Consider the following 121059-nt stretch of genomic DNA (forward strand, 5'->3'; position numbering starts at 1 on the left):
GGTCACTGAGGTCGCTCCCTCGTTGCGCAGTTGCCCCTCTGTTTCCTTGAGAAGGCCCTGGTGATGGGACGACGTGGTGACTGTTGCTTCGGGTCCGGATTGGTTGAATTGTCCCTGCCGAGATCCCTGTCTCGCCCAGAAGAAGAAACCAAAGGAATGTCAACCTCAACATCATCGGGCGGGAACTCTGAATCTGCCCTGACAGGACTATCTTCGTCAGATGCATGCGAGGCGATACTTCCCCTTTTGGGGGACTGGTCATTTGAGAACGCTGTACAGTCCGACCAGTCCCCAGGGCCCGTTTTGCAGTTGTTGGTCGTAGGTGCCAACGAACAATGGTTCAGATGATGCCAAGCGACGCTCCCTTCGACCTGGACCGCAGTCGGTGTGGCACGGACCACCGTGTAAGGACCTCGGCGTCTAGGAGTGTTCCACTTTCTTCGAAACTCCTTAATGTACACCTTATCCCCGGGCACCACTGGACCAGATGTCACAGAGACTGGTTTTGGCTCGTTCTCTTTTTCCTGAAAATAAATCGCTTTATGGATAGCAGACAACTGTTTCATATAACTGTGCAGCTCCTTCTCCAACTGCTCCAGTGGGGGTCCTTTGAAAGGACCCCGAAACTGCGGACCCGGCATAGGGCGACCTGTTAACATTTCATGAGGAGACAAATGTGTGACCCGATGAGCTTGCATGCGGTAACTCATTAGGGCCAGCGGTAATGCGTCATGCCACCGCAACCCAGTACATGCACAAATCTTATTAATTTTCGCTTTAAGTGTGCCATTCACTCGTTCCACCCCTCCTTGGCTGGAGGGAGTGTAGATACTTCCGTGACGGACCTTGATTCCGAGCTGGCGCAGAACGCCCTCATAGACCTTGTTAATAAACGCTGGTCCCGAGTCTGATGAAAGGATGGACGGTAAACCAAACCTAGGGATTACCTCACGGACCAGGAACTTCACAACCGTTCCCGCCCCCATGTCCTTTGACGGAGTGGCTTCCACCCAACGACTGAAATGATCAAAAACCACCAAAAGGTAGCGCTTACCATGTACCGGGACCAACATGTCCACAAAATCTAAAATCAGATGACGAAACGGGCCTTCCGGGACAGGAATTCGCGCTGTGGGGGTGACAATACCTTTTCGAATGTTATTTTGCGAGCATATCTCGCACCGATTAAGCGCATCCGTCACCAGTGCCTGCAGGTACGGCGCCCAATAACCCTGTTGTTGTATTCGATGTATCACCTCATCTCGCCCACAGTGGTCTGGTTTGTGACACTCTGGAATTAAAAGAGACAAAAGTGAGATTGGAGCGACGATCAGGCCGGTATGTGACCGCCATAACCCTCGCCCATCTTTTGTAGCACCCCTTTTTTCCCACATGTTTTGTTCACTCGCGCTAGCACGCGCTTGCATTAATGTGATATCATCAGGTGTGACAGATGGTTCCAACTCCACAGCTGGGGCCAAGACGGCGACCTTGCAACCTGAAGCGTGCTTTGCAGCTTCGTCTGCCGCATTGTTTCCCATTGTGGTGATGGAGTTGTCTTTTCGATGAGCAGGACACTTGATAATGGCCAATCGATGTGGAAGCATCATGGCCGAGATCAACTTCATAATCTGTTTCCCATGCCGAACAGGTTTACCATCTGATTTTTGAAAGCCGCGCAGTTTCCAAACTGCTCCAAACAGGTGACAGACTCCGTGAGCGTATGCTGAATCTGTGTAAATATTAGCAGAGGAGTCTTTAGCAAGTTCACAAGCTGCAGTAAGTCCATACAATTCAGCTAATTGTGCAGAGCAAGGTTGTAAACATTTTTCAGCTTTTACTGTTACGAACGTCCCTTCCTTTTGTTGCACCACGGCGTAGCCTGCGTGAGTTCCCATGTGGTCTCGAAAGCATGACCCATCCACATAGTACGTGACCTGTGCGTCGTCCAACGGCTCAGATTCCAAGTCCGGTCTCAGTTTTGTGTACCTCGTGGTCTCAGTGACGCACTCGTGTGTATCACCTTCAAATTCAAAAGGTAACATATTAGCAGGATTTGTGGTCTCACATCTCTTAATTGTTACATCTGGATAGGTGAGCAATGGTAGATACTGAAGGCAACGTGCTGTTGTCAGAACAAGTTTGCTGTGATTGATCAACTCTGTGATTTTATGATGGGTGTAAATAACCACAGGATATGACTTAGTTATTGCAGACGCCTTTTCATACGCCATGTGAACAGCTGCGAGGCCCTGGTAGCAGGGGGGCCACCCTCGTGCTACGTCGTCCAACCTTGCACTGTAGTAAGCGATGGGTTGTTTCCTTCCACCAGCACATGAGTCTTGTGCCAATACAGCCGTTGCGTACATGTTGCATCTGTTTGAAACGTAGAGATAGAAAAGTTTGTCATATTCTGGCATTTTTAGCGCTGGGGCATTTTGCAGTTCCTGCTTGAGCACATCAAAAGCCAACAGTGCCTCTGTGGTCCACTCCAAAGACTTCTTTAAAGTCTTGACTTCAGAGGACTTCAGGAGTTCCCTGAGCGGCGCCGTCTTTACTGCGTAGTCCTCCAACCACTCCGCGCTGAATCCTGTGATACCTAAAAAGGTCATTAGTTGCGCGCATGTCTGTGGACGCGGTGCTCGACTTATGCCTTTGAGGTGGTCAGGAGACAGAGTTATTGTTCCATGGGAGATTACTCTGCCAAGGAATTCCACCTGAGGCTGGCAGAATTGCAGTTTTGTCCGAGAAGCTTTGTGTCCACATTCTGCCAGTCTCTGCAGTACTTTGATCGAGTCGCGCTGACAATCTTCAATGGTGTCTGAACAAATCAATATATCGTCTACATACCGGATTAGGACGCCGCTCAAATCCAGCTCCTGTAGATCCTGACTCACCACACGATCAAACCACGCGGGGCTGCTTGTCAGTCCCTGGGGCATTCTGGCGTAGCTGTATTGTCGACCTCTAAAGGTAAACGAAAACAGATATCGTGACTCTTCTGCCAGAGGGATACTGAAAAATGCTGAACAAAGATCCACTACTGTAAAAAACTTAGCTTTAGTAGGGATGGCATTCAACAGTGTGTGAGGATTTGCGAAGTCTGCAGCGACATCTTCAACAATGGCATTGATTGCCCTTAGATCATGGACCAGTCGGTACTTTGATTTATCTGCTTTTAGAACTGCAAGAATTGGGGTGTTACAAGGACTAGAAATCTCAATCAGCACTCCTACTTTTAAAAAACCATCAATTAAGATTCCAATCCCTTCTTCATCTGCGGGATTAAGTTTGTACTGTGGCCGCCAAGGTAAAACTGCACCTGGTTTTAATTTGACAGTAACTGGGCTGGCTGAAACTGCCAGTCCCACATCCGTCTCATGTCTGGACCACAGTTGGTCCGGAACCTGTGTTAAAATATCAGTTTCCAGATCACTGTTAAATCCAAGGGGGTTGGTTTTGCATGTCATCATTATGTTTTTCCCTGGTAGCACCACCATCTGAAGTGTTGCTTGTAATGACAGGTCACACCTAATTCTTAACATTGATCCATCCTCTGAAAGAGAGATTAATGGGTTCTCTGTACTGTTCCATGTTAAATGCTCTGCAGTTCTTACCATCGGACCGAGGTCCCTTGAATGGTATCCTGGGTTTACCAACAGTGTAATGTGTGGTAAGGATTGAGTAACACAGTACCATTTATCAATAAAGGTGTTCCGGTTTACCTTTAATGCTGCGCCTTGGCCTCCAATCAGGATATATGGAGCCTGTATTTTAACCATCACTCCATCCGTCTCCTTTTCCCACTTATCCTGAAAGGTTGAGCTGGCTGATGGATCAAAGAACATTGTACAGTGAGGAGGTAATTTTGGTGGAGAACCTTCCGGGGCCCAGGCCTTTATGCATGCCTTCCATTTTTCCAACTCCGAACCCAGAGGCCCCTCTATGCTCCCCAGCCAATAAACATTTGCTGGTTCTGCTTGGGCATTCATTTGTAAGTTTAATCCACAACTTTCCACATATATTCCCAAAGGGGAACATAAAATTTTGAGCCCGAGTTTACAAAGTGCATCTCTTCCTAACAGATTGACAGGAGTTTGGTCCGAGACCAAAATGGGTATTTTAATTTTATCATTACCTACTTTCATTTTTACGGGAGCAGTAATAGGAACCAATTGACTTTTTCCCGAGAATCCTACTGTCTTCACAAAGTTGTTTGACATGGGAAGGTTCTTGGCAAGGGATCCCTGTATGCATGAATGAGTCGCCCCCGTGTCAATCATCATTTGGACCTGTCGATCCTCAATTTGGACATTTATCATGGGGTCAGTGCGTGTATGCATAATCAATGGGTACGAACCTTTACCCGCAGGATCCTCGGGACCCCCCTAAAACTGAGAGGGTCTTGGTCGTGGGCCACCCAGGGGTCCACCTCTTCTAGGGAAGCCTCCGTTTCTTCCAGGACCACCTGCTGGGAGGGGCATAAGCCGTGGGCAAGCCTTAGCAAAATGTCCAAACATTCCACAATACCAGCAGCGGAGGGATCCCTGCCACGCCCCAGACGAGGGAGTACCAAGCCTTGAGTATGAAGGACGGAACGGCTGGGGACCCCTAGCGGCCTGTGTTGACTCAGGAACTCCAGCAGTCCGTCCCGCACCTGGATCTGTGAACACAACAGCTTGAACCTTTTCTTTCAGCTTGCCTTGCAAATCATTTAGTTGCATCTGTGCCAGCTTCCTTTGAATCTGGAGGTCCTGTTCAGAAGTCTTAGTTAGGTCTTTCCTGTATCGGGTTACTGCATGAACCACATGATCACGGAACTGTTGCGCTGGCATAGATGTTAGACCAACGACATCCTCCAAACGTCTGCTGACATCCTTTGGCATTGAATCGATGACTGCATTTCTGAAAAGAGTGAGCAAAATAGGATCATTTTCCACATCTTTCTGAGACTCTTGACGCCACCTTTTTAACTGTGTATCGATGTATGCTGCTGGGTTCTGGTCGTCCTTCAGAGGTTCCCCTTTCAAAGCATCAACATCAATTTTATTAGGGTACTGTTTGCGTATTCCTTGCCAAATCACCCCCTTATAGGCTGCTAATTCTGTTCCATCTGCCCTTTCACTCAAAATCCAGTCCAGTTCATTGTCTCTGAAAAACTGCTGCATTTTAGACAACCCCAAAACCTGAGCGAGGACAGCTTTGATGTCACCCAGTGAAAGAAATGTTCCAGCCGTGTTTGATTCCAAAGCCTTAATCCACTTGCCTCCTCCTGCGGATATTTGAGGGAGCTCTGAGACCAAACCTGTCAGGTCCCGAGCTGAAAAAGGATGATAATCAGCCCTTGTTCCCCTTATCAGAATTGGGAACTCCCCCCCCTTCAATCTGTCAGGAGGTCTGATGTTAGGTCTGTATCTTAAATCATATTCGTCTCTAGGGACCCCTGTGGACGTGCCGGGTTTCTGCAAGCATGCAGGCATGGAAACTCCGCCTCCTGAAGTCGCCCCCTCCACCTCCTCATTTAAGTCATCTATTTCCTGTTCCATCTCAACTATCTGGCTCCGTCCCAACTCACGTTGCAAATCTTGCTGACGTGGTCCTAAGTTCATCCAAAAGCTATCATCTGTCTTACCTTTCCGAGCCAGTTCGGTTCGATCCTGGTAACAGTTAATGATTCCAGACTGGCGTCGCTGTGTACTACAGTATTTTGGGATTGTCATGTGGGGAGGAGTTTCCTGTTTTTCTCGAGGAGAATGTATAGAGGTTGAATGCCTTCCTACCTGGGCGTGTGCTTCCCCAGTGCCCTGTAAGGACGCACCCCGCTGTTTGAAGTTGGGTGGGTCTGGTTGGGGCAATGCATCAGTAGGAGGTCCCTTCTCCGCGAGCCCTGAAGCAGCAGATAACCTATTTTGGATATCACTTACATTTCCGGGTACGCCAGCATCAGTCAGTCCCCCTAGAAGGCTCTGCTGGTCATCAAGATTAAAGTCCCCATCAAATTTTATCGTTCCTGTTAAATTTGGAAAAAGTTCGGCGTTAGTACAGTTTCCAGTTTCCCCTGGACTATCCGTGAAAGACACAATCGTTTTGACATTTCGTTTAATTGGCTTGCTAATTTTAAATAAGTTTAAAATTTCCAATTCAAGCTGTCGTTTCTTTTGTCGTTTCTTAGAATTATTTTCAGCTTTGTAATCTTCAATGCGATGTTGCATTAATTCACAAATCTGTGGGTCAAAGCTTCCTGTAACAGGCCATGGATTTATCAAATTTTTAGTTCTTTTGCACCATTTTTCAGACATGTGTTGAATCTCTTTCATCCTATGGGGATGACGAATGCCAACAATAGCCTGTGGCGTGCTCATTGTTATCCTATTTAATCAACCCTGCTTTTAATACAATATGATAATCATGCAACTCAAACGAAAACCACTTGGGTGCGCCGCAGCTCCGTTTCCTGTTTCTAGGCGTCGGTCCAATGGGAGGAGTCGTGTTCTGTTGGAAGGAAACCAAAAGAGTTCAGCGGTCTTATTTTAACAGTTATAATAGTACAGATTACATCCTAGTAGCTGCACAAGAGCAGAGCACTATTTTATTTTTGTCAGTGCTTGTGTCTATGCGCGTTAGCAAGTAGCTTAGTGTCAGATTTCACCAGACCACTATGAGTTTGGGGAACGAGTCAACTTATGCACTGCAATACAGATTAATTTTTCCAACATGCAGCTTGCAATATCACTTCAAACAGAGGCCTCTGTCCATGCTCATGCATAAGTTTTTCCAGTTTACCCAGCAGCTGCTTCGATCTCCAGTTACACTCAGTCATGCATTCCTTTCTACATTTAGTCCACACTTTTACACACAAGCTCACCCTCAGCTTTTCTCCTCTCCAAAGAGAGTTTTGAAGCTTTTTTTTTTTCTCTTATTCTTCTCACACATGGACATAAGTTTACTTTCAGCGAGACAGGTAAGGCAATCAAAGGATAGTTACACACTCAGTCAGTCACACATTTCTGTCCGGTGCATCACCCACTATCATACACACACTTCAACAGCTGAGCAAATCACCATTAGTCAGAGGAGAATAAACCAGTCAAAACACAGTTTAAAACTTTTCCCTTATTTCCTCTCATAGAAGACATCAGTTTTCTTTCCGTTGGAGGGGTAAAGCAGTCAAAAGACAATTTTCAGCTCACTCAGACACCCATTCCTATCCGCTTCATACACACACTTTAACAGCTGAACAAATCATCATTAGTCAGAGAGGAATTAACAGTCAAGACCAGTTTAAAAGTCACAAGTTCGCTCCCAGTGAGCAGTCCAAAGAAGGAATATGTCAACAGTCAGTTTATAAAGCCTTTTTTCCTTCCTTTTTTCTACGTACGTTATTTAATGTTGCAACAAAGTTTTTCACAGCTGTACTGCGCTAAGCCCCTTTTACGCAGATTTCCCGGGTTAACAGAGCTTAAACCTTTCACTACTGGCTCTGTTTAATTTAGGATCAGATTTTTGATCGATCTTTGCACCTTGCTTTCCTATGAACCTAGTCATAAGCTACTCACACCCACTTAACTGACCCCGTACAAGACCAGACTATGGCTCGCAATCTTGCGGGCCCTGTGTTTAACTCTTTACTAAATTTGAACTCAAAACGGATCGATCGGTGCCTTCACATCATTTTCACTTTTACTTCACTTTTACTACTATTTTTGTTGCCAATTTACTTTCGCCGCTATACTGACCCTCCTCTCAAAGTTCCCGGGCGACCGCGTCCAGTAACGCCGAGGTTTTGATAGGGCCCTGAAATGTTACACCTTAAGACTGACCCCCCTCCCACTAATTGGTGAGGTCCTCAGCCTACTTAATATCTCCTTAAACTGAGCCCCTTCCCACTAGGCTGGTGGGCTCCTCAAAAACTACTTTATTTCTCCTTAAACTGACCTTCCTCCCAGCTACCTCTGGTAAGGCCCTCATAAACTAATTACATTTGTGCGCACAAATTTATCTGTCTAGCAGAGTCACACAGCAGCTGTATAACTAAGTTCAACTTGTAGCCAGGACAGCCCTGCGCCTCGGCTCACTTCACCCAGAAGGATTTAAAATGGGGCTTACCTCCTTGAGCGGTGAGTCGAAGCGGTCCAGGCACCCGGCCCCAGCGGTTAACTGGCTGGCTCGCCAAATGTCGTAGATAAATTCTTTATCAAAAGGGCTGCTGATATTAAGAGTCTGCAGACAGAGGTCTTTAATGATCCTTTATTCGGCCGACCAGGGGGACACCCCTTCAGGACAAAAGACCCCGTACAATCATTCTCCCAAGCTTATATAGCCTGCCTGTCACTATTTTCAGACACACAGTACCCAGGTATGCAGCCTTGTAGGGCTGACTGGTTGACATCATTTTGATATCATGTTATAATGTCATACTATTAATATTCTGCTGACCAGAGCTACACCTGTTGTTATTCAACTCAGCTCTGATACATTCATACTTCCACAACTTTAATCCCTGTTCTTAAACTCACCTAGAATGTGAGATAGAAGCAAAAAGAGGTAAAGCAACATGTCTTTGGAGTTCTTAAAGCCAGACACACAGCAGATGAACAATGTTCTTCCACTGCAGTAGAATGAGGAAGAAATAATGTCATTGGATGAGCTGAAGTTCAGTGGGCGGGGCCATGATGTTTTCAGTTCAGCTCAACCAATCAGATTGTTTCCTGCTTCCACAGCAGCTCTGTCTCTGTCTCTGATCTTTACTGCTTCATTTCTCTCTTGTCTTTGTCATCAGTCCAATGACTCAACAATCAGAGCTTTAACAGTGTGTGAGGCCCTCTAGTGGACGTTGTGGAGTATTGCGTTGTCTTTGCTCCAAAGGTTTTTGTACAGAGTTTTGCTGTTTCCTGTCACTGTGGGCCTCACAGCACAGTAGTACACAGCAGAGTCAGACACTGCAGCAGAGGAGATCTCCAGATCCAGTTGTTTCTTATCTGCACTCACTTTAAAAGACAGTCCAGGAATTGAAGGAGATATTTTTGATCCTGTTCCTGTGTGAGAGATCAGGAATTCTGGTGGTTTTCCTGGATATTGTCGATACCAGTAAAACTCATCACCAGCAGCTGGTGTTTTAGAGTAAGTGTAGGACAGAGTAACAGAGCTTCCTTCTAAACTGGACTCTTCATTCTTGACTGCAGTGAGTTCTTCACAGCTGACACCTAAAGGAAGAGAGAAGTCAAATAACTGAAGAAGAAGCAGAAAATCCAGAAATGGATGTTTTAAAGAAGCAAACAAACCTGTTAGAATGACTAGAAACAGCAGAGTGAATCCAAATGTCTGCAAAGACAGCATGTTGAATAAAGGTGATGTTTGTGGTTTGTGTGTTGAACTGTGTTGAATGTGGAAGTTTGTGTCTCTTCTATAGTTCAGTAACAGCTCAGCTCCTCCCTGAATCTCTCCGTCTCCTCTTTCATCTGTAGTTTCTCTTCTCTCAGTTACTCTTCCTCCTGGTTAACAGTCTGGCTGCTTCATCTTCATCACTCTGATCTCAGGAGCTTAGAAGGTCTTTCTGTTTTAGATCAGGACTTTACAATCTGGATCCCAGTTTCACTGTTGGAAACGTAAAACCTTTTATCCATGTTTAACTTGGTTTTCTATGATTTTAGGGAGGAATAAAAGATTCTCAGGTTTACTCAAGTGTAGGAAGGTAGGAACTAGTTATTCCACTAATATGGACGTGATGATCCTGAGACCTGATCCCCTCTAATGAGGGTGTGGGAGGTCATGAAATGTGTCATGAACAACCACAGTCCACCAGTTACCGGATGAAATGAAAACTTCCTGTCCAGTTCAGCAGGTGATGAAAGAAGCAAATGATTCCAGTTCCTTGTCCTGGCAGAGCTCTCACTACATTTCCCATCAACAGTATTCTATGACGTATCATCCATCCATCGGCTGCGTGGTGGCGTTTATGAGCTGCTGCCTGAACAAAGTGCAGCTGGATGAGGAGAGAAATTTAAAGCAAGAAAGTGTCTGTAGAAGGAAAAACAAGATGGTGGAAACAAGGAGGCGGTTAGAAGGAAAGAAAGGAGGTGGGGGAGGATGTCAGTGAGCAAAGAGGAGGTGGAAACCACTGAGATCTGACGTACAGAGTTTGTTCTCACTCAGGCTGGAGTTGATGAAGAAATGGAAACACCAAGCTAACTGAGAACATCCAGAGTGGCTCAGATTCAGACTCTGGGTCTGGTTGTTCAAATGTAATCAGATTGGATTTCAGTCATCGGGTAGGATCAAATTATGAAACTGGGTTGTTCAAAAAGGAAATACAGATTCTAAAACCTGCTTGTATCACGTAATCCTGGTTGTTATCCAGAATCCACAATCATTTCTCTAGATGCAGAAAAAGCCTTTGACAGGGTAAACTGGAAGTTTCTATTTGCAACACTAGACAAATTTGGGTTTGGACCTGCTTTCATAGAGTGGATTAAAATATTATATAATAACCCAAATGCATGTGTGAAAACCAACGATCAAACTTCTCCAAGCTTCCGCTTACAGAGAGGCACCAGACAGGGCTGCCCACTCTCCCCCTCACTTTTTGCCATTTTCATAGAGCCGTTAGCAGCTGCTATTAGACAAAATATAGAAATTAAAGGAATCCAGGGCAAAAATATAGAACATAAAATAAGTCTTTATGCAGATGATGTATTACTCTTCCTTCAGAACTCACAAACATCACTCTCTGAGACAATCACAGTTATTAATAAGTTCTCATCAATATCTGATTATTCTATTAACTGGTCTAAGACTACAGCCATGTCCATCAACTGTGACCTACAAAACATCCCTAATATCAAAATACAGACAGGAAACATTAGATATTTAGGTATAAATATTTCCCCCAGATTATCAGATTTAACTAAATTAAACTATGTTCAGCTACTAAAAACAATAGAAGATGATCTCTTACGGTGGAGGCGCTTACCCATCTCACTAATGGGGAGAGTTGCCACCATTAAGATGATGATTCTACCTAAAGTTAATTATTTATTTTCAATGATACCCACTAAACCCTCCACCAGTTGGTTTAAATCTCTGGACTCTTTCATATCAAAGTTTCTTTGGAAAAACAAGCCGTCACGTATCAGTCTTAAAACCTTATAGCAGACTAAAGATAGAGGAGGACTGGATCTACCAAACTTTAATCACTACTTTATAGCTAACAGGCTGCAGTACATCTCAAAGTGGCTCAAACCCAGTTATCTGGATGAGCCGTGGCTAGATGGGGAGCAGGCTTTGTGTGAGGACTTAGTCATCTCTGACCTGCCGTTCATCAGCTCAACCATTAAACCATATAAGTGCTTTAAAAGCCTTAACATCCGTTTTTCCTTAATGGCTTGGTGGGAATTCTGTAAGATAACCAGATCTTCCCTCTTTCCATGTAGACTTACACCCATCTGGAACAACCCTGACATCCTGCAGAACAAAAAGATGATAAACTTCACTCAATGGAAGACTAAAGGAATACAACAGTTAGGACAGATAATAGAAAATGGAAACTTTGTATCTTTCAACACAATTGTCTCACAGTATGGAATCAACAGCAATAAATTCTTAGAGTACCACCAACTAAAATCAATTATATGTAAGAAGTATACCCCTGTACAGTTAGACTTGCAGCTTCCTGTCAGAATAGCAGAATTCTTGAATCTTAATGCTCCAAAATTATTATCAAAAATATATAGATTACTTGCAAAGCTAGAGGACAGGATATCTCTCCCAACTTCAAAATGGGAAGATGATTTATCTAATAACTTTGATCAGAAAAGATGGTCACAAATATGTTTAAACGTTTAAAATGACTCAGAATTCAAATATACAACTAATACAATTCAAAATTCTCCATAGAACTCATTATACAGGACACAGGATGTTCAGGATGGGCCTTTCACCATCAGATATCTGCCCACACTGCTCTGAGAACACTTCTGATAGCTACATCCATGCGCTGTGGTCCTGCACACCTGTCCAAAGGTTCTGGATTAAGGTGTGTGAAGATCTCTCAAAATGGTTTAAAACCAGTTTTTCTGCAAACCCCACACTTTGCCTACTGGGCGACCTGGGTGACACTAACATAGGAATACACTCCATAAACTTGGTCCTCGCAGTCTTATGCATCGCAAAGAAAACTATTCTTGTGAACTGGAAAGATAAGAATAATTTGTCTATCCAGCAGTTTAGAAATCTCCTGTTAGATCACATCAGCATTGAGACAATGTCTGCCTCCTCCAGGAACCAATCAGATGACTTTCATTCCCTCTGGTCCCCTGTGACTGGCTACATCACCTTATGTAGGTGGAGGATTGCGGCTTCGCTGGGATGGGGGTGGATATGGGTGGGGGGTCCCTGGTGGCTTCGGGTCTCCGGTATGTGTATGGAGGGGTATGAGAGTGTGTGTGTATGTGGGCACCGGTGTGTGTGTTTATAGGTATGTGCGTGAAGTGTGTGTGTGGAGGTATGTGCACGTATTGAGGTGTTGGTGTATAGAGGTGTGTGAGAGGGTGTGTGAGTGGCTGGGGGAAAAAAAAAAAAAAAAAAAAAAAAGTGTGTGTGCGTTTGCAGGGGGTTAGGACGTGTCCTCTGGGGGGGCGCCCTGGCCGGGTGTTGGGGGCGTGGGCCTGGGGTTCCCTTCCTTTGCCTCGCCCCCCTCCCACTCAGAAAGAGGAAAGTGGCCCCTTGGGCTGGTGGCTAGCCCCTGGGGGGGTTCGTGGCGTGCCTGGGTTGGGGTGTCTGCTCCGGGCCTGTGACGCCCTTCGGGGCCGGCGGGGGACGGGGGCGCTCTAAGCCACTGGCGGGTCGTCTTCCAGGGGGGAGGCTTACTCCCCTCTGGACCTACATCTCCTGACCCCTCCCCTCCCCCACTCTTCACTACATACACAGGTAGGGCTGTGGGAGGTGTGCTTGTTGCGCTGGGCGGGGCAGGGGGGTCATCATAGTGGCCCCGTTGCTTCGCCGAGCGGCAGCATGCCTCCCAGCTTTTAATTCCACTTAGTCACTGAGCACAAATAACATTTGCAACATACAAACACGTTTTGGGGGGTGGAACATGCGAGGTCAGGTGGGTGGGACTGCTCAGGTGGCCCCGCCCCCTCCTCAATGCAGTTACTGCCCCCCAATTTTAACCCTCTTTTTTTAATTGCAAACAGCACGTAATATATTCCATCACTAGTGGGGGAGGGAGGGGGGATGGGGTCTTCAAGCGCCCCTGTCTCCATGGATGGCCCGGGGGCGGGGCGGGCCGGGTGGCCTGTCGCGTTGGCCCGGGGTGTGGGGCTGGCCTCTGGTGGTGGCCGTCTGGGCGGGCCGGGTCCCCCCGGGTGGCGTGCTGGCCCTCGGCCGGTTGGGGGGGGGGGCTTGTCCCTGCGCTCCTGGGCCCGGGCCCTCTGCCCCGTCTGTCCCGGGAGGCTGGTGCCCGGGGGGGTCGGGGACTGCTGGCCTCGGCCCGCCGGGGCAGGTGCCCTGTGTCCGCGGGGCGGCTCCTGCTGGGGTCTCCTGCTGCTGCCTTCCTGGGCGGGCGAGTGGTCGTCTCTGTGGACCGGTCGGGATCTGTTGCCTGCGGGGGGGCTGGTGGCCTGGGTCTCGGGACCGCTGGCCTGACTCTGGCCTCTGTTCAAGTGAGGTGGCATCTACATGATCACTCTGCATGGTCACTCCTTCCTGAACGTCTCCACACAGTCTTTGCGTCGCCGTGTGGCCGAGTTCTCCAACACATCCACACAGGTTTCTCTGCGCGTGTTCTTGAATACAGCAGTTTCACTTATATCTATTATCATATTTTTTTTTTCTTTTTTTAATTATTTCTGTTCTTATTATTATTATTACTCTTACTCTTATTATTATTATTGTTACAATTACCAACTAGTTGTGTAATGACCTACTGGCTAGGATGATCTTAGCTATATATGTTGTAAGTAGTATGGATTACATGGTCTTCTGTATGATGTTTCAAGTCCCCACCCGCACTCCCCACACCCTTTCTGTCCCTCTCTCTCCCCTCCCTCTTCTCTCTACTTTCTTTTCTCTCTCTCTCTCTCTGTCCCCTCCGGTCGAGTCCAGCATTAAGAGTCTGATTTAATAAAGTTTTTCATCAAGAGGGACTTTATACATGTAGTATAAATCCCTGCTTGATAGAGTAAAATTGCCCAGCACCAGACGGCAGCCAGACAATCATTCTGTTTGCAACGATGCTGGACAAGACAGGTTAAAAAAAAAAAAAAAAAAAAAAAAAAACTGTGTGTGAGGCCCTCTAGTGGACGTTGTGGAGTATTACGTTGTCTTTGCTCCAAAGGTTTTTGTACAGAGTTTTGCTGTTTCCTGTCACTGTGGGCTGCAGAGCACAGTAGTACACAGCAGAGTCAGACACTTCAGTGGTGGTGATCTGCAGATGAAACTCCTTTTTCTCTCTGTTATGTTTTAAAGAAAACCTTTTCTCTGTAGTATCTGAAAGTCCTGCAATGACCAGCTGTGGAGGGGAAGTGGACTTCTGTTGGTACCAGTAGAGATTATATGGAGAGCCTGAATAGTTGCAGGAGAGAGTCAGGTGGTCTCCTTCCAAACCCATCCATACTTCTTTAACTGGTGTCAGTAAATCCTCAGAGGATCCTGGAAACAAAGATAGATTTCACCATCATGTTTGCATTTTAATTCTGCATCTTTAAACTAGTTTATTTCTATTAAAATAGAAGACAAGCATCATGAAATGTTTCTTTGATGCCTCTTCACTTACATTTAGCTCCATCTGTTCATGACTTACCAGTTTGAAAGGAGACCATCATCATCCAGATGAAGAGCAGCAACATGATTTTCACTTGTACTGAATGAAGAACAGAGAGAACACAGCAGCTCTTCACTTCCACCATGAAGCCTTTCACATTCACTGGTGGAGCTCCTCCTCTCTCTGTCTTCATCATCATCACCATCATCATCATCATCATCATCATCATCATCATCATCATCAGGAGGTTTATAATCTTCACATAAATCCTGACACAGGTGAGAAGCTTTATTGTGTTAAAATGAGAAGGAATCAGCTTTAAAAGGTACAAACCATTAAGGTGTGAAACAGCCGTCCTGTAAAACATCTGCTGCTCATTTCATTTTAGTTTAATAATCCAGATGTAAAAATTTACACTTCCCACAATTTCCAGGTAGATCAATGAGGCCGAGTTTAAGGAATGAATTAAAATGCAAACATTGGTCTAACAAGCTACAACGTGGTGAATCCACTGCTGCATAACATCCTCCTGCTGTGTAAAGCACATGGAGGTGAGTTTCTATCACCTGCACAAATACTCTGATTACACTTTTCTAATTTCCCTCTTAAATGAATGGAAGTGTTCTTCATGTCAGAATGTCCATCTAATGGAGTGATAAGAAGCGAATGAAGTAACTGGTGAGAAGCTGGTCAGCTAGAGAAGGAAGCAGATGCTGGTTCATGTGTCCAGCCTGAGCTGCAAGAGGAGACGTGGAGGAGAAAAGATTCCTTTAAGATCCTGTGTTGGTCTGAAGATCAGCAGCCATCAAGCAGACAGCGAATGGTCAGTCTGTAAAAGCAGAAGAAAACGGATCTAAATCAGTGCATGTGCAGTTATTAACGTCACTCAGCACCACTCTGGAAAACACCAGTCATCCGCTTCACTGGATCCAGTCAGTCAGATCAACCTGGAAACAGGATCCAGCATCTGAGACTCAACCTGCTGGATCTATTTGCCAACAAAGTCTTTCCAGAGAGTTTAGAGTTCCCCTCTCAGACAGGAAAATGGATCATATGGGTCCAGTCCTGAGGTCTCTGCACCGACTTCCTGACTGTCAACGTGTTCATTAGAAAAGCTGTTTTTCCTTCATAAAGCTCTGAATGGTTGAAGGTTTAAACGTTGTTGTGTACGTCCCTCCCTCCGCTAAGGAGGAAGCTGCGCTGGACATCCTTCACAACATGATCAGTAAGCAAGAAAACAGATGAAGAAAAACTTCCTTCCATGGACGTGATATACAAACAACGCTGCAAGAAGACACACAACATCATAAAAGACACACACCATCAAGCGCACACACTCCTGAGGCAAAAACAGTCCACATCCAGTCTGAGATGCAATAGAGTGGACAGCATCATCACTCACTAAACTCGCTTTTATAAAAGTTTCTTCCCTGCCACAGTGAGGCCGATGGCATCTAAAGACAACCACAACCACCAGCACTGACTGGACCAAATGCCCTTGGGCAATGACAGGGAGACCTGGAGGGGTGTGATTGGGAGGAATGGTCCCCCTGATCTGAATCCGAGTGGTGTTTTGTTGTTGGACTTCTGTCCTCATCATATATTGTCCACACCTTGTTCAGGCATTAGAGTGTCCACGTGTGCACTTGGCAGCAGGACACTCTAGGCCGCAGTTCGATGATCGACTTTGTAGACGTATCGTCGGATTTGCAGCTGCATGTCTTGGCCACTCGGGTGAAGAGAGGGGTGGAGCTGTCATCTGATCACCACCTGGTGGTGAGTTGTCTCAGATGGTGGGGGAGGATACCGGTCATGCCTGGCAGACCCAAGCGTGCTGTGAGGGTCTGCTGGGAACCTCTGGCAGAGTCCCCTGTCAGAAAGGTTTTCAACTCCCATCTCCAGCAGAGCTTCAACCATGTCCCGGGTGAAGCAGACAATGAGTCTGAGTGGGCTGTGTTCCGTGCCGCTATTGTCGAGGCGGCCAGCTGCAGCTGTAGTTGCAGTGTCGTCGGTACCTGTCGTGGCGGTAACCTCCTCTACAGCTGCCACACATTTAGGCATCGCAGGAACAACAGCTGTATAAGAGGCGTTTGTGTCTCATTGCTTTGTTTGCTGGTTAACTGATAAATAATTTAATCACAATGACTTAAACAATGAAGCAAAGAAACTAATGTGTTCTTTATTCTCTTCTGTGTCAACAATCAGAGCTTTAACAGTGTGTGAGGCCCTCTAGTGGACGTTGTGGAGTATTGCATTGTCTTTGCTCCAAAGGTTTTTGTACAGAGTTTTGCTGTTTCCTGTCACTGTGGGCTTCACAGCACAGTAGTACACAGCAGAGTCAGACACTTCAGTGGTGGTGATCTGCAGATGAAACTCCTTTTTCTCTCTTTCATGTTTTAATGAAAACCTTTTCTCTGTAGTATCTGAAAGTCCTGCAATGACCAGCTGTGGAGGGGAAGTGGACTTCTGTTGGTACCAGAGGAGATAATTTACAGAGCCTGAATAGCTGCAGGAGAGAGTCAGGTGGTCTCCTTCCAAACCCATCCATACTTCTTTAAATGGTGTCAGTAAATCCTCAGAGGATCCTGGAAACAAAGATAGATTTCACCATCATGTTTGCATTTTAATTCTGCATCTTTAAACTAGTTTATTTCTATTAAAATAGAAGACAAGCATCATGAAATGTTTCTTTGATGCCTCTTCACTTACATTTAGCTCCATCTGTTCATGACTTACCAGTTTGAAAGGAGACCATCATCATCCAGATGAAGAGCAGCAACATGATTTTCACTTGTACTGAATGAAGAACAGAGAGAACACAGCAGCTCTTCACTTCCACCATGAAGCCTTTCACATTCACTGGTGGAGCTCCTCCTCTCTCTGTCTTCATCATCATCATCATCATCATCACCATCATCATCATCATCATCATCATCATCATCATCAGGCTGAAAGAGGAATCTGCAGAAACCTGATTCAACCAGGAGGAAAACAACTTTTCTGAACTGTGCTGGTGGAGAAATGTGTTAGTTAGTAAAATAGTTTTTGTAGCTTTGACACACAAACACTGTAAATCAGTTCTTTATTTTAATCTGAGACTAACAGATATGATATGAACGTTTCACCAACAAGAGCTTTTAAGGTCCAGAATCCATGGTAGGAGATACTTCCTTAAATAAGTGAAGATACGGAGCATTTCAGGTGCATATGGAGAAGGATGGCGTACCAGCTGATAGACGGCAGAAGATACTGCATGAGGACATCGTGTCCGGACACCAGAAGCGTCTTATTTTCAACACATACATGTTCCGAATATGACCTGAGGTCACGTCTGCAAATATCTGAGGTCAACATATTGCACACGGCCAGAATCCTGCAGCATCTGCAGGGTTTATTTCTGCAAGTCTTCCAAGAGTCTGGACCATTTCTGATGCAGGTCCTGAGTGGCTGAAACGCACCTTACATGGTGATTTACTGGCTCAAGATACTTCATGAGCACATGTATTACGTCCGGATAGCAGACATATTTTAGTCATGTTTCACTTTCACATATGACTTGTTAACATGAGTTAGCTATGCTCTTATGTTCTACCAGCTTTTAAAACACAACGCTACCATGTAGTCATGACGACAGAAACGTTTTGGATGTGGAATGTGTTCTGCAAACATTTACAAAAACATGCAGGTGAAAAGTAAAGTTCTTTTAACAGCAATACAAAAATACATTTCTACTCAGCCAGTTCATCCTAGTATACAAGTTTGATCAAGACGTAGCATCCATGTGTTTGTACTCAAGGATTACACAGGAAAAAGTGGGAGGGGCATCAGAACATCTGACCCCGACCATCCCAAAGGTGGAGCTTGACGCGCTGCAGTCCGTTGATTGGTTGAAAGAGGAATCACTTCCTGTGCAGCTCGCTACTAAAAACAAACAAGGAGCGAATCTGTCCGTCCGTCTGCGTACCCGTCTTCTGCATCCAGCCGCTATGACATCACACTATTACCTGGCTGATGTGCATACTGGATAAAGGTACATTTGGCTGTGGAACTGCTGCAGAGATCAGAATTTACTGAAGCAAATCACCACGGACGTGTTGGTGGAAGCAGCTGAAGTCTACCTGACAGCTCCTGAGCATCACCAGCTTAAAAAGTGGACGAGAACGGTCAGAAGACGCCGTCCCTCGAGAGGCGAGAACAGCAGCTCTTCATTTTCTCACCACGTAGAAAAGCACCAAGTCCTGTTTTACATCACCAAAAGCAAACCCTGATTTCATCCTGTAGGGGGCGCTATGAGCCATTTTTACCCACAAAATCCAGTTTTTATAGAAACGTAAAAATGACTCATTTTATCAACAGATGAAAGAAAAAGAAATCTTGTTTGTACAGCGGCTTTAAAACGTGTCCACACCTCTGTTAAATGGTAGGACAAATCATTTAAAACCAGACCGGTTTAAAACCCATCTCTAATTTAAAATAATAAATTAAAAACATTATGTAAATGTATGTTTGTTTCTTTTTTATTGTGGTGAGTGTAAAACTGTGGCGGTTTAGATTTAAACCCAAAAGGAAACGACAACGCCAACTGGATCCTTCTCCAGTAAAACAAGCAGAGGCTGGAACGATGCACCAGAGCAGACAGTCACAATTAAAACAACACATCCCAATAATAAAAGAGTTCTGGCAGTTAGGTCCTCTTTACCGTATACCCAAGCAGCGAGTGGGTGGTCCGACTGGGAGCTGCAACCTTGAACATGAGAGAGTTACCACATACAAAAAAAAAAACCAAAAAAAAAAAACCTGTGATCCAGTCAGAGTGTTTGCAGCTTCATGTTTTCTTGTTGGTGTGGATCTGCTGCTCGTGTGAATCCTCCCACAGTGTTTCATCAGAGCTTTAACAGTGTGTGAGGCCCTCTAGTGGACGTTGTGGAGTATTGTGTTGTCTTTGCTCCAAAGGTTTTTGTACAGAGTTTTGCTGTTTCCTGTCACTGTGGGCCTCACAGCACAGTAGTACACAGCAGAGTCAGACACTGCAGCAGAGGAGATCACCAGATCCAGTTGTTTCTGTTCTTTAATCACTTTAAAAGACAGTCCAGGAACTGAAGGAGATATTTCTCTTCCTGTTCCTGTGTGAGAGATCAGGAATTCTGGTGGTTTTCCTGGATATTGTCGATACCAGTAAAACTCATCACGACCATCTAGTGTGTTAGAGTAAGTGTAGGACAGAGTAACAGAGCTTCCTTCTAAACTGGACTCTTCATTCTTGACTGCAGTGAGTTCTTCACAGCTGACACCTAAAGGAAGAGAGAAGTCAAATAAGTGAAGAAGAAGCAGAAAATCCAGAAATGGATGTTTTAAAGAAGCAAACAAACCTGTTAGAATGACTAGAAACAGCAGAGTGAATCCAAATGTCTGCAAAGACAGCATGTTGAATAAAGGTGATGTTTGTGGTTTGTGTGTTGAACTGTGTTGAATGTGGAAGTTTGTGTCTCTTCTATAGTTCAGTAACAGCTCAGCTCCTCCCTGAATCTCTCCGTCTCCTCTTTCATCTGTAGTTTCTCTTCTCTCAGTTACTCTTCCTCCTGGTTAACAGTCTGGCTGCTTCATCTTCATCACTCTGATCTCAGGAGCTTAGATCTGTTATTGATGTAGAACAGGGTCCTCATTTATTCATCATGTTTATGCACAGATCTGTGCACGTTTAGTGCACGAGGACATTTTCCTGCAAAGTGTTGAATTTACCAACTTGTTGTGATTCTTGGAAATGTTCATGTAAGATCAGCTCTGACCATTCATACACACATATTCTAGTAAGAAAGTAAAGTTTATTTATTGAGTCCTTTTACAGTCAGAAAGAGCTGCAGGTAAAGAGTGAAACAGACCCGAAAACTGAGTCCCATCATCACCAATAAAAGATCAAATAAGAGACAATAAAATAAAAACCTAGTTAAATATAAAACAGTTAAATTCTCAACAAAAAGCCTGTTTGAAAACGTTTGTGTCTCTGCTCTTGTGAAAACCAACAATGATCAGTTCAGCCGGCTAAGAAAGAGAATCCCAGCCTGTCCCTCATTGGGTCTTTGTGAAACCGCCTCAGACCAGAGTCCATGTAGGTCCAGGTTAAAACTACGATGTCTTTCAGCTGATTGGAAGATAATTCTAGCTTCCTGTATGACTTACAGCTGGAACGACACGACACTGAGAGATAAACCACACTGTGATCTTCATTCTGTCCACTTCTTCGGCTGGCCTTGGGTGGTTTAGATGTTCTGTAGAGATGGAGGTGACTTGATGTGACGTAACTTCCACACATTCCCAACATCGCTGCTGCAGGCCCGTCTGATTCCAGTCTGGTGCTTCCCTTCTGGGGGTTGGTTGGCAGTGGACGTGGCTGGTCTTGCCAGGAGAATCTTGATTGCGGATCCACCGTAAGTGTCATCAGTGTTACCTGGGTTTAGCAATGGTTTCCTGTCTTTTGGGTGACAGCTGCTTAACTTTGTCTGCAGTGTGGCAGTTTACCCGCCGTGGTTGGGGCAGCCTGTATTGGCTCTGCCTTGTTAGGTGGACTGTCCCTTCCCCTCTCAGCTGCTGCAGTGTCTTGGCATCGGGCCAGGTTGCCTTTTCCCTGCATCGGGTGTCTGGCTGCGTTTCCCTTCCTCCTTCAGGCAGGGGAGGCTTCATTCACGGGTAGGACATCTAACCCAGAGTTTTATCTGGTTCTAATATGTAACTCATCTAAGTTTTTATTTGTAGACGTATAGGTTGGCTGGACGCTGTGAGCCAGATCCTGCTCCGGCGTCCTGGAATGCTCTGCTGTCCTGTCGGGGTTTATTTCTAAGCACCTGCTGTTTGGACACACTCTCCCTGCTGGACTCTGCCTGGCTGAACCAAGCGCACGGCTGGGCTCCTGCTGGATCATCCCTGCTACAGCCTGTTTTTATGGACTTGCACGGTTTGGTTTTGTTTGCATCTTTGATTGTTTTGGACTTAGAATCTTTTGTTGCCATGTGTTATGTTTCCTTTGTGTACAGGTTGTTTGGTTTTGTTAATGCAGGACTTCCTCCAGCCTCCGGTGCTTAATTTTTACCTTTTTTTTGTATTTATTGAGTTTTTTTTTACATATCCACCTGTGGTCCTGGTGTTTGGAGGAGAAGGAACTGAGGACCTGATCCAGGATCCTGTCGATACCACTGCAGGTTCTCAGCTGCAACTGAGTAGTTACAGGACAGAGTTTCTCTTTGACCCTCTGATGAAAACACTTCAGCTCTGCTGGGAGTTATATCATCTTCCAGGCTGTTACCTGCTGATCAGACCACATGTTTTATTTCCAGCTCTGATCTAAAGTCACATTTCACTTCAATGAGAATCCAAACTCTATCTGTAGTTTTTAACCTGGTTGTTTTCCAGGTTTTCTTCTTACAAACATACGTACCTACGAGAGCTGAAAAGAAGCAAATCACAGCCAGTGTTTCCATGTTTCCAGAGGAGAAATGGTGGACCTGGAGTTCAGGATGAATTATCTGTGAGAGGTTTTGTGTTTGGTCTGATGTTCACAGCTGCAGTCAAACAGTAGGAGGAGACTCATGAACCTGAGCTGCTTTTCTGCTCAGCACAGTTCTAGTTTTATCTGAGTTAGTGCAGCATTTCTGTCAGCTCAAACCAGTCTGACATAAAGACTGATTACCACAGAGCTCTACAGCCTGGAGAGGAGAAAGTGTGTCATCCTGCAGGTGTCTGAAAAAAGCTGAGAGAAAACCATAATCACTTTAAATTATTACCTCCACCAAAGTAGAGGTCATGTTTTCAGCAGCGTTGCTTTGTCTGTTAGCAACATAACTAAAAAAATGGACAGATTTTGATTAAATTTTCTGGAAATGTCAAAAATAGAAAAGAAACAAGTGATTAGATTTTAGGGGTGATCTGGATCAGGATGCAGGATTTTCTTCTTTTTCTAGGGATAAGTTTACCATCAGATTCTGGCTCAAAGTTAATGTCTAAAATCACTGGGAACACATTACAATGGCTTGGTGGAGGTCTGTGGTCTCTGAGTGCTTTTAGGTTTTATTTATACATTCAGATTAGCTCTCAAACGTCTTGTAATTAGACAAAGATTAAATCACTATAAAGGGTTAAACATTAGTTTCTAAGGTCATGGGTGTTATTAATTAAATTATATTTAGGTAAGTACTACGGTACATTTAGAAGTTAAATTATATTTAAGTAAGTACATTTAAGTAAGTAATGTTTCCAATACAAAGCGGAATAAAAGGTTGACTTCCTCTTCTGCTGCCGGAACGTCCCAGTGTGACACCAACCGGAAGTAAACAAGCCGCTAGCAGCATCGTTAGCTTTCCTCGTGTGAGGACGGAGCAGGAAGACGGTTGTGTTGTCGTCTCTCAGCTGAATATTTGAGTGTTTCAGCAACAATGTCTTCAGTTCAGCATCTGAGAGAGTTTATCAGCGAGCGACTAACTGCTGCTGCTGAAGAAATATTCACAGAGTTTGAAAAAACCATCGTCCAGTACGAAGAAGAGATCGATCGTCAGCGCAGACTGCTGGATATCACCTGGAATCCACAGATAAAGTTAATCAGAACAGGTATGAAACACTGGGATGGTCTGAATGAACTAACACATGGACTCATGGAGGATCCTGATCAGAGCTCTACGGTACATTTAGTTTAGATTTATTTGCTTTATTTGTCAGGGACCATGTAGAAAACCTGATCCACAAGGTAAAGATGCTCTGTAGCAGATTCCAGCGTTCTCACTAATTCCCATCTGTAGTCCACGTGGCAGCATTTAGTTTTAGACTGAGAGGAAAATGATGCTGCAGCTGCAGTTTCAGGCAGAAACACTAAGAGAGACGCTGAGATGCCACTGTGGGCTGGTTGCAGACGTTTCACATCTCTACCACCCCAATGCAGATATTTGCAGGGACGTAGTTAGCAGGAAATAATAGAAGCTTTTCACTGTACTTCAACACTTCTTTCTTTCTACGTTTTTACTGACATGTTTCTGTAGTTACCGTCATGTGTTGCTGCTACTAAGAACTTCATGGGTAAATCCAGAGTAATTATGAAGCTGTTGAACAGTAGTTTCCTCGTATTTACCCATTTGAACTAGCTGCAGTTACCGGGTAAGTAAGTGAACTTCACATGTTCTTACTGGGTAAATACCTAAAACTGACTGATAATTTGGTCCTTTCAGGAAAAAAAGCTTCATTTTCATCTTTATTTGGGGAAGATGATGTTCCCATTTAAAATGAGTGTGTTTTGTAGTGATGGGACTTATGGCTCTTTGAAACGAGTCGTTCATTCGGGAGTCGTCACTTCAAAGAGTCGTTCAAAAGACTGGTTCTTTTATGTTTTGCATTATTTTAAAAGAGCAGTGTTTTAATCCTAAAATAAACACTGGGATGAGTTCTACATTACAGTTTAAGTCATGTTAAACATGTTTAATAGGTGGGACATTAAATATGGTTTTATTCAGAAAAATTGTTCATGTTTTTGACACGAGTCTAGTGCTGGGCGGTATGACCAAATTTCTATATCACGGTATTTTTAAAAATCATGTCGGTTTCACGGTATTTGACGTTTTTTTTCCCTTGTGCATACTGTGTTAATCATATTATTGTGATAAGAATTACTGCAGTAGAGTGGTTAAGACTACCCTATTCAAAAAAGAAATAATACAATAAAATGACAATAAAAAATAAATGGCAACAATGTGCAATAATACTATTGCTTCAATCCCAGGTACATTACCCAGTATTCAAGTATTAACCAAATAAACGTACCTTTAGCAAACGCTTCCAAAAGTGACTTCTGACTCGCCTGTCTTCTAGCGTCACTGGAAGACGCTGCTTTTAGTTTAATGCACTCCTGGTACTCCAAAGCATGTTTACGGCTAAGGCGATGCAGCAAATTTCTCATGTTACCACCTCCGGCGACAACTTTAGCTTGACAGCACTTGCAATAAATTGTTGTCTGGTTCACGTCCGACCTTATAAACCCGAAGTACCTCCAGACAATAGACACAGCTCCTTTTTTCGGCAGAAGTTCTTCTGGGTCATCATCTTCAACTTCTGGTTCAGAGGCTCCCCTGTTCATTTTCATCCCGCTCAACAACATCACAACTACTCGCGCTCTGTTCCATGTGTGTTTAGCTGCGCAGCAATGAAATATGTCCCCTGTGAAACAATGTACCACTGCGCTGCGTTCCGGACATATTTAGGCTATTTAAACCGGTGTTGCCGGTATATGAAAAATTCATATCATAACAAAAATAAAAAACGGTTTTCGGTGCAAACCGGTATACCGCCCAGCACTACACGAGTCCACACTAAATGCCATAAAAAGATGCCGTCCAGTCCACAGACTTCAGGATGGTGTTGTCCTTGTGGTTGGCCACACAGTCGTGGGTGAACAGGGTGTAGAGGATGGGACTGAGGACACACCCCTGTGGTGTACCAGAGTTAGTTATGATGCTGGCTGAAGTCCTGTTCCCAGTCCTGACAGACTCAGGCCTGCCAGTCAGAAAGTCTTTGAGCCAGTCCCAGAGGATGGGGTGTAGTCCCAGGGAAAAGAGTTTGTGGGGGAGCTTGTGAGGGATGACCGTGTTGAATGCCGATGCTTGAATGCTTTATTGATGTTGTCAATAAAGAGCATCCTGATGTAGGAGTTTTTACCCTCCAGGTGTGAGAGGGGGATGTGCAGGGCTGCAGCAGTAGCGTCTGAGGTGGACCTGTTGGACCGGTAGGCCTACTGCAGGGGGTCCAGTGTGTCTGAATGTAGGTCAGCACCCCTCTCTCCAAGGACTTCATAATGATTGAAGTGTTACTGGCTTGTAGTGATTCAGACAGCTGGGGGGCTCTTTTTTGGGAAGGGGACCGTGGTAGTGGTCTTAAGGCAGAATGGAAAAGTTTTCTGGTTGAGGGAGAGGTTGAATATGGAGGTGAGAATGTCAGTCAGCTCGTTGGTACGTGCTCTGAGGACTCGTTGATGCTCCTCAGAGCTTTGTTTACCTGGGCTGATGAGACGACTGGTGAGGGGGAGGGCGTGTTGCTGTCCAGGTGTCTGAGAACCTCCTCTCTGTGAGTTAAAGTACCCCAGTAATTATCTCATACTGTGTACCAGTTTGTCATTTTAGTGCCAATTTTTAAAGACATGTATTAAGTCTACTTAGAAGGCACATCAGTTAAAACCAAACAACGAGGGAATAAGAAATAGAAACAACAATAAGGAAAAAGTGCATCCAGATAATTAGTTTAACTTATTTTGATTCAGATTAAATTAATCCAATATCGATTCATAAAATCTGCAGATAGATTTTTTTATACGTCCTCATTTCCGGTAACGTGATCCTACTCTCGCGTGACTTATCGAGACTCGGCGAATTCTTAGCACATATACACAACTGGTTTTTTGTGTTGCCTCCGTCCAATCAGCTTTTCTTGCCGAGATGATGTCACTTCCAGATGTTTTCATTCACCCATGTGGGTTACATTTGTCTGTAAAGGCTTTTGCAGCAAATTACCGCTCACATTCGCAACTAACGTACTAAAGTACCAGCAAAACATTTTTACATCCAGCCTAAAGGCAGCCAAGATGGCCTTTTATCAGAACAAGATCCGCAATGCTCCCAACACACGACATGTTCATGGTGTTTAACGCTCTTGTTACGGCCACTGCCTATTGCTGGCAGCTGCGGCTCGTTCTGCCGTTGATTGCCTGGTTTGGAGGCTCTGTCTGGAGTGGCTGGAACCAACACACCTCAGTCTCCTCCCTTCTGATTGGCCAGTCAGATCCGGACCAATCAGGCTGCAGCTTAGAAGAAGCCTATGCTGAAAAGGCTGCAGCAGAAGCCAGTCGGGGGGTGAAAATGGCACAGGCCGCTTCCCCTCACTTTGTGCACCGGGTGTGTGTGTGTTTGTGGAATCAAGGCGAGACTGGTTGCCGCAGGTGGTTTCATCCTGATTTTGACAGAAATTTGGTAGTACGGTTTACTGGGTGTTCGCTGTGCTTTGTGTGGGCGATCCGTTTGGTGTCAGACCATTTTGTGCTGTCATGTGGGAGGACTTAGTTATGGTTCTGTTTAGGTTGGATTCACCGTTCTACACTCAGTTTAGTTCAAGCTTTGCTACACTTTTTTTTGTTCTGTCATAGTGGGTGTTTTGTGTTTAGTTTGGTGTTGGGCTAGGTTGGTGTTTTTGTTTGTGACAACCGTCACATTAGTTATGGATCTGCTGCTCTTTTGTTTGGTTTTAGTTTCCTCACCAAGTTTTAGTTACTTCTTTGTTTGCACTCGGTGGGTTTTGTATATGGTTTTGGTTAAACCTTTTTGTATATTTATTTCAGCAGGTCCTCGAACCCCAACACTTGTTTATTTTGTGTATTTTCGTTGCAGGTTTTATTTGTTGTTTCACTTGTGTACAATAAAATGTGCTGATTATAATTTTTACATCTGTCCCGACGTTATCTTTTTGTTACGCCCAATCATACCCCTGAGTCGGGTCGTAACTCTCTTCTATCACCTGCTCAGCCTCCCACTGTGCTGACTGCAGAAATGTTTGCTTCCTACTTCACTGAAAAGGTTGCTACCATCAGTAACCAATTCACTGAGCCGGACCAACTCAGCCTTACCAAACCAGCTACCATCAGTAACCAATTCACTGAGCCGGACCAACTCAGCCTTACCAAACCAGCTACTGGTGCCTCACTCTGCTCCTTCCTCTCTCTATAAATGAGGACCAAGTCTCTAAACTTCTGGTCAACTCAAAACCCACAACCTGTCCTCTTGATCCTGTTCTCTCTGACATCCTGCAGAGCATTTTACCTACAATCAGACCTGCAGTAACCCATATTATCACCTCCTCTCTTAAATCTGGTGTCTTTCCTTCTGCCTTCAAGCAAGCTCGGGTTCCCCGCTGCTGAAGAAACCCACACTCAACCCAGCCCAGGTTGGAAACTACCAGCCGGTCTCTCTGCTTCCATTCATATCTAAACTACTAGAGCGTGCCGTCTTCAGTCAGGTCTCACAGTTCCTCCAAGACAACAACCTGTTAGATCCATATCAGTCTGGCTATAGGCAAGGCCGCTCTACTGAAACTGTTCTCCTGTCAGTTACTGATTCCCTACGGGTTGCCAGATCTGCTGGTCAATCCTCAGTCCTTATACTGCTGGACCTGTCTGCTGCCTTTGACACGGTCAACCATCATATACTGTTCTCCACACTCTCGGAGCTTGACATGTCTGGGTCTGTCCTCTTGTGGACCACATAGACTGACAACAGGGGTGCCTCAGGGCTCGTGCTTGGCCCTCTTCTCTTTTCTCTATACACCTCCTCACTCGGTGCATCATTAGCTCTCATGGTTTCTCCTACCACTGTTATGCAGATGACACTCAGCTTTTCCTTTCTTTCCCACCTGATGACACAACTTCTCAATGTGAATATTAGCATGTTGCTGATATCTCCGCATGGATGAAGGATCGCCACCTTCAGCTCTACATGACAGCACCTGGATCCAACTGGATTGCTTGTGTTGTTCTTACTTTCAAATGTTAGTCGCTTTGGATAAAAGCATCTGCTAAATGACTGTAGAATAGAATAGAATACAATAGCTAATGCTAACGGGGGCCTGCCCATTCAACAAATGTTTGTTTGTACATTTTTACTGTGCTATTAAACTTTTGGAAAAGAGATTTTTAATCTCAGTGAATCTAATAGTTATTAGAGTAATAATAATAGATTAAGTAATAATATAAATATTAAGTCCTATTTTTTCTTTTTTAGGAACCCTAGTAATTAATCTAAACTAAAATCTTTCTTCATGTTTTTCATTTGTCCCTTTATCCCTCCAGAGGTTCCACATCAATATGTCTACAAGGTGGATGAAGCTCTTCAAGAAGACCAGCAGCTGTGCAACCAGAACTCAAACCTGGACCAGGAGCAACCAGAGTCTGCTCGTATTAAAGAGGAAGAGGAGGAACTCCTCAGCAGTCAGGAGGAAGAGCAGCTTTGGCTGAAGGATGAAACTGATCAATTTTCAATACCGGCTGCTCATGAGGAAGATGGTCACAGTGATCCAGAACCAAACAGGGACCATATTCCCTCTTACAGTCCTCCTGCAGACCAACATTCACCTTTAGAGGAAAGCATGGTTGAAGACTCAGGAACAACAACGTGTGCAGATACACAGCCTGAAAAGAGCTGTCTAACGGAGACAAATGAGAACGTAGGAGAGTCCTTTCTGTTAGAAAGTCATTGTAATGAAAGAGATGAGAAACAACATTCCTGCAAGTTCTGTGGGAAACAATTTAAAATGAAAAGTAGGCTGAATGTACATCTAAGAAATCACACAGATGAAAGGCCATTTTTTTGTCAAATATGTGGGAGATGTTTCAGTCAAAATTGTTTTCTGTTAAGTCACATGAGGATTCACTCAGGAGAGAAGCCGTATTCTTGTCAAACATGTGGAAAATGCTTCACTCAAAGTAAGAATTTGGTGAGCCACATGAAAATTCACACAGGACAGAAGCCGTATTCTTGTCCAACATGTGGAAAATGTTTCAGTCAAATTGATCATTTAAAGTACCACATGAACTCTGACAGAGGATGTCAAAAGCCACCTTTTATAAAGATATGTGGGAAATGATTCAGTCTAAATCACGTGTCAAACTCAAGGCCCGCCGGAAAACAAAAACCCTTACAAACTTAGTCTCCACCATCTTGATGTTTCCCACAGTTACATCGGCGTGTACGTCAGCTTGGATTCAGGAAATGTATAATTGCCAATTAACGTACTAAAATATATCGTATGGCTGCTCGTATGGCTCACTTCCTTTGTCTCTACATTGAAGTAAGTGAGAATGAGGAGTTTTGGTTGTCTTTTTTTACCCCCTTTGTTTTTTGTAAAGCCGTCAAAAGGCTCATTTTACATTTTGGAAACGTCCTCGTTCATAGCCAGAACACAATGTAAAGGGCGGCAGGAAATTCCAGCTGCTTTGAATGTATGTGACTGATAAAACCTGTTTAATCTGTAAAATGTTCTGCATTGAACAAATAAATTCATTCATTATCTGCAGCGCTTTGTCCATTAAGGGTCGCAGGAAGCTAGAGTCCAACCCAGCATGAAGAAATAAAACTCTGAAACTCTGAAACACTGAAAACTGAATGAACAGATTTTGATTAAATTTTCTGAAAATCTCAAAAAAATAAAAAAAATTCAAAAATTGAATATGAAACAAGTGAACAGATGTTAGGAGTGATCTGGATCAGGACCCAGGATTCCTTACTATGGGGAGGTAGGGATAATTTTACCATTAGATTCTAAACTAATACCTACAATCACTGGAAAAATAAAGGTACGATGGCTTGATGGAGGTCTGTGGTCTGAGTGATTTTAGTTTTTATTTATACGTTCAGATTAACGAAAGCACATTTTAGTCTTTTCTTTCCTCCCAAAGCTGAGCTCAGTCAGTGAGATTATTTGTGCCTCAGAGAAAGCAGCTGAAGCTGAAACCTGATCCAGACCAGGATCTACATGTTCTCTGAGGAAATCTGTTTGGTGCTTCTTTAGTTTCTGAAACACAGAACCAGTTCCAGCCAAACTCAGCAGCATCAGACATTAAACTGAAAGCTGGAACACTGAAGATTTCTCTTCAGATCCACTTCTGGTTGATAACTGAAAGTCAGAAACATGAATGCATCATCTGCATACGCTCTGACCATCACAGCAGGCATGCTGCTTGTGTACAAACATGAAACACTATTTAACCCAGTAAATGTTCCACCCTCCATCCAAGTAAAACAGAAAGATAGTCATCACCAGCGTCTATTTCTATGAATCACATTTAATTAAATTTTATTTATAGAGCACATTTCATACACAAAGTGCTATACATAATAAAAACAAATGCATATTAAAACCAACATTGAAAGCCTACACACATCAAAGAATTAAAGAATAAAAAGTCTCAGTCAAACACACAAACTCACATTCATACAAACAAAACCTGTGCACACCCCCTGGAACCACCCAGGTAAGGGCAGGCCGGGGTCTGCACCACAGCTACAGGGCTGCAGTGCAGAACCTCCAGCCACCCAGACCAGGGCAGTCACCATGGCAACAACCCTGCAGACAGCAGGCGGAGCCACCAGTGTGAAGGATCCCCAGGAGGAAACACTGGAGTTAAACAATAAAAACAACAATAAATAAACTTATAAACAATAAGAACTGATAAGTGTGACAAAAATAAAATAAAGGAGTTCAGAATATATATATATATATATATATATATATATTTATATATAAAACAAAATACTGTACTTGAGTGAGAAATAATGCAATAAAACTAAACAGTAAAACACTGAAATGGTCATATACATAGGTGGTAAAAATAGACGAATATATAAATAAGAGTAAATTTGAATCAAAATTAAATTCTGCTATATAAAAAGAAAGGTCTTGAGTCTGATTTTAAAAACATCAACAGTCTCTGCAGCCCTGAGATCCTCTGGTAGTCGAGGCCCGTAGTAGTGAAACGAGGCCTCACCATAAGTCTTGGTTCTGATTTTGGGAACAACCAAGAACCGGTACCAGAGGATCTCAGGGTCCTTGAAGGTTCATAATCTAAAAGTAGGTCTGATAAGTAAGAAGACCCAGGACCATAGGCCATGGTCTTGGGCATGATCCTTTGGGTTTTAATGTTGAAAAACAGCAGAAACTTAAAGAATCAGTGAGCATGAATTTATTACCTGGTGAGAAACTGTTTCATTTTATTCAATAAATATGTGTGTAACTTATTAACACTGCCTCTGCAGACCTGTCAAACGAAACTGCCGGCAATGTGGACCAAGCTCTGACACCTGTCGTACAGGGACCAGACAGCTCATACAAGGGGGTCTGTCACTCCATACTCCCGGATTACCCCCCACAGGAGTCCCTGGAGGACACAGTCGAACGCCTTATCCAAGTCCACAAACCACATGTAGACTGGTTAAGCAAACTCCCATGCCCCCTCCAAGACCCTGAAGAGGGTCTAGAGCTGGTCCACTGTTCCACAACCGGGACGAAAACCACACTGCTCCTCCTCAATCCAAGGTTTGACTATCCAACATACCTTCCTCTCCAGCACCCCTGAATAGACCTTATCAGGAAGGCTGAGGAGTGTGATCCCCCTGTAGTTGGAGCACACCTCCTCTTCAAAAAGGGGGACCACCCCCCCAGTCTGCCAATCCAGGGGAACCCGATGCTGCATAGGCGTCTCAGCCAAGACAGCACTACAGCATCCAGAGCCTTAAGGAACTCTGGGCAAACCTCATCCACCCCCGGGGCCTTGAGATGAGGAGCTTTTTAACCACCTCAGAGACCTCAGCCCCAGAGATGGGAGAGCCAGCACCAGGGTCCCCAGACTGATTCCTCATTGGAAGACGTGTTGGTGGGATTGATGAGGTCTTCGAAGTATTCCCTCTGCCGCCTCACAATGTCCCAAGTCGAGGTCAGCAGCCCCCCCTCCCCACTGTACACAGTGTTGATGAAGCACCGTTTTCCCCTCCTGAGCTCCTGGACGGTGGACCAGAATCTTCTCGAAGCTGGAAGTCATTCTCCATGGCCTCTCCAAACTCCTCTCATGCCTGAGATTTTGCCTTAGCAACCACCGAAACCCCATTCTCCTTAGCCTGCTGATACCCATTAGCTGTCTCTGGAGTCGTACATGACAAAAAGGCCCAACAGGACTCTTTCTTCAGCTTGACGGCATCCCTCACTGCTGGTGTCCACCAACGAGTTCAGGGATTACCACCACGACAGGCACTGATGACCTTACGGCCACAGCTCCGGCTGGCCGCCTCAACAATAGAGGCTCGGAACACTGCCTACCTCAGAATCAATGTCCCCCGCCTCACCCGAGACATTGTTGAAGCCCTTTTGGAGATGGGAAGAAACTGTTTCTGACAGGGGACATTCCCAGCAGACCCTCACAACATGTTTCGATCTACCAGGCCTGGCCGGCATCCTCCCCCACCATCTGAGCCAACTCACCGCCCGTCTCTTCACCCGAGTGTCCAAGACATGCGGCTGCAAGTCCAATGATATGACTACAAAGTCGATCATCGAACTGTGGCCTAGAGTTTCCTAGTGCCAAGTGCACATGTGGATACTTATGCCTGAAGGTGTTCATAATGGACAAGCACAGAAGTCCAATAACAAAACACCACCCGAATTCAGATCAATCACGCCCCTCCAGGTCTTACTGTCATTGCCCACGTGAGCATAGAAGTCCCCAAACAGAACGAGGGAGCCCCTGGAAGGAATGCTCTCCCCAATGTACAGGCGTCAAGTCAGGGGGCATCGGGAATGTTATCTGGTCAGCTGCCGCTGCTACGCATCTTAGCAAACTTCAAATTGATCAGAACAGAGCTGCAAGATTTTGGGCCAATTTAGTTTATAAGAAACTATCAAGGTTAACTGTAAATATCAAATTAAAATATTTACTTATGAAGTTTATGCACAATGTGATTTGGAAAGGTACTCCACGTGCTTTTCAGGAGCAGATAAAATTTTTAGAGTCTTGCCACAGTCATAAAACCCAACAACTGAGCACTGGTCATTTGGTGGTTCCAAAACCACTAAGTAATGCTATGATTAAGACGGTACATTATAGGGCTTCACTGGCTTGGAATAAACTCCCTTTTAATGTTAGACACACCAAAAATAAATTATCTTTTTAAAAGTTACTTAAAAACAAATATTTTTTAATTAATTTGGTTACTGTTGCTTGAATTTTTATGTACTGTGATTTATCTGTCGATTAGTGTCATGCTGCTGGCTTCTGTTTTATGTTATAGTGTCATATTGATCTTTGTATTGGTTTATTGGTGGTTGGTTGATTTATATATACAGCGATTGAGCTGTTGATTAATGTGTGTTGTTATGCGGTTTCTGTTTTATTATTTTTGTATTGTATTGATCTAGGAATCTTTTTTATTGGTGTTGCTAGGACCCCAGAAGACTAGCAACCACTTTGTGGAAGCTAATGGGGATCCTAATGAATAAATAAACAAATGAACCATCATTAGGTTTGCAGATGACACCACAGTGGTGGGACTCATCTCGGAGGAGGGGGACGAGTCTGCTTACAGGGATGAGGTGGAGCAGCTGACCGGGTGGTGTAGGGACAATAGCCTGGTCCTTAACACCACCAAGACAACGGAGCTGGTCATAGACTTCAGGAGGAAGAAAACAGACATCCAGCCATCACTCGTCAGCGGGGACGATGTGGAGAGGGTCTCCACCTTCCCATTTCTGGGCGTTCAGATCGGGAGGACCTGACCTGGAGCGCTAACACCTCTGCAGTGGTTACGAAGGCCCAGCAGAGACTTTACTACATGAGACTTCTCAGGAAGAACCAGCTGCCACAAAAGCTGCTTTTGTCTTTCTACCACTGCTCTGTAGAGTCTGTGCTGACGTACTGTCTGTGTGTTTGGTTTGCAGCTGCACAGCAGCACAGAGAAAATGGCTCCAGAAGGTCCTCACCACTGCCCAGAAAACCATCGCTGCCCTCTGCCTTCCTTGGATGAACTGTACACCTCTCGGTGCCTCAAGAAAGCGCGAGATATAATTTAGGACAAAACTCATCCAGGACATCGTCTGTTGTTTATTACTTCCAATTTCATTGTACTATATAAAATGACAATAAAGGTCTATTTATGTTACTTCAACTTTCCTAAAATAAGTTTCCACAAGTGTAGTGTTATTTTTTCCTGTTTAACTCTCATGTTGTGGAATCCCTGTATGCTGGAATATTCCTGTATGGAGATTATGTTTCACTGAATATTCATGTGTTCATAAGTTTGTACTGAAAAGCTTCAGCATGTTAACTTGTTCAGTTACAAGAATAAACATAATGTTTGAGTATTTCCTTCAGTCTAAATTCCTTCCTGCTTCTACAGCTGCCACACATTTAGGCATCGCAGGAACAACAGCTGTATAAGAGGCGTTTGTGGCTCATTGCTTTGTTTGCTGGTTAACTGATAAATAATTTAATCACACTGACTTAAACAATGAAGCAAAGACACTAATGTGTTCTTTACTCTCTTCTGTGTCAACATTTCAGAGCTTTAACAGTGTGTGAGGCCCTCTAGTGGACATTGTGGAGTATTACGTTGTCTTTGCTCCAAAGGTTTTTGTACAGAGTTTTGCTGTTTCCTGTCACTGTGGGCTTCACAGCACAGTAGTACACAGCAGAGTCAGACACTTCAGTGGTGGTGATCTGCAGATGAAACTCCTTTTTCTCTCTGTTATGTTTTAAAGAAAACCTTTTCTCTGTAGTATCTGAAAGTCCTGCAATGACCAGCTGTGGAGGGGAAGTGGACTTCTGTTGGTACCAGTAGAGATTATATGGAGAGCCTGAATAGTTGCAGGAGAGAGTCAGGTGGTCTCCTTCCAAACCCATCCATACTTCTTTAAATGGTGTCAGTAAATCCTCAGAGGATCCTGGAAACAAAGATAGATTTCACCATCATGTTTGCATTTTAATTCTGCATCTTTAAACTAGTTTATTTCTATTAAAATAGAAGACAAGCATCATGAAATGTTTCTTTGATGCCTCTTCACTTACATTTAGCTCCATCTGTTCATGACTTACCAGTTTGAAAGGAGACCATCATCATCCAGATGAAGAGCAGCAACATGATTTTCACTTGTACTGAATGAAGAACAGAGAGAACACAGCAGCTCTTCACTTCCACCATGAAGCCTTTCACATTCACTGGTGGAGCTCCTCCTCTCTCTGTCTTCATCACCATCATCGTCATCATCATCATCATCATCATCATCATCATCAGGAGGTTTATAATCTTCACATAAAACCTGACACAGGTGAGAAGCTTTATTGTGTTAAAATGAGAAGGAATCAGCTTTTAAAAGGTACAAACCATTAAGGTGTGAAACAGCCGTCCTGTAAAAGATCTGCTGCTCATTTCATTTTAGTTTAATAATCCAGATGTAAAAATTTACACTTCCCACAATTTCCAGGTAGATCAATGAGGCCGAGTTTAAGGAATGAATTAAAATGCAAACATTGGTCTAACAAGCTACAACGTGGTGAATCCACTGCTGCATAACATCCTCCTGCTGTGTAAAGCACATGGAGGTGAGTTTCTATCACCTGCACAAATACTCTGATTACACTTTTCTAATTTCCCTCTGAAATGAATGGAAGTGTTCTTCATGTCAGAATGTCCATCTAATGGAGTGATAAGAAGCGAATGAAGTAACTGGTGAGAAGCTGGTCAGCTAGAGAAGGAAGCAGATGCTGGTTCATGTGTCCAGCCTGAGCTGCAAGAGGAGACGTGGAGGAGAAAAGATTCCTTTAAGATCCTGTGTTGGTCTGAAGATCAGCAGCCATCAAGCAGACAGCGAATGGTCAGTCTGTAAAAGCAGAAGAGAACGGATCTAAATCAGTGCATGTGCAGTTATTAACGTCACTCAGCACCACTCTGGAAAACACCAGTCATCCGCTTCACTGGATCCAGTCAGTCAGATCAACCTGGAAACAGGATCCAGCATCTGAGACTCAACCTGCTGGATCTATTTGCCAACAAAGTCTTTCCAGAGAGTTTAGAGTTCCCCTCTCAGACGGGAAAATGGATCATATGGGTCCAGTCCTGAGGTCTCTGCACTGACTTCCTGACTGTCAACGTGTTCATTAGAAAAGCTGTTTTTCCTTCATAAAGCTCTGAATGGTTGAAGGTTTAAACGTTGTTGTGTACGTCCCTCCGCTAAGGAGGAAGCTGCGCTGGACGTCCTTCACAACATGATCAGTAAGCAAGAAAACAGATGAAGAAAAACTTCCTTCCATGGACGTGACAACACACAATGCCGCAAGAAGACACACAACATCATAAAAGACACACACCATCAAGCACGCACACTCCTGAGGCAAAAACAGTCCACATCCAGTCTGAGATGCAATAGAGTGGACAGCATCATCACTCACTAAACTCGCTTTTATAAAAGTTTCTTCCCTGCCACAGTGAGGCCGATGGCATCTAAAGACAACCACAACCACCAGCACTGACTGGACCAGATGCCCTTGGGCAATGACAGGGAGACCTGGAGGGGTGTGATTGGGAGGAATGGTCCCCCTGATCTGAATCCGAGTGGTGTTTTGTTGTTGGACTTCTGTCCTCGTCATATATTGTCCACACCTTGTTCAGGCATTAGAGTGTCCACATGTGCACTTGGCAGCAGGACACTCTAGGCCGCAGTTCGATGATCAACTTTGTAGACGTATCGTTGGATTTGTGGCTGCATGTCTTGGCCACTCGGGTGAAGAGAGGGGTGGAGCTATCATCTGATCACCACCTGGTGGTGAGTTGTCTCAGATGGTGGGGGAGGATGCTGGTCATGCCTGGCAGAGCCAAGCATGCTGTGAGGTTCTGCTGGGAACCTCTGGCAGAGTCCCCTGTCAGAAAGAGTTTCAACTCCCATCTCCAGCAGAGCTTCAACCATGTCCCGGGTGAAGCAGACAATGAGTCTGAGTGGGCTGTGTTCCGTGCCGCTATTGTCGAGGCGGCCAGCTGCAGCTGTAGTTGCAGTGTCGTCGGTGCCTGTCGTGGCGGTAACCTCCTCTACAGCTGCCACACATTTAGGCATCGCAGGAACAACAGCTGTATAAGAGGCGTTTGTGGCTCATTGCTTTGTTTGCTGGTTAACTGATAAATAATTTAATCACAATGACTTAAACAATGAAGCAAAGACACTAATGTGTTCTTTATTCTCTTCTGTGTCAACAATCAGAGCTTTAAAAGTGTGTGAGGCCCTCTAGTGGACGTTGTGGAGTATTGCGTTGTCTTTGCTCCAAAGGTTTTTGTACAGAGTTTTGCTGTTTCCTGTCACTGTGGGCTGCAGAGCACAGTAGTACACAGCAGAGTCAGACACTGCAGCAGAGGAGATCTCCAGATCTACTTGTTTTCTGTCCCTCTTCAGTTCTACAGTCAGTCCAGGGTATGGAGGTTCTACTTCCACCACAGTTTGACTTGTTGAATCAGTGATGAGGAGAAGGAACTGAGGACCTGATCCAGGATCCTGTCGATACCACTGCAGGTTCTGAGCTGCAACTGAGTAGTTACAGGACAGAGTTTCTCTTTGACCCTCTGATGAAAACACTTCAGCTCTGCTGGGAGTTATATCATCTTCCAGGCTGTTACCTGCTGATCAGACCACATGTTTTATTTCCAGCTCTGATCTAAAGTCAGATTTCACTTCAATGAGAATCCAAACTCTATCTGTAGTTTTTTAACCTGGTTGTTTTCCAGGTTTTCTTCTTACAAACATACGTACCTACGAGAGCTGAAAAGAAGAAAATCACAGCCAGTGTTTCCATGTTTCCAGAGGAGAAATGGTGGACCTGGAGTTCAGGATGAATTATCTGTGAGAGGTTTTGTGTTTGGTCTGATGTTCACAGCTGCAGTCAAACAGTAGGAGGAGACTCATGAACCTGAGCTGCTTTTCTGCTCAGCACAGTTCTAGTTTTATCTGAGTTAGTGCAGCATTTCTGTCAGCTCAAACCAGTCTGACATAAAGACTGATTACCACAGAGCTCTACAGCCTGGAGAGGAGAAAGTGTGTCATCCTGCAGGTGTCTGAAAAAAGCTGAGAGAAAACCATAATCACTTTAAATTATTACCTCCACCAAAGTAGAGGTCATGTTTTCAGCAGCGTTGCTTTGTCTGTTAGGAACATAACTAAAAAAATGGACAGATATGATTAAATTTTCTGGAAATGTCAAAAATTGAAAAGAAACAAGGGATTGGATTTTAGGGGTGATCTGGATCAGGATGCAGGATTTTCTTTAAAGGATTCCTTACTATGGGGAGGTAGGGATAATTTTACCAAGAGATTCTGGCTCAAAGTTAATGTCTAAAATCACTGGGAACACATTACAATGGCTTGGTGGAGGTCTGTGGTCTCTGAGTGCTTTTAGGTTTTATTTATACATTCAGATTAGCTCTCAAACGTCTTGTAATTGGACAAAGATTAAATCCCTATAAAGGGTTAAACATTAGTTTCTGATGTCATTGGTGTATTTAATTAAATTATATTTAGGTAAGTACTACGGTTAAATTATATTTAAGTAAGTACATTGAAGTAAGTAATGTTTCCAATACAAAGCGGAATAAAAGGTTGACTTCCTCTTCTGCTGCCGGAACTTCCCAGTGTGACACCAACCGGAAGTAAACAAGCCGCTAGCAGCATCGTTAGCTTTCCTCGTGTGAGGACGGAGCAGGAAGACGGTTGTGTTGTCGTCTCTCAGCTGAATATTTCAGTGTTTCAGCAACAATGTCTTCAGTTCAGCATCTGAGAGAGTTTATCAGCGAGCGACTAACTGCTGCTGCTGAAGAAATATTCACAGAGTTTGAAAAAACCATCGTCCAGTACGAAGAAGAGATCGATCGTCAGCGCAGACTGCTGGATATCACCTGGAATCCACAGATAAAGTTAATCAGAACAGGTATGAAACACTGGGATGGTCTGAATGAACTAACACATGGACTCATGGAGGATCCTGATCAGAGCTCTACGGTACATTTAGTTTAGATTTATTTGCTTTATTTGTCAGGGACCATGTAGAAAACCTGATCCACAAGGTAAAGATGCTCTGTAGCAGATTCCAGCCTTCTCACTAATTCCCATCTGTAGTCCACGTGGCAGCATTTAGTTTTAGACTGAGAGGAAAATGATGCTGCAGCTGCAGTTTCAGGCAGAAACACTAAGAGAGACGCTGAGATGCCACTGTGGGCTGGTTGCAGACGTTTCACATCTCTACCACCCCAATGCAGATATTTGCAGGGACGTAGTTAGCAGGAAATAATAGAAGCTTTTCACTGTACTTCAACACTTCTTTCTTTCTACGTTTTTACTGACATGTTTCTGTAGTTACCGTCATGTGTTGCTGCTACTAAGAACTTCATGGGTAAATCCAGAGTAATTATGAAGCTGTTGAACAGTAGTTTCCTCGTATTTACCCATTTGAACTAGCTGCAGTTACCGGGTAAGTAAGTGAACTTCACATGTTCTTACTGGGTAAATACCTAAAACTGACTGATAATTTGGTCCTTTCAGGAAAAAAAGCTTAATTTTCATCTTTATTTGGGGAAGATGATGTTCCCATTTAAAATGAGTGTGTTTTGTAGTGATGGGACTTATGGCTCTTTGAAACGAGTCGTTCATTCGGGAGTCGTCACTTCAAAGAGTCGTTCAAAAGACTGGTTCTTTTATGTTTTACATTATTTTAAAAGAGCAGTGTTTTAATCCTAAAATAAAACATTACAATTTAAGGCATATTAAACATATTAAACTTTTCCATGCAGCAGCCCACCTGTGGAGGTCTGTTTGGTCCAGCAGGACCCACCAAAGATTTCATGCAGTAAAATAAGCCAACAAGCAGATTTCCAGCCAGATAAACACACTGATGAAGTCACAAAGTCTCCTCATCAGCTTTAACCTGGACTAAGAAAATGTTCCTCATTGGCCCAGTTTACAGCTGTTTCTGAGCTGGACCAGGACAGATGTGGACAGATGTGGACGGTAGCCTACGTGTACAGACTAGTTTAGCTGAGCAGCAGCAGTACTGAAATATCCACCTGTCACTTTAACACAGCACATAAAATGAAGTGGTATTTTCTCTGTGGTAGCAGGAAATCCCATATAGACCCTGTATGTCCAAGGCTGGAATAACCAGTAGCTTTTATGTTTGGGCTGATGGGAGATGGAACAGTACAGCAACAAACCAGGTGGTTGTTTGCAGTTGCACCAAAAACCATGTGATATGATCGCTGTGACACCGTTCCAGGTCACATTATTGGTTTTCCTGCACACTTTACAAAAAGCTTCCCGATCGTTCCCCATGACCGGCTAAAGCCGGTCTTTAAATGCCGGGTCAGCGAGCCAAAGTTGTGGGACGGAACGTGGCTTGCTAGCATCAACATACTAGAGCTGTTCCGACACCACGCATGCACACAACAGGTCGGACAGCAGAACCGATCGAGGCTTTCAATGCCGGCCCAGGTCCTGCCGTCCTGCTCACACGTATATATCAGGGCTGGATGTCGTCACTAATTTCCTGAATCAATTCCATTCACAACAACCTATTTCAATTCAATTTCAATTAAATCTGATTTGATATCGATTCATTTATACCTGATTATGTAACATCACCTGTTTTTCTTCAATATTAAAGATGATCTCAGTTAACTTTTTAATATATAAAACACTGAGTGCATCTACTTGACAATCAAAATCAGTTATCTGGCAGTAATCAGATTACTGTAATAATCTTATTTTATTTTAATAATTAAAATAAAAAATTGGTTTGTCAAACCCAGCCCATCCATCCGTTCCTCCGTCCATCCTTATCCGGGGTCGGGTTGCGGGGGCAGCTGCCTCAGCAGGGAAACCCAGACTTCCCTCTCCCCGGCACATTCATCAGCTCATCCAGGGGAATCCTGAGGCGTTCCCAGGTCAGCCGAGAGATGTAGTCCGTCCAGCGTGTCCTGGGTCTTCCTCGGGGCCTCTTTCCGGTGGGACGTGCCTGGAACACCTCACCAGGGAGGCGTCCAGGAAGCATCCTAACCAGATGCCCGAGCCACCTCATCTGGCTCCTCTGGATGTGGAGGAGCAGCGGCTGTACTCTGATCCCCTCCCGGACCACCGAGCTTCTCACCCTATCTCTAAGGGAGAGTCCGGCCACCCTGCGGAGGAAACTCATTTCGGCCGCTTGTACTCGGGATCTTGTTCTTTCGGTCTCTACCCACAGTCCCCAAACTGAGAAAAACTACCAAGAGTCTGGAACGAGTAAAAGTATAAAAAAGTTTATTTTTTAGGAACCCTAGTAATTAACCTAAACTAAAATCTTTCTTCATGTTTTTCATTTGTCCCTTTATCCCTCCAGAGGTTCCACATCAATATGTCTACAAGGTGGATGAAGCTCTTCAAGATGACCCGCAGCTGTGCAACCAGAACTCAAACCTGGACCAGGAGCAACCAGAGTCTGCTCGTATTAAAGAGGAAGAGGAGGAACTCCTCAGCAGTCAGGAGGAAGAGCAGCTTTGGCTGAAGGATGAAACTGTAAAATTTCAACAGCTCATCCAGGGGAATCCCGAGGCGTTCCCAGGCCAGCCGAGAGATGTCGTCCGTCCAGCATGTCCTGGGTCTTCCCCGCGGCCTCCTCCAGATGGGACATGCCCGAACACCTCATCAGGGAGGCGTCCTGGAGGTATCCTGACTAGTAGGGCTGCACAATTAATCCGATTTTGGCCACAATTAAATTCACCTGATATTTACATTCAAAGTGCGTCTCTGCTGCATCTCTGATCACGTACATTCTCACCCTGTAGTCTGCCAACCACCAGGAGGCCAACGCAAGGCCAAAGCTTCATTAAGCTGCCTAAATAACAAGGGCGCAGTAACACACCCCTTTAACAGCCGGCAGCTGGTTGTACTCAGTGCTGCCAACTAGGGCTGCAACGATTAGTCGATGTTGTCGACAATAAAAATACTCGTCAACGAATTTAGCCGTCATCTATTGTCTGCAAAAAAAAAAAAAACTACAGAGTGAGACATCGTCTTCTTTTTTTATCTCTGCTGAGAGTTGCACATGCGCAATAAAGTCCGCCAGAGGAAAAATATGGCGGCGAACTAGGGAGCAAAACGGTGGCAGAGGACGTCAAAAGTCTGTTACAACTTCACGTTAAACTTATAAAATAAATTAAATACATGTGAGGTTTGTAAAGCGGACCTTGTGTACGACGGAAGTACGTCTGCAACACTCGAACATTTAAAGAGGAGGAACGTCGGACTTACATAACAACCTCATGCAAGATTTCAAAGCTGAAAGTGAAATAAGATCCATTTATAATAATCATGAGATTCATAATCCGATTGGTCGACTAGTCGTTTTAATAGTCGGTGACTAATCGACCATCAGAATAGTTATTAGTTGCAGCTCTATTGCCAACGTAGCGACTTCATCACTGTATTTAGCGAGTTTTCATTCACCTCTAGCCATTTTTTAAAAAACGACTAGCGACAAATCCAGCGACTTTTTCTGGATTTTTGTAGACTGACGTGAAAGAGCGTATAGTTTACTCTTCAGTGAGGAGGGGGGCTGCGCCAACCCCTCCCCCGTCCAGAAGCACTCAGAAGAGGCTTGTTCCTCACGCAGTAGAGCAGCATTCAGAGCAGGAGATGATCGCCTCCGTTTCATGACCAGGCTGAAAATGAAACGTACGTAACTGCTGCTGGAGGATCCCGCGCTGGCTTCCTGTCAGATATTAATGTTTATTAACGAAGAGTGTCGACATAAACATTTAAAAAAGTTAAAAGTGTTGTGACATGTTCCAGACTCGTAATTAAAAAAAAGAATTACATTTAATAATATTAAACTTAAAAAACAAAGAACGTCTTGGCTGCACGGAGGTTGGAACCTTGAGGGCGGTGGCCTTTCTGTGTGGAGTTTGTGGGTTCTTTCCAGGTACTCCGTCCAAACACATGCATGTTAATTAATGACTCTAAATTCTCTATAGGAGTGTGTGTGAGTGTGAATGGTTGTTTGTCCCCCATGTGTTGGCCCTGCCTCTCACCTGTTCATGCTGGGATAGGCTGCAGCTTACCTGCGACCCTTAATGGACTAAGCGGTACAGAGAATGAATGAAAAGATTTTTATTTTTTATTTTTTTACCTTCCTAACAACATCCCTCTCCACGGTAGCATCCATTACAACTGTATGTACTAGTGGTGGGATGTTCGGCTCTTTTCAAAGAGCCGGCTCCTTTGGCTCCCGATTGGCTCTTAATTTAGCATCTTTTACATTAACTTCTCAAAAATTTATAGTAAATGTATTTCTTGCATTATTTGTCATCTATAGTAATTTATTTTGTTTTTTTTTTAACTTTTCCTGTCCAGCATCATAGCAGCAAAGTGATAATCTGGTTGCTGTATCGTGCTGAACAAATTTGCTCTGCCAAGGGGAGGCCTATGGGTAAGGCTCCTCTTGATAATATGATTTATTTATTTACTTTGAATCACGGAATCTATGTAATCTTACTGGACCTGACCGGAGGGAACAGAAAAAGATGGAGAATAGGAAAAATATGCAAAAGGGAAAGAAGAAAGGAGACAAAAACATCACAGACAGAAGGAAACGACCTTCAATCCACCATCACCAGACAACAAACTGTTACACCTGTACATGAACACACCAGAACATTTCCTACAACTTTTACAAAAAACTGAGCTGCTAGTCATTTAGAGTTTAAATAATAACCAAATCAAAAAGACATGTCATGAAAAGAGCATATCAGTGACCAGATACTAACTCGCAGGAAAAAAAAAAAAAAGAATTATCTCTTAGTATAAAAACCCACTGGACAACTCAGTGACTGTCAGCATGCAGAGGATGAGGAAGAGGAGTGATCAGTGATGAAGAGTGGTGAGTGAGATCGTGCAAATGCGACCAGACCTGTACGGAGGTCAGAGGCAGACCAGGGCAGCGTAGAGACCCGGGCCCTCAGCAGCAGTCCCGGAGCACTAACCCAAGCTACCCCACCATGTCGACTCCCGCCCCACCCGAAGGGCAGCAGAGGAGAGCCCCAGCAAGATCCCCCGATGGTCCTGGGTCACAGGCCCCAGCGGGCCAAGATCAGCAGCCACCGGCCCGGCCCGGGACCGGCCACCCAGGGCAGCCCAAGCGAAGGGCCCAGGGCCCCAGGGACCCAGAGGCGGCCGCCCCACCCCCCAAAGGCAGAGGGCTCACACCATGCCTAGGAGGACCAGGCCCCCCAGACAACCACCCGGCGTAGGCCAGCACACCCCGGGAACCAGGGTGCCATCGACCCCCTCCCCCCACCCCATATGAGCCCACACTCACACCCTCCCCTGTGCCGTACCCACAAGCACCATCACACAGTCACCATCAGCCATAACCCACCCACCATGCCTCGTGGGGGACTCCCCAGACTGACCAGAGAACAGCAGGGACCCCACCCCCCACATGCCTAACGGGGAGTGAGAGGATGGGGAGGAGGACAGCGGCAGAGCACAGACCCACGGCATCCCCCCACCCCCCAAGGCCCGCCCTGGTCCCCCCACAAGTGCACTTAACCCCGCCCCAAACACATACAGAAACACATGCACACACCTATATCCTTGTACACTCCCGCTCATCCTAACACATACATGCCTCCTCACCCCCACCCACACAATATAAACACTCACACAGCATGCAACCCTCCCACCCTCACTCCCCAGTCCCCCCTCCCTCCCACCATGCCCTGTGGAAGACATCCCTGGCAGACCAGAGAATGGCGAGCCCCAGATCCGGCCCCCACCGCCATCCCCAGCCACCCCCCATCACCTCCCACCCAGACGCGGCCGAACAGGCATCCCCCAAGATCAGCAGCCCCTCATCAGCGCAGCCACCCCGGTTCCCGGCCCCCAGGGCAACCAACTCCCCTATACACCCCCAGCGGCGTCCCAAGGGAAGAGGGGTGTGAGGTGTCCCCATTGTCCTCCTCTTCCACCTCCCCGCTCATGACTGTTTGTGGTGAGTGTGTTTTTTGCAAGTAAAACTGGGGGGCAGTGACCATATTGTGCTGGGAGCAAGGTCATGTTAGTAGTCACGCCCTCTACACACCACATGACATGCCCCCCAGAAGTTGTTTGTGTGTTATGTTGGTGTTTTGATGTCTAAGTGTAATTTAAACCAAGAGGCGAGTCGCCACAGGGTGCAACTAAGGAAGCCACTTGGGTGGTCCCCCCGGCTACACCCCGCATGACGTGCATGCCTCCCACATCCCTATGTGTGTGTGTCTATGTGTATATGTAAGAGAGATAGAGAGAGCGGGGAAGAAGAGGGGTCCAGTGATGTAAGTCCGAAGGGAAGAGAACCTCCCTCCGGATGGTGAGCTGCTAGCAGCACTAGGCACCCCCATTCCCCAGGAGGCCCCCCAGGACAAGACAGGCCAGAGGCAGCCGCTCCAGACGACCAGGCCACGCAGAGACTGCAGCCAACGAGCCTCCACCGACCCCAGAAGACACCCACCCACTAGACACCCAAGGGGGAGGGAGAGGAGCGGAAGCAGAATAGCGGGAGAGCCCAGATCCACGGCGCACCACCCCCAGGCCCCCCCACAGGGTCATGTCATCCCTCCCCACCCCACCTACTCACCTATGATCTTACACACTCCCACTCATCCTAGCACATGCATACGCACACACCCACACAAACTTCCAAAGCATAGACACACACAACATACAAGCATCCCTGCCTCACACCCCAGCACCTCCCCCCATAATCCCCCAAATCCCACTCAGCCCTCTTTCAAACCCCTACACCCCTCCTGCTCCCAGGCCATACCCTGGGTCCCAGGGCGGCAACCAGACACCAGGGCATGCACCAACCCCCACCATGGCAGCACATCCAGGCAGGCCTAGACACCCGGCACATGCGGACCCCACCACCTCGGAGGGAGGAGGACCACCCCCAGGCACCAGAGCCCAGAACCCCCGCCCAGCCTGCCCCGGAATAGCCCGGCCGCCCTGCCCAGGACCGACGCCCACCGACCCAGGCCCCACCAGTGGCCTCACTTCCCGCCACAAGGCGACTCCAACCGCTGGCCCCCACAGCCTATGACAGGGCCGGACCCAGAGCCACCCCCATCACAGAGCAGCCCGGTCCCACACCATGGGCAACCACTAAGAACCCGCAACCACCAGTCACTCCCGGCCATTTTCCAACCCCCAAAGCAACGAGGTCACAGTCCTCCACCTACCTACACTAAGTGATGGAGCTAAGCACAGGTGACCAGAGGGAATGAGATTCAGCTAAATGGTTCTTTGAGGAGGCAGACATTGTCTCACTACTGATGTGGTCAACTAAGAGATTCCTAAACTGCTGAAAACACAGATTATTTTTGGTTTTCCAGTTCACTAGGATAGTTTTCTTTGCGATGCATAATGCTGTGTGTATCATGTGTGCAGAGTTAGTTGCCATATTAATGTCACCCAAGTCACCTAGTAGACATAGTGCGGGGATTGTAGGAATATTACATTTAAACCATGTTGACATGTCCACACATACCTGAAGCCAGAACCTGCGGACAGGTGTGCAGGACCGCAAGGCATGGAGATAGTTGTCAGGTGTGTTTTCATTGCAGTGTGGGCAGATGTTTGATTGTGACAGACCCATCCTGAACATCCTTTGTCCTGTATAATGAGTTCTATGCAGAATTTTGAATTGTATCAGTTGCATATACCCAGATCCTCACATAATGCTTGCTCTACATCTAACCATGGTTCATCCAGACTGTTAGGTTTAAGCCATTTGGAGATAAACTGCATCTTGTTAGCTAAGAAAACATGATTAAAGTTGGGTAGCTCCAATCCGCCTCTATCTTTAGTCTGTTGTAAAGTTTTTAGACTGATACGTGATGGCTTGTTTTTCCATAAAAATTTTGATATATGTGAGTCCAGTGACTTAACCTAGTTGGAGGATGGATTAATGGGTATCATTAAAAACCGATAGTTTACTTTAGATAGAACCATCATTTTAACTGTAGCAACCCTCCCCATGAGTGATATGGGTAAGCGCCTCCACCGTGAGAGATCATCCTCTATTGTTTTAAGTAGCTGGACATAATTTAGCTTTGTTAGTTCTGATAACCTGGGGGAACGTTTATGCCTAGATATCTAATGTTTCCAGACTGTATTGTAGTATTGGGTGTGTTTTGTAGGTCACAGTTGATGGGCATAATAATAGTCTTAGACCAGTTAATAGAGTAATCAGATATTGATGAGAATGTGTTAATAAGTGTGATTGTCTGGGGGAGAGATGTCAGTGGGTTCTGGAGGAAAAGTAATACGTCATCAGCATAAAGACTTATCTTATGTTCTATATTTTTGGCATGGATTCCTTTAATCTCTTTATTTTGTCTTATGGCAGCAGCTAGGGGTTCAGTAAAAATAGCAAAGAGTGATGGAGAGAGTGGGCAGCCCTGTCTGGTGCCTCTCTGCAAACAGAAGCTTGGAGAGGTTTGATCATTGGTCTTCACACATGCATTTGGGTTGTTATATAATATCTTTATCCAATCTATGAAAGATGACCCAAACCCAAATTTGTTTAACGTTGCAAATAAAAATTTCCAGTTTACTCGGTCAAATGCTTTTTCTGCGTCTAAAGAAATGACTGTGGATTCCAGATTATGTAGAGTAGAATAATCTATGATGTTAATTAATTTACGCATGTTAGTAGAGGAATGTCTACCTTTAATAAAGCCTGTTTGGTCAGGATGTATTATTAGAGGGGTTATTTTTTCTATTCTTCTGGCCAAAGCTTTGCTAATTATTTTGAGATCTACATTTATTAATGAAATTGGACGTTAACTGGATGGAAGTGTCGGGTCTTTACCTGGTTTTAATAGTAGAGTAATATTGGCTAGGTTCATATTTGAAAGTATTTTGTTTTTCCTTTATTTCTAATATCATATTGTAGAAAGTGGATGCCAACATTGTCCAGAATTCTTTGTAGAATTCTGCTAGGTAACCATCTGGACCTGGAGCTTTATTGTTGCTGGAGAGCTTCATGGAGTTCGCCGACTGAAAGGGGGGAATCCAAGACCATTTTATTTTCATGTTTTAGTTGTGGAAGATTGATGTTACTAAGAAATTTATCAATATTGTCATCTGTTGTAGTTAGTTGTGATATATATAATGTTTTATAGAATTCTTTGAAAGTGTTATTTATCTTGTCAGGGTCATGGCTGATGTTTCCTTCTGGATCTCTGACAGAGGAGATGGTTGATTTCTCCTTGTTTGTTTTTAACTAATTAGCCAGGAACCTTCCAGATTTGTTGCCATGCTGAAAGTTCTCCAAACAAAGTCACCAAGAATTGCATCTTTTTATCTATTATTTCATTAAGTTCAAGTTTAGCTTTGCTTATAGCATTTAGTATGTGTTCTTCTTGGGAGACTTGGTAAGCTCCTCTAAGGATTTAATTCTGAGTTCTAACCCTGAAATTCTCAAAGTTTCCTTCTTTTTCTTATGAGAAGAGAAGGAAATTATTTTCCCTCTCATTACTGCTTTTCCTGCTTCCCAAAGAACACACACTGAAGTTTCTTGCAAGTTGTTGTTTTCTAGATATAAGGACCATTCTCTTTTAAAGTAGCTGATAAACTCGGGATCTTTAAGTAATGACATATTAAATCTCCAGTTTCTAGTTGCTGGTTTATTGCTCTTACTTCTCAGAGTGAATGATACTGGTGCGTGATCACTAATGCTAATAGGATGGATTCTGATTTCTGACATGTCATTCATCAGCGAGCTGCTAGTTAAGAAATAATCTAATCTAGAATAGGAATGGTGAACTGAAGAGAAGAAGGTGTATTCTCTTAGTGTGGGATGGTGAGAGCGCCAAGCATCACAGAGACCAAAATCCTTCATGTACTGTTTTAGTTTCTGAGGATTTCCAGACTCGATGAGCTCCTGTGGTACTTTGTTTGTCCAGTATAATGTTAAAATCACCTCCTATAATTAATGTGTTATCTGAGTGACCATAGAGGTGAAGAGGGAGTGAAAGAAGGAGGGATCATCTACATTTGGACCAGATATATTTGCGATACATATCTTAACATTTTTAATAGATAATGTAACTATTATAAATCTGCCTTCTGGATCTATGATTGTATTATCTATGTCAAAATTTAACCTTCTATTAATAAGAGTTGCTACTCCTCTCTGCCTAGAATTATAACAAGCTGAATACACGTGTGGAAACTGGGTTGTTGAGAGACGATCTATTGTTGAATTTGATAAATGAGTCTCTTGGAGTAATATTATATCTGCTTTCATTTCTTGCAAACGATTAAAAATGTTTAACCTCTTTTCCCTTGTGCCAGCTCCACGCACATTCCAAATGACAAATGTGAGTTCGTTCATGAACGAACCACAGAGATGAGGCAATATGCATATTACTGAAGCGTGTGTGCGTGCATCCCACTGCTTCTCTGCGTGCATGTGTGTCTGCCAGCTGGTTGTGACAGGGATGTATGTGCGCTTGTGCTGTTCTGTGTGTGTTCCTGTGAATCATGAAAAGTGCTGATGTGTATATAATATAATGACAAGTGTTACCGTTAACCGTTAAAGGGTCTGAGAGAAGAAGTGTAAAGAGTGAAAAGAGCGACAGTGCCAAATGAAAAAAGTAATTTAAAAAACGCATCTGTGCTGAGAGCAGTGTAGTGGAGACGGGCAGTGGATTTACTGTTAACTAAATGATCTTTTATGGCAGTTTTAACGATATAACATGATCTAGTGAGAAAACAGGAAAATTAAAGCACATACCAAGTCAGTAGAACCACGGAGTGATGTCCGGGTCGCGGTACAGCTGTCCATTAATAAATCATTTATCCACCGCGATGACAGCGCGAGCGCCTTCAGTGATGGATTTCCTCCTGATGGGAAACAGAACTTTCCGTCGGTCCAGAATCTCTCTGGGATATGGTTCATTTACTCCGAAGTTGGTTCCGGGAGCTTCAGGTGGGTTTTGATGAAGTTTTTCACCGTGGTCTCGGGGTCCTCCTCCGTCTGCTCTGGAATTCCTGCAAATACCAGGTTCTCTCTCATGCTCCGTGCCTGCAGATCGATCAGAGAAGCTGATTGGATGGAGGCGACGGAGGAAACCAGTTGTGTGTATATATGCTAAGATCTCGCTGAGTCTCGGTAAGTCAGGCAAAAGTCACGTTAACAGAAATGAGGACGTATGAAAAATTGATCTCAAAGTTTTATGAATCGATGTTGGATTTATTTTATTTTAATAATTAAAATTAAAAAAATGGTTTGTCAAACCCAGCCCATCCATCCGTTCCACCATCCATCCTTATCCGGGATCGGGTTGCGGGGGCAGCTGCCTCAGCAGGGAAACCCAGACTTCCCTCTCCCCGGCACATTCAACAGCTCATCCAGGGGAATCCTGAGGCGTTCCCAGGCCAGCCGAGAGATGTAGTCCGTCCAGCGTGTCCTGGGTCTTCCTTGGGGCCTCTTTCCGGTGGGACGTGCCTGGAACACCTCACCAGGGAGGAGTCCAGGAAGCATCCTAACCAGATGCCCGAACCACCTCATCTGGCTCCTCTGGATGTGGAGGAGCAGCGGCTCTACTCTGAGCCCCTCCCGGATCACCGAGCTTCTCACCCTATCTCTAAGGGAGAGTCCGGCCACCCTGCGGAGGAAACTCATTTCGGCCGCTTGTACTCGCGATCTTGTTCTTTCGGTCACTACCCACAGTCCCCAAACTGAGAAAAATTACCAAGAGTCTGGAACGAGTAAACGTATTAAAAAGTTTATTACAGGAGAAGTTTTTAATAAAGAATTACTTGCAAGTAATGAGAGTGGTCGTCCCGACCCGCTTGAAGTGGAGAGAGACTCTGGGGAGACAAGAGGAAAAACAATAGTTGTACATTTTTGTAGAAAGAATCCTCCTTCCTGAAGACCTTGGGTGGACACACAACTCCAAGAGCTGGCGTCAAACAACCTCACATAGTGTCTCCACCAGAACCAGTCTAAGGGTCTGAGGAAGGACCAGATGAAGGTCATCTTACCCTCGTAGTGAACTTTTAACAGAGCTTGTATATGAAGAGAAGAAACCTTAAAAGAGAATAAAAGCATGAAGAGTAAAAATGTACAATGTAAAAAGTGTAAATGAATATAGTAAAGGAAGTAATTATAGGTCTGATTATAATATTATATATAGAGCATAATAAGTCAAATTTCTTCCACATTGGAAAAAGGGCTTTCATGATGATTTGGAGGCAGTTACATGTGTTTGTAGATGTTCTGCTTCATTTGAGGATTTTAATTGGTTTTTCATTTACTTTAAATGTGTTTTATAAACTCAGTTTGAATGTGTGTTTGTACATTTTAACTGTGCTGTTAAACTCTTTGAAAAGAGATTTTTAGTCTCAGTGAAGCTTGTAATGGTTAAATAAGTAATAATATAAATATTAAGTCCTATTTTTTCTTTTTTAGGAACCCTAGTAATTAACCTAAACTAAAATCTTTCTTCATGTTTTTCATTTGTCCATTTATCCCTCCAGAGGTTCCACATCAATATGTCTACAAGGTGGATGAAGCTCTTCAAGATGACCAGCAGCTGTGCAACCAGAACTCAAACCTGGACCAGGAGCAACCAGAGTCTGCTCGTATTAAAGAGGAAGAGGAGGAACTCCTCAGCAGTCAGGAGGAAGAGCAGCTTTGGCTGAAGGATGAAACTGATCAGTTTTCAATACCGGCTGCTCATGAGGAAGATGGTCACAGTGAACCAGAACCAAACAGGGACCATATTCCCTCTTACAGCCCTCCTGCAGACCAACATTCACCTTTAGAGGAAAGCATGGTTGAAGACTCAGGACCAACAACGTGTGCAGATACACAGCCAGAAAAGAGCTGTATAACGGAGACAAATGAGAACGTAGGAGAGTCCTTTCTGTTAGAAAGTCATTGTAATGAAAGAGATGAGAAACAACATTCCTGCAAGTTCTGTGGGAAACAATTTAAAATTAAAAATAAGTTAACTGTTCAAGTAAGAACTCACACAGGAGAGAGACCGTACTCTTGTCAAACATGTGGGAAATGTTTCAGTCACCAGAGTAATTTGGTGCGCCACATGAGAATTCACTCAGGCTTGAAGCAATTTTTCTGTCCAACATGTGGAAAATGTTTCTTTTACCAGGGGAATTTGGTGCGTCACATGAGAGTTCACACAGGTGAGAAGCCGTATTCTTGTCCAACTTGTGTAAAATGTTTCAATCAAACTCATTATTTGAAGTACCACATGAGAATTCACACGGGTAAGAGGCCGTATTCTTGTCAAACATGTGGAAAATGTTTCGGTCGCCAGGATGCTTTGGTGCGCCACATGAGAATTCACACAGCTGAGAAGTAATTTTTTTGTCCAACATGTGGAAAATGTTTCAAACAAAATGATCATTTAAAGTTCCACATGAGCTCTAACAGAGGATGTCAAAAACCACCTTCTATATGTGAAGTCAGGCCCTGTGTTACGCTGCTCAGTCCATAATCCCACCTTTAAGAGGCCATGTTGGCTGTAGATGTCGTCTGCCCAGCAGAACGTGGTCAAACACACACTAAACCAACAGAAAAGCTAAACAAAGCACTGAGAGTGAATCCCTGAACAACTGCAGATTAACGCACCTCCATGAAATCATATCACTTCTTTAAACTCTTACTGAATTTATTACATGAAAGTACATAAACTATAGATTTAATAATGTCTGTTTCTGTCTTAAAAGAGAAAAGTACATGATTATTATTTCTTCTGCTTAATTCTAATAAAGAAAGTTTATTTTCATCATCACAGAGACTTAAAAGATGCAGCAAACACTCTGCTGTATGTTTTACTTTAAACTGAACAAGGAACCCAGACTGAACCCCAACAAACCATAGAAGTGTAACAGTGTGTGAGGCCCTCTAGTGGACGTGGTGGAGTATTGCGTTGTCTTTGCTCCAAAGGTTTTTGCACAGAGTTTTGCTGTTTCCTGTCACTGTGGGCCTCACAGCACAGTAGTACACAGCAGAGTCAGACACTGCAGCAGAGGAGATCTCCAGATCCATCAGAGTTTCTTCTTTTCTAACTCTAACAGAATGTCCAGATCCTGAATCCTTAAAAATTTCTCCAGACTCCAAGTGAGAAATCAGGAATTCTGGTTGTTTTCCTGGATATTGTCGATACCAGAAGAAATAATCAGAAGCTCCCTTGGTGTACGTGCAGGACAGAGTAACAGAGCTTCCTTCTAAACTGGACATGGTGGTGTTGATGGTGGTGAGTTGTTCATCACTGAAACCTAAAGGAAGAGAAATATTTGTTAATGTTTAACATGATTTACTTTCATTAAATATTTTCATTTAGCTTAATTTTCTTTTTTAGTCCATTAATACCTGTTAGAACAAGAAGAAGCAGAGAAATGGAAAAACAGAAGATCAGCATGTTGAATAAAGGTGATGTTTGTGGTTTGTGTGTTGAACTGTGTTGAATGTGGAAGTTTGTGTCTCTTCTATAGTTCAGTAACAGCTCAGCTCCTCCCTGAATCTCTCCGTCTCCTCTTTCATCTGTAGTTTCTCTTCTCTCAGTTACTCTTCCTCCTGGTTAACAGTCTGGCTGCTTCATCTTCATCACTCTGGTCTCAGGAGCTTAGAAGGTCTTTCTGGTTTAGATCAGGACTTTACAATCTGGATCCCAGTTTCACTGTTGGAAACGTAAATCTTAAGAGAACATTGTTGGCATGTTCATCAATAAAATGTAAAAATATAATTCAGAGCCCTCTCCATGATTGTCATGATTACATAAACCACAAACTAACAAAAAAGGATCTGCTTTATTTTAACTGCAGTATTTTTATATTGATCAGATGCAGCTCTTCCTAAATATTCTGGAGAAATCATCTATTTCTTGTAACAAAAAGTTTGGGTCTTTCTTTGTTAAAACTTTGAGCTCTGAAACCAAATTGTGAAACAAACATATTGAAAAGCATGAAGACTTGAATCCAAAGAATTCATTTAGTTTGTGGCTAATTAATTAATGTAAGTTTATTTGTTCAAAATATTTCATGTAGAGAGAATTTGAAGTTCTTTACACAAAACATTAAGTGTATTACAGCAGAAGAATCATAAAAACAAACTTTAAAAAGAAATTTAAACTAAATAAAGACAAAAATCTAAAGTAAAATAAGATAAAATGTGAGAAATAAATGTTACATTTTTTTGACCAAAAATTATAAGACTGTGTGGAGTTTGCATGTTCTTCCCATGTATGCGTGGGTTCTCCAGCTTCCTCCCACAATCCAAAGACATGCATGTTAGGTTAATTGGTGCCTCTAAATTCTCTCTAGGAGTGAGTGTGAATGGTTGTTTGTCCCTATTTGTGTTGGCCCTGCGATGGACTGGTGTCCTGTCCAGGGTGTACCTGTCTCTCACCTGCTGAAAATGCTGGGATAGGCTCCAGCTTACCTGCGACCCGTCACAGACGAAGCGTTGCAAAGAATGAATGAATGAATTTGGGCGAGTGGCAGCATGTAGATGTTCAACAGTGGCGCTAGGATGGAGCCTTGGGGAACTCCACAGGTTATTTTAGTTTGCTCACATATGTCATTAAAGACGTTAACTAGAGCCGTCTCAGCAGTGGTGTGGTGGTCCCTCAAGCCGTGGACATACACTTAACTTTCCCCCTTTAGTAGTACAGAAAAACACCTTTTAAGAAAAAGTGAGATGCAAGACTTCTCTAATTACCCATTACCCCAAAAGTATTTGCTTCTTGTCACATGATTTCTGTTGCTCATGGAGGAGGGGTTATAAAATTGCAAAACCAACACCGATCCATAGATTAAAGAGACAATAATGCATGTAGAGCAGGGGTGTCCAGCTCCGGTCCTCAAGGGCCATAATCCTGCAGGTTTTTGATGTGTCGCTGCTTCAAAACCACCTGACTCAAATTGATGAGTCATTGTGGAAAACTTAATAGGCTGTTGGATTTATTTAATTTAAGTCAGGTGTGTTGAAGTAGGAAACATTGGAAAATCTGCAGGACAGCGTCCCTCGAGGACCGACTTTGGACACCCCTGATGTAAACTATTCCTTATTTTCGACGGAATAATTACTGGAATGACAACTAGTCTCTCACCAGATCAGGAGCAATTTGTACTACAAATATAACGACTGTATCCACAGCTGTGTGAGCGTGGTCCATTTCTCCCACGTCCAGTACGTCCAGATGGACACACCCACACAAACATACATTTCTCAGTGTCCACTGTTTCCGAAGTCACCCAAACCAGCAATCTATCTAAACCACCCCAAATTTTTGTTTTGGATCCAAACCAGGTGTTCTTGGATTTAAAATCTTTGTGTTTGACACTCACCAGGTCTGGCCAGTCAGTATTTGATGTCTACAGAAAAACAACAAAATGACTGAATTACAGGCTGTAACTGTAATGAGAGAAACAATGACAACCTATTCAACGTGTGAAGGTGTCATCCATTATATTTTATTTATTTTTCATCCTAAACGGTCAGTTACACACAATGTAACTGTAGCTACTGTATATCTGTGACTTTTGACCTCTGACATGGTTTTAACAGCATTTACAAGGTCTACCAAAAAAGAAAAAAAAAAAGAAAAGTTTTTGACGTCTTCACCAGAAGTTGTTCCTGCATCTTTAGCTGTTAGCAAAGAGTCTCCTTCCTTACAAGTTTCCTACGGGGTGGGGGACATAGCGGACATTGGTGTCGGGCTTATGTTTAAATAGCTGCTAGCTAACCTCAGCGGTGTAGCATCGCTAACATTAGCTGAGCTACTGGTTGATGTACATTCACACGGATGTTTATAACTGTGAAAGTTCATTTTAGTTTGAATTGCTCAGTTCATCATGTATTCCAAAGGTGAAATTTTAAAGTAAACTTTTAAACGGTTCGTAGGGTATTCCTCAGCTAAAGTTAACCAATTAAATCAGTGAAGTAGTGAGTACTGGCCAACTGGAGGCAGAGTAGGGTGGGTCATGGCCCAACTAGCTCTGGGAGAAAAATGACAATTAGGTTCGCAGGTGTAACTGAATGGTTCACATCACTAGAGTTTAGAAGTGGGTACACGCAATGCTGACTGAAAAAAGTGGATATATGTCGTATACCCTGGACTACACCACCGAGTCTCAGTGCTGTGGTGGGGTCAAAAACCTGACTGGTACACATCAAAACAATTATTTAGTGTCAGGAAGTTTTATAACTGTTTAAAGAGCTTTTTCTATAATCTTACTAAGATTTTCAAGAAAGATTCTCCAGAAACATAACCTATTGAGTTTTGAAAATTTGAGACTATTTTGTAAACTACTGTACAGTCAAGTTTATAAGATACTAAAGGGCTGGTAATAACACCTCGAGCAGCATCACACTGGACCCAGGAGCCCCGCAGGGATGTGTGCTCAGTCCCCTGCTCTTCACCCTGCTGACCCATGACTGCACACCAACATTCAGCACCAACCACAGAGTGAAGTTTGCAGATGAGACGACTGTGGTGGGTCTCATCTCAAACATGGATGAGACAAACTACAGGAAGGAGGTCAGCCATCTGTCCATGTGGTGCAGCAATAACAGTCTCCTTTTAAACGTGGACAAGACAAAGGAGATTGTTCTGGACTTCAGAAGAGGCCACACCGAACCCCCCCACTGACCATCAATGGTGCTGCTGTGGAGAGACTGAGCAGCACCAGGTTCCTGGGGGTCCACATCTGTGAGGACCTGTCCTGGACAGCCAACTGCACATCACTGGTGGAGAAAGCCCAGCGGCGCCTCTACTTCCTCCACAGACTGAAGAGAGGGAGAGCCCCCCCACCCATCATGTGCAGCTTTTACCGAGGCAGCATTGAGAGCATCCTGACCAGCTGGGTCACTGTGTGATGCTGCTGTTGCCACACAATCACCTGCTTGTGTATTTTGGACAGTTTTTCTTTTCTTTAAATGATTCTTTGTGTTTTTACACCGTGGGATGGAGAGAAACGTCCTTTTAGATTCCTGTGTATGTACTCACATACTGCAGAAACTGACTATAAATTCAATCTTGAATACGTAACCATGACACCTGAGGAAACCAACCAGTTCCTCAAACTACTTAGAAGTCTTAAATACATAAAGGCCTGGATAACTCAGAGTTTTCTCCTTCTAGATTCAGACCAGAGTGATGTTGTTGTCTTTGGACATGAACACTTCAGAAAAACACTGTCTGGCTGTAGAATTACTCTGGATGGATTCATCTGGTTTCTATGTCAAGAAATCCATCCATCCGTCTGTCCGTCCGTCCATAAATGTTCTGGAGAGAATCAGTGATAAAGGGAAGCCTTGGCGGACTCCAACCATCACTGGTATGAATCTGACTTGCTACCGGCAATGAGGACCAAGATCTAGAACAGGGACTGGATAGTTCGTACAAGATGCTTTGGTACTCCATACTTTTGGAGCTTCCCCTACAGGAGTCCTCAGGGGGACACGGTCAAACACATTCTCCAAGTCCACAAAACACATGACCCCTTGAAGACCCTGAAGAGGGTGTAGAGCTGGTCCACTGTTCCAGGACTGGGATGAAAACCACATTGCTCCTCCACAAGTCGAGGTTCTACCATCCGATGGACCCTCCTCTCCAAGAGCCCTGAATAGACCTTTCCAGGGAGGCTGAGGAGTGTGATCCCCCTGACATACACACTCATAGTATTAAAAAAAAAAACAAATTTAACTTAAATTAGAAAATGTCTCAATTTTAGTCTTTTGATGCAACAAAATTATTAATTCTTTTACTTAATTTATTCTTTATCATTCATCATTATTATATATTTACTATTTTCTGATGCTTGTACTAAAGTAATAAACAGTGTAACTTCATTAGAGCTCAATGATGTAGAAAACAGTGATGTTTACTTTATTTACACCTGTACAAAGAACCCAGACTGAATCCTGACAAACCATAGAAGTGTAACAGTGTGTGAGGCCCTCTAGTGGACGTTGTGGAGTATTGCGTTGTCTTTGCTCCAAAGGTTTTTGGACAGAGTTTTGCTGTTTCCTGTCACTGTGGGCTGCAGAGCACAGTAGTACACAGCAGAGTCAGACACATGAAGCTTCTGGATCTTCAGAGGAACTGATGATTTGTCTCTGATCTCAGCATCAAATCTGTCTTTGCTGAACTCTGGATCATTCTCTTCTGATGTTGAGTAACGTTTCAGCATGTACTTTGGGAAACTATTTACTTCTTGTTTGTACCAGATCAATGTAGCTGCATAACTGGTAGTAAAAGTACAGCTGAGTGTAACATGGTCCCCTTCAGCAGCAGTAACATCTTCTCTTGGCTGGGTCACTGTGTCTTCTCCTTTACACTCTGAGGAAGAACAGAACATGCAGAGGAAGAGATGAATCAATAAAGATGATTGATTAAAGGAGAAGAATGAGCAGCTTTAAAGAGTTCTATTCCATGTAGAATAGATGTCATTTCCACTCATCATTGTCACTTTGAAGCATAGAAGGTGTTTTTACAAGGTAACAAATGGCAGCAGAAATGATGTGCTGTGATTTTCTGTAGAATGAACATTAAAAGCTCTTCATGTACAGCTCAGTAATGTGTTCAAGTGTTTGAAGAGGAAACATGTTGAGTTTCTATCTTACCAAAGAAAAGAGCAGCCAGAATAATCCACAGCCAATGTTCCATCTGTACAACAAGGTTTCAATCAGCAGGAGAAACTAGCTGATGTTCAACATTCAGTCTGACAATTGTTCTCTTCACAGCAGCTCTTCTTATTGACAGAAAGCTTGAACACAGTGCAGAAGTAGAGCCCCGCCTACTTCATCATGTGGCCTCTAGTGGAGGAAAAAGTTCACTTCAACAGGGAGGAAAAAGCCTTCCAGCAGCGCCTCAGTGAGCTGTTCACAGCTGACACCTAAAGGAAGAGAAAACTCTGGAAGTTTCTGATCTAATAGTTGTTCTCAGTCAAACTGTCTTCATGTTAAATATATGATTTAGTTTTCAAAGCTTCCTGGAGCTGAAAGAATCAGCAACAAGGAGAATCAGATTGAAAACAGCAGCTGTAAAACTGACAAAGAGCTGCAGGAGGACCTGATGGAGGAAGGAACTAAAGTATCAGAACAGACTGAAGGAAACCATGAAGTAAAACAACTGATTCTCCTCCTGGATTCTCACTAAATACCACAACTAACTGAAAACTATTTAAAGTCTCTTTTACTTTTTCAAGAATCTGACCTGACAATCTCCATTTTAGCTGATTCCAGTCCCCAGAACAGAACCAGAACTTCTGGATCAGTTTGTTCAGTTTCTTTAAGTCTCTGCTTCATTTTTTATTCAGCTTCATGTGTAAAGTGCAGTTTCACCACAAAGCCATCTCCAGGCAGTTTTACCATCTAAATAAACTATAATCCAGTTTCCACTGAACTTTAATCGTATCTGATCTACTTGGAACAAATTCCCAGTAATCCTGATTAGTCCAGTTTATCATGTGTTTCATAGAAAGCCGATCTATAGAAAGCTGACCTAGAGATGGAAGCAACAGATAGCAAGACGTTTGATTCAATCCACTGTCATCAGCTGCATGAGGTGATTGGAGCAGAAAACCTTCCAGGAAGGAAAACCTCCAGCAGAACCAGAACCAGGAGGAGGAGCCATCTGCCTGGACCAGTTGGAGGTGGAGAGGACTGTTATTGGAAGCATTGATGAAGCTGTGATCAATGGGAGATGGATTTACCTGCTTTTGATCCTGCTGGTAAGAAGACTTCAACACTGACATCGTGTGTGGCTCCACCTGCTGTTGAGGGTCCTCCACGACCCCTGTGGTGCTGTGTAGTGAAGGTAAGACGGGGCCACACTGAAACTATCTGCTGCTGAAACTGATGCTGACAGACTGTCAGAGGCTGCACTGAACTCTGAAGTATCGCCTCAACTTGACTCTTGTTTCATGTGTTTAAGTGGAATTCAGTGGGATGATGTGGTTCCTTGTTCACACTGTTCAATGTTTTCTCAAACACAAGTTATACAGCATGACATGGATGTGCGGGCCTCCACCCTATAAAACAGCCCCCCTACAGGATAAATCCTGATAAACATCCGTGTTTAAATGCAGGTTGATTACATGTTGCATGGCGTTGCTGAACCAGCTGTAGCTCCTGGAGTTCACCCTGCCTTTAGGACGGTAAATCTGGTGGGTCTGACCGTTTCTGTAGAAACTTCAAGAAGATAAACGGTGTCACCAAATCCAGCTGCTACCTCCTTCCTCAGATGGAGGATTGTGGTGGGGGGGTTGGTTATGGTGGTTGGTTATGTGCTGAGGAGAACAGGAGGGACAGTGAGATGAATAGAAGAAGAAGATCTGAGGGTACAAACAGGAAGGTCAGAGATGTATGAAGGGGCGAGGTTGTGAATGGCTTGTATGTTAATAAAAAGTAATTTATACTGAATGTGATATGTGACAGGGAGCCAGTAGAGTTTCTGTAGCACAGGTGTGATGTGGGAAATAGATGATGTCATTGTACTGATACAAGCTGCTGTATTTTGTATCAGTTTATTGGAAATATAGACTTAGGTGTCATCTGCATAGCAGTGGAGTGGACATGATGTTCCTGGAAAATAGCTCCAAGGGGGAGTGTAAAGAGGACCCAGGAATGAACCCTGTAGTACCCTGTGGTGACAGGACTGGGTGAGATGTTAAAAATTTTAACTGAATTAAGTAAAGTTTGTTGGTTTTTGGTTGGGCCCTAATCCGACAGGCCTTCTCCTTCTTTTATTTGGGTTTGGTCGGCACTCTCATCACCTTCTAGTTTCTTTGAGCCTCTTCTGAATCAGGCAGCGTTACAAGGACAGGAAAGTGGAGTCCAGCAGGAAAGCAGGACTATCATGATGTTTGATGATGTTTAGAGAATAATTCAAGGTCACATGTTTTCTGTACTGCTTGGTGGTAGGAGTGGTCCAGCACTGGAGACCTTCAACCTGATGTCTCAGTAGTTTTACAAACAAATTTTTTTCCAGAATGTTTATAGTTTGTAGATGAGATGGAAGAAATGGATCATATCAGTCCAGTTCTGAGATCTCTGAGTGGTCCAGCATTGGAGACCTTCAACCTGATGTCTCAGTAGTTTTACAAACAAAATTTTTTCCAGAATCTCTACACTGACACTCTGTCTGTCACAGAATTCATTTTAAAAACTGTGTCTGAATAAAACAACTTCACATGGTTTACAGCAGAAATATATTAAACATTTTCTGGAATGTTCTGACTTTTTAGGTCATCTGGAAAAGTTTTACTTTACATCCTCATAGTTAAAATGTTGGAAACATGTTTGTGGTTTTTATGAACCAGATATGTGGAACAAACTTTTAATACGCACAGTATTTTCTATTCTTTCCAAAGCTCTATGAAGCACATTGTTGGTGAGTTTTTCTGTTAGAATAATTAGTGTTTGCAGCTGGAACCACAGAGACTCTGATAAAACAGGAATGAGCAGAATCCATCTGATATGAAGCTGTGGTCTGAATACCACTTCCCTCCTCTTTGAAGAGTAGTCAGATATCTGTGTTCAGGTTTTTGTACAGCCTCTTCTACACTTTGTATCACTGTGTTTCTAGAGCACAGTAGTAGAGAGCTGTGTCTGCCAGGGTTAGCTCGCTGATGGTCAGGCTGGTTGTTGTAGACGATGTTCCTGAGGAATATCGCTGATCAGGAATGTATTCATAACGACTCTGTGATTTTGCTCCTTTCCGGAGTATAAACTGAGGAGCCTGAAGGTCAGAATGTTGTTTGTACCAGTAAAGATAAACTATGGTTTCATCAGTCTGATATCTACATGTGAGTGTGAGAGGTCGTCCTTCTCTTCCACTGACTTCATCTTGATCAGGAGAGATTGTGTCTGCAGCTTTTAGTCCTGGAAAAAGTAGAGAAAATGAAGCCATCAGACTAACATTGTCCATGAGGCTGAGAGGAGAAGACAGTGGAAAATGTCTCCTGTACAGTGTTACTCTGTGGACATTCACAACTAAATCAACTGTAGAACTCTGTCAGTTCAATTTACAAGATGATCCAAAGATGATTTTCATTCTATCAGAGCAAAGAAAGCAGAAAAGTAGTGAAATGCAGTCTGTATATGTGGTTAATGCAGCAGCTTCAAGCAAACTTTAATCCCTGTTCTTAAACTCACCTAGAATGTGAGATAGAAGCAAAAAGAGGTAAAGCAACATGTCTTTGGAGTTCTTAAAGCCAGACACACAGCAGATGAACAATGTTCTTCCACTGCAGTAGAATGAGGAAGAAATAATGTCATTGGATGAGCTGAAGTTCAGTGGGCGGGGCCATGATGTTTTCAGTTCAGCTCAACCAATCAGATTGTTTCCTGCTTCCACAGCAGCTCTGTCTCTGTCTCTGATCTTTACTGCTTCATTTCTCTCTTGTCTTTGTCATCAGTCCAATGACTCAACAATCAGAGCTTTAACAGTGTGTGAGGCCCTCTAGTGGACGTTGTGGAGTATTGCGTTGTCTTTGCTCCAAAGGTTTTTGTACAGAGTTTTGCTGTTTCCTGTCACTGTGGGCCTCACAGCACAGTAGTACACAGCAGAGTCAGACACTGCAGCAGAGGAGATCTCCAGATCCAGTTGTTTCTGTTCTTTAATCACTTTAAAAGACAGTCCAGGAACTGAAGGAGATATTTCTCTTCCTGTTCCTGTGTGAGAGATCAGGAATTCTGGTGGTTTTCCTGGATATTGTCGATACCAGAAGAAATAATCATCAATAGTTGGTGTTTTAGAGTAAGTGTAGGACAGAGTAACAGAGCTTCCTTCTAAACTGGACTCTTCATTCTTGACTGCAGTGAGTTCTTCACAGCTGACACCTAAAGGAAGAGAGAAGTCAAATAACTGAAGAAGAAGCAGAAAATCCAGAAATGGATGTTTTAAAGAAGCAAACAAACCTGTTAGAATGACTAGAAACAGCAGAGTGAATCCAAATGTCTGCAAAGACAGCATGTTGAATAAAGGTGATGTTTGTGGTTTGTGTGTTGAACTGTGTTGAATGTGGAAGTTTGTGTCTCTTCTATAGTTCAGTAACAGCTCAGCTCCTCCCTGAATCTCTCCGTCTCCTCTTTCATCTGTAGTTTCTCTTCTCTCAGTTACTCTTCCTCCTGGTTAACAGTCTGGCTGCTTCATCTTCATCACTCTGATCTCAGGAGCTTCGATCTGTTATTGATGTAGAAGAAGAGTTTAAAGGAAGGATCTGTTGGAACCACCAGGTCTTCACATTTTTCATCTCCATCCTGTTGGAACCAGCTGGTGATAAATGGAAAAGTTATAATTACACAATTTTCCCAGATTATAGGGGCAATAAGCAAATATAAAAAGAGCTTTTAACGTAGTATGATTAGGATAAAATGTCATGGTTCATTTTCTGCCAGGCCTGAGGATAAATGAGGTTCATTCAGTCCACCTGGACTTCCCTGATTGCTCCTCATCCTCACCTGTGCTCAGGTCTCCCTAAACTCTCTCCAGACTCTCCTTCTCTGCCAGACTATGGACAGCCTTGTGCCGGTAGATCTCCTCCAATCTGTGCTGGACATCTACCATCCCGCTGGACTTCCCATGTGCTAGTTTGTTTCCATGTTGCTGACCAAGTTCACATCCTTGGATTATTCTCTTCATCTTGCCTTGCCTACGACAGACCTCTCCTGCCTTCTGGTTATCTGGACACCGGCCCATGCTCTGACTTCTGACCACTAATTCACACCCAACCCTAAGTATCCCAAAATCTGCCTTTCTGTGTTTGACCATTGCCTGTTTATGGACTACGTTCCTGGATCTTGGCCTTGCGTTTTAACTGTGGAGTTGTTTTCAGTGGAATCTCCTTCTCCTGTGATCAGGCTGTCTCCCTGCAGGGTCCTCTGCCGACATCCTTTCTCAAACTCTTGACCAATAAATCCATTCCTTTCTGTTCATAACTTTTATGGACAGAATTTGTAGGCACAGCCGAGGTGTTGAGGGGATCCGGTTCGGTGGCCTCATGATTGGGTCTTTCCTCTTTGCAGATGATGTGGTTCTGTTGGCTTCATCGGGCCTCGATCTTCAGCTCGCTGGAGCGATTCGCAGCCAGATAAACAGATTCGGTGACAAAGTGCAGCCATGGCAGAGTCCAACCCGCACTGGAAACAATTCTGATTTACTGCCAGCAATGCGGACTACTAGACTACACCACTGATCAGAACCTCCAAATCTTAGACCATGGTCCTCAGCTGGAAAAGGGTGGAGTGTTTTCTCCGGGTTGGGAATTAGGTCCTGCCCCACGTGGAAGAGTTCACATGGGAGGCCCCAGAGAAGACCCGGGACACGCTGGAATGGCTACATCTCTCAGTTGGCCTAGGAATGCCTTGGGATGCCCCCAGATGAGCTGGCGAATTTGGCCGGGTAGAGGGAAGTCTGGACTTCCCTGCTCAGGCAGCTGTCCCCGCAACCAGACCCCGGATAAGCAGAAGAAAAAGGATGGATGTTCATTCGTTCGTTCCCTCCAAGGTGGTGCGGTTCTTCACTAAGAAGTTGTGGATTAAGCCTGATATTTAAGCCCTCTCGTGAAGAAGATGACAGCAGCAGCATCAGCAGCAGAACATCAGAGGGGTGTGGAGAAACCTAAAAAATATATCAGGCTTCAAAATGCTCCACTCACAGACTGAGGGGGACCTGAACTGGGTCAACGATCTGAATCTGCATTTCAGTAGGTTTGATCAAGCACCCACTCCTCCCCCCACACAGCTGCACTCAAACACCTTGACACTGGGACTACCCCCCACAGTCCTTCACACTTCTGACTCATTCTGCCATCAAAGCCCTCCACATCTCCTTGGACAGAGCCCCCCTGCCCACCCCTCTCCTTTACAGCAACCCAGGAGAGAACGGAGCTGAGGAGGATCAAGGTGAAAAAGCTGCTGGACCAGACGGCATCAGCTCTGGGCTCCTTAAGTCCTGCTCACATGAACTGTGTGGAGTTATGGAGCAGGTCTTCAATCTGAGCCTCAAGCTGAAGGTGGTACCACAGTTCTGGAAGACCTCCTGGGTGGTACCACAGTTCTGGAAGACCTCCTGGGTGGTACCACAGCTCTGGAAGACCTCCTGTGTGGTACCATAGCTCTGGAAGACTTCCTGGGTGGTACCACAGTTCTGGAAGACCTCCTGGGTGGTACCTCAGCTCTGGAAGACCTCCTGGGTGGTACCTCAGCTCTGGAAGACCTCCTGTGTGGTACCTCAGCTCTGGAAGACCTCCTGTGTGGTACCACAGCTATGGAAGACCTCCTAGGTGGTACCTCAGCTCTGGAAGACCTCCTGTGTGGTACCACAGCTCTGGAAGACCTTCTGTGTGGTACCACAGCTCTGGAAGACCTCCTGTGTGGTACCTCAGCTCTGGAAGACCTCCTGTGTGGTACCACAGCTATGGAAGACCTCCTGTGTGGTACCACAGCTGTGGAAGACCTCCTGTGTGGTACCACAGCTGTGGAAGACCTCCTGTGTGGTACCACAGCTCTGGAAGACCTCCTGTGTGGTACCACAGCTCTGGAAGACCTCCTGTGTGGTACCACAGCTCTGGAAGACCTCCTGTGTGGTACCACAGCTCTGGAAGACCTTCTGTGTGGTACCAGTGCCAAAGACATCTCACTCCAATGAACTCAGCAGCTACAGGCCGGTAGCTATCACGTCCCATCTGATGAAGATGCTGTAGAGTCTGATCCTGGAACACCTTCGGTCCACGGTGGGACCCTCCATGGAGCCACTGCAGTTCGCCTACCGGCCTGGCATCAGAGTGGAAGACGTGGTTATCTTCCTGCTACACCGAGCTCTGGCTCACCTGGAGAAGCCTGGCAGCACTGTGAGAATCAGGTTTGTTATTTCTCCAGTAACTTCAACACCATCCAGCCGGAGCTCCTGAAAACCATCGGCTGGATGGTGAAAACCGAATAAACGAAGACATAGAAAAGTAAAACATTTGATTTATTATAAAAGCAAACAAACATGAAAAAATATTCATGTGTTAAACTTTTTATTTAGATCAGTTCATGAGAAGCAACAACATGTTAAAATGTCTGTTAACAAACTTTCTTTCTTTCTTTCTTTCTTTCTTTCTTTCTTTCTTTCTTTCTTTCTTGTGTCATATATGTGGATGTTTATGTCATACTTGGCTCTGTAGTCTTTTGTAGGACTAACAGACTAAAAGCTTCGTTTTATTCCTGCAGGAATTAGGTTTTTAAATGAATTGTTGAGATATGATGGCTTGGTGGAGGTCTGTGGTCTCTGAGTGCTTTTAGGTTTTATTTATACATTCAGATTAGCTCTCAAACGTCTTGTACTTGGACAAAGATTAAATTCCTATATTAGTTTCTAAGGTCATGGGTGTTATTAATTAAATTATATTTAGGTAAGTACCACGGTACATTTAGAAGTTAAATTATATTTAAGTAAGTACATTTAAGTAAGTAATGTTTCCAATACAAAGCGGAATAAAAGGTTGACTTCCTCTTCTGCTGCCGGAACTTCCCAGTGTGACACCAACCGGAAGTAAACAAGCCGCTAGCAGCATCGTTAGCTTTCCTCGTGTGAGGACGGAGCAGGAAGACGGTTGTGTTGTCGTCTCTCAGCTGAATATTTCAGTGTTTCAGCAACAATGTCTTCAGTTCTGCATCTGAGAGAGTTTATCAGCGAGCGACTAACTGCTGCTGCTGAAGAAATATTCACAGAGTTTGAAAAAACCATCGTCCAGTACGAAGGAGAGATCGATCGTCAGCGCAGACTGCTGGATATCACCTGGAATCCACAGATAAAGTTAATCAGAACAGGTATGAAACACTGGGATGGTCTGAATGAACTAACACATGGACTCATGGAGGATCCTGATCAGAGCTCTACGGTACATTTAGTTTAGATTTATTTGCTTTATTTGTCAGGGACCATGTAGAAAACCTGATCCACAAGGTAAAGATGCTCTGTAGCAGATTCCAGCGTTCTCACTAATTCCCATCTGTAGTCCACGTGGCAGCATTTAGTTTTAGACTGAGAGGAAAATGATGCTGCAGCTGCAGTTTCAGGCAGAAACACTAAGAGAGACGCTGAGATGCCACTGTGGGCTGGTTGCAGACGTTTCACATCTCTACCACCCTAATGCAGATATTTGCAGGGACGTAGTTAGCAGGAAATAATAGAAGCTTTTCACTGTACTTCAACACTTCTTTCTTTCTACGTTTTTACTGACATGTTTCTGTAGTTACCGTCATGTGTTGCTGCTACTAAGAACTTCATGGGTAAATCCAGAGTAATTATGAAGCTGTTGAACAGTAGTTTCCTCGTATTTACCCATTTGAACTAGCTGCAGTTACCGAGTAAGTAAGTGAACTTCACATGTTCTTACTGGGTAAATACCCAAAACTGACTGATAATTTGGTCCTTTCAGGAAAAAAAAGCTTAATTTTCATCTTTATTTGGGGAAGATGATGTTCCCATTTAAAATGAGTGTGTTTTGTAGTGATGGGACTTATGGCTCTTTGAAACGAGTCGTTCATTCGGGAGTCGTCACTTCAAAGAGTCGTTCAAAAGACTGGTTCTTTTATGTTTTGCGTTATCTTAAAAGAGCAGTGTTTTAATCCTAAAATAAACACTGGGATGAGTTCTACATTACAGTTTAAGTCATGTTAAACATGTTTAATAGGTGGGACATTAAATATGGTTTTATTTAGAAAAATTGTTCGTGTTATTGACACGAGTCTAGTGCTGGGCGGTATGACCAAATTTCTATATCACGGTATTTTTAAAAATCATGTCGGTTTCACGATATTTGACGTTTTTTTCCCTTGTGCATACTGTGTTAATCATATTATTGTGATAAGAATTACTGCAGTAGTGTTTAGCTGCGCAGCAATGAAATATGTCCCCTGTGAAACAAAGTACCACTGCGCTGCGTTCCGGACATATTTAGGCTATTTAAACCGGTGTTGCCGGTATATGAAAAATTCATATCATAACAAAAATAAAAAACGGTTTTCGGTGCAAACCGGTATACCGTCCAGCACTACACGAGTCCACACTAAATGCCATAAAAAGATGCCGTCCAGTCCACAGACTTCAGGATGGTGTTGTCCTTGTGGTTGGCCACACAGTCGTGGGTGAACAGGGTGTAGAGGATGGGACTGAGGACACACCCCTGTGGTGTACCAGAGTTAGCTATGATGCTGGCTGAAGTCCTGTTCCCAATCCTGACAGACTGAGGCCTGCCAGTCAGAAAGTCTTTGAGCCAGTCCCAGAGGATGGGGTGTAGTCCCAGGGAAAAGAGTTTGTGGGGGAGCTTGTGAGGGATGACCGTATTGAATGCCGATGCTTGAATACTTTATTGATGTTGTCAATAAAGAGCATCCTGATGTAGGAGTTTTTACCCTCCAGGTGTGAGAGGGGGGTGTGCAGGGCTGCAGCAGTAGCATCGGAGGTGGACCTGTTGGACCGGTAGGCCTACTGCAGGGGGTCCAGTGTGTCTGGTAGGCAGCTCTGAATGTAGGTCAGCACCCCTCTCTCCAAGCACTTCATAATGATTGAAGTGTTACTGGCTTGTAGTGATTCAGACAGCTGGGGGGCTCTTTTTTGGGAAGGGGACCGTGTTAGTGGTCTTAAGGCAGAATGGAACAGTTTTCTGGTTGAGGGAGAGGTTGAATATGGAGGTGAGAATGTCAGTCAGCTCGTTGGTACGTGCTCTGAGGACTCGTTGATGCTCCTCAGAGCTTTGTTTACCTGGGCTGATGAGACGACTGGTGAGGGGGAGGGCGTGTTGCTGTCCAGGTGTCTGAGAACCTCCTCTCTGTGAGTTAAAGTACCCCAGTAATTATCTCATACTGTGTACCAGTTTGTCATTTTAGTGCCAGTTTTTAAAGACATGTATTAAGTCTACTTAGAAGGCACATCAGTTAAAACCAAACAACGAGGGAATAAGAAATAGAAACAACAATAAGGAAAAAGTGCATCCAGATAATTAGTTTAACTTATTTTGATTCAGATTAAATTAATCCAATATCGATTCATAAAATCTGCAGATAGATTTTTTTATACGTCCTCATTTCCGGTAACGTGATCCTACTCTCGCGTGACTTATCGAGACTCGGCGAGATCTTAGCACATATACACAACTGGTTTTTTGTGTTGCCTCCGTCCAATCAGCTTTTCTTGCCGAGATGATGTCACTTCCAGATGTTTTCATTCACCCATGTGGGTTACATTTGTCTGTAAAGGCTTTTGCAGCAAATTACCGCTCACATTCGCAACTAACGTACTAAATTACCAGCAAAACATTTTTACATCCAGCCTAAAGGCAGCCAAGATGGCCTTTTATCAGAACAAGATCCGCAATGCTCCCAACACGCGACATGTTCATGGTGTTTAACGCTCTTGTTACGGCCACTGCCTATTGCTGGCAGCTGCGGCTCATTCTGCCGTTGATTGCCTGGTTTGGAGGCTCTGTCTGGAGTGGCTGGAACCAACACACCTCAGTCTCCTCCCTTCTGATTGGCCAGTCAGATCCGGACCAATCAGGCTGCAGCTTAGAAGAAGCCTATGCTGAAAAGGCTGCAGCAGAAGCCAGTCGGGGGGGTGAAAATGGCACAGGCCGCTTCCCCTCACTTTGTGCACCGGGTGTGTGTGTGTTTGTGGAATCAAGGCGAGACTGGTTGCCGCAGGTGGTCTAATCCTGATTTTGACAGAAGTTTGGTAGTACGGCTTACTGAGTGTTCGCTGTGCTTTGTGTGGGCGATCCGTTTGGTGTCAGACCATTTTGTGCTGTCCTGTGGGAGGACTTAGTTATGGTTCTGTTTAGGTTGGATTCACCGTTCTACACTCAGTTTAGTTCAAGCTTTGCTACACTTTTATTTGTTCTGTCATAGTGGGTGTTTTGTGTTTAGTTTGGTGTTGGGCTAGGTTGGTGTTTTTGTTTGTGACAACCGTCACATTAGTTATGGATCTGCTGCTGTTTTGTTTGGTTTTAGTTTCCTCACCAAGTTTTAGTCACTTCTTCGTTTGCACTCGGTGGGTTTTGTATATGGTTTTGGTTAAACCTTTTTGTATATTTATTTCAGCAGGTCCTCGAACCCCAACACTTGTTTATTTTGTGTAATTTTGTTACAGGTTTTATTTGTTGTTTCACTTGTGTACAATAAAATGTGCTGATTATAATTTTTACATCTGTCCCAACGTTATCTTTTTGTTACGCCCAATCATACCCCTGAGTCGGGTCGTAACTCTCTTCTATCACCTGCTCAGCCTCCCACTGTGCTGACTGCAGAAATGTTTGCTTCCTACTTCACTGAAAAGGTCGCTACCATCAGTAACCAATTCACTGAGCCGGACCAACTCAGCCTTACCAAACCAGCTACCATCAGTAACCAATTCACTGAGCCGGACCAACTCAGCCTTACCAAACCAGCTACTGGTGCCTCATTCTGCTCCTTCCGCTCTCTAAATGAGGACCAAGTCTCTAAACTTCTGGTCAACTCAAAACCCACAACCTGTCCTCTTGATCCTGTTCCCTCTGACATCCTGCAGAGCATTTTACCTACAATCAGACCTGCAGTAACCCATATTATCACCTCCTCTCTTAAATCTGGTGTCTTTCCTTCTGCCTTCAACAAGCTCGGGTTCCCCGCTGCTGAAGAAACCCACACTCAACCCAGCCCAGGTTGGAAACTACCGGCCGGTCTCTCTGCTTCTATTCATGTCTAAACTACTAGAACGTGCCGTCTTCAGTCAGGTCTCACAGTTCCTCCAAGACAACAACCTGTTAGATCCATATCAGTCTGGCTATAGCCAAGGCCGCTCTACTGAACCTGTTCTCCTGTCAGTTACTGGTTCCCTACGGGTTGCCAGATCCGCTGGTCCATCCTCAGTCCTTATACTGCTGGACCTGTCTGCTGCCTTTGACACGGTCAACCATCATATACTGTTCTCCACACTCTCGGAGCTTGGTATCTCAGGATCTGTCCTCTTGTGGTTTACGTCCTACCTCACCAGACCACATAGACTGACAACAGGGGTGCCTCAGGGCTCGTGCTTGGCCCTCTTCTCTTTTCACTATACACCTCCTCACTTGGTGCATCATTAACTCTCATGGTTTCTCCTACCACTGCTATGCAGATGACACTCAGCTTTTCCTTTCTTTCCCACCTGATGACACAACTTCTCCATGTGAATATCAGCATGTTGCTGATATCTCCGCATGGATGAAGGATCGCCACCTTCAGCTAAATCTGTCCAAGACCGAGCTTATTGTCTTTCCAGCCAGTCCTTCTTTACCGCCACAGATAAGCGTGCAGCTTGACTCCATCACGCTTGTGTCTACGTCTTCTACCAGGAATCTTGGTGTCATGGTAGACAACCAGCTGACCTTTAAGGACCATGTTGCCTCGGTTTCCCGGTCTTGCCGATTTGCTCTCTACAACATCAGGAGGATCAGACCCTACCTGACTGAACACACGACCCAGCTCCTGGTCCAGGCTCTGGTCATTTCACGCATTGACTACTGCAACTCCTTACTGGCTGGCCTGCCTGCATGCTCAGTTAAACCTCTGCAGATGATCCAGAACGCAGCAGCACGTCTGGTCTTCAACCAGCCCAAAAGAGCTCATGTCACTCCGCTGCTAATCGCTCTCCACTGGCTTCCAGTTGCAGCGCATCAGATTCAAAGCTGTGCTTCTGGCTTACAAAACAATAACCCAAACGGCTCCGGTCTACCTCCACTCCTTAATCCAGAGCTACACTCCCTCTCCACAGTTACGCTCTGCCAGTGAAAGACGCCTAGTGCTCCCACCACAAGGTGGCGCCACATCAGTAGCTAGACTCTTCTCCTCTGTTGTTCCCCGGTGGTGGAACGATCTACCAAACTCCGTCCGATCCGCAGAGTCCTTATCCACTTTTAAAAGCAAGCTAAAGACTCAGTTCTTCAAGGAGCATTTCCACACTTAGCTTAACTCTTCTACTCAGAATGAGGTAGAAAGATTTGTCCAGCTCAACTCAGCATTGAAAAAGCAGCGTAGCTTTACACCTAAGATGATGTGTGATGAAATCATGATCTTGGACTAAAAAAAAAAATCACCACCTCCAGCTCTACATGACAGCATCTGGATCCAACTGGATTGCTTGTGTTGTTCTTACTTTTAAATGATAGTCGCTTTGGATAAAAGCGTCTGCTAAATGACTGTAGAATAGAATGGAATAGAATAGAATGGAATAGAATAGAATAGAATAGAATAGAATAGAATAGAATAGCTAATGCTAACGGGGGCCGTCCCATTCAACAAATGTTTGTTTGTACATTTTTACTGTGCTGTTAAACTCTTGGAAAAGAGATTTTTAGTCTCAGTGAAGCTTCTAATAGTTTGATTAGAGTAATAATAATAGATTAAGTAATAATATAAATATTAAGTCCTATTTTTTCTTTTTTAGGAACCCTAGTAATTAACCTAACCTAAAATCTTTCTTCATGTTTTTCATTTGTCCCTTTATCCCTCCAGAGGTTCCACATCAATATGTCTACAAGGTGGATGAAGCTCTTCAAGAAGACCAGCAGCTGTGCAACCAGAACTCAAACCTGGACCAGGAGCAACCAGAGTCTGCTCGTATTAAAGAGGAAGAGGAGGAACTCCTCAGCAGTCAGGAGGAAGAGCAGCTTTGGCTGAAGGATGAAACTGTAAAATTTCAACAGCTCATCCAGGGGAATCCCGAGGCGTTCCCAGGCCAGCCGAGAGATGTCGTCCGTCCAGCATGTCCTGGGTCTTCCCCGCGGCCTCCTCCAGATGGGACATGCCCGAACACCTCATCAGGGAGGCGTCCTGGAGGTATCCTGACTAGTAGGGCTGCACAATGAATCAGATTTTGATCGTGATCACGATTTGGTGGCCACAGTTAAATTCACTTGATCGTCAACGATATTTACATTCAGAGTGCGGATCTGCTGCATCTCTGATCACGTACATTCTCACCCTGTAGTTTGCCAACCACCAGGGGTTGAACGCAAGGCCAAAGCTTTATTAAGCTGCCTAAATAACAAGGGCACAGTGGCGCACCCCTTTTACAGTCGGTAGCTGGTTGTAGTCAGTGTTGCCAACGTAGCGACTTCACCGCTATATTTAGCGATGTTACCTCTTTTTTTTTTACCGTGTCCTGTCCAGCATCCTAACATACAGAACGGTGGTCGGTGTGCCATATTTTGCTTGACATATTTGCTCTACCAAGGGAGACATGTTGTATACATGGCTCCCTTGATATTTTTATTATTTTTATTGTAATCTTATTTTCTTTAGTCTTTATATGTCAGTGCCAAACCTGACAGGGAGATAGAGGAAGAGGTGAAACAAAGGGAGAAAAATGATATGAAAAAGTACAGTAGTCATCAAATGTACCTGCAGAGAAACGTACCAACACACAAACATCAGCAACATCTAGTCAGAAGTGGATGGAGAGACACACACACACACGCACACACACAACCAAATACATTCTCCCTGAGGTCTCACTAGCCCCCAGATGCAGCACTGAGAGCGTTCCCCAGGGCAAACGGCACCCAGCAACACCCCGCACAGGACTCCAGGCAGGTACCCAACCTCCACCCCCCGCAGCCCAGAACACAAGGGCGTAGGAAGACCCCCGCCCCCCTGCACCACCGCCTGAGTTAGGTGTGCATGACTGTGGGTTATTTATAATAAAATTAAAAACCGGAGGAGCCATGAGATGGTGGTGGGTCCCACTGCTGCCAGGCATCAGGACCCCCTCAGGGCTCCCTCAGTGTGTGTGTGTTATGTGTGTAGTGCAGTACTGTTAAATGTGGTAGTGTCTAATGTGTAAATAAAATCGGAGGGAGAGAGGTAACAGAGGGAGGGGATGAAGGAAGGGCCACCTTGTTGGCTCCTGTCTGCCCACCCACAGCCCATCCCCCCGAGGCCCTAAATGTATATTGATGTCTAGGTTGTGATTAAAATCTAGTGGGGCAGGAAGTCGCAGGAGTCCACCGGGGATCCCGCAATGGGGACCCCTCAGCCAAGCCCACTGCCTCCACTCGCCCCAGAGTGCCCTATGTGTGGTGTGTATGATGTGGGGTGGCGGGGGAGGAGAGGGGCTCGGAGAGGGGCACAACCAGGAAAGAGATCTCTCTCCCAGGCAGCCAACTCCTTAGCTGGCCGCTGTAGGCGCCCCCACTTCCCCAAGACCACCCGAGGGCCAAAGGGCAAAGCCCCGGCCCAGCCAAGAGTCCAACGCACCAGCACCCCGAACGCCCACCCATCCCTGGCAGCCAACGCCACCACACCAGGGGACCAGAGAGCCCCAGGTTGCACACACATATCCTGGTTGGGCCCAAGGCACAACTCCCCCATCCACTCCGAAGGAGCCCATGGCGGGAGGAGAGTGAGCAAGAAGGAGAGCAGACTCCACCCCCCATGAGCCCTAACCCCCACCAGGACCCCCGCTGCCCCCCCTACCCCTTCCTTCGGCCCTACGGACACATCATAATATCAGCCCGACCCCGGTGGCATGCCATGTGGGACCAACACCCCCCCACCCCCACCCCCCAAGAGTCCTGGGGGACATGGTCAAACGCCTTCTCCAAGTCCACAAAGCACATGTAGATTGGTTAAGCAAACCACCATGCTTCGTCCGGGACCCTTAAGAGGGTGTAGAGCTGGTCCACTGTTCCACTATCGGGACGAAAACCACACTGCTCCTCCTCAGTCCGAGGGTCGACTATCAGACAGATCCTGCTCTACAGGACCCCGAATAGACCTTACCAGGGATGCTGTGGAATGTGAGTTGGAGCACACCCTCAGGTCCCCCTTTTTGAAGAGGGGGACCACCACCCCGATCTGCCAGTCCAGGGGATCTCTCCCAGATGTCCACATAATGCTGCAGAGGCGTGTCAGCCAAGACAGCCCTACAGCATCCAGAGCCTTAATGAACTTTGAGTGGACCTCATCCACCCCCTGGGTCCCTGACACTGAGGAGCTTTTTAACCACCTCAGCGACCTCATCGCCAGAGATAAGAGAGCCAAGGCCAGGGTCCCCAGACTCTGCTTCCCCATCACAAAACATGTTGGAGGGATTGAGGAGGTCTTTATGTATTCCCTCTACCGACTCACAATGTCCCGAGTCGAGGTCAGCAGCCCCCCATCCCCACTGTACACGGTGTTGATGGAACACTGCTTTCCCCTGCTGAACCATCGGATGGTGGATCAGAATCTCCTCAAAGCCGTCCAGAAGTCATTCTCCAGGGCCTTTCCCAACTCCTCTCATTCCCGAGTTCTTGCCTTAGCGACCACCAAAGCCGCGTCCTGCTTAGTCTGCAAATACCCATCAGCTTCCTCTGGAGTCCCACAGGCCAAAACGGCCAGATAAGACTCCTTCTTCAACTTGACAGCATCCCTCCCTACTGGTGTCCACCAGTGAGTTAGGGAATTACCGCCACGACAGGCACTGATGACCTTACGCCCACAGCTCCAGTTGTGCCTAAAGGCGGATTTAGGCTTGCGCAGCATCTGCATCTGCTTTCCCGTTGTAGGCTCGACGTAGCTCCACAGAGTCTCGACGCGCACCTCTTCCAGACCTGACGTGCAGACCATTACGCGGAGGTACACCCTTTTGATTGTTCAGTATAGGATCATGTGTTGCCGGATATCTGGATCTCCTCCCTGAATTTATGTTTTAGAACCACGGAGTTAGTGGAACAAAAAAGAATGACACTGAAAGGTCTTGATGTAAAGTTTAGAACACAGTTCATTGATTGAAGATGTAGCTCGCTATAATTTACTGTCCTTTGGGGTCATTGGAGGACACAAAATTTCCCTCCCAAAAACTACTATTAAAACATGACAGAAGATGATTTTTTTCCTTTTTTTTTTGGCTCAGATGTTTTAATCATCTTCATTCATAATAAAAAATATCAATCAGATATAATCATTCAAATTATTATTAACCATTAAAATGCCCATTTTGAACACAGTGGCTATTTTGATAAAATAAAAAAATTCAGCTCTCACTGGAGCGATTTCCAGCCGATTGTGAAGCGGCTGGGATGAGAATCAGCAACTGGGGTGCTCTCTCCGGGTCTGCAATAGGTCCTGCCCCAAGTGGAGGAGTTCACGTATCTCGGGGTCTTGTTCACGAGTGAGGGAAGGATGGAGCGGCAGATGGACAGGCGGATCGGTGCGGCGTGTGCAGTGATGCGGACTCTGCATCGGTCTGTCATGGTGAAGAAGGAGCTGAGCCAAAAGGCAAAGCTCTTGATTTACCGGTTGATCTACGTTCCCACCCTCACCTATGGCCACCCGCTGTGGGTAGTCACCGAAAGTTCAAGCGGCCGAAATGAGTTTCCTCCGCAGGGTGGCCGGGCTCTCCCTTAGAGATAGGGTGAGAAGCTCGGTTATCCGGGAGGGGCTCAGAGTAGAGCAGCTGCTCCTCCACATCCAGAGGAGCCAAATGAGGTGGCTCGGGCATCTGGTTAGGATGCTTCCTGGACGCCTCCCTGGTGAGGTGTTCCAGGCACGTCCCACCGGAAAGAGGCCCCGAGGAAGACCCAGGACATGCTGGATGGACTACATCTATCGGCTGACCTGGGAACGCCTCGGGATCCCCCCGGATGAGCTGGTGAATGTGGCCAGGGAGAGGGAAGTCTGGGTTTCCCTGCTTAGGCAGCTGCCCCCACAACCCGACCCCGGATAAGCGGCAGAAAATGGATGGATGGACAGAAAATAAAATAAATACAATTTTAGTTGTTTTTTTGTTTTGTTTTGTTTTTTTCAAATAATAGATTTTAGGTGTTTTAGATTTGGCGGATTTTATGTAAAGATCACCCTTAGATTAACTAAAAAGTTAAGAATGATTTTTTTTCAGTCAGATTAATGATTTGCTATCCTTCTGGGTCATAGGGGGACAAATGAAGACTCACTGACTCCCTTTAAAACCACATTTTTTCATCTCTAATTCTATAGCTCTTTTTTTTTTTTTTTTTAATTTTATTTATAACTTTTGATATTTTAACATACAAAAGGGACAAATACAATTTGACATGACAAAAAAACCAAGACAGAAGAAGACCATAATTCAATTACAGATACGTAAAAACACTACAGGAAAGAACAGAAATAAGTGTAACAATTGTGTTTAACAATTCAAATGGTCTCAGAAAAAAAGAAACAGTGAATAATAAATAAAGTAAGTAACACATACAGAGGGGCAGAAACAAAAAAAAAGGTTCAAGTCAAAATTTACCACTCAGAATCAAAGGTATACCAAAATGCATCTTTCATATTTCTTACTTTGTAGGGGCCAACTGCGGTTTCAAATGGTCCAAAATTGGTTTCCATACAGTGTAAAATTTCTGTGGGTTTCCGGACACCTCATACCTTAATTTTTCAATATGTAAAACTCCTGTCAGTTCCCGTAACCAAGCCTCAAAATGGGGTGGTGAATCAGATTTCCATAATTTCAAGATACATCGTTTTGCAATAACCATCCCATATGAGATAACTGTACATATATTACGATCCATGTTCTGTAATAGGCTAGAAAAGCCAAGTAAAGCCGTTTCAGGGTCAGGATTAAGGTTTACTTTCAACGCAGCCGAGTACCATCTAAATATTGAACACCAAAAGCCACTGAGTTTGGGGCACAGCCAAAAGTGGTGCGCAAGTGTGCTGGGTACAGCCTTACATCTATCGCAAGAAGAGGAGGTCTGTGGGAAGAATTTATTCAACTTGGCTTTTGAATAGTGTAATCTATGCATGACTTTAAATTGGATCAGTTGAAGTCTGGAGTTGATGGAACAATGATGAATATCATTTAAGGCTTGTTTCCAGATATCATCCTGAATTATAATATTGAGGTCTTCCTCCCATATTTGTTTAATTTTTAAAGCAGGTTGCGAAAGTTTGTGTGAAAAGATGCGAACCAAAGATGAAATCAAACCCTTAGCCTCTGGAGGGCCCAGCAAGATTTCAAACAAAGCATTATCCTCAGGGGGGGAGTCAAGCAAGGGAAAATTCTGCCTAATATAATTTCGTAGTTGCAAATACCTGAAGAAATGAGTTTTAGGCAGTGCAAATTTAAGTCGTAATTGTTCAAATGAACAAAGTCATTTATTAATATATAGGTCTTTTAAGGATACTATGCCCTTTTGACTCCATTCCCTAAAGACCGCATCTGTAAATGATGGGGGGAAGGCGTGGTTATGCCAAATCGGGGCATGCACTGAAGTATTAGGGAGTTCACAAAGTTTCCGAATTTGTAACCAAAGTTTTTCGGAGTTAAATAAGGTGAAGTGTTCTCCTTTACGAGAGGATGATAACCTAGGGGACGAAAAGAGAAGTGCCTGAAGGGATGTTTTTTGTGTCAGACTCTGCTCAATTGCCAGCCATGAAGGCATATCTGTCGATGGATTATGGCTCTGAGCTAATTGCCAATAGACCATTACCCTAACGTTGGCAGCCCAATAATAATGCAGGAAACACGGCAGGCCTAGACCGCCATGTTCCTTTGGTTTCTGCAGATGTTGTTTAGAAATTCTATGTGCCTTATAACCCCAAATAAATGGTAAAATAGTAGAATCAATTAATTTAAAATAGGATTTTGGAATATGAATTGGAATGTTTTGAAATAGGTATAGAAATCTTAGTAAAGAAACCATTTTGATTGTGTTTACCCGACCTATCAAAGACAGCGGCAGCGTTCTCCATTTATCTATATTTTTCTTTAAAGCATTTAATCTCTCTATAAAATTATATTTAAAAAGTAATTTTGGATTTTTAGTTATATTGATGCCCAAGTATTTTACTACATTTGAAATATTAAATTGAGTAGAGGATATAAATGTTGGATCCAAGTCAGCATTAACTGACAAAAGGTCACTTTTCTGCCAGTTTATAGTGTAACCCGAGACTGCGCTAAATTTGTTTATTATTTCAAGCAACCGCGGAATTGACTGCTCAGGTTCTGACACAAAAATGGCAACGTCATCGGCATAAAGTGATATCTTATGATCTCTACCACCAATAGTAATGGGTTTAATCAATGGATCTTCTCTTATATTGATTGCCAACGGCTCAATGGCAAGTGCAAACAGTAACGGTGAGAGGGGACAACCCTGACGGGTGCCCCTCTCAAGACAGAAGGGGTGTGATTTTTCCTGATTAGTTACAATCGAAGCAGTTGGGCATAGATATGCCATCCGTACCCAAGAAACAAAGGAATCCCCAAGACCAAACCCCTCCAAAACCTTAAACAGATACCCCCACTCCACTTGGTCAAAAGCTTTTTCCGCATCCAAAAATAATATGCCCTTTTTTGAACCTGAAGGAAATTTATAATGTATAATGTTCAATACTCTTCTAGTATTAAAAAAGGAGTATCTATTGGGTATAAAACCGGTCTGATCTATATGAATGAGAGATTCAAAATACTTATTCAACCTGTTGGCTAAAATTTTAGTAAATATCTTAAAATCTAGATTGAGCATAGAGATTGGACGGTATGACGCTGGATTGGTGTCATCTCGATCTGGTTTTAGTAAAAGAGCAATATCAGCATTATATAGCGTTGAGGGCAGCTTTTCTATATCAGTAGAGTGAGACAACATTCTAAGCAGGAGTGGGGATATCTGCTCAGAAAACTTTTTATAAAATTCAGCTCCGAAGCCATCCGGTCCGGGGGCCCTTCCAGTGCTGAATGATTTAATAGCATCTGTCACTTCTATTAAAGTTAGTCTGGCATTCAGTGCATTACGGGATTCGATATCTAATTTTGGGATGGGAAGATCCTTTAACCATGCATCCACATCACCTTTGGCTTTGGATTTGTACAGATCTTGATAAAAGTCAGCAAATCGTTTATTTATTGCTTTGGGGTTGATAAGAACATCGCCAGTTCTAGATCTAATTTTATGTATGGCCCTTCTGGATTGTTGCCCCCGAAGCTGACGAGCCAACAGAGTATGGGGTTTGTCCCCAAGTTCAAAATAACGCAGACGGAGTCGGGACAGTTAATTCTATAGCTCTTGATAAATTATTTAATATAATCATCTGAAGAGATCAGGACCTTTTCGTCTTAGTTTACAAGATTTTTTATTATTTTCAGTCCCAGAGGGTTCAAACTGAGGTGGGAAAAAGGGCTTTCATGATGATTTGGAGGCAGTTACATGTATTTGTAGCTGTTCTGCTTCATTTGAGGATTTTAATTAGTTTTACATTTACTTTAAATGTGTTTTATAAACTCAGTTTGAATGTGTGTTTGTACATTTTAACTGCTGTTAAACTCTTGCAAAAGAGATTTTTAGTCTCAGTGAAGCTTGTAACGGTTAAATAAGTAATAATATAAATATTAAGTCCTAGTTTTTCTTTTTTGGGAACCCTAGTAATTAACCTAAACTAAAATCTTTCTTCATGTTTTTCATTTGTCCCTTTATCCCTCCAGAGGTTCCACATCAATATGTCTACAAGGTGGATGAAGCTCTTCAAGATGACCAGCAGCTGTGCAACCAGAACTCAAACCTGGACCAGGAGCAACCAGAGTCTGCTCGTATTAAAGAGGAAGAGGAGGAACTCCTCAGCAGTCAGGAGGAAGAGCAGCTTTGGCTGAAGGATGAAACTGATCAGTTTTCAATACCGGCTGCTCATGAGGAAGATGGCCACAGTGATCCAGAACCAAACAGGGACCATATTCCCTCTTACAGTCCTCCTGCAGACCAACATTCACCTTTAGAGGAAAGCATGGTTGAAGACTCAGGAACAAAAACGTGTGCAGATACACAGCCAGAAAAGAGCTGTCTAACGGAGACAAATGAGAACGTAGGAGAGTCCTTTCTGTTAGAAAGTCATTGTAATGAAAGAGATGAGAAACAACATTCCTGCAAGTTCTGTGGGAAACAGTTTAAAACGAAAAGTAAGTTAACTGTTCATGTAAGAACTCACACAGGAGAGAGACCGTACTCTTGTCAAACATGTGGGAAAAGCTTCACTAAAAAGAAGTTTTTGGTGACCCACATGAAAATTCACTCAGGCTTGAAGCAATTTTTCTGTCCAACATGTGGAAAATGTTTCTTTTACCAGGGGAATTTGGTGCGTCACATGAGAGTTCACACAGGTGAGAAGCCGTATTCTTGTCCAACTTGTGTAAAATGTTTCAATCAAACTCATTATTTGAAGTACCACATGAGAATTCACACGGGCGAGAGGCCGTATTCTTGTACAACATGTGGAAAATGTTTCGGTCGCCAGGATGCTTTGGTGCGCCACATGAGAATTCACACAGCTGAGAAGTAATTTTTTTGTCCAACATGTGGAAAATGTTTCAAACAAAATGATCATTTAAAGTTCCACATGAGCTCTAACAGAGGATGTCAAAAGCCACCTTCTATATGTGGAAAATAATTCAGTCTAATCTTTGGCCTGCATGATCATATCTAATCCCTATTAGAGTTGGCCCGCTGATACTACAAGTCCCACGATGCACTGCCAGTACGTTTGTAATCACAGGCCCGCGAGTGCGTACCTCACTGATTCTCCAGTAGCCTGATGGAGCAACCCAGTCTCACTCTAAATCATGTAATACCTACGTTTGTCCACAGGGCGAAACGTAGCCACGTTTAACAAGAAGGGCTCTGAAATTGTAGCATGGTTACGTTTCACTTTCTTTGGGTCACGTGACTGCCGAGTTTCTACCCGGCGTGAACTAAAAACGTGGCGGACATCCCTTCTATTTTTGTTGGAAAATGCTATATTTTAAGATCGATTGTGGCTTTAGCCTAGTTTTGATAGCTTTTGTAGCGACAAATGAACACTTTTTTTATAGTATCCATTCGGTTTATTTACACAATTAGTAGTTTTTTCGTTTCGATGCACAATCCTTCAACGAAATTGTAGGAATACTACATTTCAGATTGTTGCTACAGTGGTTGCTACGGACGCTATTAACAACAACATTAACAACAAACTGGAAGAAAGTTAATGGTGCGTCACGGACTGAGTTCAAACTGGTTACGTTTAACCACAAATCTGCTTAAGCTACTATCAATTAAATAATGACTTGTTTGATTTGAAAAAGATAGCTATTAAAAAATTAAACAAATTAAAGTATTTAGCCACAATACAAACTCTAGAATTTTAGAATGGTTGTATTATATTTACACACTATTAATACAAAGTTTGTCATTTGATTTAATGAGACAAATCTTTTAAGACAAGATTCATTAGACCACAAACTACGATCCCATACAACAAATTCATTTATGCCTAATTTGTCTTTATATATTATACTGGTAGGTGTATGTAATTCATTTTCCTGAATTTAAACTGTTTATATTTTTATTCATATGTTTGTATTAATACTGCTACAATTTTCTTTTCCTTCTGGGGTAGATCAATCATTCAATCAATCTTCCTGTTTGTTAGTTAGTTGCAGTACAACAACATCTGGATCATATATAGATATACTCAAGCTATAAATGCAATTTAAAATAAGTTTCTACAAATAAATAGCACAGAAGCATTTAACAATAAATACCTTACAACTTCCATGACATGAATAATAAAAGTTTCAATTTAAAGACTATTTTTTATAAAAATTTAAAGAAGGGAAATCATACATACCACATGGAACATGGTTCCCTCTCCACCAGCTCTATTTGTTTCCCCAGAAAAATATTTTAAAATGTTTACTGCTATAAGCAATCACACTGTCAGAGGACTTTAGAGCTGTGGTGCATTAAAATCCACTAAATACATTCAGACTTAAGGTATATATTCACATTACATTTTTACTTTAAATAATGACAAAGGAGAACCTTCTGGATTTTTCTCTTTAAAACTTGCTTCACCGGGTAATACTCGTCCTTTCCCCCGACGATATGGCTGCAATCTGAAAGAGCAAAAAGTGTTTTTAAAACATTTGTTATAGAACTGCCAGGGGTGCACAGAAAGGAAATTATACTTTTGGTCTTCCAAAGAAATACAATAAACTGCAGTTGATTAAAAATGCAGAAATGCTGGCGCCAACATAGAGTAGAAGACTAGAAAAGCACACGTTACATAAATTAAAATTCTTTACATCGGCTGCCTGTGATTACCTCATTGATTTTACAATTATTGTATTAATTTTTAAGGCACAGCCTTGCATTGGTTTCTCTCAGAGATGCATTTAGTTTACATTTTTGTTGTACTTCATTTAGCTATTATGCTCTCAAACAGTGGACATGTGTGCATGGGATCTGAGAATATCTATACTTTTAAACCAAAAATAAACAAATTAATCCGTCAATATTTTGTATGTAGGGTTTTTTTAATCAACTTTTTATAATGTGTAATAATAACTCAATATTTTATTTAACTGCTTTTTTCATCACTGTCTTGGGTGGTCTTTGTTTTAAATTTGTGATGCTTGGAATTATTTTTATTTCAAGTCTTGCTGTTGTTATATAATTTATATTTAACTATTTGTGTTTCTTTTTCTACGCCCATCTTTGTTATTACTGTGTGTTGTCATTATTTTATGTTTTTATATCACTGCACACTGAACTACATTTAATCCCTATGAAAGGTAATTAAAAATAAAGCTGAATTGATTTGTCATATCAAAGATAAATAGAAGAACCATGAAATATTTGTACTGTCCTTTTGGAAATGAAGGAATGTAAATAAAGGATGACCAAATAACCTCCAGGTATGTCTTCCTTGTTCTTTTTTGCCTTCTGTTGAGAATAATAAAAACTGTCTGTAAAAAGCTGTTATTTTAAAATGACTATTGCTGTTATTAAAAAAAAACTGATGTCAGATAATCTAATAGGTGATCATTTCATTTAAGCTGACGGTACGTCCAGTGTGATATCAAATCAAAACTATGTCATTTTGACGTGATATTCTATCATCTCTGAGAAGATATTGTCATTGCAACTTGTACGGTAACAGAATCTGCATGAAACACACTGACGTGTTGTTTTTCACCCATCATCTCACCTGTACAGAAACTCCAGACTGAACCATGTGTGAGGCCCTCTAGTGGTGGACGCCCAGCAGTCATCATCCAGTAGGAGGCTGGTACCTGTTTGCTTAGTTAAATCCAGGTGGCCAGTGTTGTTTTGGCCAGGTATGGGGGTATTTCCCTCTTTAATCAAGAGCATAATGGTTTGATCTGAGAGCAGGATTTCTTGTTTTCATGCTCAAATATCATCTTGCTTGATTAAAGAGGTAAATGCCCCTGAAGTCAGGCCCTGTGTTACGCTGCTCAGTCCATAATCCCACCTTTAAGAGGCCATGTTGGCTGTAGATGTCGTCTGCCCAGCAGAACGTAGTCAAACACACACTAAACCAACAGAAAAGCTAAACAAAGCACTGAGAGTGGATCCCTGAACAACTGCAGATTAACGCACCTCCATGAAATCATATCACTTCTTTAAACTCTTACTGAATTTATTACATGAAAGTACATAAACTATAGATTTAATAATGTCTGTTTCTGTCTTAAGAGAGAAAAGTACATGATTATTATTTCTTCTGCTTAATTCTAATAAAGAAAGTTTATTTTCATCATCACAGAGACTTAAAAGATGCAGCAAACACTCTGCTGTATGTTTTACTTTAAACTGAACAAAGAATCCAGACTGAACCCCAACAACCCATAGAAGTGTAACAGTGTGTGAGGCCCTCTAGTGGACGTTGTGGAGTATTGCGTTGTCTTTGCTCCAAAGGTTTTTGGACAGAGTTTTGCTGTTTCCTGTCACTGTGGGCTGCAGAGCACAGTAGTACACAGCAGAGTCAGACACATGAAGCTTCTGGATCTTCAGAGGAACTGATTTGTCTCTGATATCAGCATCAAATCTGTCTTTGCTGAACTCTGGATCATTATCTGCTGTGGTTGATAATCTTTTCAGCATGTACTTTGGGAAACTATTTACTTCTTGTTTGTACCAGATCAATGTGGGAACTGTATAACTTGTGGTAGTAAAAGTACAGCTGAGTGTAACATGGTCTCCTTCAGCAGCAGTAACATCTTCTCTTGGCTGGGTCACTGTGTCTTCTCCTTTACACTCTGAGGAAGAACAGAACATGCAGAGGAAGAGATGAATCAATAAAGATGATTGATTAAAGGAGAAGAATGAGCAGCTTTAAAGAGTTCTATTCCATGTAGAATAGATGTCATTTCCACTCATCATTGTCACTTTGAAGCATAGAAGGTGTTTTTACAAGGTAACAAATGGCAGCAGAAATGATGTGCTGTGATTTTCTGTAGAATGAACATTAAAAGCTCTTCATGTACAGCTCAGTAATGTGTTCAAGTGTTTGAAGAGGAAACATGTTGAGTTTCTATCTTACCAAAGAAAAGAGCAGCCAGAATAATCCACAGCCAATGTTCCATCTGTACAACAAGGTTTCAATCAGCAGGAGAAACTAGCTGATGTTCAACATTCAGTCTGACAATTGTTCTCTTCACAGCAGCTCTTCTTATTGACAGAAAGCTTGAACACAGTGCAGAAGTAGAGCCCCGCCTACTTCATCATGTGGCCTCTAGTGGAGGAAAAAGTTCACTTCAACAAGGAGGAAAAAGTCAAAGTCAGCTTTCATTTTTAATTCTGCAGCATTTACAGGACAAATAGAGAAATTAAATTACAGTTTTCTCAAAGCTGATGCATGAAATACAAGAATGTAAACCAATAAACAAACAAACAAGTACTATCACTAAGTAAATAAACATGATAATAAATAGAAAAAGAAACTTACAGTCAGTGTTTAAATGTTCGTGGTTACACATTAATAAAAGCAGACTGAGTTAGCGTCTGGTCTGGTTAAAGTGGTTAAACTGGTTAAAGTGGTTAAAGTGGTTAAACTGGTTAAAGTGTTTTTGTTCCTGAGGGGGTAAAAAGTGATGATGGGGGGCGTCAGAGTCCAGGGTGGGTGGAAGGGGGGCCGAGCAGGGAGAGAGTTCAGCATCCTGACAGCCTGGTGGACCAAGCTGTCCCTCAGTCTGCTGGTCCTGGTCCTGGTCCTGGTCCTGAAGTTTCCATCCTGATGGCAGCAGGCTGAAGAAGCTGTTGCTCTCATGATGGTAGTCATGGAAACAGGAGGACGACTTCTTCAGGACAGGGATGATGGTGGTGGTTTTGAGGGATGTGGGGACGACAGCCTGGCTCAGCGACATGTTGAAGATGTCCATGAAGACATCCGTCAGCTCCCCGACACAGTCCCTCAGCACACGACCAGGTCTGTTATCAGGACCAGAAGCTTTGCGAGCATCGATCCTGCTGAGTGTCCTCCTCACACTGTCCAGCATCAACACCTGTTCTCCAGGAGGGGGTGGAGACTTCTGTACAGGTGTGCTGTTGTGTGCCTCAAAGCGAGTGAAGAAATGATTTAGCTCGTTTAGCAGAGAGGTGGAGCTGTCACAGGTCTGCAGGGGGTCTTGTAGTCCATGATGGTCTGTATCCCTCACCACAGGCTCTGTGTGTCTCTGCTGTCTCTGAAGTGATGAGCTTTCCTCCTGCAGTCCTGCTTCTTTACCTCTCTGATGCTGCATCACCGGTTGGTCCTCGCTGTCCTCAAACCCTCCTCATCTCCTGCTCTGAAGGCAGCGTTCGGAGCCTTCAGCAGCCTCTGGACCTCCCCTGTCAGCCTTGGCTTCTGATTGGCCCGAACAGTGATGGTCTTGAGTACTGTTACATCATCAGTACACTTGGTGATGTAGGCAGTGACGACGTTGGTGTACTCCTGGAGGTCTGTGTTGTTGTTGCAGGGGCGTCCTGTTTAAACACAGTCCGGTCTGTGGTGTTAAACAGTCCTTAAGTACCTCCAGGGACCCTTCCAGCCACACAGGTACCTCTCTGAGAACTGGTTTGGTGACTTTAACCAGTGGTCTGTATGCTGGCGTTAGCATGACAGTGATGTGGTCAGAGAAGCCGAGGTGTGGGAGGGGAAGGGCCTCGTAAGCTCCTCTCTGGGTGGTGTAAACCCAGAAGAAAACCAGCCGTCCAGCAGCGCCTCAGTGAGCTGTTCACAGCTGACACCTAAAGGAAGAGAAAACTCGTTTCCATCACAGCATTTCTGGCTGTGAATCTGGGGAAACACTGTATTGTTGTGGTATTTCAGAAATGCATGTAGATGTGTCAGATCAGATTATTACAGTAATCTGATTACTCCCAGATAGCTTTTGATTGTCAAGTGAATGGACTCAGTGTTTTATAAAAAATAGTTATCTGATAAAGTCTCTAATATTCAATAACAAAAGGTGGTGTTACACAATTAGCTGTAAATTAATGGATATTGAATCAGATTTAATCTAAATTGAATAAAAACAGGTCGTTGTGAATGGAGTGGATTCAGGAAGTTAGTGATGATACCAGCCCTGTTGGCTGGTAGTTTAGGTTTTCTCCGTTTTCTCTCTGCTTTCCTGCAGTTTCTTTTCAGCTTTCTAATTTCTCCACGGCGTTTTGGATTTTCCTCTGAAAGTTTTGTTTTCAGTGGAGCTGCTGAGTCAAAGCCGACTTTAGTCTGTGGTTAAAACGGTTAACGATAAAATGACATGATGCAGGTAAATCTGAGCAGGAGTTTGCTCTAAAAGATTTGCTCGACAGTCATCGGACATTTAAAAGAGCCATGTTGAGCGATGCAGGAAAGTTGGGTTGGGAGATTGTTGATGTGGGTTTTGTACATTGAGCTGTATAAATGTGAAGGAGACGTGTGACAGTAGAAGTGTATGGATATGGAGAGGGAGGCTTATAATGTCTGCTGGTGATGTGCACTGGTATATGATGAGTCAGAGAGGAGGGGCTGACTGGGGAGATGTGTTCTGGCTGGACCATCAATCAGAGAGAGCTTTGCAGGAGTGGAGGGTAAGTTCAATGTTCAAGGTGAGGAGATGAGAACCTGTTTGATTCGGTGTGAGCCGTCGGCTTTGAAAAGGTGTGGTCTGTTGTAGAAATAGGTGAAGTTGTCATGGTATGGAATATTGATGGCGTGACAGTAACCTTTGAACCAGATGTGAAGATGTCGGATGCGACCGATCTCCATGTCTCCAGAACGGGGTGAAGGTAGTGGACCGGAAATTATGCAGTGTTTATTTAACTGTTTGATGTTGTTGATGAGGTTGATGAAATCCATCTTTAACGTCTCTGACTGTTGGAACTTGAGGTCATTTGTGTCTGCATGTATTACCAACATGGAAGCTGAGGGGTGGTGATGAGAGAGTTGGTGGGCGGAGCTGCTAACACCTGAGTGGCAGGATGTGCGGCACCTGTTCACATGGACATGTGGGACAACTGAATCCCCCACGATGAGCACGTGAAGACCAGCTCCAGCTGCCGACAGTCTCCAGGTAGAGGGACCTGCAGCACCAGAGGGCAAAGCGATGGCCTCCATGATGGCAGCTGCAGCAGTGGATGCAGGAGGAGAGGGGGGAGCTCCAGCTTGAATGGAGGTGCATTCTTCACCATGACCACAACAATTCTCGGCATGTCCCTCTACCAGGAGCTTTAAATGCCTCACCAATGAGGAACGCTGGGATGACCATCGGGACTCGACCACCCTTGTCAACGCCGAGCCTGCAGCCCAGGTAAACACAGAATCACAGCTGGGCATCCTCCCATCAGACAACACCTGGAAATGGTTGGATAAAACCAGGCCAGAACCGTTGGAGACGGATGCTATCGACTGCTATCGCCACGTCCATCAGGAAGTTCAGCTGCTCATTCTTAGACCTCAGGTCTAAAGATGGGATTTATGGATCTTTGAAGGGAGCTGTATCTTGAGGAGTCGTTCCTTTCAAAGAGCCATTCAAAAGACTGGTTCGTTCTCACAATATCTTACAAAATTTCACCATATATAAGAATGACAATCAAAATATGTACCTACAGGGTGTGCAGAATTATTAGGCAAGTTGTATTTTTGAGGAAAAATTTTATTATTGAACAACTACTATGTTCGCAATGAACACAAAAGACTCATAAATATCAAAGCTGAATATTTTTGGAAGTTGGAGTGGGGCTTTTTTAGTTTTAGTATCTTAGGAGGATATCTATGTGTGCAGGTGACTATTACTGTGCATAATCATTAGGCAACTTAACAAAAACCAAATATAAACCCATTTCACTTATTTATTTTCATCAGGGAAACCAATATAACAACTCAAAATTTACAAATATACATTTCTGGCATTCAAAAACAAAACAAAAACAAATCAGTGACCAATATAACCACCTTTCTTTGTGAGGACACTCAAAGCCTGCCATCCATAGATTCTGTCAGTGTCTTGATCTGTTTACGATCAACATTGCGTGCAGCAGCAACCACAGCCTCCCAGACCCTGTTCAGAGAGGTGAACTGTTTTCCCTCCCTGTAGATCTCACATTTGATGAGGGACCACAGGTTCTCTATGGGGTTAAGATCAGGTGAACAAGGAGGCCATGTCATTATTTTTTCTTCTTTTAGACCTTTTCTTCTTCACGCTTGATTTTCCTCAGTTCATAGAAAGATTTCAGTGAGTGTTTTTATTCTTATGTTTTTAATCATGTAAAGAACTTTGTGTTGCCTGTGGCATGAAAAGCGCTTTTAAAATAAAGTTTGATTTGATTTGATGAATGCAGTGTCAAAAATTTATATATAAAAAGAACGGCTCACAGCTGTGAATCGGTTCCCATCGTTCATTTAAAAGAGTTGTTCAAAAGAATCGATTTGTTCATGAACGTCACATCTCTACTCAGGTCCTCGGACAGCTTCCGGATGTGGTCTTTACGGTTGGTGATCTGTTTGTTTGTTAGTTCCAGGTCTGCCGAGGCAGCCGTTTCAAGCCTTCTCTGCTTTTAGGCTAAAACCTTTCTTTATTAAAACTACAGGATTAAAAACCAGGGTTAAAAATAGAGTGGACGTAGAGTTCAGCTCTAAAAAAGGGTTAAACAGGTAAAACCAATAAAACCAGTAAAACTGGTGAAAAGTTTGGCAGAGCGTCCAGTACAGCATCTGTACCACATGAATCATTAATCAGTCCGAATAAAACCGTCTCTACATTACAATGCCAACTAAAATAACAAGGATCAAACTGGTAAAAAAGCAAGTAAAACCAGTTAAAAACCATAAGAAGTGTAAAATTCAGTCAGAGCGTTTTACCAGCATCATACACAGAGCATTACCCAGAAGTCCAACAAACCCAGTTTGATGCAGTAGAACTGGTTGCAGAGAAGGTTTGTGACAACACAATAGTTTCTACTGACAAATGAAAACTTTCAGCCAAAGACATGCGTGCGTCCTGTGGCAGCTTTCATTACCACGAGGTTCGCTGTGTTCGCTAACGAGGGCTCTTTGCAGCACACACACTGCAGATGGTCAGAGCTTTATCTGGGCTGATGATGGTCATTAATGCCCTTCAGAGAGCGATGGAAGATGGGGTAGAGGTGGTGGTGAGGGCTCTGAACGCCAGCAGACCCAGAGCACAGCAGCAACAGCCCATCCTACCAAACAGCATTCAGCAACCCCAAATGGACCAACAAAACCACATGCCCCACACCTCTGATGAGCTTCTACACCTGGTCTGGTTGGAGGTTTTCATGAATCCAAGTTCTTAACAGTTTTGGCTCCAAACACATCTCAGATTTTCTGGCATGTTCTGACTTCTTAGATCATCTGGAACAGTTTTACCTGCAACTTTGGGGACATGTTTGTGTATTTTATGCTCCAGAAATGTGGAAGAATATTGTATATTTTGGGTAAATGGTGACGTCTGTCTTACTCTACTCTCCTAACACTGCTGATTCACTCTGCATCATTGTCTATAAAACCTTAAAGGTTTGAGATTTTATCTGTTTAAGTGGAAATATAAACTCTGCTTTTCAGCACTCTGCAACCTCTGCTTGGTTTTCTTCATTTTATCTTCTCTATAACACATTTTAAAACATTTTCTATTCTTTCCAAAGCTCTATGAAGCACATTGTTGGTGAGTTTTTCTATTAGAATAATTAGTGTTTGCAGCTGGAACCACAGAGACTCTGATAAAACAGGAATGAGCAGAATCCATCTGATATGAAGCTGTGGTCTGAATACCACTTCCCTCCTCTTTGAAGAGTAGTCAGATATCTGTGTTCAGGTTTTTGTACAGCCTCTTCTACACTTTGTATCACTGTGTTTCTAGAGCACAGTAGTAGAGAGCTGTGTCTGCCAGGGTTAGCTCGCTGATGGTCAGGCTGGTTGTTGTAGACGATGTTTCTGAGGAATATCGCTGATCAGGAATGTATTTAGCTGTGGAGCCATGTTGTTTCCAGAGTATAAACTGAGGAGCCTGAAGGTCAGAATGATGTTTGTACCAGTGGAGGTAAGGAGTACTATCATCAGTCTGATATCTACATGTGAGTGTGAGAGGTCGTCCTTCTCTACCACTGACTTCATCTTGATCAGGAGAGATTGTGTCTGCAGCTTTTAGTCCTGGAAAAAGTAGAGAAAATGAAGCCATCAGACTAACATTGTCCATGAGGCTGAGAGGAGAAGACAGTGGAAAATGTCTCCTGTACAGTGTTACTCTGTGGACATTCACAACTAAATCAACTGTAGAACTCTGTCAGTTCAATTTACAAGATGATCCAAAGATGATTTTCATCCTATCAGAGCAAAGAAAGCAGAAAAGTAGTGAAATGCAGTCTGTATATGTGGTTAATGCAGCAGCTTCAAGCAAACTTTAATCCCTGTTCTTAAACTCACCTAGAATGTGAGATAGAAGCAAAAAGAGGTAAAGCAACATGTCTTTGGAGTTCTTAAAGCCAGACACACAGCAGATGAACAATGTTCTTCCACTGCAGTAGAATGAGGAAGAAATAATGTCATTGGATGAGCTGAAGTTCAGTGGGCGGGGCCATGATGTTTTCAGTTCAGCTCAACCAATCAGATTGTTTCCTGCTTCCACAGCCGCTCTGTCTCTGTCTCTGATCTTTACTGCTTCATTTCTCTCTTGTCTTTGTCATCAGTCCAATGACTCAACAATCAGAGCTTTAACAGTGTGTGAGGCCCTCTAGTGGACGTTGTGGAGTATTGCGTTGTCTTTGCTCCAAAGGTTTTTGTACAGAGTTTTGCTGTTTCCTGTCACTGTGGGCCTCACAGCACAGTAGTACACAGCAGAGTCAAACACTGCAGCAGAGGAGATCTCCAGATCCAGTTGTTTCTGTTCTTTAATCACTTTAAAAGACAGTCCAGGAACTGAAGGAGATATTTCTCTTCCTGTTCCTGTGTGAGAGATCAGGAATTCTGGTGGTTTTCCTGGATATTGTCGATACCAGAAGAAATAATCATCAATAGTTGGTGTTTTAGAGTAAGTGTAGGACAGAGTAACAGAGCTTCCTTCTAAACTGGACTCTTCATTCTTGACTGCAGTGAGTTCTTCACAGCTGACACCTAAAGGAAGAGAGAAGTCAAATAACTGAAGGAGAAGCAGAAAATCCAGAAATGGATGTTTTAAAGAAGCAAACAAACCTGTTAGAATGACTAGAAACAGCAGAGTGAATCCAAATGTCTGCAAAGACAGCATGTTGAATAAAGGTGATGTTTGTGGTTTGTGTGTTGAACTGTGTTGAATGTGGAAGTTTGTGTCTCTTCTATAGTTCAGTAACAGCTCAGCTCCTCCCTGAATCTCTCCGTCTCCTCTTTCATCTGTAGTTTCTCTTCTCTCAGTTACTCTTCCTCCTGGTTAACAGTCTGGCTGCTTCATCTTCATCACTCTGATCTCAGGAGCTTAGAAGGTCTTTCTGTTTTAGATCAGGACTTTACAATCTGGATCCCAGTTTCACTGTTGGAAACGTAAAAACTTTTATCCATATTTAACTTGGTTTGGATATTTTGGGCGAACAGAAAAGATTTATAAGATTTAAGGTTAATTTTTTAGAATGTTGTTTGTTGATTTCTTAAATAAAAACTAAAAAACTGATGGAAATCTGTTGCTGATGATATTGTGACTCTCTGTAAGGGACACAGCTAGTCAGAAAATGATGTGACCAGAACTGTTTTAACAAGACTCTGTGTAATTTTAAGTCTGCCTCTGGGAGTGAGTTCAGTTGTAAAACCACATTTAGGGACCTTATTACCCTCCTGCTGGGATCGGTCAATGTAAACCTCATTCTAGGGGTCCGGCACCAGGGGCTGAGAGATAACAGTTCCCACATGTTGGACTAGGGGTCAACAAAGAAGTGTCCTAAGCTAAAGGTCAGTTCAGCAGTGTTCAGCTTGTCTTCTGGCTGTCTGTGAAACTCCTTGCAAGTAAACCTGCTGTGTCTTCTCACTGATCTGAGTGTGTGTGTTTCATAACAACTTGGTCCTTCGAACCGGATTCCCAGGTATCTCTCCAACGGAAGGAAAGTACCTGTACCGTGAACGGTGGAGGTCCGGGACCTCCTTACTGAAAAAACCCCGTCTGAATTGACTGTTCACAGAGGGACCGGGACGGACCGACCTTTGGAGAGTGACGGGAGCCAACTAGTCCAAACCACGACTTCAGATACGGTGAGAAGCTGAATTTTCTCATTTTCTAAGAATTTGCAGAGGAATTCTTTACTTTAGTCACATAGAAATGTAGGTGTGTGTGTGGGACACATTTAATAGTCTGGGACCATTTAAGGGGGTTCAGGGAACCTCGATAAGAACTCTTGTCACCATGGAACAAGAGTTCTTTGGAGTTGGAAGGAGATGTGAAGTTCATGCTTTGCAGGGATTCCTCAAATGTGAGATGTTTGGAAAAGTGGAAGAAAAGTTTAAGTTTGATGGGAAACTGAATGAGGATGGATGTCAGAACCTGGTGGATGAACTGAAGAGAGAGATGTGGTGGAAACATGAAGAAAGGAAAGAAATGGGGTTTGACTGGTGAATGATGTCGAGCTTGAAAGAGTGTTGAGATGTTGTTTGGGTCCTCGGTGGCATGAACCAAGACCCTTTGATGATGCCACTTTGAACCAGAGGAAAGACGCCTTATTTTACAGAATGAGAACAAAATATTGAAGACAGGCTGACTGGACTAATATAAAAATAAATAGAAAGATGATGACATAGTGACCACATGGACAGAATGAGAAGAGTATTTGACATTAATAGTGGATTGACAGAACTGTTCGTCTGTCTCCGTCGAGCATAAATGGTCCTTTAGGCTAACTCAGGTACGATGCAACAAGTGGAAACATTTTTGTCTGAAATTGTACATGGTCCCTTCTAAATGAAATAAAATAAATAATAATCCTCAACAGGACTCAACACTGTGCACCTGGTTGCTGGACTTCCTTAGTGAGAGGCCACTAGCAGTACGGGTCGGTAATAACACCTCGAGCAGCATCACACTGGACCCAGGAGCCCCGCAGGGATGTGTGCTCAGTCCCCTGCTCTTCACCCTGCTGACCCATGACTGCACACCAACATTCAGCACCAACCACAGAGTGAAGTCTGCAGATGAGACGACTGTGGTGGGTCTCATCTCTTTTCTTTTCTTTAAATAATTCTTTGTGTTTTTACACCGTGGGATGGAGAGAAACGTCCTTTTAGATTCCTGTGTATGTACTCACATACTGCAGAAACTGACAATAAATTCAATCTTGAACACGTAACCATGACACCTGAGGAAACCAACCAGTTCCTCAAACTACTTAGAAGTCTTAAATACATAAAGGCCTGGATAACTCAGAGTTTTCTCCTTCTAGATTCAGACCAGAGTGATGTTGTTGTCTTTGGACATGAACACTTCAGAAAAACACTGTCTGGCTGTAGAATTACTCTGGATGGATTCATCTAGTTTCTATGTCAAGAAATCCATCCATCCATCCATCCATCCATCCATCCATACATACATACATACATACATACACACACACATACATACACACATACATACACACATCCATCCATCCATACATTTTGCTCTGCTTATCAGGTGTTGGGTTGTGGGGGCAACATCCTAAAGACAGATTTATACTTGCGTGGCGTCTACATGTGGTTGTTTACGGGTTAGGGTTATGAGCTAATGAGTTTGCTCCTGCACTCGAACGTAGGGGATGAGCGTAGTTTTGTGTCATGTTGCAGTTTCTCCTCCTAACCTGAAGGTGGCAGCAGGGGTGGTATCGGCCGGTAAACTCACCAGGTCGGAGTTCTTTTGGTGGTTCCCGTCAGTTCGGTAGGTATTTTCTGTTTTAAAACAACAACGGTGTCCAGTATGGTTCAGTGTGTTTATTAGCTTGTGGAAGAAAACGAAGAAATAATTTGATCAGCCTCTCATCAACTTGATCCATTACATGTTGTTTTTAAAAATGGTGGTTGCCACACAAATTCAGGGAGGAGATGCAGAAACCAGTTGTCTCACCAGCCCAGGTAAACAAAGCCCTGAGGAGGATCAACCCACGCAAAGCGGCGGGGCCAGACAACATCCCTGGACGAGCCCTCAGAGCATGTGCCAAAGAGCTGACAGACATTCTCACCTCTATATTTAACCTCTCCCTTACCCAGAGAACTGTTCCCTCCTGCTTCAAGACCACCACCATTGTCCCTCTTCCCAAGAAGTGCCCCCCCACCTGCCTGAATGACTACAAGCCAGTAGCACTCACTCCAATCATTATGAAGTGCTTCGAGAGAGTGATGCTGACCCACATTCAGAGCTGCCTACCGGTCACACTGGACCCCCTGCAGTACGCCTACCGGCCCAACAGGTCCACTTCAGATGCCACTGCTGCACTGCACATCTCCCTCTCACACCTGGAGAATAAAGACTCCTACATCAGGATGCTCTTTATTGACTACAGCTCTGCATTCAATACGGTCATCCCTCACAAGCTCACCCACAAACTGTTCTCCCTTGGACTACACCCCATCCTCTGTAACTGGCTTCTGGACTTTCTGACTGGCAGGCCTCAGTCTGTCAGGATAGGGAACAGAACCTCAGCCAGTATCATCACAAACGTTGGCACACCACAGGGGTGTGTTCTCAGTCCCATCCTCTACACCCTGTTCACCCACGCCTCCCACAAGGACAACATCATCCTGAAGTTTGCAGACGACACCGCTGTGATAGGACGCATCACAGGTGGGGACGAAGCAGCCTACAGGAGGGAGGTGGCCTCTCTGGTGACGTGGTGTGAGGACAACAATCTTACCCTCAACACAGACAAGACCAAGGAGATGATAGTGGACATGAGGAAGGAGAGGAACCCTCATCATCCACTGCTTATCCGCGGGCTGGAAGTGGAGAGGGTGAGCAGCTTCAAATATCTGGGGGTCCACATCAGCGAGGACCTCACCTGGACACTTAACACCACACAGCTGGTGAAGAAGGCTCAGCAGCGGCTGTACTTCCTGAGGAGGCTGAGGAAATTCGGCATGTCACCGAAGATCCTCAGAAACTTCTACAGCTGCCTCGTTGAGTCAATCCTGACCCGCTGCATCACCGTGTGGTACGGCAGCTCTACTGTCACGGACCGCAAACGCCTGCAGAGAACGGTGAAGACACCAGGACTCCCCTTCCCTCTCTGCTGAGCATCTACCAGCGCAGAGTCCTCAGGAGAGCTGCCTCCATCATCAAAGACCCCACCCACCCTCAACATGGACTGTTCACTCTCCTCCCCTCAGGCCGGAGGTACAGGAGTGTGAAATGCAGGACTAGCAGACTCAGAAACTCTTTCTTTCCCTCAGCCATCAGACTCCTTAACAGCTAACAGCAGACTGGAGTAACAATGGACTGTACATTTACGCATACTGACTGTTTACATTATCACCTTATTATTATTACTCAGTATTTGCACATAGATCATACCGTCTACCTCATGACAGCTCTTTTTTTGCACAATCATTCATTCAATGCTGAATGTTGAACAGTTTATGTAGCACGCTGCACATTATGTCCATAGATTACTTTACTTACTTATATTTTACCTATAGTTTATATTTATGTTTACTCCTTTGCATGCTCTTCTTAAATTAGTCTTTTCTATGTACTTTGAATATTTATGGCATTCGGTGTGGACGGCAAAGTAAGAATTTCACTGTACAGGGAAACCTGTTTCCTTACTGTACATGTGACAATAAACGCTTTGAATCTTGAATCTTGAAATCCGGAAACTCATAATCCCAAACGGACCAATCATAAGGAAGTACTTCCTTGTAGCCGTCTGTGTAGCAGGGGTGCACGTCAGGTCTAAAAGAGGTGTGTGTCGAGCCTCTGTGGAGCTACGCTGAGCCTACGATGGTGATGCTGATGCTGCACGAGTATATAACCGCCTTAAGCAGGAGGTCCAGACTTCTTTCTCTCTGGCCACTTTCTAACAGACTCTCCTCTCCAGGAGCCCTGAATAGACCTTTCCAGGGAGGATGAGGAGTGTGATCCCAGTGACATACACACTCACAGTACTTGATAAAAAGATTAAACATTTTTATTGAAATTAGAAAATATCTCAGTTTTTATCTTTTGATGCAACAAAATCATTAATTCTTTTACTTAATTTATTCTTTAACATTTATCATTATTGTGTATTTACTATTTTCTGATGCTTGTACTAAAGTAATAAATAAAATAACTTCATTAGAGTTCAATGATGTAGAAAACAGTGATGTTTACTTTATTTCCACCTGTACAAAGAACCCAGACTGAATCCTGACAAACCATAGAAGTGTAACAGTGTGTGAGGCCCTCTAGTGGACGTTGTGGAGTATTGCGTTGTCTTTGCTCCAAAGGTTTTTGTACAGAGTTTTGCTGTTTCCTGTCACTGTGGGCTGCAGAGCACAGTAGTACACAGCAGAGTCAGACACTGCAGCAGAGGAGATCTCCAGATCTACTTGTTTTCTGTCCCTCTTCAGTTCTACAGTCAGTCCAGGGTATGGAGGTTCTGCTTCCACCACAGTTGGACTTGTTGAAACAGTGATGAGGAGAAGGAACTGAGGACCTGATCCAGGATCCTGTCGATACCACTGCAGGTTCTCAGCTGCAACTGAGTAGTTACAGGACAGAGTTTCTCTTTGACCCTCTGATGAAAACACTTCAGCTCTGCTGGGAGTTATATCATCTTCCAGGCTGTTACCTGCTGATCAGACCACATGTTTTATTTCCAGCTCTGATCTAAAGTCACATTTCACTTCAATGAGAATCCAAACTCTATCTGTAGTTTTTAACCTGGTTGTTTTCCAGGTTTTCTTCTTACAAACATACGTACCTACGAGAGCTGAAAAGAAGCAAATCACAGCCAGTGTTTCCATGTTTCCAGAGGAGAAATGGTGGACCTGGAGTTCAGGATGAATTATCTGTGAGAGGTTTTGTGTTTGGTCTGATGTTCACAGCTGCAGTCAAACAGTAGGAGGAGACTCATGAACCTGAGCTGCTTTTCTGCTCAGCACAGTTCTAGTTTTATCTGAGTTAGTGCAGCATTTCTGTCAGCTCAAACCAGTCTGACATAAAGACTGATTACCACAGAGCTCTACAGCCTGGAGAGGAGAAAGTGTGTCATCCTGCAGGTGTCTGAAAAAAGCTGAGAGAAAACCATAATCACTTTAAATTATTACCTCCACCAAAGTAGAGGTCATGTTTTCAGCAGTGTTGCTTTGTCTGTTAGGAACATAACTAAAAAAATGGACAGATTTTGATTAAATTTTCTGGAAATCTCAAAAATAGAAAAGAAACAAGTGATTAGATTTTAGGGGTGATCTGGATCAGGATGCAGGATTTTCTTCTTTTTCTAGGGATAAGTTCACCATCTGATTCTGACTCAAAGTTAATGTCTAAAATCACTGGGAACACATTACAATGGCTTGGTGGAGGTCTGTGGTGTCTGAGTGCTTTTAGGTTTTATTTATACATTCAGATTAGCTCTCAAACGTCTTGTAATTGGACAAAGATTAAATCCCTATAAAGTGTTCAACATTAGTTTCTAAGGTCATGGGTGTTATTAATTAAATTATATTTAGGTAAGTACTACGGTTAAATTATATTTAAGTAAGTACATTTAAGTAAGTAATGTTTCCAATACAAAGCGGAATAAAAGGTTGACTTCCTCTTCTGCTGCCGGAACTTCCCAGTGTGACACCAACCGGAAGTAAACAAGCCGCTAGCAGCATCGTTAGCTTTCCTCGTGTGAGGACGGAGCAGGAAGACGGTTGTGTTGTCGTCTCTCAGCTGAATATTTCAGTGTTTCAGCAACAATGTCTTCAGTTCAGCATCTGAGAGAGTTTATCAGCGAGCGACTAACTGCTGCTGCTGAAGAAATATTCACAGAGTTTGAAAAAACCATCGTCCAGTACGAAGAAGAGATCGATCGTCAGCGCAGACTGCTGGATATCACCTGGAATCCACAGATAAAGTTAACCAGAACAGGTATGAAACACTGGGATGGTCTGAATGAACTAACACATGGACTCATGGAGGATCCTGATCAGAGCTCTACGGTACATTTAGTTTAGATTTATTTGCTTTATTTGTCAGGGACCATGTAGAAAACCTGATCCACAAGGTAAAGATGCTCTGTAGCAGATTCCAGCGTTCTCACTAATTCCCATCTGTAGTCCACGTGGCAGCATTTAGTTTTAGACTGAGAGGAAAATGATGCTGCAGCTGCAGTTTCAGGCAGAAACACTAAGAGAGACGCTGAGATGCCACTGTGGGCTGGTTGCAGACGTTTCACATCTCTACCACCCCAATGCAGATATTTGCAGGGACGTAGTTAGCAGGAAATAATAGAAGCTTTTCACTGTACTTCAACACTTCTTTCTTTCTACGTTTTTACTGACATGTTTCTGTAGTTACCGTCATGTGTTGCTGCTACTAAGAACTTCATGGGTAAATCCAGAGTAATTATGAAGCTGTTGAACAGTAGTTTCCTCGTATTTACCCATTTGAACTAGCTGCAGTTACCGGGTAAGTAAGTGAACTTCACATGTTCTTACTGGGTAAATACCTAAAACTGACTGATAATTTGGTCCTTTCAGGAAAAAAAGCTTCATTTTCATTTTTATTTGGGGAAGATGATGTTCCCATTTAAAATGAGTGTGTTTTGTAGTGATGGGACTTATGGCTCTTTGAAACGAGTCGTTCATTCGGGAGTCGTCACTTCAAAGAGTCGTTCAAAAGACTGGTTCTTTTATGTTTTGCATTATTTTAAAAGAGCAGTGTTTTAATCCTAAAATAAAACATTACATTACAATTTAAGGCATATTAAACATATTAAACTTTTCCATGCAGCAGCCCACCTGTGGAGGTCTGTTTGGTCCAGCAGGACCCACCAAAGATTTCATGCAGTAAAATAAGCCAACAAGCAGATTTCCAGCCAGATAAACACACTGATGAAGTCACAAAGTCTCCTCATCAGCTTTAACCTGGACTAAGAAAATGTTCCTCATTGGCCCAGTTTACAGCTGTTTCTGAGCTGGACCAGGACAGATGTGGACAGATGTGGACGGTAGCCTACGTGTACAGACTAGTTTAGCTGAGCAGCAGCAGTACTGAAATATCCACCTGTCACTTTAACACAGCACATAAAATGAAGTGGTATTTTCTCTGTGGTAGCAGGAAATCCCATATAGACCCTGTATGTCCAAGGCTGGAATAACCAGTAGCTTTTATGTTTGGGCTGATGGGAGATGGAACAGTACAGCAACAAACCAGGTGGTTGTTTGCAGTTGCACCAAAAACCATGTGATATGATCGCTGTGACACCGTTCCAGGTCACATTATTGGTTTTCCTGCACACTTTACAAAAAGCTTCCCGATCGTTCCCCATGACCGGCTAAAGCCGGTCTTTAAATGCCGGGTCAGCGAGCCAAAGTTGTGGGACGGAACGTGGCTTGCTAGCATCAACATACTAGAGCTGTTCCGACACCACGCATGCACACAACAGGTCGGACAGCAGAACCGATCGAGGCTTTCAATGCCGGCCCAGGTCCTGCCGTCCTGCTCACACGTATATATCAGGACTGGATGTCGTCACTAATTTCCTGAATCAATTCCATTCACAACAACCTATTTCAATTCGATTTCGATTAAATCTGATTTGATATCGATTCATTTATACCTGATTATGTAACATCACCTGTTTTTCTTCAATATTAAAGATGATCTCAGTTAACTTTTTAATATATAAAACACTGAGTGCATCTACTTGACAATCAAAATCAGTTATCTGGGAGTAATCAGATTACTGTAATAATCTTATTTTATTTTAATAATTAAAATAAAAAATTGGTTTGTCAAACCCAGCCCATCCATCCGTTCCTCCATCCATCCTTATCCGGGGTCGGGTTGCGGGAGTAGCTGCCTCAGCAGGGAAACCCAGACTTCCCTCTCCCCGGCACATTCATCAGCTCATCCAGGGGAATTCTGAGGCGTTCCCAGGCCAGCTGAGACATGTAGTCCGTCCAGCGTGTCCTGGGTCTTCCTCGGGGCCTCTTTCCGGTGGGACGTGCCTGGAACACCTCACCAGGAAGGCGTCCAGGAAGCATCCTAACCAGATGCCCGAGCCACCTCATCTGGTTCCTCTGGATGTGGAGGAGCAGCGGCTCTACTCTGAGCCCCTCTAAGGGAGAGTCCGGCCACCCTGCGGAGAAAACTCATTTCGGCCGCTTGTACTCGCGATCTTGTTCTTTCGGTCACTACCCACAGTCCCCAAACTGAGAAAAACTACCAAGAGTCTGGAACGAGTTAAAGTATAAAAAAGTTTATTTTTTAGGAACCCTAGTAATTAACCTAAACTAAAATCTTTCTTCATGATTTTCATTTGTCCCTTTATCCCTCCAGAGGTTCCACATCAATATGTCTACAAGGTGGATGAAGCTCTTCAAGATGACCAGCAGCTGTGCAACCAGAACTCAAACCTGGACCAGGAGCAACCAGAGTCTGCTCGTATTAAAGAGGAAGAGGAGGAACTCCTCAGCAGTCAGGAGGAAGAGCAGCTTTGGCTGAAGGATGAAACTGTGAAATTTCAACAGCTCATCCAGGGGAATCCCGAGGCGTTCCCAGGCCAGCCGAGAGATGTCGTCCGTCCAGCATGTCCTGGGTCTTCCCCGCGGCCTCCTCCAGATGGGACATGCCCGAACACCTCATCAGGGAGGCGTCCTGGAGGTATCCTGACTAGTAGGGCTGCACAATGAATCCGATTTTGGCCACAATTAAATTCGACGATATTTACATTCAAAGTGCGTCTCTGCTGCATCTCTGATCACGTACATTCTCACCCTGTAGTCTGCCAACCACCAGGAGGCCAACGCAAGGCCAAAGCTTCATTAAGCTGCCTAAATAACAAGGGCGCAGTAACACACCCCTTTAACAGCCGGCAGCTGGTTGTACTCAGTGCTGCCAACTAGGGCTGCAACGATTAGTCGACGTTGTCGACAATAAAAATAGTCGTCAACGAATTTAGCCGTCATCTATTGTTGGCAAAAAAAAAAAAAACTACAGAGTGAGACATCGTCTTCTTTTTTATAAAATAAAATAATAATAATAAAATAAATTAAATACATGTGAGGTTTGTAAAGCGGACCTTGTGTACGACGGAAGTACGTCTGCAGCGCTCGAACACTTTTTTTTTTATTTTTATTTATTCATTTATTTTTTTTTAACTTGTCCTGTCCAGCATCATAGCAGCAAAATGATAATCTGGTTGCTGTATCGTGCTGAACAAATTTGCTCTGCCAAGGGGAGGCCTATGGGTAAGGCTCCTCTTGATAATCTGATTAATTAATTTATTTATTTACTTTGAATCACGGAATCTATGTAATCTTGCTGGACCTGACCGGAGGGGACAGAAAAAGATGGAAAATAGCAAAAAGAGCAAAAGGGAAACAAGAAAGGAGACAAAAAGATCACAGACAGAAGGAAACGACCTTCAATCCACACCATCACCAGACAACAAACTGTTACACCTGTACATGAACACACCAGAAAACTTCCTACAACTTTTACAAAAGCAGAAACACACACACAGAAAAAAAACAAACAAACAAACAAAAAAAAAAACAGGGCTGCCAGTCATTAAGAGTTTTTAAATAATAACCAAATCAAAAAGACATAACAGCGACCAGATACTAACTCACAGGAAAAATACAAAAACCTTTTTTTTATAATTATCGCTTAGTATTAAAACCCACTAGACAACTCAGTGACTGTGTCAGCATGCAGAGCATGAGAAACAAGGAGTGATCAGTGATGAAGAGTGGTGAGTGAGATCATGCAAATGCGACCTCGCCTCCACGGAGGCCCAGTGGGGGCAAGATCAGCAGCCGCCGGCCCCGCCAGGGACCGGCCACCCAGGGCAGCCCAAGCGAAGGCCCCAGGAGCCCAGAGGCGGCCGCCCCACCCCCCAAAGGCAGAGGGCCCACACCATGCCTAGGAGGACCAGGCCCCCCCAGACAGCCACCCGGCATAGGCCAGCACACACCCTGATGTTCCAGCCGCACACCCCGGGAACCAGGGTGCTATCAGCCCCCTCCCCCCACTCCCCATCTACTTCAACCTGCACCCCATATAACCCCACACTCACACCCTCCCCCGTGCCGCACCCACAATCACTCACCACCACACAATCACGCCACACACAACCCACCCACCATGCCCCGTGGGGGACACCCCAGGCGGACCAGCGGACAGCGAGCCCCAAGCACCCCCCCTTGACCCAACTCCCATAGAGCCAGCAGCCCACCAGCACAGCCACCCCGGGACCCTGCCCGCCCTCAGCCACACACAGGAGGAGCAGGGGTGTAAGAGGTCCCCAATACCCTCTCCCTCCCCGCTCCTGACTGTTTATGTAGTGTGTGTTGTGTGCAATTAAAATTGAGGGGCAGTGACTGCAATGAGCCGCGAGCCGGGCCACCTAAGTGCACCGCATGCCATGCCCCCCAGGTGTTGTTTGTGTGTTGTGTTTCTTGTGTTTTGGTGTCTCGGTGCAATTAAAACTGAGAGGCGAGCAGCCACGGGGTGCATCCAAGGAGACCACTGAATGGTCTCCTCCGTTCCGTTGGATGATGAGCGTTTAGTGGCATTAGGCACCCCTGCTCCCCAGGAGGCCCCCCCGGGCAAGACAGGCCAGGAGAGGCCGCCCCCCACAACCGGGCCATTTAGGGACTGCAGCCAGTGAGCTGCCACCCACCCCAGAAAATACCCACCCTCCCACACCCCTAACGGAATGAGAGGATGGGGACAGCGGCAGACCCACGGCCCACCACCCCCAGGCCCGCCCAGGCCTCCCCCCACAAGTGCACTTAACCCAGCCCCAACCACACACAGAAACACATGCACACACCTATTTCCTTGCACACTCCCACTCATCCTAACTCACATATGCCCTCTCAGCCCCACCCAAAAAATATAAACACTCGCACAGCATCCAACCCTCCCACTCTCACTCCCCAGACACACCCCACTCATCCTAACACATGCATACGCACGCACGCACACAAACACACCCCCCCATTCACACAAACATCCAAAGTATAGACACACACACACAACATACAAACATCCCTGTCTCACACCCCAGCACCTCCCCCTATAATCCCCCGAATCCCACTCAGCCCTCCTTCAAAACCCCTACACCCCCTTGCTCCCAGGCCATACCCTGGGTCCCAGGGTGTCAACAAGACACCAGGGCATGCACCAACCCACACCACGGCAGCGCATCCGGGCAGGCCCAGACCCCAAGCACACAGGGAGCCCACCACCCCGGAGGGAGGAGGACCACCCCCGGGCACCAGAGCCCAGAACCCCTGCCCAGCCCGCCCCAGAATAGCCCGGCCACCCGGCCCAGGACCGACGCCCACCAACCCAGGCACCACCAGTGGCCTCACCCCCTGCCACGAGGCAACTCCAACCGCTGGCCCCCACAGCCCCCGACGGGGCCAGACTCAGAGCCACCCCCACCGCAGAGCAGCCTGGTCCCGCATCACGGGCAACCACAAAGAACCCGCAACCACCAGTCACTCCCAGCCATTTCTCAAACCCCCATAGCAACGAGGTCACAGTCCTCCACCTACACTAAGTGATGGAACTAAGCACAGGGGACCAGAAGGAATGAGATTCAGCCGAATAGTTCTTTGAGGAGGCAGACATTGTCTCACTACTGATGTGGTCAACTAAGAGATTCCTAAACTGCTGAATACACAGATTATTTTTGGTTTTCCAGTTCACAAGGATAGTTTTCTTTGCGATGCATAATGCTGTGCGTATCATGTGTGCAGAGTTAATTGCCATATTAATGTCACCCAAGTCACCTAGTAGACACAGTGCGGGGATTGTAAGAATATTACATTTAAACCATGTTGACATGTCCACACATACCTGAAGCCAGAACCTGCGGATAGGTGTGCAGGACCACAAGGCATGGAGGTAGTTATCTGGTGTGTTTTCATTGCAGTGTGTGCAGATGTTTGATTGTGACAGACCCATCCTGAACATCCTTTGTCCTGTATAATGAGTTCTATGCAGAATTTTGAATTGTATTAGTTGCATATTTGAATTTTTAGTCATTTTAAAGGTGTTTAAACATATTTGTGACCATTTATCTTTATTAAAGTTACTGGATAAGTCACCCTCCCATTTTGAAGTTGGAAGACAGATTAAGTCTTCTAGTTTAGAAAATAGTCTATATGTTTTTGATAATAGCTTTGGGGCATTGAGATTCATGAATTCTGCCACCCTAATAGGTAGCTGTAAGTTCAATTGATTAATGGTATATTTTTACATATAATAGATTTAAGCTGGTGATATTCTAAAAATGTTTTGCTACTGATTCCATATTGTGAAGTGAGAATATTAAATGATAAGAAGTTTCCATTTTCTATTATATGTTCTAACTGTTTTATTCCTTTATTTTTCCACTGAGTGAAATTAATCAGCTTTTTGTTTTGCAGGATGTCAGGTTGTTCCAGAGGGGTGTAAACTTACATGGAAAAAGTGAGGATTTGGTTATTTTTAGAAAATCCCACCAAGCCACTAAGGAGGAACTGATATTGATGCTTTTAAAACACTTATGTGTTTTGATGGTTGAGCTGATGAATGGCAGGTCAGAGATAAACACATCCTCACATAATGCTTGCTCTACATCTAACCATGATTCATCCAGACTGCTAGGTTTAAGCCATTTGGAGATATACTGCAGCTTGTTAGCTAAGAAAACATGATTAAAGTTGGGTAGCTCCAATCCGCCTCTATCTTTAGTCTGTTGTAAAGTTTTTAGACTGATACGTGATGGCTTGTTTTTCCATAAAAATTTAGATATATGTGAGTCCAGTGACTTAACCTAGTTGGAGGATGGATTAATGGGTATCATTAAAAACCGATAGTTTACTTTAGATAGAACCATCATTTTAACTGTGGCAACCCTCCCCATGAGTGATATGGGTAAGCGCCTCCACCGTGAGAGATCATCCTCTATTGTTTTAAGTAGCTGGACATAATTTAGCTTTGTTAGTTCTGATAACCTGGGGGAAACATTTATGCCTAGATATCTAATGTTTCCAGACTGTATTGTATTATTGGGTGTGTTTTGTAGGTCACAATTAATGGGCATAACAATAGTCTTAGACCAGTTAATAGAGTATTCAGATATTGATGAGAATGTGTTAATAAGTGTGATTGTCTGGGGGAGAGATGTCAGTGGGTTCTGGAGAAAGAGTAATACGTCATCAGCATAAAGACTTATCTTGTGTTCTATATTTTTGGCATGGATTCCTTTAATCTCTTTATTTTGTCTTATGGCAGCAGCTAGGGGTTCAATAAAAATAGCAAAGAGTGATGGAGAGAGCGGGCAGCCCTGTCTGGTGCCTCTCTGCAAACAGAAGCTTGGAGAGGTTTGATCATTGATCTTCACACATGCATTTGGGTTGTTATATAATATTTTTATCCAATCTATGAAAGATGACCCAAACCCAAATTTGTTTAATGTTGCAAATAAAAATTTCCAGTTTACTCGGTCAAACGCTTTTTCTGCGTCTAAAAAAATGACTGTGGATTCCAGATTATGTAGAGTAGAATAATCTATGATGTTAATTAATCTACGCATGTTAGTAGAGGAATGTCTACCTCTAATAAAGCCTGTTTGGTCAGGATGTATTATTAGAGGGGTTATTTTTTCTATCCTTCTGGCCAAAGCTTTGCTAATTATTTTGAGATCTACATTTATTAATGAAATTGGACGGTAACTGGATGGAAGTGTCGGGTCTTTACCTGGTTTTAATAGTAGAGTAATATTGGCTAGGTTCATATTTGAAGGTATTTTTTGTTTTTCCTTTATTTCTAATATCATATTGTAGAAAGTGGGTGCCAACGTTGTCCAGAATTCTTTGTAGAATTCTGCTGGGTAACCATCTGGACCTGGAGCTTTATTGTTGGGCATATGCTGAAGAGCTTCATGGAGTTCGCCGACTGAAAGGGGGGAATCCAAGGCCATTTTATTTTCATGTTTTAATTGTGGAAGATTGACGTTACTAAGAAATTTATCAATGTTGTCATCTGTTGTAGTTAGTTGTGATGTATATAATGTTATATAGAATTCTTTGAAAGTGTTATTTATCTTGTCAGGGTCGTGGCTGATGTTTCCTTCTGGATCTCTGACAGAGGAGATGGTTGTTTTCTCCTTGTTTGTTTTTAACTAATTAGCCAGGAACCTTCCAGATTTGTTGCCATGCTCAAAGTTCTCCAAACAAAGTCTTTGCACTAAGAATTGCGTCTTTTTATCTATTATTTCATTAAGTTCAAGTTTAGCTTTGCTTATAGCATTTAGTGTGTTTTCTTCTGGGGAGACGTGGTAAGCGTCCTCTAAGGAGTTCTAACTCTGAAGTTTTATGAGAAGAGAAGGAAATAATTTTCTCTCTCATTACTGCTTTTCCTGCTTCCCAAAGAACACTTGCTGAAGTTTCTGGCAAGTTGTTGTTTTCTAGATATAAGGACCATTCTCTTTTAAAGTAGCTGATAAACTCAGGATCGTATTAAATCTCCAGTTTCTAGTTGCTGGTTTATTGCTCTTACTTCTCAGAGTGAATGATACTGGTGCGTGATCACTAATGCTAATAGGATGGATTCTGATTTCTGACATGTCATTCATCAGCGAGCTGCTAGTTAAGAAATAATCTAATCTAGAATAGGAATGGTGGACTGAAGAGAAGAAGGTGTATTCTCTTAGTGTGGGATGGTGAGAGCGCCAAGCATCACAGAGACCAAAATCCTTCATGTACTGTTTTAGTTTCTGAGGATTTCCAGACTCGATGAGCTCCTGTGGTACTTTGTTTGTCCAGTATAATGTTAAAATCACCTCCTATAATTAATGTGTTATCTGAGTGACCATAGAGGCGAAGAGGGAGTGAAAGAAGGAGGATCATCTACATTTGGACCATATATATTTGCGATACATAACTTAACATTTTGAATAGATAATGTAACTATTATAAATCTGCCTTCTGGATCTATGATTGTATTATCTATCTATCTATGGAAACTGGGTTGTTGAGAGAAGATCTATTGTTGAGTTTGATAAATGAGTCTCTTGGAGTAATATTATATCTGCTTTCATTTCTTGCAAACGATTAAAAATTTTTAACCTCTTTTCCCCTGTGCCAGCTCCACGCACATTCCAAGTGACAAATGTGAGTTCGTTCATGAACCAACCACAGAAATGAGGCTATATGCATATTACTGAAGCGTGTGTGCGTGCATCCCACTGCTTCTCCGCGTGCATGTGTATCTGCCAGCTGGTTGTGACAGGGATGTATGTGCGCTTGTGCTGTTTTGTGTGTGTTCCTGTGAATCATGAAAAGTGCTGATGTGTATATAATATAATGACAAGTGTTACCGTTAACCGTTAAAGGGTCGGAGAGAAGAAGTGTAAAGAGTGAAAAGAGCGACAGTGCCAAATGAAAAAAGTAATTTAAAAAACGCATCTGTGCTGAGAGCAGTGTAGTGGAGACGGGCAGTGGATTTACTGTTAACTAAATTATCTTTTATGGCAGTTTTAAGGATATAACATGATCTAGTGAGAAAACAGGAAAATTAAAGCACATACCAAGTCAGTAGAGCCACAGAGTAATGTCCGGGTCGCGGTACAGCTGTCCATTAATAAATAATTTATCCACCGCGATGACAGCGCGAGCGCCTTCACTGATGGATTTCTTCCTGATGGGAAATAGGACTTTCCGTCCGTCCAGAATCTCTCTGGGATATCGTTCATTTACGAAGTTGGTTCCCTTCAGTTCGCGGCCCTGGTTCTTCACCTGCTCCTTCTGTTTGAAGCTGACGAACTTCGCTACAATAGGTCTTGGTCTGCTGGACCCGGGTTTCCTCCCGCCGAGCCGATGGACTCTGTGAAAGGAGATGTTTTTCACCGTTTCCTCCGAGAGCTTCAGGTGGGTTTTGATGAAGTTTTTCACCGTGGTCTCGGGGTCCTCCTCCGTCTGCTCTGGAATCCCTGCAAATACCAGGTTCTCTCTCATGCTCCGCGCCTGCAGATCGATCACCGTTTCCTTCATCTTCTTGTTTACTTCTGAGAGACGGGTCAAGCCCTCCGTGAGTGATTTTACTGACTCTCTGAGACCAGCATTTTCTACAGCCAGAGTTTCCACCTGCTTCTGGCTGAATTCTAGTGATTCACGTAGCGCCTGGAACTCCTTGTAGAGAATTTCCACCAGGCTCAAACGCGCATCAAAACTACTGAGTTTCTTATCTATAGAGATCAGAACATCCGTTGAGTCGTTCCCCGGTGGTGAAATAGCTCCAGGTGAATCCTCATTTCGCTGTCTCTTGGCCTTGGATGAGGTGGAGGGGGTGGACGTGTTGTTTGGTTTCCCCATGACGATTCTATCGTAACAACGATCTATAAAATCTGTCAGGCTGGCCAAATCCTCCCCGCTGTGCTCCGGAGTGTACCTTTTAAAGACACTATTTTTCTACTTTAAAGACTATTTTGATTAGGCTGGCACAAAATACAATTGATTGAAAGCATAAATGTTTGGGCGCGCCTAGTTTGAATCTGCCGTCTCCCCGGAAACTACGTCACCTACAGCATTAGTATCACTTAATGGTAAATGTATTTGTTGCATTATTTGTCATCTATAGTAAATTAAAGTTTAATTTTTCACTAAAATTGTTGCCACATAGTTTGTCTATAATTAAATAAAAACACCTGTTTTTCCAAACATGGTGAATAATCGTGATTAATAATCGTGATTAATGATCGTGATTACAATATTGATCAAAATAATCGTGATTATTATTTTGGTCATAATCGTCCAGGCATACTGACCAGATGCTCGAGCCACTCTTGGAAAAGAGATTTTTAGTCTCAGTGAAGCTTGTAATGGTTAAATAAGTAATAATATAAATATTAAGTCCTATTTTTTCTTTTTTAGGAACCCTAGTAATTAACCTAAACTAAAATCTTTCTTCATGTTTTTCATTTGTCCCTTTATCCCTCCAGAGGTTCCACATCAATATGTCTACAAGGTGGATGAAGCTCTTCAAGATGACCAGCAGCTGTGCAACCAGAACTCAAACCTGGACCAGGAGCAACCAGAGTCTGCTTGTATAAAAGAGGAAGAGGAGGAACTCCTCAGCAGTCAGGAGGAAGAGCAGCTTTGGCTGAAGGATGAAACTGATCAGTTTTCAATACCGGCTGCTCATGAGGAAGATGGTCACAGTGATCCAGAACCAAACAGGGACCATATTCCCTCTTACAGTCCTCCTGCAGACCAACATTCACCTTTAGAGGAAAGCACGGTTGAAGACTCAGGACCAACAACGTGTGCAGATACAGAGCCAGAAAAGAGCTGTCTAACGGAGACAAATGAGAACGTAGGAGAGGCCTTTCTGTTAGAAAGTCATTGTAATGAAAGAGATGAGAAACAACATTCCTGCAAGTTCTGTGGGAAACAGTTTGAAACGAAAAGTAAGTTAACTGTTCATGTAAGAACGCACACAGGAGAGAGACCGTACTCTTGTCAAACATGTGGGAAATGTTTCAGTCTCAAGAGTACTTTGGTGAAACACATGAGAATTCACACGGGTGAGAAGCCGTATTCTTGTCAAAGATGTGGAAAATGTTTCAGTCAAAATACTCATTTGGTGAACCACATGACAACTCACACAGCTAAGAAGCTGTATTCTTGTCCAACATGTGGAAAATGTTTCAGTCTCAGGAGTACTTTGGTGAAACACATGAGAATTCACACGGGTGAGAAGCCATATTCTTGTCAAACATGTGGAAAATGTTTCAGTCAAAATACTCATTTGGTGAACCACATGACAACTCACACAGCTAAGAAGCTGTATTCTTGTCCAACATGTGGAAAATGTTTCAGTCTCAAGAGTACTTTGGTGAAACACATGAGAATTCACACAGCTGAGAGGCCGTATTCTTGTCCAACATGTGAGAAATGTTTCAGTCAAAATCAATATTTGTTACGCCACATTACAACTCACACAGCTGAGAGACCGTATTCTTGTCAAACATGTGGAAAATGTTTCGGTCGCCAAAATACTTTGGTGCGCCACATGAGAATTCACACAGGTGAGAAGCCGTATCCTTGTCAAACATGTGGAAAATGTTTCAGTGACAAGAGTACTTTGGTGAAACACATGAGAATTCACACGGGTGAGAAGCCGTATTCTTGTCAAACATGTGGAAAATGTTTCCTTCGCCAGGATGCTTTGGTGAAACACATGAGGATTCACACAGCTTAGACAGATAAATAGTAGCATGAAATTACTCATCTAGTTTCATATTGGACGTATTTCTGTGGTACGCAAGGTCCACTTTACAAATCTCTCATGTCATTAATTTATTTTATAAGTTTTGTGAAGTTGTTGCAGAATTTTGACGTCCTCTGCCGCTGCTTTGTTTCCTGGTCCGCTGCCATATTTTCCCCCTGGCAGACTTTATTGTGCACGTGCAACTCTCAGCAGAGATAAAGAAAGAAGACGATGTATATATATATATATATATATATATATATATATATATATATATTAGTGCTGGGCAATGATTAAAATTTTTAATCGCGATTGATCACATGACATGCTGCGATTAATCGCATCGTTACGCGCAAAATCTCTCTTTCCTTTAAAAAAAAAGGCCTACAGCTATAAAAAGAAAATGCGGTAAGTTTTGGTTTACAAACATCAGGGGTCTCCAACCTGCAACTCTGGAGCTGCAAGTGTTTCTCTGAACCTTCCACAATGCCTCTAAATACGTGGCTAAAGTATTTATTTTTAAATCTATCTTTCTTGTCATTAGGTTGGAAACCATGGACTTTTTTTTCCTTTCTTTTACATAATTTTCCACAAATACCTACATTCCTTAGCAGAAAGTCTGTCCATCCTCTTTTTTTTTTTATAAAGGTTTTATGTTTTTCTTTATTTTAAAACCTTAAAAATGGAAATAAAATGTGGTTCTTCAAAAATAACAAACATCGTATGGTGGCTCTTCATTAAAAATATATATTAACTTGCCTTTTTGAAAAGTCTGGTAACATCTGCGTCTCTAAATGAGTTTTATTTAGCTGTCTAAGGGAAAAATGTCTCTTTGGATTGGAAAGGTTGCAAACCCCTGCACTAAACACATAAACAGGTTTAGCAGCAGTTTTCTCTTTAAACAGCAACAGTTCAAATATTTCTTCATATATATTTATAAAACTGAATATTTATGAGAAAGAAATCCTCAGGATTTACTAACTAAAAGGTAAAAAGTCAGCAGGATGGATTTAAAGCTGTGATGCTGCTTCCTTCTAAACACAGAAGGAACAATATGTGGTGAATATCAGCATCAGGTGAACAGACAGAAAGCAGGATGAGAATCTCACAGCTTCTAGATGGTGAGGAGAGAGAAATATTCACAATATGCACAATAACTTCCATCCATGCATCTTCAGTGTTTCATTATCCAGATTTCTGGATATAAATTCTCTAAACTTTCATTTTCAGCCTCCGCTACCGGGAGTTAAGGGTTAACATCTGGTTTCCGGGTGTAGCGTCAGGTCTGTAGATGTAACTCTAAACATGTGTGGTATCCACAGAAAGTCCAGAATCTCAGCTACCAGCTCAGTAAAACCATTTCTATCACCACCAAACACACTTAAGACAACAGTTATTAAAAATAATAATAAAAAAGTTTCCCGTCCAAACATTACGATGTTCTGTCCATCTGCATGTATTTTGACAAAGAGAAACGTCGGTTCTTTTTTTCTTCATCCTGTTCCAGACAGAAAACATGTCTTTATTTTAATAAACCCGCTCTCTCCCGATCACGTCAGACGCACCGCTGCAGCAGGGAAGGAAGACATGGACGCCATGTTTCTGTCATCAAAAAAAAATTAACGCGCGATTAAAAAAATTAACGGCGTTAATTAAGCGCGATTAACGCGTTAACGTGCCCATCACTAATATACACTGCTCACAAAAATTAAAGGAGCACTTTAAAGAAACACATTAGATACATCAGATCTCAATATGAAGTTGGATATCTATACAAATAACGACAGGGCAATGTCTTAGGAACAAAAGGATGCCAAGTCTTTTAATGGAAATAAAAGTTTTCAGCCTACAGAGGGCTCAATTGTGTAGACACCCTAAAATCAGAGTGAAATGAAGATGTGGCAGGCTAGTCCATTTTTTCAAAAACTTAATTTCTGCAACTCAAAATGCTTTTCAGTATCTTGTGTGGCCCCCACGAGCTTGTATGCATGCTTGACAACGTCGCGGCATGCTCCTAATGAGACGACGGATGGTGTCTTGTGGCATTTCCTCCCAGATCTGTGTGAGGGCATCCCTGAGCTGTTGTACAGTCTGAGGAGCAACTTGGCGGCGCCTAATGGATCGAAACATAATGTCCCACACATGTTCTGTTGGGTTTAAGTCAGGGGATCGTGAAGGCCATTCAATTGTTTCAATTCCTTCATCCTCCAGGTACTACCTGCATACTCTTGCCACATGAGGCCGGGCATTGTCGTGGATTAGGAGGAAACCAGGACCTACTGCACCAGCGTAGGGTCTGACAATGGGTTGAAGGATTTCATCTCGATACCTTATGGCAGTCAGAGAACCATTTCCTAGGCAGTAGAGGTCTGTGCGTCCCTCCATGGATATGCCTCCCCAGACTATCACTGACCCACCACCAAACCTGTCATGTTGAACGACGTTGCAGGCAGCATAACGTTCTCCTTGTCTTCTCCAGACTCTTTCACGTCTATCACAGGTGCTCAGGGTGAACCTGCTCTCGTCTGTGAAAAGTACAGGGCGCCAGTGGCGGACTTGCCAATTCTGGTGTTCTTCAGCAAATGCCAGTCGAGCTCCACGGTGCTGGGCAGTGAGCACAGGGCCCACTACAGGACGTTGGGCCCTCAGGCCACCTTCATGAAGTCTGTTCCTGATTGTTTGGGTAGAGACATTCACACCAGTGGCCCTCTGGAGGTCATTCTGTAGGGCACGAGCAGTGCTCAGCCTGTTCCGCCTTGCACAAAGGAGCAGGTATCGGTCTTGCTGATGGCTTGAGGACCTTCTACGGCCCTGTCCAGCTCTTCGAGAATAACCACCAGTCTCCTGAAATCTCCTCCATGTTCTGGAGATTGTGCTGGGAGACACATTAAACCTTCTTGCTGCAGCATGTGTGGATGTGCCATCCTGGAGAAGTTGGACAACCTGTGCAACTTCTGTAGGGTTAAGGAATCGCCTCATACTGCCAGTAGAGATAATTACTCAAGCCAAAACCAGCACAAGTGAAAAATCAGCCAAAAAAGATCAAGAGGAAGAAACTTGAAATGACCTCCACATGTAAAACCAGTCCTGTTTTGAGGGTTTTCTGATTGTTGCCACTGTGGTGCACCTGTTGTTAATTCCATGAACACCAATACAGCTGAAAGTGATTAACGATGCCCTCAGCTGCTTAACCAACCAGAAAATTATCAGACAGGTTTAACTGATTTCATGCCAGGCCCAATAGAAAAAGTGTTCCTTTAATTTTTGTGAGCAATGTATATATATATATATATATATATATATATATCCATCCATATATATATATATATATATATCCATCCATCCATTTTCTACCGCTTATCCGGAGTAGGGTCGCGGGGGCAGCTCCCTAAGCAGGGAAACCCAGATTTCCCTCTCCCCGGCCACATTCACCAGCGTTCCCAGGCCAGCCAAGAGATGTAGTCCATCCAGCGTGTCCTGGGTCTTCCTCTTCCTCGGGGCCTCTTTCCGGTGGGACGTCGTAGGCGTCCAGGAGGCATCCTAACCAGATGCCCGATCCACCTCATCTGGCTCCTCTCGATGTGGAGGAGCAGCGGCTCTACTCTGAGCCCCTCCCTGTTCACCGAGCTTCTCACCCTATCTCTAAGGGAGAGCCCGGCCACCCTGCGGAGAAAACTCATTTCGGCCGCTTGTACTCGCTATCTTGTTCTTTCAGTCACTACCCACAACTCGTGGCCATAGGTGAGGGTGGGAACTTAGATCAACCGGTAAATCGAGAGCTTCACCTTTTGGCACAGCTCCTTCTTCACCACGACAGACCGATGCAGAGTCCACATCACTGCAGACGCTACACCGATCCGCCTGTCCATCTCCCGCTCCATCCTTCCCTCACTCATGAACAAGACCCTGAGATCTGTGAACTCCTCCACGTTTCAGGCCCGGAGAGAGCACTCCACCCTTTTCCGGCTGAGGACCATGGTCTCGGACTTGGAGGTGCTGATTCTCATCCCAGCTGCTTCACACACGGCTGCAAATCACTCCAGTGAGAGCTGAAGATCGAGGCCCGATGAAGCCAACAGAACCACATCATCTGCAAAGAGCAGAGACCCAATCCTGAGGCCACCGAACTGGATCCCTTCAACACCTCGGCTGCACCTAGAAATTGTCCATAAAAGTTATGAACAGAATCGGTGACAAATGGCAGCCTTGGTGGAGTCCGCCTCATACTGGAAATGATTCCGATTTACTGCCGGCAATGCGGACCAAGCTCTGACACTGGTCGTACAGGGACCGTACAGCTCGTACAAGCGGGTCCGGCACTCCACACTCCCGGAGTTCCCCCCACAAGAGTCCCTGGGGGACACGGTCGAACGCCTTCTCCAAGTCCACAAAGCACATGTAGACCGGTTGGGCAAACTCCCATGACCCCTCAATATATGCCTGACTGTCAACAGGTTGTGAAATAATAAACCAGGCTTTTGAGCCAACAGGCATATCATCTTGACACTAGTGAGCATCACAGAGCAGCAAACTGTCCTTTAATGCAGTTTCATTTTTTACATTTTTATTATCTTGCTGTTACAGGACGTTTCATTTGTCAAACAAGTAAAATAAATATTTTTTATTTTAATTTTATTTGTTTATTAATGGCAATAACTTGTAGACTGTTAGTTCCAGATACAATATGTGCAATAAAGTCATTAAAATTAGTTTTAAACATTGAACCAGGTGGCCCTCAACGTGTTCCAGTTTTTTTCATTTTGGTCCACTTTGTGTTTGAGTTTGACGCCCCTGATCTAAATGATGATTTAAGGGCCTCAACAGAAGTCAGACAGCTGAGAAGCTGATTCCTGTAAAACATGGAAAATGTTTCCTGTAAATTGTGATTCAAAGGGCCACATGAAAACTCACTAATAAAAGACTTGCTTCTTGTCAAATGTGGACGTTTTAACGAAAGTTTTTTGTGTGTGTGTTTAGTTTTAGAACCCATTTGCAAGAGTTGAGGATGTCATTCTTAAATAAAAGATATTTAAATATGGGCTCTGCTGTCATCGTCTTTAAGAATAACTTCTGCCATGAGGAAAAAAACGTGCTTTGACTGAAGCCTGGTACACACACGACTTTTTTTAATCTTGTGAGATTTTTTATCTGGTCGAGACCTCACACGTGAAGATAAAACATCGGTTTTGATCGTACTGTGTGGTGTTCCTCATAAATCAGCTCTGAAATATTGAACATGTTCAATATTCCCGATTGTTGGCTACGACACGTTTCGGAGCGGATTATCGGGACGTAACCTCTGACCAAATGATAACTGGACAGGGAAATCTTACGATGATCGGGCATTTGCCTTCCGAGGTCGGGAAGAGGCCAAATCGGGACAAAAACAGCCCAAAAAATCGTTATGTGTACCAGGCTTTAGAGTTTTGATGCCATTTTACCTTAAAGGTACAGTACATAGAAATGACTGCCATCTAGTGGTAAAGATGGACATAATTTATTTACCAGCATGTTTAACAGTTGTGTGTCCTCATAGCCTGTGTTTGAGATGAGAAAGATGAGAAAATTCTGTCTCGCCTGCTTGCTCCACGTTTTAGTGAATGTGTGCTATAAAGGGGCGGCATGGCTCAGTGGGTAGAGTGGTCGTCCTGCAGCCCAAGGTTCGAGCCCAGCCCGTCGAGCTCATGTTGAGGTGCCCCTGAGCAAGACACTGAACCCCTAATTGCTCCTGATGGGTTATGGTTGATTGCCTTGCATGGTAGCTTCCACTATATAAGTACAGTTGTATATAAGTTCTATATAAGTTCCCTTTGTGAAATTACCACTGCCCCTGGTAGTGGATACTGTCACTGACCTGTCCCCCGGCTAGCTGAGCCCACCCTTTAAAATCACTGAGTGGGCGCCAGCAAAAGCCGGATCCTCTCCCAGAGAGGGACATGGACAGGAACCACTCATGAACATTTAAAGGTTCAGACACAGAAACAGCCCGTTCTCATTAGAGCCGCATCTGGAACGACTGAAATGAAGAAGCAAGGCTGAATTTGGGGTAAAACATTTTAAAACAATGTTGTTGGATCTCTAACACCCACATGAAGTTGTTGAAAACATGTATAATGTGGACCTTTAATGTTAGATCACGCCCCAGTTGTTACTAAGCTTCCAGTGATATGGGATGTTAATGATAACTTTACTTTAACTGCAGGTTATATTCATTGAAGCGTTTAAGCAGCGAAAATGGTAAAACATCACAAAATCAATTAAACTGGACTTCAACACAAATCCAGGAAACACCTTTGGCTCAATTCAACTCAATTCAATTTTGTCATTGTCCCCAAAGGGAAATTGATTTTGCAGCCAAAACACACACATAGGACAGACATCACATCAAAACATCAGCAAACAAAATCAGAACCAAAGGCATATGTCAAAAAGAGAGATTCCCACAATTCATAACATTAAATGAGCTTAAAAAACAATAAATGAACTTAAAATAAGTTAAATAGAATCACAGCTAAAAACAAAATAGAACAACTCTGTCACTTTAGGCCATTACTGTTAAGTAATTGAACAGCAGTAGGGACAAATGACACTTTAAGTCTCTTTGTCCTCCCCAAAGAACCCTTGAAGCAACGGCCAGAAGGTAATAAAATGAACTCATTCTGGAGAGGGTGGCTCGGGCAGTCTAATATAGAACGAGCTTTCCTCAACACATTTTTATTAAAAATGGCCAAAAGACCCTCCTGCTGGGATCCAGAGACTTTGCCAGCAGCTTTCACTAAGCAACCTCAGCGGTTTTCATTTGCCAAACTTAGGCTCCCGAACCAAGCAATAATACAAAAGAATAAAACCGATTCAATTACACTTTTGTAAAAAAGAGACAACATTTTAGTGCAAACGTTAAAAGACCTCATCTTTCTTAAAAAGAATAACCTCTTATGAACCTTTTTTGAGGTTAAGTCAATGTGAGACTTAAAACAGCTTTGCTGGCTCCGCTACAGCACTGGCAAGTATGTTGTGGTCCACATGGACCAGATGTCACTAGCTAGACCGGCAAGTATGTTGTGGTCCAGATGTGGTCCAGATGTAGTCCAGATGTACCTAGCGGGACGAGAGGCATCCAACTGCAGATAAATGGCGGACGAGGACGCCGCCATGTCTTAAGTCTACTCCAGATGTAAGGTGACCGCGACAGCGACGGTTCTTTTTTGTGGGTGTTGTTGGTTATTCTGTGCTTACCGGAAGTTGAACTTTTTTTTCTAACTTTATTGAACGTGAATATTGTAAACAGTTACAGATAAAAGACGAAGCTGGACCAACGATGAAGAAAAGAACAGCAAAGAGTGTAATGGTTTTAGCAAACTGGACCGTAAAAAGTTTCAGGACAGAGGATTGGATAGGAAACAGATTTATTGAATAGTTGTGAATAGCTTCCAGGAAAACCGGGTCTGGTCTCGCTGCCCGCTAGCAGGCAGGGGAAATAGGAGCGAGCCGGAAGAATTCCCGTACTGCTATAACAGTGAGGGGATCCGCTGCGTCTGTTGGGGCTGCTGAACCAAGACAGGTTAGTAGGGGTAGATGATGATTAAACTGAGACCTTGAGTTGGGTATATGTCCAAAAGAGCGGGGTCCGGATGGATCCTCCAGCGGAAGGGAGAGAGAGGCAGGTTGCGTTAATCCAAAATCCAAATCCACAATTCAAATCCACATCCAGATCCAATATTCAAATCCTCATCCAAATTCAATATTCAAATCCTCATCCAATTAGACAATCCAAGGGTCAGATTATCAGCAGGGTCCAAACAACAGAAAAGTCAGAGTTACCAGACAGGGGACAGGCAAAAATCCGAATATCCAGGTCAGTAGCGGGTCGGAGGTCAAAACAGGCAGACAGGCAGAAGTCAGGGCTGGAAACGTGCAGGGAGTTAACCAAGACGATCTGGCAGAGGAGTGGTGTTGTGCACTGGTATATAAAGCACGCAGCGCATGTGGAGCGCATCAGTAATCAGGAGTGCACTGGAGGAAGGATGCCTTCAGGGACAGCTGGGAGATTCTGACTATAGGCAACCACCGTGACAAAAGAGAGCATTTAAACTGTCCTTTATTTAACAAGTGTTAGTTCTCTAAGATGTGGTTCTGTTCTAGAAAAGACGTTCGGCTCATCTCTCGGCTCCATGGTCCGGGCTAACGTTAGCTTAGCTAAAGAAGGTGCACTTGTAATTAAAAGTTTTGGCAAAGAGGTTTATCAGTTTAATCTGCCTTTGTGGTGGGTTGTGTAAAACATCTTTGCACACAGTCACTTCTATCAGCTGATATTAATTTCAATTTATTTATTATGGAAAACCCCTTGAGATGTAACATCGCGTTTGCAAGGGGAACCAAAAGAAACATAAAGACATAGACATAACAATAGACAAAACAATTTTACAATATACCAAACATACTGTGTAACACTATATATAAAAGAAGGATAGTACACAAATCAACAACTAGCACTTACTTTCACAACCCACTTCTACCAAAACTATATAGAATCATCATTCACAGAGTTTGTGTCAGTTGCAATTTACACAATTTCAGATTAACGGATTAACACATAAGGAGCAGTGTGGAAACAGCATTACAAACACTGGCAAACTGTTTGGAGGTGAGTATTGAGTAGAATTCTGAAATGACAATAGGATGTTATTGACCTCAAAGATGCAGGTAAATGGTTTCCGTCATTAGGGGCCAAATAGGAGAAGGACCGCCAACCTGCCTCCTTCCTCACTAATGGAACAATAAAGGAGAGATTTTCAGACTTTCTTAAAGAGTAGGAGGACGAAAAAGGAATTAAGAAACATTTTAGATATGGAGGCAAGTCAAAATAAGCACATTTAAAAATAAATTGAAACCAATGGCAGGGTCTTCTCCCATCAGGCTGTAACCAATTAAGTTTCTCATATAGAGTACAACGATGAGTTCTATAAGGACATCTTAAGATGAATCTGCAGA

General features: G+C 43.8%; 1 protein-coding gene, 1 long non-coding RNA gene and 1 gene segment (V, D, J or C); 2 read left to right on the forward strand and 1 right to left on the reverse strand.

Annotated features, from left to right (window-relative positions):
* Window positions 1–23031: 23031 nt before the first annotated feature.
* LOC121645095 (zinc finger protein 397-like) lies at window positions 23032–112297 on the forward strand. The gene is made up of 8 exons (XM_041993454.1): window positions 23032–23353; window positions 28617–28797; window positions 41893–42035; window positions 51902–52082; window positions 73096–73238; window positions 80854–81034; window positions 102317–102459; window positions 110798–112297. The coding sequence occupies exons 1-8, from the start codon at window positions 23182–23184 to the stop codon at window positions 112057–112059; spliced, it is 2406 nt and encodes an 801-aa protein (XP_041849388.1). The 5' UTR covers window positions 23032–23181; the 3' UTR covers window positions 112060–112297.
* On the forward strand, window positions 91635–98972 carry LOC121645224. Its single transcript, XR_006011394.1, has 3 exons — window positions 91635–91722; window positions 97525–97526; window positions 98963–98972. It is a non-coding gene; the product is annotated as an uncharacterized LOC121645224 (long non-coding RNA).
* LOC121645181 lies at window positions 97956–98893 on the reverse strand. The segment is given in 2 exon segments: window positions 97956–98434; window positions 98567–98893. Coding segments are annotated over 2 exon segments (429 nt in total).
* Window positions 112298–121059: the final 8762 nt, after the last annotated feature.

Source organism: Melanotaenia boesemani, chromosome 8 (assembly GCF_017639745.1).
Source record: "Melanotaenia boesemani isolate fMelBoe1 chromosome 8, fMelBoe1.pri, whole genome shotgun sequence".
Taxonomy (NCBI): Eukaryota; Metazoa; Chordata; class Actinopteri; order Atheriniformes; family Melanotaeniidae; genus Melanotaenia; species Melanotaenia boesemani.

Bases quoted from the DNA above. Each gene is read 5' to 3' on its own strand.
- LOC121645095 (XM_041993454.1), top strand. From the start codon at position 23,182: ATGTCTTCAGTTCAGCATCTGAGAGAGTTTATCAGCGAGCGACTAACT. The intron at 23,354-28,616 runs GTATGAAACACT...TTATCCCTCCAG, and splicing joins GATAAAGTTAATCAGAACAG to AGGTTCCACATCAATATGTC. The intron at 42,036-51,901 runs GTATCCTGACTA...TTATCCCTCCAG, and splicing joins ATCAGGGAGGCGTCCTGGAG to AGGTTCCACATCAATATGTC.